Source organism: Nycticebus coucang, chromosome 19 (assembly GCF_027406575.1).
Source record: "Nycticebus coucang isolate mNycCou1 chromosome 19, mNycCou1.pri, whole genome shotgun sequence".
Classification (NCBI taxonomy): domain Eukaryota; kingdom Metazoa; phylum Chordata; class Mammalia; order Primates; family Lorisidae; genus Nycticebus; species Nycticebus coucang.
Genome location: NC_069798.1, coordinates 69,947,772 through 70,091,470, shown reverse-complemented (window position 1 = coordinate 70,091,470; position 143,699 = coordinate 69,947,772). Strand labels below are relative to the sequence as shown.

Below are 143,699 nucleotides of genomic sequence, written 5' to 3'. Positions count from 1 at the left end.
GCCTCCCTCTGAGTGCTCCAGCCACAGGACCGCCCCCTTCTGCGTGCTCCAGACGCAGGACCACCTCCCTCTGCGTGCTTCAGACGCAGGACCGCCCCCTTCTGCGTGCTCCAGACGCAGAACCGCCCCCTTCTGCGTGCTCCAGACACAGGACAGCTCCCTTCTGCGTGCTCCAGACGCGGGACCGCCCCCTTCTGCGTGCTCCAGACGCGGGACTGCCCTCCCTCCGCATGCTCTGAGGAACCACAGCTTGGCGATCCACTTAGCACCAAGGAGAAAAGGGCGTGGGTCTTAGTACCGGCATGTTGGCCTCTTCTTTTAATACTCCAAAAAATAAGTGCAGGCTCCGTGGCAGATTGGAGGTCCCTGCCTTTTATTAACCTTTCTAGATTTATATGTTTGCTCACAGACAACTAGAACCAGCCCTCAGCAGAGACGTTTGCAGATACCCACAGCAGCCACACTGAGGGCGGAGGAAACATTTCCAGGTCTAGCCCAGTGACAGTCCCAACCTGGTCACATAGACTTCTGCAGGAAGGACACCTAGAGAGTTTGTTCTGGTCCAACACCCGCCCCCACCACCACCACCACCACCGCTGGTTGGTAACATGCCTGTAAACCCACCCGGTCAGGTCCTGCCTCAGTGCTGCAACGGCTGGCCCCTCATTCCAGCTGCTCTGCGGAGCTCACCAGCTTCACCGCATGCTAGCAGAGCGCCGGGTGCCCGTGGTCCTCCCCGGCCTCGGGCTCAGCTCCCCTCTGCCTCCCATTCTCCTGCAGGTTCCCCCAGGCACCATGGTGTGAGATTTGGGTGCTGAGGAAGGACAGGTGGTTGCTTTCTTGCCATGCCCGGGGTCAACTAACCCCAAGAATCTAACTCTGATAATTCCAGGATTCATCAATGAGTAGGCACGGTGTAACTCCTCTCCAGGGAATCTGAATTTAATTAAAAACTCCTATGGAGTCCCCAAAATAGAGTCTCTGATGATGAGATGATAAACAATGCATAGGGATTTCTGTGCAGCAGATTCAGCCTCTCCCTCCCCACTCATTCTTTGGGCGTTTGCTTTATGATGATTTATTTTCATGCTACCAGATTTTTAAACTTGCCAGAAGCGCCTTTTAATCTCCACACCTGAGATGATTCGGAGTATGATAAGTTACTGAGTATGGTACTGATTACTGTCATTCTGTGGCACATTATTTATTTATACTGAACTGTGTGTTACTGTGATGCATTAAAAACACTTAGTATGTGATGGTGTGTTATTTTGCAATTCATTACATGCTATTGATTGCACTAAACAGCCGGAGATAAAGCCGGGCAGGGTGAGGGAGCCCACACAGCAAAAGAAGCACATTATTTATCACCCAGCTCCTGGCTTTACTGAGCTGCAGTCGGGTCAATGAACTAATGTCAGTGAAGAACGTGCCCTTTTCAGAAATGTTTGAAAAAACTAACACTGTGATTGCAAGAGGGACTTTACCTAACAATTGCAATCAGTGTAACCTGGCTTATTGTACCCTCAATGAATCCCTAACAATAAAAAAAAAAAAACTAACACTGTTTCTAAGACCCTGTTCAGAAAATTTTTATGAGAAGAAGTCAAGTAGAGAATTACAATTTTTAAAGGCAATCACAGCTATGTTCCAAAGAATTCAAGAGATGAGAGGCAGGGAATGCTGGATAATAATGGCACACAAGTCTCGTTAATGCTGCTGATTGGACAACGTAATTACCAAGGGCTGCCCTTGATCTTGATTAACCAGGCTGGCAATGGTAAGTGTGTGATGCGATCATCCCCCCGCCCACAGTTCCAGGGCTGGGTCTCCTCAGCCAGCACCTGACCTCACCTTTCCCTCTTTCAAAGAAGGAAATTGAGTCCTGGAGGAGCTTTGTCATTTGCCGGTGATCCTGAGAGTTCGATTTGTGAACGACAGCAATGCAAGAGGAAGCATGCAGGGGTGTCTCTCTACCAAAAACGTACAACAGTGTCAAAAAGGACCCCTGCCAGACAATATGCAATGATCTAGAAATATATTCCCACTCCCCAGAAGAACTTCAGCCACTTCCAGACCACACACGCAACCGTGGTCCTGTAATGTTACAATGGAGCTGAATAATTACCATGGCCCAATAATACTCCAGCTGCCCTTGTGAAACCATAGCGCACACAGTGCGTTACTCACACAGTGCTGCCATGAGCAAAGAGAAAAGCCAAGTGAATCACCAAGGACGTGTTTCTGATCAGAGGGATGCCCCTTTATGTTTTTTAAATTTTTTTGCAGTTTTTGGCCGGGTGTGGGTTTGAACCCACCACTTCTGGCATATGGGACCAGCGCCCTACCCCTTTGAGCCACAGGCACTGCCCAGAGTGACACTGCCTTAAAAAGGAACCTCAGCAGGCCCCCGGAAGGGCTCCAGGGAGCTTTGTCATCACAGGAGGGGACAATACCTGCTGGTGACTGTTTCTGAAGACCTTCAGGGGACGAGGTGTGGCGGGGAAGAAAGCAACACCGATGCTTCTACTCCCTGTAGGCCTAGACCAGTGTGTGCTTTTGTATCTTAGTTTTCAATAATAAAGGTCAAAAGTAAAAAATGTTAAAAAAATTTTAATAGAAAAGTCCTACATAATTAAAAATAGAAAGAAAAACATATTTTTGTACAGCTGTGCAATGTGTGTTTTAAGCTATTATTACAACAGTCAAAAAGCTTTTAAAAATTAAAAAGTTTATAGTAAGCTGAAGGTCATTTATTATTGAAGAAAAAAATATAATTTTTTTATCAATTTAGTGTAGCCTAAGTGTACAGTGTCTATAAATTCTACAGTGTCTGTTAACATCCTCAGCTCTCACATTCACTCAACTCACTGACTCACCCAGAGCACCTTCCAGACCTGCGAGCCCCATTCATGGTGAATGCCTACAAGGGTGAACCATCTTTTGGCTTTTACATGTATTCTTACTGCCTCTTTCCTGCAGACCCAGGAACACTCACCCTCATGTGGTGATTTCCTGCAGCAGCCTGTGCAGGAGCCCGCAGCTGGGCAGGTTCCTGGCCTGGGAACACAGGAGGCCGTGTCACGGTCCAGGGGTGTGCCCGTCCACTCTGTGATATCACAGGAGCACAAAACGGCCTGACAACCATTGCTCAGAACCATCCCCCTCGTTCCATGACACATAACCACATATGCAAAGTTGCCTTTCCCAGACAATCTCTTATCATTGAGAAATTATCAGTCCCTCTGGCATCAAAATAAATCCCCCAGCTCTCCCCACTTTGGGGATTAAAATATTCCCTCTGTAGGCCGGGACCCCACTGCAGCAGGTGTACAGGCCAGAAGGAATAGTCACTTTCGTCCTTGTGATCTGGGAGGATTCATGAAATGTCGATTTGGTCTTGAAGGAAAACTACTGACATTATGATTCTTAGCCAACGTGAGTGCTTATGACACAAATGCACGGAGAGGAATTGCAAAAAGAGAAAAATCTAAAATTCACTTAAGTTCATCTCAAAAATCACCATGTGGTCTTGAGGCAACAAAATATGTCTTAGTCCATTCTGTGTGGCTGTAACAGAATACCCGAGACTGGGTGATTTATAAAGAGGGTTATTTAGCTCTCAGTTCTACAAACTGAGACAGTCAAGGGTGCGGCTGGCCCCTTGTGCCTCACAGTGACGTGGCCGAGGCCAGTGGGGAAGCAGAGGCAGGCAGAGACAAAGCCTGAGGGGCATCCTGACTTTGTAACTGCCCACTCTTGCAGGAAGTACCCTGCCTCACCAGAGGAGAACTCACTGGCTGGCGTGAGTGTGGGCACACCGCAAGTGTGGCATTGCGCCATTCGTGAGGATCAGCCCCATGGCCCACAGCCTCCCACTAGGCACACCCCCCAGAGTCCCCCCACGGGGACCAGATTCCAACAAGAGTGGGAAAGGAGACAGACTGGAACCATTCTGGATCATCAACTCATTAATGGAACAATTCCCTCATTAATCAATCAATACACCTGGATTTTAACACTAAGCATGAAATGGCAAATTGAGCCATGGCAAACCTGCTACTAATTTTTATAATAATAATATTGCTAATCATTGACATTGTTCTTGGTATTTTATTGGTATTCTTATTGCTGTTGTTTTCTAAAACTGTCTACTCCATATTTCCAATGGTCTCCAAATCCTCATTTAGGCTGAACCATGACCATTTGTTTATGGTTAAGTAAGTTGGATAATGACTGCATAAGAGTTTCCCTTATAAACTCCTCAAATTCAACTTAAAATCATTTAATTCCATGTCAGACACAATACTATATAAGGATTCGTGTTTTGTAGATAATTAACAAAACCTGGGGTGGTCAACTTTTCAATGGAATTAGATGAATGAAGAGCCATTATCAAGAAGTTTGAAGTGAAGTTTATGTCCCTTACTAGGAGAAGAGGCTGCTATGTGTGTGCCGAGCAGCTGGGTGTGTGAGCCACTGTTTCTAGTCTCTCCAGGGTTATATGCTGCCAGGGAGAAGTCCTTATCAGCCCTTTCTTTAAAATAATGGTTTCCAGATGCCCCCTCTGCACCCTGCAGAAAAAGTGGTGACTGCCTTCTGGGATTTTATGCCCACAGTGACTACTCTGCAGCTCCCCGGTAACCCCAGGAGGCTAACTCATGTGTAACACTTGAATGCCTCTCGCTTCCTTCTACTCACTGCTTTCATCCTTGAGAAGCAGCTGGACCCCTGTTGCATTTCAGCAAGTCAGATACAGGTCACAGTAACTCGATGATAATTCAGACTATTAGGACTTTCTCCCTAATGCTGGTGGAAACACAGATGTAAATACTGAGGTAAAGAATCTAATTTTTTAAGGAATAGCACCATTAAAAGTGTAGAATTTTTTCATAGGATAAAAAGACCCCAGAGGACTTATTATCAGTATTCTGCATGTTGGGAAGTGATGGCCATGGGTGCTAAGTTAAAAAGCACTTAGATCCCTGGGACCTCGGAACAGACACTTTGCATACACTTTGTTTTTTATGCATAACATTTTTGCGGGGTAATTGATACCAAAATGCCATCTGACATTTTATGATCTGCAGAGCTCAGTGTGTTCAGAAAAGTGCAGTATTCATTCAATTCTATCTGTACAGATCTAAAGCCAGGAACTCTTATCACTGCCATCTGGCAAGCATCTCTGTTTGGTACATTTAGCTGCAAACAGACAATCGAGCACCTTAGCAATTGTTGCCTTTTGTGCAAGTAATTACTAGACTCGGAAAGGCTTGAAATTATGTTTTTCATCTCCCATGTCTTCAGCTGGGATTTATAGTCTTAGCAACTTAGCTTGGGAGGATTTGAATGTCTCCAGGCCCCTCGTGGACCAGACTTTACTATGGTCTACACTGGCCCAAGCCACCAATGTCCCTGGGCTGGTTCATTGCTGTGACTTCCCAGCTGGCTTATTGGCTTCCACATGTAGCTCTTTACAGCGTGTGCCACGTTCTGAATCCCACACAGCAGGGCCCTCCTCTGTGATGCCGAGCCAGGGGTGGGGCTGAGAGCAGGCACCATAGAGACTGCTGAGTGGAGCCCGCCAACTCGGGGGTGAGGCCGAGACCCGTGGCAAAGGCTGAAAACCTTGTTTCTTTCATGTCCCACTGGTTCAATCGGAAAGCAAAGTTTTTTGTGTTTTTTTTAAATAGAATACTGTAATTAAAACAAAGAGAATAATATATGACAGGCTGCCTAGTTTAGTGTAATCATTTCCTTGCTGGTATGCACCATAAATGCAAGCAGCAGCGATGTTAAGTGAACAGAAGCACTTCAGCAGTCAGGAGCACAACCACTGAGCCACAGAGCTTGTGCGAAGTGCCAAGGCCTGCGGGCTGTCAAGAGCAGAGGCAGCAGTTCAAGAACCTAACACGTAGCACAGGAACAAGGGCCTATTCAAAGACAGCTTAAAAGAAAGATGATGAGCCGTCATCTAAAATCTTACAAGGGTATATGTGAATCCTAGTCAATGTGGAATGTAAAGGTCTTAGCAAAATAACTAAGAAAATGCTACAAAAGCTATGTTAACTAGTGTGATGAAAATGTGTCCAATGATCTATGAACCAAGTGTATGGTGCCCCATGATCATACTAATGTACACAGCTATGATTTAATAAAAATAAATAAATTAAAAAATAAAATAAAATAAAATCCTTAACTAGGGGATTTTTCAAGGAGGGCTTGTACTCACTCAGTGGCTACAGAGGGAGCGCTGAAGGCTCATGTCTGGACGCTCCCATCAGTGTGGCGCACTAAACTGGGGGAGAATTAGGTGCCATTTCGGCAGCGGAAAAGCAACTGAAGAGCAGGTCCCTCCCTCCCCCTACACATGTAGACAGATCTTGCACATTTGTGAACACACCCAGGGGAGTGTCTTCATCTCCGTCCTTGTCACCCAAATCCAGGAGTTGTCCAGGTGGGGGCTGCAGACATCTGAGGGTCCCTGAGACCCTTTCAGGGAATCCACAAGATCAGAATGACTTTCATCGTGATGCTGAGAGATTATGAGCTCTTTTCCCTGTGTTGGGGTTCACAGTGACGGTGTCCGAGAAGGGATGGCTGAAATGGCTGCACTTCGGCCGACACAGGCTCGGCCCTGAGCCACCACCGAAAAAGCACCACCTCACCAAAGCCCGTCTCTGAAGAAGCAGCGGAAGTTGCTGATTTCATTAAGCCACAACTCTTCTTCAGCGAGTGGTTTCTCAAGGCTATGTGTCACAAGATGGGAGGTGCACGGATAGCATCTCGGCTGCGGTGGGAGTTTCTGGTTGTCCCAAGGAGAAGCGGTGTTCGTGAGTGCTGCTTGTGCTCAGAGGGACGATGGCAGGAGAACACGTGTGCACGAACTTGAGTTTGTGGCTGATGTTTTTTCAAAAACAAACGAAGCAGCCTGTCACTCCAAGGCAAACAACTGACAGCCTCTGTTGCCAATAATAGAATTCCAGGTCTACAGTGAAATCCTAATTTTTGGAAAACTTGTGTCTGCCTCTGTGTGCTTGAGAGATTTCACATACTTGAAGTGTTTTCTGATAAAATCAACAATGATTTAGGGAATGTGATTTTTTTATTGTGTCATGAAATACGTCAGTACTGGAAAGATCTGCACAATTCAGTGAAATAAATTTTCTAAGTGATGGACGCTAGATGTTACAAATCATGCATGGGAGAAAGAATTCAAACAGTGAGAGTGACAAATGATTTTAATATAGCAGAGTGTAAAACGTTTACTGAGATGGTTTCAGACCTCACATTGCAATTAATTGCTAAGAACCTATTGCTGGTCCAGTTTTGGCAATAGTATCAAAGGAAAATATTCATGATCATCTGAAAAGGCTATTTAACAAATCCTTTCTTTTCTGACTATTTGTAGGCTAAACTGTCTTCATATACGTCAACCAAAGAGTGCAGGCAGAGGCAGGTACGAAAATCTTGCTGTCTTCCATGAAATCGCACATTACAAAAACATAATCACATCTCTCTTATCACCAATTGTTTTTGTTTCAAAAAGTATAATTATTTTCCATAGACAAAGATATTAATGTAAAACATGCAGTTAGCTTATTATTATTATTTGTTTTAAATATATTGATATATTCTTCTCAGCCTTAATTTCTGAGAAATTGATTTCTTTCTTTTTTTTGAGACAGAGTCTCAAGCTGTCAACCTTGGTAGAGTGCTGTGACGTCAAAGCTCACAGCAACCTCAAACTCTTGGGCTTAAGCGATACTCTTGCCTCAGCCTCCCAAGTAGCTGGGACTACAGGCGCCTGCCACAACGTCCGGCTATTTTTTGGTTGTAGTTGTCACTGTTGTTCGGCAGGCTCAGGCTGTATTCGAACCTGCCAGCTCCGTTGTATGTGGCCAGCGCCCTAACTGCTTAGCTACAGGCACCGAGCCTGAAAAATTGATTTCTAATCCATTACCCACATTCAATTCTCCTCACTGCCCTATGAGCTAAATACTATTATGTCCGATTTATAAGTTAAGAGAGTAAAGAGGCCCATTATTAATATAATGAGGAGGAATTTGCCACTGAAATTGAATATGTTGACTCAAGATAAGGGCTGGCCTGCCTGGGTGAGATTTTCTTTCCCTACCATCTGCCACTCGATTCTGGTTGAATGTTCAGCACGCAACTTTTCTCCTCCAGTCGGAAGCAGCGTCCCCAGGGAGCAGCCTCCGCCAACTGGCTCAAGGGTGCCGCTTCCCTCCACAGCCAGAGTTCTTGCTTTCTGTCCAACAGACTCTGGAGTGGAATTGCTATGGCAACAACATCTCATTATGCAGGGAGGATCCCAACTGAGGCATCTGATCCTAATCCCACAGATGGCATCTCTGCTGTGCACCCTCAACTCTGAGCCATGCACCCAGCGAAGCGATAAATTGGGCGACCAGATGACAGACCAGTCCCGTGTGAGTTATCACTTACTCCCTAGGGCCAGGCAAGTGGTCAGTCTTTCCTTATCTGTCTAGAAAATGCTTCTCTCAAAGCTACAAGGCTGAGAGCAAAACCCCAAGTTGTGTGGAAAGCAGCAACACGGCATCCATCCACACACCCAGGAGAGTTTCCAGGCAGCAATTCTCAACTAGGGGCAACTGTGTCCCCCCAAGGAAGGGTTTGCCAAGTCTGGAGACCTTTGTGGTTGTCATAAAAGATGTTGATGCCACCAGTGTCAGCCCCCACAGAGAACCCTGCAGCCCAAATATCAGTAGAGTCAGGTTGGGGGTGTCAGGATGACCCTGCTCCCAGATGGCCCCTCTCTGCAACCACCCCTGTTGCTGGGATGATGAACAACTCAAGAGTCCCCTCGTTGGATCCAGGGGTTGTCACTGAGATACCACCTTTCGTAGCACGTAGACCTTTCATACTTGCTGGCTCACGATAATACATAGCACGATGCCTTGTCAAGAATAGGTATTTAACCAGGGGTCCTCAAACTGCGGCCCGCAGGCCACATGAGGTGGCGTGATTGTAATTGTTCCTGTTTTGTTTTTTTACTTCAAAATAAGATATGTGCAGTGTGCATAGGAATTTGTTCATAGTTTTTTTTTTTTTAAACTATAGTCCAGCCCTCCCACAGTCTGAGGGACAGTGAACTGGCCCTCTGTTTAAAAAGTTTGAGGACGCCGGTATTTAACAAATATGAAAGTGTTTAATAAACGTTACTACATTCTGTGCGCCTCCGGTGCCAACAGTATTATGAAGAAACTGAACCAATAATAAGTTGGCGTGTCCACTTCTGATGCTCAGAAGTAGCACTGGGTTTAAAATGTCAACATTCCCACCCCCAAAATAGGACTTTGAATTCCTATGTAAAGCATATTTTCTAAAACATAAAATAAAATAAAACCTCAAAATAACCTAAAAGATTATCATTAATCCAACTTAAAGTTTCCCTACCTGTGTGCCCCCAGCTCTTATTTATTTTGCGTAGGAAAGAGGTTGGCGGATTACTTGTAATTATCCTGCAGTTTTAGAAGAGAAAAACATACATATGAACTCACCTGATGATTTTATTGTCTCTTTTAGATTACATAAAATAATTAAAGTGTTTTTGCTTATTTTTGCTTATAAACAACAGCAAAAAATCATTTTATCGGACGAGTTCTGACAAAGGATCAGAAAGAACAAGGGTAAACGAGGATGGTAGAAACACTCCAAGGGTTTCCTCAACCGGGCAAAGCCAGAGCCTCACGATGGTCCATAAGCAGCACGGCCACCTGCTCCCCTCACCTCCCAGCATGACTGCGGTGACTGTTCCTATTAATCCTTGCATGCTCAACCGCCACCTACCCACTGTTATCCCAGCACTGAAACCACAGACTTACACATAAAAGGTACAGTCCCTGCCCTCAGGGAGCTCACAGTCAAATTGGGAAACAAGGAGATAATTATTCCCTATCTGGTAATACCCTGTTTCCCCGAAAATAAAAGATGCTCTAGGTCTTATTTTCAGGGGACGTCTTATCTTTCCTGCAAGTAGGTCTTATTTTTGGAGGATGTCTTATTTTCGGGGAAACAGGGTAGCCACATGGGAATCAGGTAACAGGTGTCTAACTCAACATGAGGACACCTGTTACCTGATGGAGGGTGAAACAGCTGGCACAGTGGCCTTTATCCCTGGCCTGGTTTGGGCCATGGAATGTGAGCCTTGGGCCATCCATACCTGGTTCCAAATCCTAATGACTCCCCCCATCATTAGCTGGGGCTGTCTCTGCCTTCGCATCCCGGTCTGGACAGCAGGCACCAGACACGTGCTCCACAGCACGTGAGCAGTAACTGTGCACTAAGTGCTGGGAATAGCCACTCCAGTCCCCTGTCCTTTCTGAACACTAAGATAAGAAAACTACCGACTTCGGCTGTCACAGGCGGGGCTGGCATTCTGCTACCTTCAAGCCACTTCACTCTGGGCCTCTGGAGCTTTGGTTGTCCTGTGATCATCCCCACACTGTGCTCCTGTCATGAGAACTAGATGAGGGTGTTAATTACAGCCCTGGTGCAAAATAAAGAATTCCATGGCGACGGTTATTAATATCTCCTGAGCAGCTCACATCTAATACTGTCACCATGCAGGTCCAAACGCATGCACTCCATCGGCAGTAACCTACCACCGTCAAGGTAAGGGCAGTGAAAGGCAGTGATTCAGATCAGAGAAAATAAGAAGGTAAACAGCCCGTAAGGGGCAACTAAGATGCCAATTTAAAACTTAACAACTCCAGGCTCCAACACGAGATGGGTCTGGGCCGTGACCTTGGGCAAGTTGTCTGAACTCACCTTTTCAAGCCATAAAGCTTGTTTTGAAGAATAAGTGAAGCCACGCCGTAGAGCACTGAGCACGCTGGCTGTGCCCAGTGAGCTCCCCAAATCTGGTGCCACTGTGGTATTCCCATGGCTAAAACCAAAAGGAATGACGTGATGGTGCCAGTCTGGACTGTCACAGCTGTAAACGAAAGAAGCTGAAGCCAAAGGGGCAGCATCTGTCCTAACGTGGCCAGTGAACCCCAGGGTGGGGCAGGCTCAGGCATAGCTGAACCCAGGTAGGGAAATGATGTCTCCAGCAACATCACACTTATCCTCATCTCCTGGTCTCTGCTCAAGGCAGTTTTTCTCTACTGAGATAACTTTTCTTCATTTAAAAAAAAAAAGTCCTTTAAGAACCTGAGAATGCCACCTTGCCATTTCTGTACACACACAAAAGGGGCATCTCCTCCCTGTTCCAGCAGCTCTTAATGGGTCCTGGGAAAGGACGCTGCCTATGAGGTGGCCACGGCCCTCTAGGCTGGCCATTGGGTTGGAGAGTGACTGGCCAGGCCTGTGCCATGGACTGCCCACATCTCCGGCAGCAGGACTGCAGTTGGTGGCCCCATCAGAACCTTGAGCTCAGGGAGAAACGGCCCACAAAGGAATGGGGTCAGCAGAGGGGAGGTGGACAAAGAGCCCAGGAGCAAAGGGCCCTGAGCAAATGGCAGACTGTGTGCTGAGGACAAGAGCCCCAAGGAAAGGCAGCTTCTCTGCAGTCCTGGGGACATGAGATGGAGTTCGGAGTATCACCCTCAGAGCGCCGGCCGCCGGAGTTCAGGGCCTAACCTGAGAGCAACTCAAGCACCTACACACACCCAAGTTCACTCCCAAGAACAAAAGCGCCAGCATCCAGGTGGAAAGCTCTCTGTGGGCCATCTTCCACCAGACATTTCCCAAAAGCTTGGCCAAAATCAAGTCAACCAATCTGATTCTTAACATTTGAGGTAAAGTCATTCTCTGTACCTTTATTTTCAAATATCCTAGTAAACATTCTGTGGATCTATGAGCTTCCTTCTCATTCCACTCCAGTGAATCTTCCCAAATCTCCATCACCATGATCGTACCACAAAAATGTACGCACAAGGCGTGAACTTTCTCACCATGCCTTTCCCCTGGGCCAGTTACATATGCAGGGAGGATGACGGAGGCTCAAGGTTACGTGTTCTCAAGGCCTTGGTAGATAAACACGAACATGCCGCACCAGCACAGCCTGGTGTCCTGTTTAGTGCCAAGGTGCCAGTGGTTGAAGATCTTATACTTTGGGGATGAGAGTGGGAATTTATTTTCAAGATGGTACTCTCATTGTTCCATCAGGCAAACAGCTGGCTGAGTGGGGAGCCTTGCTGTGGTGACAAAGGCCTACAGACAAGACTCCCAGTCACCCTCCTCCCCAACAGCCAGGGCCTCACCACGTCAGGCCTCTGCAGAGACCTGTCCGAGCACTGGCCCACTCCAGACAGGACGGACAGGCTGCTGCTTCTCTTGCCTGAACTCCGGAGAGCCGCTATCCTCCCCAGTTGTCACCACCCTCCCCACTTGCCACCACCATCCCCAGGTGTCATTACCCTCCCCAGCTGCCTAAAGCAGAGCTCAGGCCACAGACCCTCCTACCAAGCACCCACTCACAGCACTCCCTCTGCCAGCCACCTCTGCCACCCCCTGGGTATGGAACTTCGTGATTTCTGCCTGGACGACAGCACATCACCCCCAGGCCTGGTCACACAGTTCTCAATGCTGTGACTAAAATGACCTAGACGTTCCTGCACCTTGACTAAACTTCAGTCAGTTTCTTCCTGACACAGGTCATGGAGCTGTCAGTTAGTTTCACAGACATGATGACATGAAGGCTCTGGAGGGGGAGGGCTTTCCTAGGGGTCCAGGGGAACCTGACGTAATCCAGGGGGGCAGAGACGGGGGCAGGAGGGCAGCGATGTGACAGCAGAGGGGCTCAGAGAGTCAGAGAGCCCGGGCAGATGGCCGTGGCAGAGCTGTGGGCAAGGAAGGAGGCGGCTGCCACAGATGCTGTGAGGAAAGGTCAAGATGGGAGGGAGGGAGGAATGGGAGCACATGGCTCCAGGCATGAGTGGGCACAGGGCAGGGAGCAGCAGGGAGAGAGCACAGCAGCCAGCAGAACCCAGACCAGCAGCTGCCAGCTCGGGGTCGCTGGGGGAGGAGCCCTGACTCTGAGGGAGCTCGACCAGCTGGTAGGACCTTCCGAGGAACAGTGGCTGGAGCTGAGCTGGGCAGTCCTGTGGTGTGTGCAGCACAGGCCCAGCCAGGCGCCACCCTCCATCTGGGCTGTTCACCTACACGGGTATCTCCAGCTTTTCCCTCCCTGGAAGATACTTGAGACAGCGTCTAGGACACTGGCTTGTCCTGAGGGACAGAAGGCGATATCTCCAGAATCCAGGTTGAGCGTGGCAGTCTCAGAACTAGTTTGCAAATATGAAAACTGTTTTCCTGAAATCCACCTTAGGCCTCAAACTCATCTGAAGTTGCAACCTCAGGATCAAAGTGGCCTCATCCTTTGTCCTGTGTCCACCCTTTAGGGTGCTTGGTCCAGCCAAAGTCACCCCCTTCTCCTACCTCTGGGTGGGAGCCCAGAGCCCAGAGAGAGGGCTGTTTCCACTCACAGCTCAGTGCCCACCCAGGTCCACTCCTGCAAATGGGCATTCAAGAGCCACCTAAGGAATCCATCTCTCGTGCCTGGGCATCCACGTGCAGCTGCCAGGCCTGGGCAGAGCACACCCATGGCCATCCCTGACCCCACCATGCAGCAAGAAGCCGTGTCCCTCCCCTCTGGTCTCTCCCAGCCAGCTGGCACCACCCTCCTCCCTCTGCAGTCACCGTGCTGTCACCCACGGTAATTGGTGGTAGAAATTCACGCTCTGCACTCTCAAGCTCTCAGACTTTTATGGCTCAAAAAAACCCATCTTTTCTCTCAAAAGACACATCAAAAGTTCTTTAGCTCTCAGGACTATTAACTCCACTATCAATTTGAAGTCTTTTTTTGAACTCAAATCCAAGTTTGACTCTTTGTGCAGGAAGAAGACTGAGGATAAGAAGCTAGGACAGGAGAAGGACTCGGGCAGTAGCCGTCAGAGGAGGCCCTCCACACAGGGAAGGGGCTGTCATGGAGGAGGGCTGGGCAGTAGCCGTCAGAGGAGGCCCTGCACGCAGGGAAGGGGCCGTCATGGAGGAGGGCTGGGCAGTAGCCGTCAGAGGAGGCCCTCCACGCAGGGAAGGGGCCGTCATGGAGGAGGGCTGGGCAGTAGCCGTCAGAGGAGGCCCTCCACGCAGGGAAGGGGCCGTCATGGAGGAGGGCTGGGCAGTAGCCGTCAGAGGAGGCCCTGCACGCAGGGAAGGGGCCGTCATGGAGAAGGGCTGGGCAGTAGCCGTCAGAGGAGGCCCTCCACGCAGGGAAGGGGTCGTCAAGGAGGAGGGCTGGGCAGTAGCCGTCAGAGGAGGCCCTGCACGCAGGGAAGGGGCCGTCATGGAGGAGGGCTGGGCAGTAGCCGTCAGAGGAGGCCCTGCACGCAGGGAAGGGGCCGTCATGGAGGAGGGCTGGGCAGTAGCCGTCAGAGGAGGCCCTCCACGCAGGGAAGGGGCCGTCATGGAGGAGGGCTGGGCAGTAGCCGTCACAGGAAGCCCTCCATGCAGGGAAGGGGCCATCATGGAGGAGGGCTGGGCAGTAGCCGTCACAGGAAGCCCTCCACGCAGGGAAGGGGCCATCATGGAGGAGGGCTGGGCAGTAGCCGTCAGAGGAGGCCCTCCACACAGGGAACGTGCCGTCATGGAGGAGGGCTGAGCAGTAGCCATCAGAGGAGGCCCTCCATGCAGAGAAGGGGCTGTCATGGAGGAGGGCTGAGCACTAGCCATCAGAAGAGGCCCTCCACACAGGGACGGGGCTGTCCTGGAGGGAGGTGCTGCCCCCCCACAGGCAGTGGCCTCGTGCAGATTCACACATCACTGTGAACACAGAATTAGGTATGGGACCCAGGGAAGGATTCCTAAAATAATGCCTTTTTTCAAATCACTTTTTCATTTAAAACTTCTCCTTCACAGGTCTTTAAATGCTGAATTAACAGCTTAGAAAGTAGCTCAATTTTAAATATCACAGTTGTTATAAATTCCAGTCATAGCAACATGGAGACCTGTGTTTCTGGGGAGAGTTTTTGTTTGTTTCTTACTATGGATGGAAAATCCAGATACACAATACTTTCAATATTTGCTCTGTTAGGCCAAAATTAAATAAAAATATTGAATGTAACTACCTGCATTTGAGAACATTCTTTTTTATAAGGAAATTGCTTGTCAAGGTTCTTTAATGGCATGACAAAATGTATCATAGCCTGTGTCATGCACAGAACAAGAAATTATAGATGGGGTATCGGCGCGTCCATGCCCATCACGCCGTCCTCCTCTGCGTGTAATGATGTTAAGGGAAAACTGCATGGAAGCAATTAGGTCAGCGTATTTTAAAGTAATTTCCTCCTGTACTTACAGGGAGGATCTACAGTCGTCTCAGAAACCTTATTTTCCAACACTAGCACTAAGCTCACAGAAAATAGTCACAGGAAAATATTAAATTATACTAACTCACTTTAAAAATATAAAATTGTATTACCAATATCAAAAGATGTAAAGTTTTGATACTTCAATATTGACACAAAGAACCCTAGAAGCCAAATCTATTCATCCCTCTAAACCCCAGGGCATGAAAAAGTTACTCCCTATTTAAAAAAAAAATACTTTATCATTATTTACATATATTCTCAGAGAAAGAAGATATTGAGATGATTTTCAGTTATACAAGTATATAATAAGATAGCAAAGCAAACATTTAAAAGCCAAAAAAAGTCACAAAATAGAAGCCCCTCACTTTTCCCTCTGAACTCACTGTAGGTGTTCAGTGGTGTGGAGAACCTCCTTATCAAGGTAAACCTAAATTAGGTCAAATTATAAAAGCCCTCTCCACTAAGAAGGCAGTAACTTGAGATAAGTGCCCTTTTAGTGAAAATTAATTAATCAACTCAAAAAATACAATTGAGCAAAAGAATTCAAATGTCCATCAGCTGTCAAACGTCAGGCACAGGTGTCTGTCTAGGCACAGAGTGGTGTGTGGACCTGAAGACCCTCGATGACAGGAAGGAAGCAGGTGCTGACTCCTGCTGTTCCAGGGACTGACCTTGAACACTGTCTGCTGCATGAAGGTCATGTCTGGTACGGTTCCTTCCACACGAATCACCCAGAATAGGGACATCTGTACAGAGAGTCCCTAGCACAGCAGCTGCCTGGGCCTGACAGTAGTGACTAACAGGTACAGCTTTTGTTCCTGGGGTGAGGAAGATATTGTAGAATTAGACCACAGTGATGACAAACACACTAAAAATGATTGAACTATGTGTTTCAAAAGGTAGACTTTTATGGTATATAAATTACATCTCAGTAAAACTGTTTTAAAAATTCAATTGGACTATATGGGTACCTCGGGCTCCAATCTGACACTGGAACCAATATTTAAGCCCCTAATAGAGTGTCCCAGCTCAGCATAACAGGATTAGTCTGGGCGAGTACCGTCAGCCTTCCATGCAAGGTGGGGAAACTCAGGACGATCCCCACAGAACATGCTGTTCTGGGTGGAATTTCTCCTTGTGCCCAAATGAAGAGTAATCTCAGGATACATCTGCCTATGGTGTGCGTGTACGGTCTGCCCAGCACCCCAGCTCTGGGAGCAGCACCCCATTTTCTGAAGTTATGTGCAGCCACCTTGTGTCCAGATGAGTTCTGTGTTCCTGGGGTTGGTAGGGGGTTTAGGGGGATCTGACTCGAGCCCAGGTAACTGCAATGCTCACCAGCTGGTGAGAGCCGTCTCCGTTCCATGAGGGGCGCAGACTTGAACTTGGGGTGGGAAGCACCCTCTCTCCCCAGCAGCATCTGCACAAGAAGAGTCTGGGATGGGAACTGGGGCTGTGGCAGGGGGAGCTGCCTAGCAGGGGTGAAGGGAGGCCCTGTGGGCTTCCCTGTCCTGGGTACGGCTGCCCTGGGACCTGTGGAGAAGGCTGAAGGGAGCCCTTGTTTTGTGTCATTATTTTCTTAAAGCCCATCATCTCCTTTGCTCTTACTTTGTTTGAATTGGATTCCTCATCCTTGCTAATTACAGTCTGAGCAGACAGACTACCAAGATGATGATTTTTGGTTCACTGACCTTGGTCTATCCAACTGCTATTTAGTGAGGGACTGCTGTGTGCTGGACGGTGTTCCAGGCATTCATTCAGGAACCAGCCTGAAGCCCGTCCCCTTGGAGTTCACGTCACCACTCACAGGAAGTTGCTCACCCCATCATTCAGTCACAGACACTTACTGAGCTCCTAACAAATAAAACGTCACTCATTCAGCAGCACTAAATGAGCGTCTTGGAGCTAGACTGTGGCTGCCCGTGGAGATGCTGTCCACACATGTGGTCACCTGTCACATAAGATGAGGGCCTGAACATCTCACCCAGGCATTTACCAACTAACCTTCATGACCCAGACAGCAGCTTGTCCAGGGCAGACTCCAGGCAGTGGTGACCTGCAGCAGCAAGGAGGCTTCAAGTTGACATTACCTCACCAGGCTTCCACTCCGGACTTCTTCAGACTCTGGGGCAGGAGACCAGCGGAAAGCCACCCAGAAACCCAGTGGGAATCTGGGCAACCAGCTTCTAATTCTCAGTGAATTCAAATCATAAGAAAGTAAGAAAAGTTAGAAAAGTTTGGTGAATTATAGCCAAATATTGATGAAAACTGGGAAATTTTAATATTTGATAACGGCCGAAAATTTGGACAAGGTAATATGATCTATGAAATATGCAAATAGGCATTGAAATTGGTTTTTTCCACAGGGGCAGAGCCAGCTTAATGTCCAGCAGTGAGCCAGGGCTGTGTATCCATCACTAACCATGATTCACAAAGATGGAACTTGGTTCAGAGATAACAAACAGAAGGGTGTGCTATGGACATTACACAATTTTCCATAAAAACAAAATATCTTTCTCTAAAATTTTTGATCAAAAGCAAGCTGAAGGAAAGATTATTCTTGAGCATAAAATAAGGCTGGTCTTATTAGACATGGCTTAATTTTTTACATAGGCATAGCAAGAGAGAGAATTTCCCATTTAATAAGCCTTTTTATGATTGCTGTCTATACCATAAAATTCTCTAAGGCCAGGAAGCCACGCCAGGAAATCAGGATTATATTTCACCTGTAGCACCCTCAGACTTGGGTGACTTCTCTTCCTGAGGCCTCCAAAATAGCCTAAGTATCTGGGCTTGCCAAAAAAGGTGACCATCCTTACTCTTCTGAGAGTCAGATGCTGGACCATTTTCCCAAAAGGGCTTTGCAAGTGCTGGATCCATAAGTCAGCCTTAGCCCTTAAAAGTGTCCGTTCATTCTGATCCCAGGAGTATCATCTCAAATCTGACAATCTTGTCCAAGTCTTGGCTGCATAACCAACATTTCTCTCTGTGCCCTTTTACCAAGGAGGACGGATTCTAACTGAAACCATGACAATAACCACATTGTCACGCCTACCAGAAGACAAAACAGGAGTTTCAGAATTCTCGAGAGCTCGGGCAGGGAGGATAAGATACCATGCAAATATTTCATGTCAGTTTACAAAGGTACAGTCTACTAAATTATAATTACTTAGAGATAGCTCGGAGGAAAGAGAAAGGATTTCTTCAGGTATCCAGAATATAGAGCATTAAAATATCTGCACTATTTCACACAAAACCCACAACCACCTGTCCTCAGTTGACTCGACCCTGTGTAATTACTCTTTTCCCACTCCATACTGGTCTTAGGAATCCATCTGCTTCTTGACTAAAGTTTTGGAAATTCTGACTTATTCCAGTGGAAGGATCTCAGAGTTGTTTAATTGGTGCCATCAGAAGCCTATGTCCGAATGTGGCACAGATAGTGCCATTTAAGGACTCTGAGACGTCCCCTGTGCTGCAGATGAAGCCCCCTCCAGCCAGTGTTGATCACAAGAGCTTTCAGATGAAACTCAATGAAAACATCAGAGAAAATCAAAAAATTTCAACCATAGGTCAAGCCCAAACAGAGAAGTTCAAAACTCAACACTCTCCAGTGGTCATGAAATTCTTAACTGATTTAAATGCAAATTAAGGGGAAACTAATGACAAGCAGATCACAGTCTTTCATGTAGCAGTCTCCTTACAGCATCATCTATTCACAGCGACTGCCCACGCTGAGACCATGAAACTGAAAGGGTGCAAGCACCAGGTGGCATACAGCTCCACACCCAGCACCATGTGCAAGAGGCAGGTTCCCTCTCAGGGTCCCCAGAGCACCTGTCAGGAACGGGCACAGAAGCCCTGAAATTCTCATTTCTTGGGTAGAGACAATGCCCACCCCTAGCAAGGCAAAAACTGTGAGAGACGGAACTCACTAGCATTTATTCATGCTGTTGTCATCAGAACAAGTGGGTGAATGAGGAATGTTTCAAACAGGAGGAGGAAAACCTAGAGTTTTATGAAACCAGGAAGTGGAGGTTGGTCCTATCTCAGAAGTTAGTCATTTCCCAGAATGCAAAAGGCCAGAGGATTTCTTGACTGTTGCTGTGATGAGTGAGAACAGGTCTCAGGGAAAGCTCCACATCACTACATGTGACAGTGAAGAAAGTAATTCACCAAGGGATTGGCCCAGACCTGTCAACTGCTAATGACCGGTCAGCTAAGATAAAGACCCTAAGAATTGAGCATAGAACTGTGGAAGTCCCCCAAGACTGGTGTGGGTACACAGGTGGGAACAAAGTCTCTAATGGTCAGTTGGACACAATTACTGACAATTCAGCTCTTTCTCAGCCTTTCAAAGACTGGGGTTTGGGATAGTACACTGTTCTTAAATATTGCCAAAATTCACAATGTAAAGGAGTTTACCGTGTTTTTTAACCAATAATCAACACTTATAAGTAAAATCTAAACTTTTGTCTAGTCTAATATAAATAAATTTGGATTTATGTGATAAGCTTCACAATTTTTCAAGTTTATATTATTTAAATTTCTTCAATTTGTAATCACTTATTCTGCCAAAATGCTGAGAAACTGGCCAAAAATTCATACCACACATTGTTTGAAGGCATCATTTTCTGTGTTTGAATGAGACTCACTTTCTACTATTAGTCTATTATTTCTAATTAAAGAATATGCTGAAAATGCCCCCAAAATTTATGACATGATTCATAATCCTCTTGGCTTCTTACTTTATAAGGAACCATAGGATTAACGAAAAATTATTTTGTTGCATTTAAATTTGCAGTTTAAAGGGGCCTGTCTGACAGGAGGAAGCATTTTTCTAAGACAACCATAATTATACAATAAAAAAAGAAAGTAGTAATCACAGAGCTTTGCACCTAAACACGGCCTTCTCCAGAATCACAAAGTCTTAGGAATGCAGAGCTGGAAAGAACCTTGCAGTTATAAAATCAAGTTCAAAACTATTGCTCAAATATGAGAAATTGGGGCACCAAGAAAAAAGAAATTAAATGACTTCCATGGGTTAACTTTATCCCTCGATGGCTGAGACACCTGAAATAAGGGGCTCCATGAGTCTTCACGTGAGGATCCTGGCTGACCGGGGAAACAGGCAAATGGGTGCACCTGCGTGGCCCATCCAGTGCTCAGAGGTCCCCCCACCTTTCCATGGCCACCACCCACAGCTCACTGCGCACCACCCAGGCCTCACCCAGATTCACCCTTCACTTATCCAAAATCCCCTTCTCAAATTCACTTTTCTCATCACCTCCAGAGGTGAAGATTTCAGAATAGACACTTTGGACAACTTTATAACCACACTTCTGAAGCATACAAAGAATACAGAACGAAAGGGTATCCACCGGTCTGGCTACCACAGCAGACCTTTAAAAAAAAAAAATCAGAACTCCTCGTTAGAGGGTGTGGGTAGACCCAGCTACCAGAAAACGCCTGCACAGAGGGAAGGTGTGAGGAGGAGCCTCTGTCAATCTGTTTCCAAACTCTTTGTCTCAGGCCATTCCAGCTGCTAACAAACACAAAAGATCATGAACAACCAAGTTCATTTCCCATGGTTTTGGAAGCTGGCGAGTCCAAGACCAAGGCACCAGCTGATACAGTGTCTGGTTCATAGGCGGAACTTCTCCGGGTAGTCAGGTGGTGGGAGGGGAGAATCAGCTCTCTGGGGCTCCTGGCATAAGGCCCTGGTCCCATTCATGCTGACTCCACCTGAGTCACCTGATGATCTCCTGAAGGCTCCACCCCCTCAACATATGTATTTGGTGTCAGGGAAGACACAAGTATTCAGACTGCAGCATTCCTCAAGGACTAACATGTTGTCAAATGTAAAAAACAATATGTGGAATGGGTTATAAACTTTATGTATGTAAACATCATACAATATGATGACTTAAAGGTTGAAAAGAGGAAAGAATGAACAGGATCTATTTACATCTATAGCCATGAACCTGCTTCTGTGTGCACAATGTATTTCTGGAAGGTTGTGCCAGCAACTGACAACATGGCTGTCCTGGGGGGTTGCCAGGCGGGGGATGGATGATGAGAGTCCCCTGGCAGGTGGGGTCATTCTGGCCGGCTGTCCTCTGGGCCCTGGGTGTCTCTAGCCCCCTGGCAGGTGGGGTCATTCTGGCCGGCTGTCCTCTGGCCCTGGTCGTCTCTAGCCCAGACTGTGTTTTAGGCTTTGCACATGATGAGTCACCAAAATGCTTTAAATAATTTCACAACTTTTTGAATATTTACATAATCTCCCTGGGTGACAGTAAAGCTATCTATAATTTTTACATTTTCTTGGAATTACTCATGTTGCTCGAACCTCCCTGTATAAACACATAAATCATTGACACAGCGAAAGTCTTAGTTCTTCCCTTGTGTATTTGGCAATAAAATAAATGATCATGATAATATCTTCCAGTTTATTTTTCATAATGACAGAATGAAACTCAAGAAGATTTCAAAAAATGACCGTAAAACATAACCCCATGCTTTTCAATTCCAGTCAAAGATTCAGACTATTTCATGATATGCTACTTTTTACACAATTCCACTTTTCATGACTTTTCTACCCTTACTCCAAGTTCTATTACTGGAGGCAAATGTTCCTTAAAATCCTCTTTCAAGTAAAAAAATTACTAAATTAAGGTATAACTAAAATACACTCATTCAGTGGACAGTATTGCTGTCTGCTACAGTACGAAATTAGGGCTGCCTTAGACCTAGTCTACTAAAAATGGCAGTAAAGACACAGAAGTAGAAATGAACAACCAAGGCTAATAAAACATTCTCACTAACACGCCATCCCCACTGGTCCCAGCTGGAAACAGCACCCCCTTCCCACTCTTCTGTGTTGGCGCCCCCTCCCTCCCATGTGCCTGGTCTCCTGGACTACTCAGAACCAGAAGGCCACGTGGATTAGCTCTGGTTTACCAGGGTTTGGGGACAGGTGAGAAGACCTATGAAAAGAAAGTGGCAGCACAGCTGACCCCAGGGGGTCAGCCCTGTCCCCTCGGCTGCCCGACCTCCCTGTCTCCACTTCCCTCCCCTCTGCAGACCAGCTGCCCCGCTGGTCCTTAACTTCTGCCTTCACTCACCATGGCCTTGCTGTGAGGCTGTGTCCACGAAGCACCTGCCACAACCAGAGCCTTTCATCCTGTGACCATAGTCAGCCTGTCCACAGAGAGAATGTGTCCCGACCCAGACCACGGAGCACCTACACTCGCCTCTCTCAGTGCAGGTTGGCGAGCCCAGGTGCCAGGTAGTGTCTGGTCAGCCAAGGGCAAGACCAGTGAGGAGGGACATCCGGGCAGCTTGCAAGTCAGCCGACAGACACAGCCACTCCCAGGCCCAAGGGGTCCAAAAGGATTACTCCAGAAATTGATTTTTGCTTCAACAGTTTTATGTAAATACGTAAAATGCATTGCATGCTTCCTTATAAATGCGATGGCATCATTGTACCCCACTCACCACTTTTAATGGCTGGCCACTGTGTCCAGTGTAGATCTCAGAGCCTGAGACCTGGACAGCCTTCACTCTCCTCACCCACTCCCACCCTGCCCCACTTCTCAGTCCTCGCCACACACTCTCTCTTCCTTCCAGGCCCTGTTCATCCTGAAGTTATTCTTGGAACATTAGCACTTACTGTTGTAAAAATGATACTGAAATCTTGGGTCTGCAGTCAGGTCTACTCTGAATAAATCGGGACATAGGAAAAAAGCAGTGTGCAATGCACTTGACCTCACAATTAGCCAACATGCCCTCCAAGAGCCAGGTTTGCTGTGATCTTCACCCTGGTGAAATAGGATCAAAGAAGATTCAAAATTCATTCATTGAGAATGAAAACAGTTCATCCTTTGCATTTCATTTGCCTCTCCCAGGGGCATTTGCATTTTGTCATTTATTAGAGCTATAAAGTAAAGCAACAGTGTTAGAATTTCCACATTCAGCCAGCAGAAAATTGGTAATATTGGGAAGGCATGGGCAAACGCCTCTGGGCTCAGACAGCATTCTGCTACTGTGTAAGGCTGACCTTGGCTACACACTGGTGGTCGTAGACAAATAAACTGCATAGACAAATAAACTGAATTTTTCATAAAACCGGCTTTGATTGCATCTGCCAAGGCAGGTTTGAAAGCTACACATCAACATACCATCTCACATGGACTTCCACAAGAGGCCAGAAAGGATTAAATAATTTCTGCGGAACAGCACTTGAAATTTTGCTTTTATCCATTTTTTTTTTTTCATAATCGTCACCAGAGAACTGATTGCATTCCTTAAGAAATGAATAATTTGGCATTTAAAGAAGTTCGGAGGCGCACATTAGCACAAAAACTCCATTATGATCCGGGCGTCAGGCACACACATCTCAGGACCTCTGCAAGCATTTTATCTCTCAGCTCTAACACATGCTATTTTTTAAAAGCATCCAGATTTCTATCCTAAAGGCAATTATTTTCTTAAAATTCATGAAGTGTCGGACACAAATGAAAAACGCATTTTAACATTTGTATGTATGTCCCCCAGCAATAAAAGAGAAACATTAAATTGCACAACAACCCTGAGAGCTATGAGGTAAAGCATCTGTGTACAATTTTAGTCAGTTGTACTTGGAAATCTGTGGGATAGTCCAAAGCCTTCTCGTGTCAGTACAAAGAAAGTTGGCATGAATTCCCAAATGATCCACATACCAGGGGGTGTGGCAAGTGACTGCACCTTGTGGGGTTAAATACATGACATCTGTGATTTTGCAAAGGTTGGTTGGATTATAAATGGAATTATAATCTCATTTAAAATGAATGAAGGATGTTGCATTTCAAAGGAAACTTATGGTCTTTTAAATCTCTCCATAAATGTGGACTTTTCTATGTCAGCTTTTCTCAAAGCAGGGAACGGTCTATTCTGACAGAACGTGGACACGCTCCCTCTCTCAGCTGACTGGTATTTAATTCAAGTAATTGGTCGGCCCAGAAATATCCATTTCATAACTACTTCCAAAACTGCTGTGAGTGCGCCGACCTGTAAGGGACATCTGGGACCCCGGAGGAGAAGGAGCACAGCTCTAGGTCATCTCCACTGTCATTGTTATTATTAGACGAGAACGGCACAGTTCTGTCTGGCTCTTCTCATTTTTCATTCTGCTTTCATCTGCTACTCACAACATCCTATAATTTCACTTTGCAGATGAGGAGTTGTGTCTTAAAGAGAACAAGTGACTCACCCAAGAGGATGTGACAAGTTGGAGGAGGGCTAACAGCGGCCCTGTCCTTCCCCTTCTAAAACCATCTCAGATCCTGCAGTTCTGACGTCTTACGCTCTTCCCAGGCACACAGCCCCGGGGGTGATTCATGCCTCCAGTGAAGAACAGCTCACACTCTCAGAGCATTTTGCCCAAAGAGGTCTGTGCTTTGTGTGGTTTCTGGGTGCGCCTCAAGGACCAGCTCCTCCGTACACACGCGGAACACCTGGGGACCACACAGGGAAAGGCGAGATTGATTATGTCAAAGATCCCCAGCTTTCCTATTATAAACTCACATACTAGAAAGCAGTTCCATAAAAACCAACCTGCTGGTCCACAGTTAACACAGTTACTTTTATCAAGAATGTTGGCAACTATTTACTGACGTGGAAAGATGATTATGATATTCCGCTAGGTGGAAAAAGCAAATTACAAGATAATAATTATAGCATGGTTGCAGTTTTATAAATATATATAGTGTGCAAAAATGTTGGCAAGTAAAAATTCATACTGTGTTCAGAGATTATTTCTCAGTAGTATAAGTTAGAGTCTTTTTTTATTTTTTAGAGACAGAGTCTCAGTTTGTCACCTAGGCTGGAGTGTTGTGGCAGGATCACAGCTTACTGGGGTCTCAAATTCCTGGGCTCAAGTGATCCTCCTGCCTCAGTCTTCAGAAATCACCAGGGTTATAGGCGGGCTGTGAACTTTGGCCCTGTGTGCCCAAGTGGACGCGTGCCCTCTCAGAGCTGTGGACTTTGAGAAATCTTCATACTGCTTTCCAGAGGTGTTATTAATTTACATTCTCCCCAATAAGCATTCCCTTTTCTCTGCGTCCTCACCAACAGCTATTATTTTTGTCTTTTTAATATCTATTCTGACTGGTGTGAGATGATATCTCATTGGGGTGTGATCTGCATTTCCCTGATGATTTGTGGGCCTGAGCATTTTCTCATATGCAGCTGGTCATGTGTGTGTCTTCTTTTGAAAAAGTCTGTTTGTGTTCTTTGCCTATGAATGGGGTTATTTTGTCATCATTGTTGTTGCTGTTGAGTTGTTTAAGCTCCCTGTGAATTCTGGGTGTCAGTCCTCGTCAGAGGCAGAGTTTGTAGACGTTTTCTCCCATCCTATCTGTTCACTTTGTTCACCTTGGCTGTCGATTTTTATTTGAAGTTGATTTTTATTGGTGTTACTTGTATTTTGACATCATAGTCATGAATTCTTTGCCAACACCAATGTTCAGAATTCAGTAAAGTTTTAGGCAACAAAAAAATCAAGGCAGAAAAATCGGTAAGCATTTTTATGCACCAATAACAACCAAGCTGAGAACTAAATCAAGAAGGCAATCCCACTTACAAGCTGGAAAAAAAAACAAAAAAAAAAAAACACAACAACAACCTAGGAATACATTTAACCAAGGAAGTGAAAGACCTCTCTACACGTAAAACTACCAAACACTGATGTAGGAAATTGTGAACGACATAAAGAGAATACACCCAATTCTCATGAGTCAGAAGAATCAATGTGGTTAAAATGACCACACTGACCAAAATAATCTACAGATTCAATGCAGTCCCAATCAAAATACCAATGTCATTTTTACATAGTTAGAAAAAATAATCCTAAAATTTATATGAAACAAACACAAAAAGCCCACATGAGCAAAGCAATCCCATGCAAAAAGAATACAGCAAGAAGAACCATGTTATCAGACTTCAAATTATACTATAAGAAAAAACAGCATAGTACTGGCATAAAAATGGACATATTAATCAAGGGGATGACAGAACCCAGAAATAAAGCCACATATCTACAGCCAACTGATCTTTGACAAAGTTGTCAAAAACATACACTGGAGACATGACACTCTTCAGGAAATGGTTTGGGGAAACTGGAAAACCACATGCAGAAGAATGAAACTGGACCTCTCTCTCTCATCCTATACACGTACAAAATCAACTTATGATAAAGACTTGAATGTAAAACCAGAAAGTATAAAAATACTAGAAGAAAATCAAGATCTATTAAAGCCATTTGCATTTACTTTTAGCAGACACACTGTGTTTCTCTGAGCCAGACTGGATCACATGGGGCCCAACTGCCATTCAGGTGCTACCGAAGACCTACTATGCGCCAGCCTATCTCAGAGTGCGAGCGGGCAGAAGTGGACAAGGACAGCATCGCTCCCTGGGTGGGGCTCACTAACGTAGGAGGGTGAGAAGAAGGGATACAAGCAGTAAACGAGAAAACTCCAGATCATATCAACAGCACAGTGCAGAAACTTAAAACAGAGCCACGTGAAATAGTCAAGAGACCACTGCCTCAGAGTGGGAGGGAAGCCAGGAAAGGTCTCGTTAGGGAGGGGACTTTATTTAATTGTAAAACACATAGAACATACAATTGATCATCTTCACCATTTTTAGATGTACAGCTCAGGAGCAAAAGTGCATTCACATTTTTGTGCGACCATCACAAACATCCACCTCCCACAACCCTTTGTATCTTGCAAAAGACAAACTCCATGCTGGTTTAAAAAAGCAGGGATTTTTAAGTGGCAACCCAAATGACTGGAAAACGGGTGACTGTGGAGACTCGTGGAGGACAATGGTCTCACAGAGAGGGTGTGTTGCTCACCACAAAAGGGCAAAGCAGAAAGAAGTAAGGCAATTGTGAGACGCAGAGAGAGGACGGGGCGTCAGAGGCGGGAGTTGAGCAAGGGATAGAGTGTGGACTTCAGCCTAAAGGCTGTGGGAGGCACTTCAGGACTTCCAGCAAGGGAGGTGGCTTGATTGATGTAGGAGTAACACGTCCACGTGTCTGTGGTGGGGACCAGGACAGTCACCGCAGGGGCCTGCAGGACCACACAGGATTCGGGCAAGCTGGATGATAGAGAGGCGGAGAAGAAGGAAGTGAGGGGCAGAGTGACAACACCTGCTGACAAGTTAGAGCTGTGGGAGCACAAAGAGTCTGGGATGGTTCCCAGGGTAGGAGCTGGAGCCCTGTGTGGCCAGTGAGGCCCTTCATGGGACGGTGACGACTCTGGCTCAGAGAAGGCTGAGAGGTAGGGACAGAGAGACAGACCTCCTTCCTGCCTGTTGGACATTGCTCCTTGGCAAGTCTTGATGTTAGACCTGGGATACTGTGTCCCAGGGAAACCTGACATTAAAGATAAAGTCCAGAGTAGCTTTTCTTCCTGTGAGCCTGACCATGCGTGCTACTACCACAGAGAGAAAGCCCCTGATGGTACAACATGGTCAGTGCTCAGTGAAGCCGTGTGATAATATGCTTTATTTTATTAACCTGAGGTATAGATCTTGAAGCAAATTGTATTTTTCTACCCAGAGTGAATCTCTGAAATTTATGTTTTCGGCTGCAGTTGAACATAAATGTCCAATCTCAGACCCAAGTACGCAGAATAATGGACAACTTTCTGGCATCTATCCTTTATACCTTTTGGTACAAGAGACTGTAAGAGGTCACATAATTCATCTAATCCTGTTGCTCTTGGACTTTGGATAAACCAAGTCACAGAAATATTACAGACTTTGTCTAAGAAGAGACTTTTAACTATGTGGCTGGGAGAAACCAAAACAGGCATCTTGGCTCCCTAATTTTTAGTTAGTGCTTTCACTTGCCAAGACCATTGAGCTACTCGGAGGCAGGTTCCCGAGATGACGGCCATGCATACCCACTAACTCCCTTCCAGTGCCCCGTATCTAACTAGGAATTCATATTTTTGCATTCTGTTCATTAAAGGGGGCAGGCTAATCATATCAGGCCCCATAGAACTTGAAAGCACCCTTGCGCCTACCAGCATAGAAGATGGTGAAGAGGGTTAGTGTTGCTAAGCTTAAACTTTCAAACATGAAGGTAAGGGAAATAATCTTCCCTACTGGAAGAGTTCATCACCGTTTCAACTTGCTGTTGTTGATCCCATCTTTAAAAAGGCCATTTCCTCTGAACTCGACATGTAGGCATCCAGCTTCCATGTGGGTAATGCAGTGGTTTAAATGTCCCCAGCAAAACTCCTGCTGAAACTAATCTTCAGTGTGGCAGTGTTGAGAGGTCAGGCCCTTATGAGGTGTTTGGGCCATTAGTGCATTATCATGGAAGGTGAGCTGGTGGCTTTATGAGAAGGGGACAGAGACCATTCGCTCAATCGTCCCCTGGCCCTGTGATGCCCTTCACTGCCCCAGCAATCCTTAGATTCCCACCAGCAAGAAGTCTCTCACCAGACTTAGCCGCTGAATCTGCAGCCTCCTGGCTTCTGTGTCTATAAGAATTATGCTTCTTTTCTTCATAAATTACCCATTTTCAGGGCAACCCTAACCCTCACCCTTTTCTTTTTGTTAAAACAAGGACAGTGGTAAGTTTCGCACATGAACTGATGTGGTGCAGTGAGCACTCGTGCCAATAAATAATCGTGAATAAGTTAGTGAATGAATGAATGAGATGTCTGACAAATCAGACCATCAGTTCATAAATTTTTTTCTTTTTTGGAAATGGAGTCTATGGTTATTTACAAAGGGTACAGTCACTATCGAGTAGGCAGTAACGTCTACATCCTCAAGATTTCCCCAATCCCATCCTTCCACTTGTCAGTCTAACCAACTCTTAAAGAAGCTCTGATGCATAATCGAAGCAGCTGCTGTTTAATTTTGCTCCTGAATTCAGTGGGACGGCTGTTTGGAAGCAGAGTGGATGACTCAACTCTGTTCCACGCCGTCTGGAACTCAGCTGGGAAGACTCAAGGCCGCGGGTGGCTGAGAGGTGGTCTCCGGTTTTTGCTCACACTCTTATCTGGTAGTTGATGCTAGTTGCTGAGAGCATCTCACCTGGACTGTCCTTAAGGACATGTGACCTTTTAAACGTTGATCAGCGGTTTTATTAAATAGCATTACTCACACAGGTTTTCCCGGTATCCACGAATTTTTAAAACTGGTTGCCAATCTGCATGGGTATTATTCCATCCCAAACAAAACACACACGGTGCTATTTCATAAAGACTTCAGGAAGACTTTGAACTGGAGCTTGCAGAGCCTGACACATATGGAGGTGACTCCTGGTAGATGTAAGTCTCGGTAAACCACTGAAATCCGACAGAAATAGAACAAATTGGAAGGACACAGGCTACTGTTTTCAGCGTGGCTGGTGGGACTCCCAAAGCCCAGGCGTCAGCGGCCTTGGCAGGACAGGTAGGTGTCCCCTCCCTGTGAAGTCACCCTGAGAGCAAGTAAGGAGACATTGTGGGGGAGGAGATGCTGTTTCTGATGCTAAAATGGGAGTTTGAATGGGACCCCGTGTTCCAGCTTCCCAGGGCTTGGGCTTTAATAAAGAGTGACTTGAGCCTGGGTACCTGGGGCACCCTAGTTGGGTGTCACTGCCCGTGCACCCTGGGCATTTGTCCAGCTCCTTCACACCTGTCCTGTTTAGCCTTTTCTTATGGTTAGTGTGAAGCCAGGGAAACTTGCAGAATAAATAAACTTTACCCTTTGCCGTGGGCACCCTTTTACCTACCCATCCTCACCTCCAAACTCAAGCCCGCTCTGCTCCCAACACATTTCTGAGGAAAAGACTAGATCAAGCGTGTTTCTATTGCTGCAGAAATATTTCTCTTTGAGCTGCCAGCATTTGAACATAGTTGCTAACCTAGGGTCTTTGTGGGACCGGTTTGAAACGGCAGCCTCCCTGTCTCCACTAAACATGGTGTGGATTCCCACTGTCTCCCGGACTGGAGATTTAGGTCAGAAAGATCAGGGCCCTTCCTTGTCTCTCCAGAACCTCCCACTCTTCCCACAGCAGAAGGCAGCCTAGAATCCAGATCCTCTCACCACCACCGACTCTGCGCGTGATCTGGGGGGTGCTGTGGCGTGGCCAGCTGCATGTTCCCCACCGCGCAGTGCCGGGATTTTACGCGCGTGCCTCCCTCCCCGGCCTCCTTCACGGCACATGTGCGCTCAGGACCCCACTCTAGGTCTGGGAAGAGAGCCAGCTTGGAACCTCAGTAGGGACTGGCCTGGGGTTTGATCCTCCGAACCCAGACGCTGGCCTGTGCTAAGCTCGGCAACCGGACTTCTCAAAGCAAAGACGGCCAGAGCGAGCCGAGGACTGGCTCTGAACTCGGCGGCACAGGCGGTGTGGACCTGGACCCGCCGCGCACACGGGTCTCTGTCGCTCACTCTGTGAAATGTGCCTGGAGGAGACGCCAGCTCGCTGGCTCCAGCTGGTTCACAAGCAGCACCAGGAGGTCCCAGCTGCAGCGATGCTCCCGCCCCGCCTCCCGAGGGTGGCCCAGAGCGGGTCGCCGCGGGCCGCTGAGTTGTGCGTGGGCAGCGCCGTCGCGGTCCTCGCACTCCCGTGGCGGGCGGGGCCCGGTGGGGACGGCTGCGGCCCGGGCGTGTACCTGACCGCGCGGCCCAGGGCGGGGCGGGGAAGCGGGGTGCGCGCCCGTCCCTGGGAGCAGCCGCCGTCAGTCACCGCCGCGCGCCAGCGAGGACGAGCCTCCGGCCCTGGCGGCCCCAGTCCCGACCCCGGAAGGCGGCGCGGGCGGCTCGGGGCCCCTGTGCTGCCCGGGCCCCGGTGTGGGGGTCACGGCCTGGACCCCGCGGCGCCCCTCGGTCTCGGAGCAGCGAGCACAGCGCCGGTGGGTGATCGTTCCGGGGACGGGCGGGGCGGCTCTGGCGCCTTTGTCTCCGCGCCCCTCCGAGCGGGGACCGGAGACCTGGGCGAGGGGGGCTCCAGGCGGCCCGGGGAGCAGGTGCGGTCCCGGCGGCTGAACTCCAGGTCCCTTTCCCCGCTGAGGGCGCGCGGGGCTCACCTGGGCAGCGGCGCAGGTGGCCGGGCAGGTGGCAACCCAGTGTCCTTCCAAACATGACATTCTGGTCTCTAGCCCAGCTCCTACCCGCGAGCAGGTGGGCGCGGGTGTAGACGCGAGTAGACATCGGTGGGGATGGAACCTGAGGTTTCCAAGGGTGGTCTCCATACAGGCTTGGCGGCCCTGGGTCACTCAAAGAGCTCCGGGCCGTGGGGGAAGTTGCGAGGTGGGAGGTGACGACGGTCAACAGAGGCCGCTGTCCGCGCCGTGGAAACGGCTGGTGGGAGCCAAGGGGCCGGCGAGGTGGGGGATCCAAGACTTAAAGAGCCCCTGAGTTACACACTTGGGGCCCAGCGGGCGCTGGTGGCCCGCCCCTCCCCCCCCCCAAGGTGAAGCACAGTTTCCCTTTGAGCAACAAGGGCGGCGACAAATGACTAGATCCCGCTTCCGCCTTCCCAGGGCCGGTCTCTGGTTCCTCTGCCGCGCTCGCGCCGCCAGAGCCCACCTGAGCCCACCTGAGGCTGTGTGCCTGCCCCGCCGGCAGCTCCTGGGCATGATCCCCGTCCTGGGCGGGAAGCGCCCATTTCTGCGCCCCTGGCACTTGTGTGACTGCTGTGTGGCTGTCACTCCAGGTCTCTGGGGTGCCCCAGCAGCACGGTGTTCCTTTTGGCATCACTTTGGCCCCCTGCTTCGGAAGGTGGAGCGGGTGTGGGGAAAGCGCCAAGTTTCTCTGAGAACCCTAGTGAGAAGCAGGAGTCCAGTTCCTTGTTTTCTAATTGTAACAATGTGAAAATCAACAGTATGTGTTTGTTTACCTGGGCTGGTGACAGGGGCTGGGGGCTGGGATTGCTGGGAGGATGGCAGACATTGTTCAGGGGAGACCTCAGCCTGTCTGGCCACAGGACCCCTGACTAGAAACAGAGGTTTGCAGAGGAAGGACACTCCAGGGGGCATCCCATCTCAGACTGCTGTACTGGGGACTATCTCCCTAGCCCAGGAAGAAACCTCAGGAACCATCACCCACAAGTCAGGGCTGTCCTAAAGCCCCTTAACCCTGCACAGGAGCTTCCTGCAGGCCACTCCCAGTGATGCTGGTCCCTTACTGAGCAGGGGAGAGAGGCCTTCAGTAAGTCAAGGGCCAGTGACCTGTAAAGACCCACAGCCTAGCAGTGGCTGTTTCTACCCCCTAACAGAGAAAGTGCACAGCCCCGGTTGTTTTTTTTGTTGTTGTTGTAGAGACAGAGTCTCACTTTATGGCCCTCGGTAGAGTGCCATGGCATCACACAGCTCACAGCAACCTCCAACTCCTGGGCTTAAGCTATTCTCTTGCCTCAGCCTCCCGAGTAGCTGGGACTACAGGCACCCACCACAACACCCGGCTATTTTTTTTTTTTTTTTTTGGTTGCAGTTCAGCTGGGGCCGGGTTTGAACCCGCCACCCTCCGTATATGGGGCCAGCACCTTACCGACTGAGCCACAGGCGCCGCCCCGGGTTGTTTTTTCTTAAGGGAAGTAAAGAGAAACCCAAGGGGAAAGAATCCAGATTACTGTGAATGTTGGTAACTCCCAAGGACTTGACTGCTTTGAAATGGCCACTTCTGTTAACTCCGGACTGAACAAAAGCTATTTGGTTCAAATCCACTTTGAAAATCCTTCTGAACAACCACAATTCTGCCGAAAGATGAGGAAAAGATGAGATTTTTGTTTTGGAGCTGGTTGCTCCCCCGTGATTCTGAACACCAGTGTTTCTGGTCCCATCACTGGCAGCTGTGACCGTGTGCATTGGTTATGATGTCTGCTGAAGGCTGAAGAAGAACAGAGACCAATTTCTCTCTTTCCGCCTGGTCTTTAAATATTAATTGAAGGTTACTTCGTTTGACTTTTAGTTTCTTGACTTTTAGTTTCTCCCCAGGTTCTTTAAAAACCTGGCACTTAAGAGTGCAGCTTCCCTGAGCCTATACCAGGCAGCATTAATTGACCTCTTGCAAATTGCCAGCACTCTTCTGAGAGCTATTTGTCACCTCATGGAGTGCTCATAGCTGCCTAGGACGCCCTCATGTGACATCACTGTCCTAATAATAGCCTCGTTTTTTTACTGATGAGGAACAAGGCCCGGAGAGGTTAAGTTAGCCCAAGGGCACACAGTTAGAAAGAGGAGTATTCCACCCTGGGAGTCTGCCTCCAGGTCGGGATCAGTGCCTGGCCTGGCGGTAGTGAACAGGACGCCTGGCAACGGTGCCCTCCACTTCTCTTTCATCTTAAATTCCACCATTAATGAGTGAAATGCATCCGTGGTTATCAGTGGCTAGCGTCTGAGGGAGATGCCCTCAGAATGTGCTTCCTTTTCAGAACGGTGTGACCATAAGGACACTGACATCTTTCTTTTTATCATTCTTTCCTTGTATTTTAGTTGTCAGTAAAGAAGAAAAGACTGTATTCTAATACTCTTTGTGTAAGTCTAAATAAATAGTCATTGGGCGGTCATGGACATGCTTCGGCTGGCCCGGAGGTGGGGGGGCCACTGGAAGAAACCCCAGGGCTGCGCTTCATGGTAGAGCAGACATGGTACAGAGGCTGCTCCCGCCACGCATCAGTGCCAGACAAGCAGCTGGAACTCTCTGCTGAGCAGATTTTAAATCTCTGTAAAAATCTGTAGCGTGCAGGCTTCACTCAGAGAAACAAAACCAGTAGGAGATATAAATCAGGATTTACTGAGGCAAGCCGGACGTCCAGAGAAGGCTCACCAGAAGGGCAGCTGAAGGCTCAGGCAGGTGCTGAAGCTGCTGCCCACGGGTGGCGTCTCCCTCCAGTCATGACTGGTGATAACTAAGGATGCATATTCTGAAGCTTTGAGAAATTTCTAGGACTCCGTAACTGTTAAAATGCCAAAACATAGATCCAAATGTTCTTTCGTTCTGGACTCCATAAGTAACGCTGGGAAGTTCTGAGGCACTGTTATAAAAAACAGGTGGATGTCTGAAGGGTGAGGAGAAACAGGCTCCTGTGAGGTTGGCATCTGGAATGTCTCCAAAGTTCCAAAATTCAGTAAAATGAAACAAACCACCCAGGAGTTATTAACAAATAGGAGCAAGAACCCAGCTAGACTCATAAAATATGAAAGGAACTTGAACCTATTGGTAGTGAGGGGATTAAAAATTAAAGGGCAATAAGATCCTTGGACATAGTCATCATACCGGTAAAATTTTTAAATTGTGACTCTACCAAGTATTGAAGAAGACAGAGAAACGAGGACTCAGATATTGCAAGTAGGAGTGTGAAGGGGAGCAAACCCTCAGAGAATAATCTGGAAGAGCTGAAGATGGGAGCACCCTAGTAAGACTTGACAAGTCACTGCCAGGGCTGTTCTACGGGGAGACACACACGGTGACTCTTGCTGATGCAATCTTGTACAGGGCTGTTTTGAGAGAATGGTGTGTTCACATGCAACTGAAGAGATCTCACATCCTTCATCTGGTCACCCCGGTGATGACTCAACCTTACAAACTGCAGTGTGCCGTCACAGCCAGGAAGTTAGCTTTGACACAATCCATTGACTTCATTCAGATTTCAGATTTCACCAATTTAGATGTACTCATTTTAAAAAGTGCGTTTGTGCATTTGTGTATGTGTCTCCATGTAATTTAACACGTGTAGAATTATGTGACACCCGTGCAATCAAGGTATAGGATGGTCTCCGTGCAAGGTACCTCATGCTCTGGTTTAGGACCCCAGCCACCTTCCTCTGTTCCTTCACCCTAAACCCTGGCAGCCACTTCTCTGTTCCCCATTGTCTGTTATTCCATCACTTCAAGAATGCTCTAGAAATGGAACCAAACAATATGTAACTTTTTGAGATTAACATTTTGTTCTCCATAATAAGTGCCCAGCAGTGTCACAGTGGAGTGATATGGTAGCCAGGTGTCCACTTACCCCATCATACCTTGGTCACCATGCCACATCCACACCCCGCCTGTGTCCGTGCCCCCCATCCTCACCATCCCCTTATCCACAGCGCCCTGTTGTCCACTTACCCATGTTAACACCCCACTTGCAGGAATCTGCAGGATAGGGGTTGAGCATGTGGAGGTGACCAAAAACAATGCTTTTGCTGGTTTATTTGCATTAACTCACCTTCATTAAGAGTGAAGGGATTAACAGTCAGCTCACCAGTTTCCCAAGAAACAAAAAGGAAAATGAACTCTTATGCACAGTAAGTGCATAACAAAATAACATATTCAGTTTTATACTAGAGACTGATAAACAAAATATATAAAAAGGCACTTAAAAAGGGAAGAAATGGCAACAGCCAACAGGCAGGGGTGAGGGGAGGCAGAGGCGAGGGGAGGCTGGAGGAAGGGGATTTCCTCAGCGCCTGGGAGGTAACTCCCCATCTGAGCGCCCCCTGCTCCAGGACCCTGTTCGTGGGAGTTAGTCTGTTTCTCTCTTTCAGAATCAAATCCTGGACCTGTCAGCGTATGTGGCATCACTAGGCAGTGCTGAGAGGAGCTGCAGAGAGCTGCATGCTCTTAGGCCAGAAAAGGGAGTTCTAGCAAGTAATCTAAGTTCTAACTCAAGAAAGTAAAAAAAGAAGAGTTAAATATGCCCAAAGAAAGTGGAATGAAGAAAACAAAAAAAGAGCAGAAATCAACGGAATTGGAAATAGGAAAACAGTAGAGAAAATCAATGGAACAAGAAGTTGATTCTTTGGGAAAGATGGAATCAAGTGGCAGGCAGCTTGTTAGAGGACAGTCGCAGACACGGACATGTCCAGCCTCACAAGTGCTTTCTTTGAGAAGGGACGGACCTGGCAGGTGACAGGGCCTGTACCCTAGAGTTCCGTGGAGTTTCCCTGTCATTTCCGGAAGTCAGTTTCTGGGGCCTCTTGGTTACTTTTCTTCAAGATGTGACGCTTCTTCTTGGTGTGATTATGTAAAACTCAAAAGCAGTTGAAATAACCACTCAGGAAGCTTTAGTCAACGAACCAGCTTGAGTAGCAGGTCAGTTTTGTTTATGTTGTAATTAGGCTTGGATTTGGGTTTTCTCTCGCAGTTTTAAATCTGTCTGGAAACTCGTGACTGGAGTCGACTTTCCTTTTGAAAGTGGAGTTAGCTTGATCTCAAGTTTACCACGTATTTGAGACTTGATTTTGTCAGTGGTCTTCGTCCACTCCTGGCCGCTTTGAACTGTCATGGGCTGTGCCGCTCGCATGCGGCATCCTCTCTGCTTTGGCTGACAGGCCTCACGGGCCAGTGAGGGCCGTTGTGTGCCAGACACTCTGAGGACACAGTGTGAAATGACTGGCCTGGGGCTCACCACTGACCCAGGGGTGACTCACGGGAGGCAGAGCTCAAGTGTGCTCAGCTTTGATTTTCTCAGACAGGGTGATAAGCCTGAAGTCACTTGCTAAGGAAGTGTCAGTCCAGGGTTGTGTGTTCATCTGGGCGTCTCAAGTCATGCTGAATTCCTGATGGCCTTGTCCACTGTGGGACAGCAGCACTGGACGGGTCCCACTGTCCTCCCTGTTGCTGATTCTAGGCTGACTGCCCACCTACACAGAGGACGGGCAACACCCCTCTCAGATGGACTGTTTCTCACAGGGAATCTGAGCAGAAGCTCTCAAGCTTGAGAGGTCAAAACATGCAGAAAATAAAATAGAACCTCCCTGTGTCAGTCTGAACTCCTCACAGAGATAGGACTGGCAGGGTGGGTAGATACCCAGCTCCCAGGCAAAGCACCTGCCGTGGCTCTCCTGTCTTCTCACCGTGGGGAGGGACAAGCCGGCGCTGGTTTTCTTGTCAAGTGGCCTGCAGCCACCTGCACACATTTCACTGGGAATTCTTAAGAAATGCAGAGTCCTGGGCGGCACCTGTGGCTCAGTCGGTAAGGTGCCGGCCCCATATACTGAGGCTGGCAGGTTCAAACCCAGCCCCGGCCAAACTGCAACCAAAAAGTAGCCGGGCGTTGTGGCGGGCGCCTGTAGTCCCAGCTACTCGGGAGGCTGAGGCAAGAGAATCGCTTAAGCCCAGGAGTTGGAGGTTGCTGTGAGCTGTGTGATGCCACGGCACTCTACCGAGGGCCATAAAGTGAGACTCTGTCTCTACAAAAAAAAAAAAAGAAAGAAATGCAGAGTCCTAGGCCTCACCTCCAGCATATCACACGGCAGTCTTGGGGACTAAGCTCAGGAAACTGTATTTTAATGAGCTCCTGGTAAATTCAGGACCTCTGCTCTGAGTGAAGGAATGAATCAGGGGTGAGTGGCCCTTGTACCTGGTCTACGCAGCTTGTTGGAACTGCACAGATGCTCCCAAGTATGTGCTTCAATACAATCAGGAAATTCCTTAGTTTTCACTGATAGATATGTTTTAGAATGACCCATCAATTCAAATAAGAGTTCTATGTTCACTTTTTATTGGTATCATTTACTTTTGATCCCTGCTTCCCAGTCAGTCTCGTCTCATTTTCTGCCTATGAGCATAGCCGTGCCTGACGAGGAGCGTCCATACACACTGGGTTCTTCATCTGGTTTCTTGTATGGTGGAAACGTAACCTTTTGCTGAGCAAGCTAGCAAAGCAAAACTTATAAAGCCATGATGTGGGCTCCAACCTGCAGCAAGCACATGACTGAGAGGCTCCATCACCATCTACTCTGTGTTCCGGGCGTAGCCGGAGAAAACAGACGGCGTTCCTGCCCTCCAAGTGCTTATAGTTGTATTAGGGAACTTAGAATCCACTAATAAATTTTCCAAGGCAAACTATTTTCTCAGTGCCCTGGAATGTGTTCAGACAAAGTGCCACAGACTCTCTGAAGAAGAAGATTGCACCCAGGAGAGGAAAATACCCAGTAAAGTTTGTTCTGTTAGGTGCCCAGTTCGCTTCCTGCCCGGTCTCCACTCCTCCAGCTTCCCATCTGTCTCCCAGGTCACCTGTCTGGATCCTCTCAGGACTCTCGCTGGAATTCCCAGCTCTTTAGCCGGAGACCGCTGCTTTCTGGGGTTGCTTGCTCCCCTGGTTTTTGCTGTCACCCGTCCTATGCAGCCTTCAAACAAGATGGCGCTCCTGCAGTTCTGTTCACAGGGGCTTAAATGTTCCATATTCTTCATTCTGAAAAACTGTCCAAATATGATGTATTCGCTCTAATACACAGCATAGTACATAGTCGTAATGTTTGCTGCATAAACAAATAGGTGCGCTCTGCTGATTCGAATTGCTACCACCAAATTAATGCAGACAGGAGCCTGGATTTTATAAAAGTCATTTGTCTAAATCTCTCCACCAATCAGCAGCCAGCTGAAGAATTGGGGTATGACTTATTCAGCTTAAATTCATTCAACTTAAAAGAGTGCATGAATTAAATTGATAATTTAATGAAATAAGCAAAAGTGATTCTCACAGATTTTAGGAGTTGGGTCTCCCTGTGTGAGCAGGATGGAGGGATATGTTTTAGTTATTTTTATTATGGTACTTTCTGGTGTCTGAATATGTAATAATCTTTGGATAGCCCGAGGCCAAGATTTATGAAGTGCCCACTTCAGTTATCTTCCTGGAAATATGACCAGGATAAATTATATTTCAGAAGCAGCAAAATGCACACACAGCTGCAATGCATGGCTTCCTGCTACTGCTGGAAGGTGCCGGGTTTTAAAAGGGCGATGATGAGTCTTCTACTCCAACGTTATTTGTCCTGTCAAGACTTATTTGTGAAGAGAGAAGATTTAAGGCAGATACTAAAAGCTAACCATGTTCGTTTCAGAATAGGGATTGAAAATGGTTATGTGAGGGAGGAGAACATGGAAGTGTGTAACCCGGAGCAACCTCCTGGAGCTGAGTGCTCCGGTGCATGTGGACCACCCGGCGTGAGGCCTCGTTAGGTAACAGTCCTAGTACTAAATAAATCATTGAGTAGATTGTGGAGAGATTAACAGCACCAAAATAAAGTGTCATATGAATTTAAAAGTAAATTTTAATGTGAGGGTAGATTGAAATCTGGATGAAATTTTGTACCATTTCAAAACAAAAACAAAACAGCTGCATTCGCTTATGAGGACAGACATCGCAGGCGGCAGCATTTTTGTGTAGGTTAATGTGATGCAGTCATCTCAGAGCCCTAAATCTCAAAGGTAACTTCACTGGTTAGTATAACACATTAGAAAAGGAATTTGGAAACTTTGCACTGGGTCCCACCTGCGGAGAAGCACTCCCGGCCTCCTCCAGGGAGCCGGGCTTAGTTACCATGATGCTTTCAAAGGGCAGTGGCTCCGCAGGGTGGTAATTCTGGGCTTCCAAATCCCAGCATTTTCCCCATCCTCTTTTCCCTCTTTCCTCTTTTGATTAATCTTTCTAGTCATCCTCTGTGAAGTGTTCCACACGCTGATTTCGTGACTAATTGTGTGCATTCCAGAACAAAGGATGGCGACACAGAGAAAGCCAAATGTAAAAATGGACAGAGAGGGCTGGAGGCAGGGGAGTGTTCATTCCTCAAAGGGGGTGATGCTCAGACCATGCCAGTGCCCACCGGGCCTCCAGAAAGAAAGAGAGAAGCCCAAGGGCAGCCCACCCTCGGTTTGGATGTTGATCTTTTTAGGCTCAAAGATACCATTTAGAAATTAAACAACATGCAGAAAACACTTAAAACGTTCAAGTTGAAAATGCAAGCTTATTGGCGGTCACGTCCACGATGTAGACCATGTACTCTGGGTGTTTGTTCTTGAATTACTCATTTAAATGCCATTTTTTAATAACAGAGTTTAAAAGATACTGTAATCATGCATTCCTATAATGCTTTGCTATATAATGTTACTCCATGAGAGCCTCCTTGGTGAAGGAAGTGAGGTATGAAGGCTTCGCTGAAGTTGTTAATATATTTTGAGTCTTCAGAGCAGACATTCAAAGGAATAAGATGAAGGAGAAAGTGAACTTCTCAGCTTTTGATGGAGCTCTTTTTGAATAAGTCCAATACTTAATGGGTAGAGAAACCAAAGGCTAAATTGTCAGCATGGTTCTTGGCAGCTGGGAGCCCAGCCCACGCGGTGTGAGCCTGCCTGGCCTTGCCTGGGACTGCTGTCTGGGCTTGGGGTACACAGTGTCTCTAATCCTATGAATTTCAATGCCTGTAAAACATGGAGCATAATAATTGCACCTGTCTTGATAAAGGTAGAAGGATTTCAAAGTCATATTTCTGAACTCTCTGGCCAGCACCTAGCACAGAGCCTGTACCCTTGTGGGGACACGGCACGGATTACAGTAGGCTCTGAGCCAGGGTGGGGTCCATGGCCAGACATGGCATTCTTTGCCTAGAATCAAAGTATTTTAGATCAACAACTCCAGATGTCATTTGTCCTCTGTGGTTTCAATAGCTTTATTCTAGTCAAGATTCAGACAATGACTCTTTGGGGCCACATGTAAATTTATGGGGCCCGGCACATTTATTCCCTGGGCACAGACTGCCGGAGTGCTGTGTCTGAGCTGAGGAAGGCAGGCCCTGTTCTGGCGCGGAGTTAACACCCACAAGGAAGACAAGCATTGTTCTGTCCTGTCATCGCCGGCTCTGGCTGTGAGCAATACCAAAAGTGTCTGTGGCCCTCTAATTACCAACGCAAGTGCCGTGGGTCATGTTGGACACAAAAGCCTGTGGTAATGGCAAAGGCGTGACTCCCTGCCAGGGCCTGGGAGGGGAAGTCATGGAAGGTAGATGTGTGGGCCGGCCACATAGGAGCAGCCCAGGCCGGGCATGGTGTCCCTCTGACTTGATGGCCTCACCCCCAGGGACCTGTAAAATATTAACCAGTGGTTTCCACAGCTCCTCCAGGAAGTAGTATTTACTGCCCAGCTGCAGATAAGGGGGAAAAATCTGCGAAATCCTCGGAGCCAGCCAGGGAGAGCAGGAGCCAGGAGGCCCTGGCCCTGACCAGCTGCTACCAGGCTTTGTGGTTGACACTTCCTCTCTGAAGCCCAGGGCCTGCCTGTGCCCCATCGTGGCCTCTGGGCTGGGTGGCTGGTGCAGAACTTGCTTATTATGATGGAGATTCACAAAAGCCAACCGGACCGGGTGCACGTCCCTTGTGACAGGACCCACGTGGCTGCAGAGCAAGCAGAGGTCCCTGGCCCATGGACGGGGTCACCACGGGGCCTCAGAGCACCCTCCCCACACCATCCCAGGGCCAGTTCTGACGTGGCAGAGGTGTCAGGACTTTGGAGCCAGGGCCTCTTCCTGCTTCTGTCTCCACAAGGAGAATGTCCTCTCTCACGTGTCACAGACTTGTGGGTACATAACAGTAAAAATAAATTAGAAACTTCAAAAGTCACTGTAACTTAAATGAAAACAAATTACTGTTTGAGCTGCCTCTTTTTTCTTTGAGAAAATGCTTCACTGTAGTTTAGACAGTGGCACAGGAAGCCAGACCGCGGAGCTGGCGAGCCGCTGCTCTATCCTGCTAACAGCTTTATCCAGCTGGTCCCGCAGGCCTTGAAGTCAAGGGACCACAGTCAGATTTCCAATAAACTCCACTTTTCTGCAATTCCCTAATTTTCTTTTAAAATTATTTTTGACACATTTAAGGCAGTGTTCTTCAAGGATGTTGATCCAGTTAGATCTGATAAATGCAAAAAACACGGGACAGTGTTAACTTATAGGTGACACTGCCTGACACCCCAGAGGAGAGCTCCCCCCCTGAAGCCTCTAGAAGGTGGTTTCCCCCAGGCTCACCCTACTGGTCGAGTCCAGGCTGTGCGCAGAGGTAGATAAAAACAAACTAGTGATTACAGCCCTGGCCCCACATAGCATTGTCTACAAAATTGGTAAATCTTTGGTTCACGAGTCTTAGTTGGTTGATCCCTGATCTGTATGAAGAAGGGAAATTTATTTCTTAGAATTTGGGTTACATAAAAATAAAGTGATATAAGATATTAAGCATGATGAAATCTAAGTACAAACTTTGAGCCTATTTTTTTAACTTAATTTTTATTAAATCATAGCTGTATACATTTATGGGGTATAATATGATGATTTGATATACAGGGTAGAATGCTTAACTCAAACTAATTAACGTAACCAGCACCTCACTTACTTATTTTTGTGGTAAGACATTTATAATATACTCTTAGTTGTTTTGAAATACACCCTTGCATTGTGCACATTAGGTGCGATCCTGCCAAATACCCTCCCCCCACTCGCCCTCCCTCCTCCCCTCCCTTCTTCCTCCTCTCCCCTCATTCTTTCTGGGCTATCTTTATGTTTTATCATTCCTATGAATGCGTGTATATATATTGGTTTCATAATAGTATTGAGTGCATAGTATTGGATACTTTTTTTTTCCAATTAACCCATGAATGGAAAAACAAATTGTGGTATATGTATGCCATGGAATACTATGCAGCCATAAAAAAGAGGGAGACTTGACATCTTTTATGTTTACCTGGATGGAGCTGGAACTTTAAACCTATTGAAAGTCCAAGCTGCTGTGTTGGGCACACGCATCGTTTGTACACTCACATAACTAACACACAACCAGCAGTACCACATAGACTTTAAAAAATAAGTTCAAAATTTTGATCCAGATTTAAATTTCAGAGAGATTATATAGTAACTTTCTGGAATTAAAATGCAGGATAATTGCGCCATAAACTTTGGATACCCCTTAATAGATATATACATGGGTGTTTGGAAGGGAAAACATTTAAATAATAGCTGTAAACGCTAAACTCATATTCTCAAGTGAATTTAAAGTATGATTAAATATCATTAGATATGTCTTTAGAAATCAGTACTGTTGTCCGTGTTATTTCTGAGTTTGAATAGCAAGGTATTTGGGTGTCAGGCAATATCACCCCTAATGTCACCCTACTTAGAAGTGGAAAGACAAGTCCTCCTCGTGTCCTTGGTATGGTCCGTCCATCTGTTCATGCACCTGCGTGATTTTTATCCTGCACTTGGGGTCTGCGATCTCACTTGCCTTCCCGCAGTTCGCAGACTGGTGAGACACACATTTGATAGATGGGTCCTCAGAGGACCTGGCTGCCACTGGTCCCCTGAAGGAAGAATGAGAGCCCAAGAGCACACAGGTGATAGATTTCATTCAGATTAGAGTGCTAGAAAAGGTCGCTGAGGAAAATTAATATTTAAGACAAAATAAGACATCTTTAAAACATAGAATTTTAGGAACAAGTCCAAGTATGGTAGCTCATGCCTATAATCCCAACACTTTGGGAGGCCAAGGTGGGAGAAGCAGTTAAAGCCAGGAGTTCAAGGCCAACCTGGGCAACATAGTGAAATTTGGCAAAATATAAGAAATTAGCTGGGCATGAACCAAGCTACCCAGGAGGCTGAGGCAGGAGGATAGCTTGAGCCCAGGAGTAGGAGGTTACAGTAAACTATGATTATGCCACTGTTTACTACAGCTTGGGCAACAGAGAAGGATCCTGTCTCTTAAAAAAAAATAAAGATAGATGTACAATTTTAGAAATGGCAACAGAAACTTTGTGTATGTATACATATATATAACTAATCCTGATCCACTGTGCAAGTAGAACAAAGAACTTGGGCAAAGTGAAATATTTGTTTTGCAGACAAAGGGGATAGAATTATTCTCATGCCCAAGCAGATGAGTCCTAAATCTGTTTTGCTTCTCTCTCCAAGCCAGGCTGCAGGCTGGCTGGGGCATCTCTACACAAAGAGTCCAGAGTGTGTTCTCTCTACACTGTTATTAGTCACTCACCTCCCGGTTCGTCTATAAGTAGGGGAGGTGTCCAGGCCTGGGCTCCTCAGACTGGAAGCACCTGCAGGACCTGTGAATGTGCATTTCTACAGAGCTCCTGTGGGTGCTGCTGGCCGGGCCCAGGACCCCGTGGGGCAGCCTCTGCACAGCTCTGAGCTGTGTTAATGAACAATTTGGGAATGAATGTGTAATAGCTTAGACGTACTGTAGTAGCTTTCCCACATGCCACATGTTCATCAGGTAAATAGCACCCACCTAGCCCTGTTTATGACCAAAGCATATACCTGGGGGCACACTCACTGCTAGTTTCAGCCTTTTAACTTTACTTTCTCAACTGGGAAATGAAAATAAAGCTCGCAGGTGAGTCCCGTAATTACATATCTTAAAAGGTTTGTGAGAATGTGAAGAATAAAACAAATTATTATAAAATCAATCCTGTTACTCTATGGACACGTTTATTTTAGGGCTGCTTACTTGAACATGGGCCCAAGGGGGGAGAAAAAATGATGTTGTACAATCAACAGCTTGTTATAAAAGCAAAGCCAGAAGAGTCATAAGTCTATAGAAGTAAAACAATTGTGATCTGTGTCCCACAACACAGGCAGAAACGCACCACCAGACTAACTTTTTCCCTAATAAGCCCAAACATGAAATGAGGTGCAGGTGCCCTGTGATAAACGTGGACTGCAATGTGTCTCGTCGCCCAGCAGCTACATACAGTGAAACGCTGGACCCCGCAGGTGTTGGCTCCCTGCACTGTGGAAGGTCTGGGGAGGGGAGTGGGTTGACCAGCTCTCTGAAATGCCTTGCGTCCAGCTCTTCTTTGCCTCACGCTAAGTTTATTCAAACCAAGTATTTCCCAATAACCCCCTTGCCTGTAAAATTGCTCTTGAAGTTATTTTAAAAACAGCCAGTTCAGCATGTTAATATTTGAAGGCTTCTCTGAAGTCGGGGAACGGCTGTCTCTGCAGGTCCTACTTACTCTCTTTTCTCAACTCCCCCAACCCAGGACTCTCAGTGGCATCTCAGATGAGCGGAAGCTTCTCTACTTCCTGAGCTTTGGTGTCTGTGGTGAGGCGGGAGCTTGGTTCACGGGCGGTTACAGATGTAACTTCTGGGCTTCTCAGACAGCTGGGGTCTTTACCCCTGGGTCTTTCCTCCACTTCGTCAGTCAGTTTAGGAGTAGAAAGCATGCAGAGGTCTCTGAAATGTGAGAAGGCAGATGGCCAGATCGGGTTCCTGCCGCTCCTCACCCTGCCCCAGGAACACTGAACCTGGGGGAGGGATTGGGAGGGTGGAAACCAGCGGATGTCTGCAGAACGCCAGCCCTACCCCCGACCAGCCCCACGGCTCTGCTCATGTGTGTTTCATCCTCACCAGGGTGCGGGGAGGGAGCTTTGACGACCTCCACTTTATAAGCTCAGAGAAGCAGAATCTGGCCGAAGGTCACCCAGCTGGAGCCTAGGTCTCCTCTGCCCGATTTTCACTGTAAAAAGTCAGATGTCCCCATGGCACGTAATTGGTTGAAATGCCTGGGAGCAGGCGTTTGCTCCTTCCTGCCCCAGGCGTTTCAGATTCACGTTTGCCCACTGGTAGGCTCGTGAGCATCATGTGTGCTGACTCTTCAAACACAGACGAAGTTCATGGTGAGCAGGATGTCACACTCACCAAGGTGACATTGAGAAGTCTAAGCTGCTGTAGGCGCACGTTATTAACAATGAATCCCAGTAAGGACTGGTCTGCTTCCCAGTAAACCTGGATTGCTAGTTTTGACAGCGTGGCCTTCATCTCTAGGTAACACAAAGTGTCGGTGACCTGGTAAACATTATGAAATGTTCAATAATCCCACTGGCTGTTAATCTGATCAGACTGAATTCCAGTCTAGACAGGCGCACCCGCCCGGTGGGATCTGGACGTCCGCCCTTCTCACCGCCCGAGCTCTCTGTCCCTGCCCCATCTTTTTGCAAAAAGCTTCCTCAGTTACACAAAAGATGCCTCAGAGCCAGCCTGGCTTTCCCAGGCATTCCACACACTTGCCAAGTTCTTCTCTTGGTCTCTCCATTTGATTAATTGAAAAAATGAGGTAAAATAAAGATGTCTCCACGTGCAGCACTGGGGCTGCAGATGGCTCTGGTCTGCTCACTGCAGAGACCAGCTGCTGGGCTGAGCTCCATGCCGAGATCTCCACCCTGCTGTGACTCAGCTGTCTCTACAAGGCAAACTGGGGCAGGGTGTCAGAATTTACGAGGCAGAGCACCAGTCACTGGAGAGCCCAGGCCTGAGGACGAGCGGTCACTCTGCTCTGCAGGCCCAGACACCGTTGCTCAGACAGCACCGCCGTGACCTCAGAAGGACACGGTGCAACCAGCTGTCATTTTGTTCCTTTTGCCTTGCTTTTATAACCAGTACCTAAATTGAAGGCTAGAAATAAGTTTTCTTTATACTAATCTGAGTGGTCAGTCAAATGGAAATAAGTAGGTTTATCTAACTAGTAAAATCTAACAGGTTTTTTCCAAAAGTCTGATCTGAACTTGAGTTATTTTAATTGATTCTGTGTCCAGTAATCTGAGTTTTCTAAATAGTGATTTAAATAAATCAACCCAGTATAGCCTAGTTTTGCTGTGATGGGTGATAAATGTTTGATCAGAACACAACCAGCTTGAGTGAAATGTTGCCTCCCTCCGAGGACAGTCTTGGGATTAGACTTCAGCTGTGCATAGGGGCTGTTTATCGAAAATAGTTCTCCTTTGACAACACACAACTCTCAAAATATTTACAAACTATTCTGATTTGGGAAGAACCCTTATAGATTTGTTTTCTGGAATGAGAGACACTGCATTTGCATTCGCCTAGTGCCAGACAGGGAGGAGGAAGGGGAGTGCAGGTAGGGGGCACGGGGGGGGGGGCTCCGGACGGGGGGTGAGGGGACAGCGGCAGAGAAGACAGTGGTAACCAGAGGTTGCCCTGCCCAGATGGGCAACACCAGCACAGATCCAACTTGTCAACTTTAACTAAAGAAGTTACCTAATCTTGCCTACATTTAATTTTGAATAGACCAACAGATGTTTGATGCCTTGTTATTCTGTAAATTATAGATACATTGCAAGTTCTTAATACTGAGTTAAAATAACACTGCATAGAATTAAAAAGAGATTACACTTGGGAAGGACAGCCCAGTGTGCCCAGCAGGGGGAGGGACACCTCACAAGGATCTCGCTCATTCACGTAGACCGCCAAGGGGATAAAAGTATCTATTTCCCCATTTTGTCTAATAAAGTCCTTTATTCAATAAATGCCCCCAAAGTCCATTTTCCAATGAGAGGATTACCCCATAAAATTTGTTCTGGTTGTCTCATTTAAATACATTGGCGAGGCAGATGGTAGAATCACGCTGAATGCTGAAATTCTGTGCAAAGTCAGCCTTGCGTCTTTAAAATCCTTCACATCCACCTGTTGCCTTTTCACTCTGGTGCCATAGAACATGAAGGATTCACCTGACTGTCTGATGTTGGCTGTGCTGTGATCACCACAAGGACCCTGTCTCTCGTTCCCCAGGGCACCGTCACTGGGCCCTTAACTCTGAGTTGCTGGCAGGGATAGTCCTATGTGAACCTCTCCCCGTGAGGTCCTCCCTGGAAATGTTTCTGTTTGTGTGGCCAGGGTGATGGGGGGACTCGGAGGTCTCTGCTCCCAGAGCGAGCCCAGTGCTGTGGAGAGGGCTTCTCTTCCTAACAGGCCTTTGACTGGCCCTGGGGTGACCAGGCCCTGTGCAGGAGTGTCCTAACCCTCCCTTCATCACTCACCTCCATAGCTCTGCATAATAGGAGATGGAAAAATTCAGCTGTGAGGCAGCTCGCTCTTTCCTACAGAGTGACTTTGGGATAACTGGCCTTGTGTTCAGACAAGTGTAATGCTTGCCTTTTAGACATTCCCCTTCCTGTGTTTAGAAAATGATTCATTCTGTCGTCTTTCAAGGAAAGTTGCCTGGGTTCGTGGAGAGACTGGGGGCTCACATCTTCTTTAGAAATGCATCATGTAATTGTCCTTAAAGACTCAGGCCACTGGTGACGGGGTCTGAGGTGACAGGACAAGTGACCCTCAGGTGACCTGATGAATGCCCGTGGTTGGCACAGGTCCAGGAACCAATGGATGAGCCTTTCTGTAGAATGGGTCTGGCCTAGGGTCTTTACTTCTGTGCAGACTTGGGGGGAAATAAATTTGCTGTTAAGGTTTGAATTAGAAAAAAAGAAGGAGGAAGAACATGCTTTTTCTGATCCTACTTTATCTTCCCTGAAAATTCTGCAGATTTTTTGGATACTTGGCAGATAAGACGTCCTTAGTCTGCTCTTTCTATTTCTTCACTCTTTACAGCACTGAATGCAGAGGACAACTTGCTGCCTTTTATTTTTAGAAGAGGGGTGAGCACTTTCCCGATGTCTCAGCCCAAATTATCATATCACACCTGAGTTACAGGATATAACACACAGGCTGTGAGTCTGCACCTGTGTCTGTGTTGTGAGTCTGTGCTGTGTGTCTGTGAGTCTGTGCTGTGTGTCTATGCTGTGAGTCTGTGTTGTGTGTCTGTGTTATGAGTCTGTGTTGTGAGTCTGTGCTGTGAGTCTGTGCTGTGTGTCTGTGCTGTGAGTCTGTGTTGTGTCTGTGTTGTGCGTCTGTGTTGTGTGTCTGTGTTGTGAGTCTGTGCTGTGAGTCTGTGTTGTGTCTCTGTGTTGTGTGTCTGTGCTGTGAGTCTGTGCTGTGTGTCTGTGCTGTGAGTCTGTGTTGTGTCTGTGTTGTGCGTCTGTGTTGTGTGTCTGTGTTGTGAGTCTGTGCTGTGAGTCTGTGTTGTGTCTCTGTGTTGTGTGTCTGTGCTGTGTGTCTGTGTTGTGTACCTGTGCTGTGAGTCTGTGCTGTGAGTCTGTGCTGTGTGTCTGTGTTGTGAGTCTGTGCTGTGTGTCTGTGCTGTGTGTCTGTGCTGTGTGTCTGTGTTGTGATCTGTGCTGTGTGTCTGTGCTGTGTGTCTGTGTTGTGTGTCTGTGTTGTGTGTCTGTGTTGTGAGTCTGTGTTGAGTCTGTGCTGTGTGTCTGTGTTGTGTGTCTGTGCTGTGAGTCTGTGTTGTGTGTCTGGGCTGTGAGTCTGTGCTGTGAGTCTGTGTTGTGTGTCTGTGTTGAGTCTGTGCTGTGTGTCTGTGTTGTGTGTCTGTGTTGTGTGTCTGTGCTGTGAGTCTGTGTTGTGTGTCTGTGTTGTGAGTCTGTGTTGTGTGTCTGTGCTGTGAGTCTGTGTTCTGAGTCTGTGTTGTGAGTCTGTGTTGTGTGTCTGTGCTGTGAGTCTGTGCTGTGTGTCTGTGCTGTGTGTCTGTGCTGTGAGTCTGTGTTGTGAGTCTGTGTTGTGAGTCTGTGTTGTGTGTGCTGTGAGTCTGTGCTGTGAGTCTGTGTTGTGTGTCTGTGCTGTGAGTCTGTGTTGTGAGTCTGTGCTGTGAGTCTGTGCTGTGTGTCTGTGTTGTGAGTCTGTGTTGTGAGTCTGTGCTGTGAGTCTGTGCTGTGAGTCTGTGCTGTGTGTCTGTGTTGTGAGTCTGTGTTGTGAGTCTGTGCTGTGAGTCTGTGTTGCATGTCTGTGCTGTGAGTCTGTGTTGTGTGTCTGTGCACAAATGTTTGAGATTTTTTGAAATGGATTGGCATTTTTTATACAGGAGGAAATAAGATGAAATGTGTGTGTTACTGAACAGAATTTGGGTATTAGGGCTGTTCTATTTTCTAGCTCATGGGGTCAAGACCAGCATCTGCTAAAAGATGGCTTGGCTCTGTCTCTCGAGTTTTCAGGGCTCTGCTTTTCTCTTCTCAGATTAGGAATTATATACTATCTCTCCCAGGATTGTCATTCTGACTGGAAAATAACCTGGAAAACTTGAATTACTGGCTTTGAGGTCACACCTCCTTTCTCCTTTTCTTTTAGCCTCTGAAGAGCTTCTTGGTTCAGGATGGGAAATCACGTGGGGAAACGCGAGCCGCACCCGGAGAAGGCCAGCACGGTAAGGGGGGAACTGAAACTGAAAACCATGGCGAGTCCTTGGCCTTACACACAAACCCCCGGACACGTCGTAGGCTGGAGGAGTCGGCTGCGGCCACACTCTTCTCTGACAGCTGGGTGGAAGCTGAGCTCCTGTTATTAAGATTAATTCTTAGTAATAATTTACTCAGGAAGATTGCATGTCCCTGGGTAGGTTGTGACCTTGAAGGAAGGGAGGACAGAAGAGAGACAGAGAAGGAAAAAGACAGAAACAAGAAAGGAAAAGATGAGGAATCTGCTCCTCACCCATCTGACGTGAGCTTCCTAGAAGCTTCGGGAGATTCTCAGAGAAGAGACTGTAAACTCCTCTGCTCTCACGAAAAAATACTTCCGTTTTATCAATGGTTTCTAGATTTTAAATAAGGGTATTCCCAAAGTGGACTCTGTTCACTCTTCCCCGAGATTTGGTAAAAGGACAGGAGACCTTAGAGCTGTTTCCTCAGGCCCCTCCTGATTCAATGACCGCCCACTCTCCAGGCCCCTCACCTGTCCCCCTCCATCCCAGGGCTGTGCCCAGCCCTGACTGCACCTTGCGTCTCCCAGAGAGCTCCCAAACCTACCAGACCCTTCACCCACCTCTGAGGTTTAGAACCAGGCGCCTCCAGGGCAGGGAACCCTGCACTTGAGCTGCCAGGACGTTCTTCTAAGACACTGGCTTGTCACCTGTTATCCTCCTCTGATGGAGACTTCCAGGCCGTGCTCAGCACACAGATGACAGCCACACTCTTCTGTGACTGGTCTTAGCCGCAGCACCTTCCTCCACAGCCCTCTCCTAACATTCCTAGGCAGAATGTTTGGAAAATGCGGATAAGCAAACAGGAAAACTACAAATTATAAACCATCCAGACCTGTGTAGCTAGTCAGAAGCCACCTGCTCTGTAGTCCTAGCACAGAGCTCTCCATTATTTGGCTTTTTTATGGGCAGCAGCTGCCCATCTCTGACTCTGATGCTCTGCTCAGCCTTGCACACCCCTCTAAGCAGAGGTTCTGGCCCTTTTGTCACTAACATGTCAGGGGAGATGATGCCCACAGGCACCACAAGTGACTCGGCCTCCTCCTCTTACTCTGTGGGGACAAAAGCCTGACATTTGTGCACAAAACTTCAGCTCTACCTTGATTTGGGTGGGGGGGAAACTTCAATTTTCGATGTCTTTGATACTTTAAATTGACATAAAATTATGCTACAAGTTAAAATGACAGAGCAAGCTCAGGACTTTGAGACCAGCCTGAGCAAGAACAAGACCCCATCTCAACTTAATGATAGAAAGGTCAGCTGGGCATCGTGGTGGGCACCTGTAGTTCCAGCTACCGGGTAGGCTGAGGCAGGAAGATTGCTTGCACCTGGGAGTTTGAGGTTACAGTGAGCTATGATGACACCACTATACTCCAGCCCGGGTGACAGAGGAAGACTGTCTCACAAACAAAAAATAACAACAACAACAAAAAAAAAAATGGCAAAGCACCAGAAGGTCAGGATGTTGAGGGCGGAATCCCCTGCTACACACACAGGTGCTTTTAAAATCTCAGCTGAATTTACTGTAGCCTTGAGACCACCTTGCTGTGGTCCATAGTCATGTTTTATTTAATAATAACAAACTTGGTAGTCATCTGCCCTCTGATTTGTACCTGGACTCAATTTCTGGATCAGCCAAACAGGTAATTTTCCCTGATTTGCTTTCAAATCATCCATGTAAATCTAATGAGTGGTTCCATAGTGTTATTGTTTGTATCTTATCTTAATTATTAAGTTATGAAAATTGTTATCTACAGTATTATCTAGTTTCTTGCCTAATGATTTAGAAGGATAAATTTTATAAATACATAAATGAATTTAGTAAATATTGGACGGGGGATGACTCATTTTATTCAGTCAATGCTTAAACCATATTACTGATAATTCAGTTGTTATAATTAGCATTAACATTGAACTGTAAATTTATTGTTACTATAAAGAATGTAGTTTAGACGCAATGTCTGCACTGGGAGATACAGTTTCAGCTTAAAGCAAAATCAAAAAAGCAGCTCTTCTGGGAGATCCCCATGCTGATAACACCACGTGGTATAGTTTGTCTCGGGATGACTGAGGGTGCAGCTCCGGCTTCCAACACCCGCTCTGTGCTGCTCAGTTTCTTTCCTGTTGTTGGACCTTGTAAAGCCCCAAAATGTGTTTTCCCTTTAGTTCTGCCGGGGTACGATTTTGAGCATGAGCCTATCCATACGCTTTCATTTTCTAAAATCTAATTTTTAAAGTTCTGATCATTTAAAATCATAAAATATTGGGACTTTAAAACTATGGTTTCTATAGGTAGTCTTTACTACTAAGAACTTTAAAAAAAAAAAAAAAAAGAAGAAGAAGAAGAAAAATAGCTTGATCGAAAACTTTTGATGCCACTCAAAGCCAGGTGCTATGAGGCTGCAATGGCCAGGGTGAGCGGGTAAACTTGCAGCACAAAAGGTAAATGTTGTAAGAGCTCCCATCCTGTTGGGAAACGATCAGAAATACTTCTGAATATTTCTGACTGTAATACGGGACGACATTTCATTGCAAGAGTGCAAGGGGAAGTCTTATCAGTTCAGAGTGCTGCTTGATCTGGGAGTGGGGAGGGCAGCTCACGCCAGGCTGGAGGTACAGGGCCTCCCTGCCAGCCTCCCTCCTGCAGCCTTCACAGACCCTGCGGGCAGGGATCTGCTGTTGATCTCGTGGGTTAGTTCATCCTCTGACTCCTCTCCGTGGGGTCCGGAGAGGACTTCCCTCTCTCATCTTTCGCTCTCCAGGCCCTTGCACATTGCTGGCACATAGCTGACTCCCAACTGTTTGAAATGAAGATTATATCCATTTGCTAACTCCCTTCTCAATGAAAACTCAGTTTCCTGGGCATGCTATGCACTCTGCAGGCTGCTAGGGTGGTAGGTGAGGCTTTCAGTCTGGTTGGCAAGTTTTTACCACCGTGACGCAAAACCTTCACATTCTTCGATGCCACCAAATTCCTCTGGTTTCTCTCTCATCTTAAATGAGACATGTCAGGATGTAAAAGGAAGAACAGCTAATCAAAGGGGTAACCTTGGGATTTCTCTGACTGCAGAATAGACAAAGGACAGGTTTGCTGAGGCTGCATTGTCACCACCCCAGGCAGGTGCACGTCCCAGGTACTGCCATGGTCAGAGCCAGCATCCTGCTGTCCAGCCCCAGAGCAGAGTGTGGGGCGCCCAAGTGTGGGAAGACCCTCACAGCCAAGGGCCCGAGCCCCTCCCAGCACACGCCTGTCCATGAGTAATGACTTCCTTCGGGTGGAAGCAGTTTCGTTGACTCACTGTCATTCTCAGAAATGAAGAAACCCCTGTTTTGCTTTTGATTCCCTTTTTTTATTTTTAGTCACGGTGAAGTTTGGTTCCCTCTCTTATACTTTGCACGCTTTTTATCAGTCTGCCCATTTGTATTTGGTTTCCACTTTTACTGCAGTGATTTGACAGCACCTGAGATGGAAAGGGCCCTGGCTGCCGGAAGAGGGGAGACCAGTGCCTCCAGACCCCTCATAGCAGCCCACGTCCAGCCAGTGGTCCTTTGTGATCAGGACACACATGATGTCACCTGTGGTCAGCATCAGTGGAAGGGTCGGGCTAGTTTCCCAGGGGGTTGGGCGCAAGTCAGAAAACATCCCGCACTCTGCTGTGCTGGGCTGGGACTTCACCCCCGCCCCACCTGCCAGGTCTGCTCTGGATTTCTGGGTGATGCTGTGGCTACACCAGCAGCAACCCAATGGCCGAGGATGCCATGGGCTTCTTTTGTGTGGTGCATGGTGCCCAGTGGCCAGGGTCACCGTGGGTTTCCTTTGCGTGGTCCCAGTGGCTGGGGACACCGTGGGTTTCCTCTGTGTGGTGCGTTGTATCAACATCCTAAAGCAGCTTCAGCACCAACGCATGCCTTCTGACAACTCAGAGGCTCCAAGTCTGTCCGGGTGCATCGGGGCTGGTTTCCTCGGCTGGCACCTGCTCCCTCTGTCCCACGTGGATGTCTGTGTCTGCGTCTCTGCTTCCTGTAAGGACCTCAGTTGTGTGGGTCTGGCTCCTGCCACCCATGACCTCATGTTAATTTCCTTACTTCTTTGTACTAAGTCACATTCTGAGGTCCTAGGGATGAGACTTCCATGTGGGAATTTGGGGGGCACAAAGGTCCGTTTGTAGCATAGTTGCTGCTGGGTGAACCTGCGTATGGGGGTGAAGCAGCTACATGGGCGAGAGCCGGAGACACCTCCGCCTGGGGCCTGCTGTCTGCCACCTGTGTCTGACACTCGTGCTTGCTGTGGAGAGGAGGACAACAGCCACGTTATCACCTGCCCTCAGTTCTCCTCCCCATCCTTGTGAGACCACAGCTTGTTTCTCTTCCATGAGCTCAGAGGAGGAACTCCCTCCGCAAAGCATCCTTCCCGCCACCCCACTGCAGACCCCACAGCCCGAGACCCCACATGGTGGCTCTCACAGTTCTGCTCTTCCTTTCCGCATTGATAGGACCCAGAAAGTGGCCATCATCCTCCTCCTGGGGACTAAAGCCCTAAGCTGGGGGTTGGGCCTGCCCATGGCCAGGGAGCAAATGGCTGGAAAGGCTGGAGGATGTGGCCAGGTCAGCACCTCGAGGCTGGGTCGTCCAGCACAATCTAATGCTTCTAGTAGCCACAAGAAAAAGGAAAAGGAGACAGATGAAATTAATGTTAATACCACATGTTTTCTTTAACTTAATAAATCCAAAGTATCATGTCAGCATAGAATCCATAAAAAAATATCGATGAAATGGTTTGCAACTCCTCATAGTGTATCTTTGTGCTCTGGGATTTATTTCGGGGTCACACATGGTCTGGACAGTGGGACCGGGTGGCACATCCTCAAAGCCAGGGGCCCCGTGGCCTTGCCAGGCAGGACATCCCAGAGCCCTTCGTGGAGCTGCTCCCCCCGTTCACGCCCCCGTGTGTGTACCGTGACCATTGTCTGGTATGTCAGAGTTTCTAAAGAAGCCAGGAAAAGGACTGTGATTCAGCCGAACTGTTTATCAAGAGGCGCATACGGGTCCCGGGCTTCACACCCTCCCCTTGGACAGAACAAGTTGGCTCTGACGAGGAGGAGGAGGAAGAGGAGGAGGAAGGTGACACTGGCCCATGCGGCCGGTTTGAAGCACTGGGGACAAGGAGAGGGCACATAACACAGGAGGGACCTGCCCAGGGCCAGTGAGTGTGATGACCACCACAGCACGTCCAGCCCACTGCCCGCACCGCGCTGCTCTGGTAGCTCCCCCCATGCCTTGATGGCAGTGGACAGACCAGACCTAAGACTTGGCCACCAGATCTGGACCAGGCTCTGCAGCTGACCCCACACACGTGTCATGGCCCTTATCAGGTGTCGGGCCCTGAATTCTCTCTGACAAGAGACATGCTGTTTTGAATTGTGTTCTTTCAAAGTCCAGGTATAAATTAGCTTGTTAGGACTGAAAGAAATCTAAGTGTTGGGTCATGCCCCGCGCCCACTTGCGCCCTGCACGCACAGTGGGAAGCTTCCCTTCTGCTCTGCTGGCCGCCATCCGGACTGGCAGACGAAAGGTCTGGCTTCACCATCAGCAGGGCAGGTGACTGTGGGCGAGTCACGTCACCTCTCTGTGTACAGTCACCTCATCTGTGCAGTGGAGGTGACACTGTCATGGGTCATAAGTGAGTCCCCATGTGTGTGTCCCATAAGCAACCGTGCACAAAGCAGGTCACACGTGTTGTTTGCTGACACTATTATGATACTGAGTCTCTTCTATTGGTTATTATTTTTAAAGCAAAGTAAGCGCCAATACCTGTCCTCAAAATAGCTCACAATCTAACGGAGGGACCAACAAAATTATGGTGTGGAAGGGTCACGGTGCAGAGTGGTTCCCGGGGTACAGGATGCAGAGGGGCTACAGAGGGAACGGCCTGAGAGGGAAGAGACCCCGAGTGTCCTCCCCTGGGATGGAGACAAGCATGGACAAATGTTTAAATACTTACAAAAAGAAAAAAGAACGTATTAGTCAGTTTGGCATTTCATATTGAACCGAGTTCTCTTGTAAGCTGCGCCTTTGCAGGTGGGGGCGGCAGGCTGCCAGCCCTGGAGAATCGGCCCCCATGTTTGATAATCATCACAACCTAGCTCTTTCTTGGTGAGACTCTCCAGATATTATTAAAATGATATTCTGAGAAATGAGGCATTTGGTTTGCCAACATACACAAAGGCATGGAAGCCATTCAGCTGTTCCCATCAACATGTAAATAGAATCTTTCGCTTTGACAGGAAAAATATGTTTCTGCTAAAACTACTGACACCCCAGCTGTGAAGCTTCACGGACTTGTCTGCACAATGAGTTCCATTCTCGTGGAGATTTTGTTATAGCATCACTAGTCCTGCAGCATCTGGTGCTAAGTGTAGGATGTTGTTAGGTCACTTACTGGTTCTAGCCATTCTCTTCTTGTCTTGCCAACCTCATAAATGAGAAACAGGTTTTCCAAACTCCCACTAGTCCCCCACTGCTCCAGACAGCCCCTCTCCTGTCCATGCTGAGGTGACATCTGGTGGGGACGTGAGCTCTGTCTGTCCCTCTTCACAGACGCATCCTTAGCCCACATGTGTTGGCGAATCAGGGCTCTGATGTAGCAGCAACGTTTGCTGAAGATACATCCCAGCTTCCCAGTGTCCCCCTGCCTGGACGCAGGCCACGTGTGCAGAGGGCAGGGAGACTCCTCAGACCCCATGGCCAACACTGCCCTCTCCCAGTCATGTCCGTCCAGTCACCCAGACTCGGCCTGCGTCCTGTGGCTCGGCTCTCACGCCTCTGAACGGAGAGAATGTCCCTTAGCAATTTGGCTGCAGCATGTTGGCAATTGTAATGTCTGTACATGTAGAATTTCCACATTTTTTAGGCAAGTCACATGAACAGATTTTTATGGAACTCAGATAATTCTTAAGTTAGACATTTAATACATGTTTAGAGCTTAGGAGATTGAGATGCAGGGACTAGATCACCAATCTAGTCGGACACAGACACGTGGTAACACCTGGACAATGTCTGGGACATTGCTGAGGTGCCTTTTTCTATTCTCATAGCTCCCCCCTAAAAAGCTCCTGAGACCTCAGTTGCAGAGCACTAGACAACTGCTTAATAAGCAGACAGTGCCCAAAGTGGCTGCCCTGTCCATTGCCTCAACTGTCCAGACGCTCTGTAGCAGCGCCAGGACCCCTGTGGGATGGAGCCTTCGGTACCAGCACTGTCTGGGAGGGGCCGCTGCAGCGTAGCCAGCAGCGCCTGGAGTGGGGCCAGTGCACCTGAAGGCCTGAGTGTCTAGTGTTAGTTTCCATAATTTAGACTGTAATGGCCCCATGCAGTGAGGGGCAAGCCTGTGGGGCCGCGTGACTCTGCTGGACGCTGGGCGTAGAGGCCTTCATTCCTCCCAGAAAGCTGCCAGGTGTTAGCTCCAGTTTGTCAATAAGAAGAATTAGACTGTTTTCCAAAGTCATAAGATTTTGTGCAAAAGTTAACACTGAGTTCGGAAGGTGAGATCCTCTGAAAAACACAAACCCCCTATGAATGCCAATCAGTGTAAAGGACGGTGCTGGGCTGCGTGAGCTTCACAGATGAAGACAGTACACATGGTCGCTCGGCTTGGAAGCCTCAGACCTGCCGCGGGTCCTGTACTTACTGATCCCCTTGTCCAAAATACCTCCAAGGAGGGATCTCCTAAAAAGAAGGATAAAATAATATAGAAAAGGTAGCTGGGTGCTGTGGCGGGCACCTGTAGTCCCAGCTACTCGGGAGGCTGAGGCAAGAGAATCGCTTAAGCCCAGGAGCTGGAGGTTGCTGTGAGCTGTGTGAGGCCACGGCACTCTACCGAGGGCAATAAAGTGAAACTCTATCTCTAAAAATAATAATAATAATAATAATAATATAGAAAAGGTGTCCTTGTAAAGAGATCTTTCAATAATCTATAAATAATCAATAATTCTAACCAGCTGTGTAGCTGACTTGAGAAGGAGCTGAAAGTGTTGCAGTGGGCATCCCCGGGTGGTGTTACGCATCCTTGTAGGAACCAGGTGCCTCTGGGGAGGTGGCAGCACCTCCTGGCTGCTGGGCCAGCTGTTCACCTCCAGATGTGGCACAGGGAGGTCTTGGGAATGTTGTGTTCAAGAAGCAAATTTCTTACTAATGTTAAGAAACAACTTTATGAACCTGACATTTGATGGCAGATTCCCAAACGTGTTCAGTCAGTGATGTATTTGCTTTTGGAAGGGACTTGAAAAGAAAGTCTCCAGCTGATGCCTATTAGGGAAGTGTGGATGTGAGGTTGGTTCTGGCTTTGCAAGTGCGGAAGTGGGTTTGTAGTTCCGTCTCACAGACGGGGAACCCGATACCTTGCTCGTCAGAGGTGGCAAGTGTCCTGATGGAAATACAGTTGTTGGCGTGGTAAGGTATAATTAGGAAACAGGCACCATCTATTAAACGTAATGTCAGCCGATTACAAAGTGGAGCCTCAAGGCCACGTGAAGCCCATGGCGGGCGGGTACCTGCTGTGAGTCTGTAAATGCGACACCTGCTTCAAGCCCTCTACCCACCATCCTCTCCACCCAGTTCCCAGCACACTCCCACCTTCCCTGTCCTTGCTGCTGGGGGCCAGGAGAGGTCAGCTTGGGCTCTGCCCACCCAGGGCCACTCAGACGCTGCAAGACGCGTTCTCCATTCTTTTGCCCAGATCACAGGCTTTACAAGGTTTGGGAGTTATTAATCAGCTTTGCTTTCATCAGAAACTGTGACCCAATTTGCACGCAGCTAATGTTTGACTTTGGGCTCACAGAATTCGTGACATGTAGGTGATTCATGTACCGCTGGACGTTAGGTATGAATGATGTGTAGTTTCTTGTGTGTAAAATTAGGGAAGCAGCAAAGTGTGCTCAAAAGGCAGAGGCCCACAGCCGGCAAACACGCCTTCTCCAGGAAGTGGGGATCACACACCAGGGGCCTCAGGGGTTGCTGAAGGGGCCAATGATCTTGGGAAATACAGAGCCTGGTTCTCTGGGGAGTCAGACGGGCTTTACATCTTGTTTTTAGCTGGATCCGTAGAGCTTCCGTCCTTGGTCCTTCTATTGCTGTCGTCTGCACCACAACATCCGTTCACAAACTTGCAGCTCGGGAAGACAGAGGTCTTGGCCTGCTGCCATAGCCGGAACAGAAAACCCGCAGGGGCAGGTTGTTCCGTTAAATAGCCTTGTGGGTGGGCAAGAACTGAGCTCATGGTGAGCGTGTTCTGTGTGAAATAGTCTCCAAATTCGAATCTGGATTTAAACTTGACGGAGAGCCTGACATTGCAGGGGCATTGCAGGTACTGACCTATGAGTGCCGGGCATCCTCCCTGGAAGCATCTCCAGGACGATGGCGTTTCTCAGAGGGTGGGGAGTTAGACTTTGCCGGAGTGGGTGGCTCATAGGAGGGCGTGACAGATTGTCTCCAAGCACTGCAGTCTGCGCGCGCTCACCGTCTCTGCGTGCATACTGAGCCTCCTGAGCACCATTTCTTACCTGAAATGCCGCATATAACCGTCTCCACAACAGGTGTCATTTCAGTCTGGAAGCCGAAAAGGTATCTTTTTTGTATAAAGTTTCTATGGTGGTTTTATTATCCTTTATTATTTTTTTATTAATCCTTTATTAACGGAAGAACTTTTTAAATACAGTACTCAATTAAAGTCCCTTACCATGTTTTAAATTAAATGAAACTTAAAACACTCAAGTTCTCAGAATGGAATTCCCTAAATTCAGCAATCCAATTGAAAAAATTTAAATTTGAAGGCAGGAGTTTTTATATGCTGGAATACATTGGTGAAAGATTATCTCTCAGTCTGTGAATGTGCACACGAGTTATGTGCGTGTGTGCACGCACATGTGTGTGTGAGACTTTTCTCCTGCCACCAGACTCTGTCCCTGAGAGAGGCCCGTCTGCACCTGCAGAAACACCCCACTCGGCACAGCCCCAGCCCTGCACGTGGGTGATTCTTATACTTCACGCTTCTAATTGCAATTTGGTGCTTGCGCTAATTTAATTACTATATTTTTGAATTTAATTATTGTATAGTTTCAGATAAAATTCACTGTTGTTTCTGCAACCTTTGATATTTGGAAAATAGAATCCTTGTTATTTAATGCGTCCTAAATTATGTGTGAGTGTAAGTCATCCTTAACCAAACACAAATTGTAAGCAAACAAATCGGGCAGGTGGTGGTTATACCAGTCACCCCCGGTGATCTCGGGTTTCTGCACTTAGAATGTTCAGAGATGCGTGTGTGTACTCACACGACACCACACACTGTATCATAATTGTGCTGGATACTAACAAAGTACCAATGTCTAGAAACTGAAGTGTAAAGTCTACTTTAACTGTTGTTTTCAAATGTATTGGGAAGAATTTGCCTCTTTGGGAAATCAGTTTGAGGAATATCCTCTAAGCACACTCAGGCTCCCCTTTCTCTGACCAGGCCTCTCTGCATCCCTGTGGGGGCAGGAGGGGGTCTTCCTCTACATCCCTGCGGGGAGGGGGGCTCTTCCCTCCTCCCACCCCTGGGGGCTTGGCCCTTTGTGCAGCCCACTCTTGTCCATGAGCAGATAGGGAGGGTCTGCTCAGATGTGATGTTCCCAGGTGTCCTGCAAGGAAGGCAGGGCAGGCTGAGGCCAAGACACAGCTCAAGTGTCAGTGTCAGGGTCATGCTGGGGAGGAGGGAGCCTGCACCTGAGACTGAGGAGGGCCTGGACCACCCGGCCAGCCACCTGGACAGTGGTTTGGTGAGAAAACCTCACTGGCCTAGAGTGAGCTGCAGGAGAGGGAAGGCAGCTTGTCCAGAAGTTGCTTTGGGAAGCTGTGTGGTAAAGAGCTGTTGGGACACTGAGTGTGGCTGTCGCCGTCTGGATGTGGGGTATGGATAACAGAAAGAGCGAGGACAGTTGCCTGAGCCCTAGCTCCGAGTTGAACATGGTCACGTTTAATCTCATCCTTGCTAAAGTCATGATTTCATTTTAGAAAGGCAGACATGCTTGTCTCAACCTCAGGCAGACCGAGGTTTGGACGCCATGACCTGGCCCCTCACAAGGCACGCCCAGCTGTGGCTGACCTCGGGGGAGGGCCTGCTGCACAGACGGCCACCCCAGGCTTCCACTACACCTGGTATTATAGGTCACATGTCAAGTAAATCTGCCCAGTCCTGGAAGCACAGTGGGAAGTTGAGGCACAGGGACTCGGGCCTTAATTTCAGGCCCCCAGGTGGCTCCGTGGAGCCTGGGGCAGAGGAATGCAGGTGTCCAAAGCTCAGGGTGGGGGACACAGCAGGCAGGGCCCACCAGGTGACTCCTGCAAGGACACCAGCCCCATTTTCCAGGCTGCACTCATGCTGTCAGACCAAAAGGAAGGGACTCCTTGGAAGTGTGGCAGGCTGATCCCTGCAGCCCCCAAAATACTGTTGCCTAGAGGGTCACTGCATAGCTTCCCATAGCAGCCACAGCAAATTACCACAAGCTGAGCCTTGAAACAACAGCAATTTATTCTCTCACAGTTCTGCAGGCCACAGTCCAAATTCAAGGGCCATCTCCTGGCCGGAGCTCCAGGAGGAATCCTTCCTGCTTCACTCATAATCTGGGGCTCCTGCCCTCCTAGCCTGGGGCTGATCACTGCATCACTGCTCCTGGTGGCCACCTCTTCTGCGTGTGTCTCTGTGTCCCCACCCTCCAATAAGGACACGAGTCACTGGCCCACCTGGATAATCCAGTCTTTTATTCACCTGTAGTCACTGGGAAGTTTTCCTGCCCTAGGGCCATGTAGATGGCCTGACACTTTGCATCTGACACTCAGCAAGGTGGCTGAGAGTGGTGCATGAGTCACACATCCTCACAGCCCCAGGGAGGGGACTCATCTGACATGTGGGCACACGGGGTTACACCTGGGACTGGAATGAGGCCCCGCAGGAGGCAAGCTTGCAGCATCAGGAGGGCAGGGTACCAGTGACCGCGGGAGGATGTGACTGGCTTATATGAATAATCCTGCAACTGGCACAAAGCCGAGCCCACCATGCAGGGATTAGTCAGTGTGCCTGGTCCTTGTAATGAGGAAGATGTCCCGCCATGGGACCCGTCCTAGGAGCACACGCAGGCCTTAATTTTAGGTCTTACACCACACATGAGGGAGGATCTCTCTGGGACACCTTAAGTCTGTTGACATCTCCCAGTGAGGTCACCTTCTGGGGATGGGGCCAGGACTTTGACATATGTGCTTTTGGGGGGAAGAGAGAGAGACCATTTAACCCAAACTAAGGGTCATTGCTGATTTAAATATAAAATGTGGGTTTGTGGCTGGCTACAGTGGCTCAGGCCTAATATCCCAGAACTCTGGGAGGCCAAGGCAGGTGGATTGCCTGAGCTCAGGAGTTTTGACCAGCCTAAGCAAGAGCGAGACCTCATCTCTACCAAAAACAGAAAAGCTAGCCAGGCATTGTGGCGGGTGCCTGTAGTCCCAGCTACTCGGGAGACTGAGGCAGGAGGATTGCTTGAGCCCAAGAGTTTGAGGTTGCTGTGAGCTACTAAGCTATAGCACTCTACACTCTACCCAGGGTGACAGACTGAGATTCTGACTCAAAAATGCAAACAAAATATGTGGATTTGTAATGTTTTATTCAAGAAAAAAAAATTGTTATACTACAGGCTAGTCTTTTGTATTACTATAAAACACATAATCACAAATAAATACCTTTTTAATCTCTAATAATGGCTGCTTCAACCAATGCTAATGATCTAGAATACTTGTAGAACTTTTTTTTTTTTTTTTTTTTGCAGTTTTTGGCTGGGGCTGGGTTTGAACCAGCCACCTCCAGCATATGAGGCCGGCACACTACTCCTTTGAGCCACAGGCGCTGCCCTACTCATAGAACTTTTTAACCTGCTTTTTTAACTTTTAACTTTTTTAACCTTGCTGCTCCTGTTATATGATCTATCATACCAGAACAACATGTCACCATTGTTTTTCACCAGAGATTCTGAGCCTTTCTCTGTGAACAGTAAAACGTGAGCACATAGGATCTTGTGTGGCCTGAATATTTGTTTCCCCCTAAATTCCGATATTAGGACCTAGTGCCCAATGTGACAGTGGCAAAGGGTGAGTCGCTCCAGCCCTCATGGAAGAGGCCCAGGAAGCTCCCTCACCCCCGAGACCTGTCAGGTGCGAGCACAGCTGGAAGAACCCCATGAAGAATGGGCCTCATCAGACATTACTGGTGTCTTAACCTGGGACTTCCTAGCCAGCCTCCAGAACTATAGGAAATAGATTTTGACTGTGTAGAAATTACTCAGTCTGAAGGACTAAGGCAGGATCCCAGAGATCAGGTGACCATGCATGTCCAGATCTTTGCTTAGCATTAGAGTAGGGCCTTCAGAGCTCCATACTGACCCTGCTGCATACTGACCCCTATTCCATACTGACCCTGCTGCATACTGACCCCTATTCCATACTGACCCTGATGCATACTGACCCCTATTCCATACTGACCCTGATGCATACTGACACCTATTCCATACTGACCCTGCTGTATACTGACCCCTATTCCACACTGACCCTGCTGCATACTTACCCCTATTCCATACTAACTCTGCTAAATACTGACCCCTATTCCATACTGACCCCTATTCCATACTGACCCTGCTCTATACTGACCCCTATTCCATACTGACCCTGCTCCATACTGACCCCTATTCCATACTGACCCTACTCCATACTGACCCCTATTCATACTGACCCTGCTCTATACTGACCCCTATTCCATACTGACCCTGCTCCATACTGACCCTGCTGCATACTGACCAGTCCATACTGACCCTGCTGTGTTGTATACTGACCCTTCTCCATACTAACCCCTACTCCATACTGATGCCTGCATCATACTGACTCTGTTCCATACTGACCCCTGCCCCATGCTGGGCCCTGCTCTGTGGCATGTGTCATTGTCACCCAGAAGCAGTAGCACCCATCAGTTTAGGCACACAATGACCACAGGCAGCATCAGGCTCCCCTGGGGCTTTTCCAGAGGGCCATTCTAGGGAGGAAAAGGGCCCTCCTACCAGTATCTGCTCCAGAAGGAGACTTCCAAAGGAGGGGTTTGGACCCTGCTGCATACTCTGAGTAAGCAGGTGAAGCTGGAGGAGGGCTGCCCAGTGCCCCGCCTGGTGCCTTGAGCCTCTCCATTGCCCTCTGTGGCTGCCCCACGCTGCTTCCTTGCTTCTTCCTCCTAAAGCATCTGCCCCAGCCCTCCCTACCTCCCACCCAGGCTTCATCCTCTCCCAGGTCCCACAGTTGTTTCGAAAATGCCTGGCAGCTCTGTGGCCGAAAAAACAAAATGTCTTCTCTATGTGCATTTGCATAGAAGACTCTAGTCAGACTCCTGTGAAACAAGGACTCAGTCCTAGTCAATCCTGGTTAATTGGCACCTACCTGCATTTGCAGGCATGAAATTCTTGAACCACATTCAGGTTGTTAACAACGTTCCCGTGACTAATTTGCAGTTGAGTGGGCAGAGATGAGCACTAGCCCAGGCTGTGTCTCCCGGCTCCGAGAATGGACAGGTTGGAACAGATTTGCTCTTCCGATGATCCTCCCGTGATCCCTCCTCCCAGTCACAGGGCAGCAGGACTCAGCTCTTAGGAACGGCGTCTGCAGTGGTAACGGCAGTTCCATTCTGCATGGTGAGCTTGTTTCTTTAAGGCAAAGGAATCAGAATGCAAGGAGATTCATTTCTTCTCCTCTCCCCCTCCCTCTCCCCCATCCCTGTCTTTCACTTATCTTATTGTATTGATACTCACATGAGAACCTGTTTTTTACTTAAGAAGATTTTATTGTCACCTTTCTAAAGATCTGACTATGGGAAATAGTGCAAAGATGAGTCACAGGAAAGACGCGTGAGGGTGCCCAGCGTGGACTCTGTGCTAGTGGAGGGCTTTGCACGAGTGAGCTCACCTAGTGTTCACAGTGGCCCTGGGAGACAGAAAATGTCACCTTTCCTGTTTTACAGAAGGAGGGGAACCAAAGAGGCCAAGAAGATTGGCAGGGCCAATATTTAGAAGAACGTTTATACTCAATGTATTAGTCTGTCTTTGGGGCAAAGATATATCTTTCTTCATATGTTTGATCAGTTGCCCTCCTGCTATGTCTCCATCATAGGAAGCAATTAAATACGGAAATATGTCTGAGCACAGGGGATATATTCGAGAAGTAGGACAGTTTGTTATTACATGTAAGACCAAAGTAAATGCATTCACCTTCAAATTAAAAAGATCAGAGGCTTCCATCGCCTTATTCCATTCTCATGAATGCACCATATTCTTTTGAACTGAATGAATGATCTTACCTTCCATGAATTAGCTGGAAGTGCTTTTTAATTAAACTTGAAATTCACTCACCCATCTACTCTGGAAGAAAAAGAGCTGCTGAATGGTGTCACTGCCTCTCCCTCCCGCTCTCCTCTCCTGCCCCCTGCCTGATGTGACGCCCCTTGCTCTACTTCACCGGCTGAGGGAGCGCAGCTTCCAGGAATAAATGGCCAGCTATCTGTGCTCCTAAAATAGAAGTGACACCACAGGCCCCCATAAACGGTTTTACTAGGACACTAGTTAATATTTATTTTGGGGCAACTTCTCAAAGTCCATATGTAAATAAAGTCTGAGCATATTTCTCTGCATTGTCAACCTGAATGAGAAACGAGGGAGGCTGCCTGCAAGAAAATGGGCTGGGAGTCTGCATGCCATGGTAAGCTACGTGTGTACTCGGAGCAAAAAGAAGACAACGGTTTGTGAAGGAAGAAGGAGAGGATTACACAACTGTTTTGGGATTTTTCTTCTTGGCTACAAGGATCAATAACAAGGGTGGTGTCAGAGCAGCGCTGGAGAGAGTTGCTGGGCTGACGTCCCGGCGGAAGCATTTTCTGTGCAGGCCTGTGGTTTCTGCAGTCTCCCCTGAGTTCTTGTTCACAGGCCTGAGCGTGAGGCCCTCCCTGTCTGCCAGGGTTTCCTGAGCACTAGTGACCCCATTTTGATTCTAGTGATTTTCACAGCTACATTATCTAGAAAGAACACTGAAGTCTTAATCACTCTGCAAAGTGGACCCCCGTAAGAGTGTGGCTTTGAAACTATGAAGGCTATTTTCTAATCTCCGGTAATGTTTCCTCCAAGAAAGTGGCTCATGAGCTCTCTCTCTCCAACATGTGGTTTCAAACTCCCTTTTAGTGATGCCGTGATGTTTCATTTTTAACTGCTTGCAAACTGAGTGGTGATGGGTTGTTTTGTTTTTGTTTTTTTTTTTTTAACAGCTTGAGATATAATTGAAATGCCATACAATTCACCCGTTTGAGGTATGCAATGCGATGTTTTTACTACATTCATGGACAGGAACAACCATCACAGCTGTCAATTTTATAACACTGACATCACTGCCAAAAAAATACTACCTTTAGACGTCACTCCAGCCCCTCGACCGCCAGCCCTGAGCACCAGCCACCTGGGCTGTGGGCAGGTGTCCTCACTGCAGACGGGGTCACACCCGTGGAGTCTGCGGCTGGCGTCTCTCACGTAAGATGTCTGCAAGGTTCTCCGTAGCGTAGCGTGTACCGTGTGTCAGCACTTTATTCTTTTACACATGCGTATCAATTGTATCCTCTTTTGGTGGCTAATAGCATCCCACTGTACGGAAACAACACGTTTGCTCGGTCCGTTTATCTGGATCACACTGCCATAAACAAAACTCCCGTGCACGGCGTTAGGTGGACACCTGTTTTCATTTCTTAGCAGTCACCACCGCACCCGATCCTGTTCCCCAGCCCGAGATAAAAACTAATGCACTTCAGGGCGGCGCCTGTGGCTCAAAGGGGTAGGGCACCCGCCCCATATGCCAGAGGTGGCAGGTTCAAACCCAGCCCTGGCCAAAAATGGCAAAAAAAAAAAAATGAATGCACTTCAGTCCCCATAAATGTATCTATTCTGGACATTCCTTACACACAGACTCAGGAAATATGTGCTTTGTGCTGGCTTCTTAACATAGTGTCTCATTTTCAGAGTTCATCTCTGCTGTCGCGGGTATCGGGACCTCGTTAAATACCCTTTTCATCACTGAGTGATATTCCTTTGTGGGAATATCTCCTATGTTACTAATACTTACCCATTCAGGAGTTGAGCATTTGGGCTGTTTCCATCTTTGGGCCATTGTGAATATTCATGCCCAGGGTTTGAGGGGACACACACTTTTTTTCTCCCTGGTACATCCCGAGGAGTGGACTGCAGATTCGTATGGTAACTGCCACACTTCTTCCCACAGCAGCTGCACGTTCTCACATTCCCGCGGCAATGTGAGAGGACTCTGGTTTCGCCCCGTCCTCACACGTGGTTGTCAGCGGTCTGCATCCCGGGGGTGTGACGTCGGCTCCCCTGGGGCCTGGCCCCTCCTTCATGGACCGTGGTTTTAGGAGTCCTTTGTGTATTCGGGATACCTGGCCCTTGCGAATATTTTCTCCTGATCTCCAGCGTCGCTCACTGTCTGGATGGTGTCAGGGGCAGCACAGAGGCCAGCAGGCTTGGTGGAGTCCCATTTGTCCTGATTTCTCTGTTGGATCACACGCGTGGTGTCAGCATAAGAACCCGGCCTGGGCAGCACTTTCTCCAGGAACTAAAGTAACTCCTCTCCTTTCTCAGTCTCAACCTTGTCTTGCCCCCCTCTCAAATTATTATTTTTAAAGCAGAGTCGTGATGACTTGAACGCTGTTTTCATGAACCATTGTTGCCACCCAATGTGTAGGGAAGGACCTGTACCTCCCTCTCCCTCTCTAGTACTTTTCTGTCTGGATCAGGACCCTTCACCAGGGCGACGGGCCGAGGGGCACTTGCCAAAATCTGGAGATGTTTCTGGCTGTCCCAGCTGGGGACCTCGTGGGACCCTTTAGGCAGAGGCCGGCGAGGTTCCTAAACCTCCACGCACGGGACAGCCTCTGCCACACAGCCAGGAACCAGCCAGCCACACGCAGCACCTGTTCAGAGGGCAGGAAGCCCTGGGGTGGGGGGCACAGCCGGGGGTCTGTGCTCCAGGGTCACCGTCCTGCCTCTGAGGGAGCCTGGCCGCTTGGTGCTAGTTTGTTTTCCTCCAGATCCCTGACTCTGATCCTAAAGGCTTTCAGTGTTTTCCCAGGACCTTTTGTTACTTCTCCAAATCCAGTGTAGAGCAAGAACAAGGCTGTGATCTTTTCTTCAAGACACAAAAAATGCTGAGCATTAAGCGCCTGTGGCTCAGTGAGTAGGGTGCCGGCCCCATATACTGAGGGTGGTGGGTTCAAACCCAGCCCCGGCCAAACTGCAACCAAAAAATAGCCGGGCGTTGTGGCGGGCGCCTGTAGTCCCAGCTGCTCGGGAGGCTGAGGCAAGAGAATCGCGTAAGCCCAGGAGTTGGAGGTTGCTGTGAGCCGTGTGACGCCATGGCACTCTACCCGAGGGCAGTACAGTGAGACTCTGTCTCTACAAAAAAAAGATACAGAGTTACAGGAACTTTTTTTATAATGGCACACACGCCACTGTTTCCTATGTTGATACTTTAAAACCTAAATGGTTTCAGACATAACTTATCACACGAATTACATTTTGAAAACATATAGGAAACTTTTTTTGCCCACATGAAATACCAGGAGGTTTGATCCCCACTGTGTGTTCTGCCTGTGAAGAGCCATCAGCTCAGGACAGACTCCCTATAAAGGGCATTTTGGGTGGCTTCCCACCCCTGTTTTGGTGTAGTTGAGATCACTGAGGTTCAGTTGAAGGGTAGTGCATAGGAATTTAAACTAAATACACAGGGTGCCAGAAAAACATATACACATTTTAAGAAAGGAAAAAAATATAGTAAAATTATAACACTTAATATAAACCAATATTTGTTATCTTGTTATTGTACTTTACACATCTTATAATTGCAGAAGTAAAACATGACTAGAGCATTACAATTTTAATACAGTTTTCTCCTTTTTTGTTAATTGTTTTTTATTAAATCATAACTTTGTACATTGATGCATTTATGGGGTTCAAGGTGCTGCTTCAATATACAATGTGAAATGCTTACATTGAACTAAGTAACACATCCATCACAATTATACTCTTTTCTTAACAGTTTTGAAATGTACCTTTGCATCATGCACGTTAGGTGAGGTCCCCCATATATCCTCCCTCCTCCCATTTCTCCCCTCCCCTCCCCTCTCTCTCCTCTTCCCTTCTACTTTCTGGACTATGGTTATGTTTTGCCATTTGTATGAGTGTGTAGGTGGTTATATATTGATTTCATAGTAGTATTGAGTACATTGGATACTTTTTTCCATTATTGAGATACTTTACTACAAAGAATATGTTCTAGCTCCATCCAGGTAAACATAAAAGATGTGAAGTCTCCTTTTTATGGCTGTATAGTATTCCATGGTGTACATGTACCACAATTTGTTAATCCACTCATGGATCGATGGGCACATGGGATTTTTCCATGCCTTGGCTATTATGAATTGGGCTGCAATAAACATTCTGGTGCAAGTGTCTTTGTTGTAAAATAATTTTTGATCCTCTGGGTATATACCTAGTAGAGGAATTGCAGGATCGAATGGTAGGTCTACTTTTAGTTCCTTGAGTGTTCTCCAAAATCCTTTCCAAAAAGGTCGTATTAGCTTGCATTCCCATCAGCAGTGTAGAGGCTTTCCCTTCTCTCTGCATCCCCGCCAACATCTGTAGTTTGGGATTTTGTGATGTGAGTTAATCTTAATGGAGTTAGATATCTCAAAGTAGTTTTGATTTGCATTTCTCTGATGATTAGGGATGACCCCTGGGTAATTAAACCAACACCAAAAATACATTACTGGGATCTGATCAAACTAAAAAGCTTTTGCACAGCCAAGAGCACAGTAAGTAAAGCAAGCAGACAACCTTCAGAATGGGAGAAGATGTTTGCAGGTTATGCTTCCGACAACGGTCTGATAACTAGAATCTACAGAGAACTCAAACTAATCAATAAGAAAAGAATAAACCCTATTTCTATGTGGCCAAGAGAATTGAACAGAAACTTCTCTGATGAAGACAGGTGCATGACCTACAAACACATAAAAAAGTTTTCTCCTTTCTTAAAATGTGTGCACATTTTGGGGCACCTTATGTATATATTTACAGCCAGTCTAGGCAGGACCTGGATCTATACTGAATGTAGAAGGAATATTTTTGCTTCTTGAAGGACAGATTAGCTTAAGAAAGATTCCACAGTTCTCTTAAGCCCTGTGTTCCTGACAGCAAGGAACTTGCTGGTCACGGCTCCTCCAAACCCAAAGGCTTGAACTGTGCCCTAAGCCGGGTTCCCCGCAGTGGCCCTAGAAGTGGATAGTGCCGCCTGTGCCCACCACGTGGCACTGCCTCCCCTGGCACTGCCCTCTGCCGGTCAGTACAGCCCAGTGTCCCTCCACGCTCAGAGTCCAAGAGGTGGCTGCTGTCTGGTGAGGCCCTCCTCCCAGTACAACAGTCTGAGGTCCACTACCCTTGTCACCTTCTCAAACTCTCCAGGACACACTGTGGGTGGCCCGTTGCCCTGGTCGCCCCATCCATCTCTCCAGGACGGCTCAGGCTGGGCACCTGGAGGGCAGTCCTTCACCTAGGGCAGGATGCATGAGCACAGGGATGCTCCTGTGTTCAGGTCACCCTCTCCTGCTGGCTTCACAGCAACCCGAGCTTCAACTCATCTCGGGGACCACAGAGCTGCCACCACAGAAAGGTGCTGGGTGGGTGTGCCCCGGGCACGGCCTGGCCCCCACAGCCCAGTGATGGACATGGCCAGAGCTGTGACTCTCACACCCTCACAGGGGCCAGGAGCCCGGGACGCTGCCTTCCCCGGTGCCAAGGATCAGGAGGGCTGGGGCCGTGCCCAGCAGGTACAGCCCAGCCCCCCACGGCCAGGACACCCACCCTGCCGCGAGCGTTCCTCCTCCCCAGCTCTGCGTCCCCACTGTGGAGCAGCTATCAGACCCTCTGCTCATGTCCTCATGTGGACGCCTCCTAGGAGAAGCAAGCAGACGGGAGGTTTGTGTCACAGGTGCTGTCAGATCAGGCGCCCCCAAGGGTGCTCACACTTGTGCTTCCCTCTGAAACGCACCCCTGCCCTTAGGAGAAGGCTGTTTGAGTTTCCTCTGACAAAACCAGAATATTAAAACCTTCCTTGATTCCTGGGAATTTGCCAATCACACGGTAGGAAGCCTGGTGGTGGTGGGGAGCAGGTGAGAACAGAGACGCTTTCACCGCCTTGTTACACGAAGAGCGATCAGACCTCTCCTTGGGAAGTAAACACTGAAACCCACGACACGACCAAGTGAGGCCTGGGGTGGGTGTGGATTATCCAGGAGGTGCACCCCCAGAAAGGTGCAATGGCCTGAGAGTGGGCAGCAAGGGAGAATTGGAGCCCAGGACCTCCTGGAATGACTCAGTCACCTCTCCCCGGAGCTCAGTCTCTATATGGACAGATGTGAGACTTACTTTCTCCCGGAGTTAAGAGTCACCCTTCCCCCAGGAATGGATTAACAAGCTGTGGTATATGTATACCATGGAATACTATTCAGCCTTTAAAAAAAATGGAGACTTTACATCCTTCATATTAACCTGGGTGGAAGTGGAAGACATTATTCTTAGTAAAGCATCACAAGAATGGAGAAGCATGAATCCTATGTACTCAATTTTGATATGAGGACAATTAATGACAATTAAGGTTATGGGGGGGAAGCAGAAAGAGGGACGGAGGGAGGGGGGGTGGGGCCTTGGTGTGTGTCCCACTTTATGGGGGCAAGACATGATTGCAAGAGGGACTTTAACTAACAATTGTAATCAGTGTAACCTGGTTTATTGTACCCTCAATGAATCCCCAACAATAAAAAACATAAAATAAAATAAAATAAAAAGAGTCACCCTTCCAAGCTGATTCCTGGTTGAACTTAAGTTCAGATTTTATGACACAGCAGAACCTCTGTAAGTTGACCTCCCAAAGACTGTAACAGACTGGTCCACATAAGGAGGTGTCCCCAGAAGGAACTAGGCCTGCTGTGCCCATATGTACGTGTGTGGTGTGTCCAGTCCATGAAAGTTAGATCAGCTTACGGAGGTGGTCAGCAGAGGGAGGCGCTCAGGGGTGGAAGTTCTGCTATAGGGTTATTTTCCAAAGAAACTTGTGTTGTGCACCTGTTTTTCTAGAGTTGTCCTGACGGGTAGTCCCTGTCCTGCCAGGGCCGAGACTCGGCTCCACGTGTGCAGACGGCTGAGCCAAGCAGCAGGGCTCTCCCGATCATGCAGCAGGGTCTGCAGCTTCTCAGCTGCCCCCCAGGCCTGGGGAGCCACCATCTGAGTCCCGCAGTGACAGGCAGTCCAAGCCTGGCCCCGCCATCCCGCAGGACTGTGACCCATCTTATAGTTCAACCGGCTCTGGAATTGTTCTCCTTGGTATTTGGGGAACCTGTTTAGAACTGAGGGGTGTGGCAGGTCATCAATGTAGTTACCATCTGGGGGCCTTGTTTGAAGGGGACAGTATTTTGAGAAGAAAGATCGAAATAAAAAGTGTTTTATTTCAATTTTAAAAACAAATCCGTGGCACTAATTCTGTGCCGGGCCCTGTGTGAGCATCAGCTGACTTGGCCTTTGCAGTGGCAGGAGGCACCATCTCGGTCACTGTCTTACAAATGAGGAAACAGCACAGGGGGTTAAGCCACTACCCCCACCCCCACCCCCACCACAGGCTGGTGAGGGGGTGGGACTGGGGCCAAGGCACCTGGCCCCAGAGTGTTCCCCGGCACAGTGCCCTGGGGTGGAGGCTGCTCTTCTTCTGGAGGTTTCGGGCTTGCTCACTGGCGTGTGGCAGCCCTCAGTGCATTTAACCTCCTATGTAAATGAGTGGTTTGTGTAGCTGGCCCCTTTCTCAAGAATCACTGAGCATGTTCTTTAACTCGGAAGGTCACCAGCACGTTGAGCAGCTGCTCCGTGGAAGATGAGGAGCTGAGAGCCGGTAGGCAGCGGGTGGCGGCCGGTGGGCTTGTTCTCTGCTGCTCCAAGACTCAGTGGCTTGAGCAACAGTAATTCTGCTGCCTCTCAGATCTGTGGGGCTTTGAGCAGGGTTCGGTGACCCTGCTGCCCTCATGGCTTCCAGGCGGTGGCCATAGTGATCTGTGTCATCCAGGGCCACCTCAGGTGCAGCGGGTCCCGGGTGAAACTGCAGGGAAACTGCTCAGTGGGGCTCCCCTCCCTGTGAGCCTGGCCGAGAGCCAGCAGGTGTCAACCCCATCCTGTGCCAGCCAGGTGGCCAGGAAACGGAAACAAGCTCATGTCCCCACTGGCCGAGTGTCCCAGGGAAGTGTCCCCTGGTCCTTTTTCTGTTTTACTCATTGAAGATAACATCGTATAAGGTTCCACAGGAACACATTACTGTAAGGAAGGGGGGCTGAGACCTGTAACTCGCCTTGCTAAACATCCCCAAGATTGTACACACGGTGAACTGGATGCAATCTCCCTCGCAGGTGGTCTCAGGGACATGCGCGATGGTCTTGACGGGTGTCCCCGGCCGGTGGCAGAGCTGGCTGAGCAGCTGCTTCCCCAACACCTGTCTCGTCATCTGAGGCTGGCCAGGCTGTGATTTCTGGTCTACCTTCAACTATCCTGGCTAACTGAGCTGGGAACAGCGTGACACGGCCCCTGTCATCTCACTTTTGTGTCCCCAGCAACTACACGGCAGCGTTGCAGACGAGTTTGGGTGAGAATGACCCCAGGGGTGTCCCACCTCAAGTTTTGCATCTCAGAAAATGCAGCCTTTTTTATGTTTTTCCTAAGGCATTGCAGAATTCTCAAAATCGAATCTACCTTTTTAACAAAGAGCAGCCATGCTTTAGCCTGGGCCGTGACTCAGGCTAACAAACAACCGGTTTCGCAGGTTCAATGCTGCTTTGTTTCAACATCTTGTTTCGTGTTTCAACATCTTTCCTTTCTCGATAAGTATCTCCTAGTCTGAATCAGGACTTGGGGAATAAATTTACAACTTTGTTAACGTTACCACTACAAGGTTCCTCACCCACAGCCTTGTTCCTTTTCAGAGTTTTCTGTAGTGATGAGAACTAAGCTTTGGACCAGACCTTCTAATATTGCCACTTGCCAGCTGTCAGTCTTTTAGAAATGCAAGGCTAAGTATCAGTGTATTTATCCGTGAGTGTGTGTATAAACACCTGCAGGAAGGAGAAGATCTCTTGACGTGGCAGGTGATGCTGCCCACAGTGGCCACTTGGCTGCAGGGGCCCCTGCTGGGCAGCCTGTCCTCAGACACGAGCCTCGCTTCCTCCTCCAAGGTTTGGCCTCAACTGACTGGAGGTCCAGCTCCGTCTGACCCACTGCTGCTCCAGGCGGTTCTGATGAAGACGTAACCCAGTCACACTCTCTGGGTTCAGAAAAAGGTGAACCTTGTGAGTTCCCAGGGGTGCCCCTCATCTCACCCATCCTAGGCCCTACACTGACCCCTGAGGGAGAGTTAGGTCAGAGCCTGGCCGAGTGTTCTGTTTTCTTTCATTTCACGTTTTACTCGCAGAGGAAATGAGACTGGGACCGGTTATAACAAGTGAACAGTCTAGGGATTCCATAGTTCTAAAAGCACACCTTCTTTTCCCCTGCCCTCCTTCACAACAGATGCTGACGTCTAATGGTGTTTGTGCTACACATATGGGGGGCTGTGTTGTTTTCCTGTGGCTTCTGCAAGAAAGTACCACAAGCAGGTGGCTTAGGACAGGAGAAGCCCATCCTCAGCTGCGTGGGTAGGGTGGCTTCTTCCCTTCTCCAGGGGAAAATCAGCCCCAGGCCCCGCTGCCAGCTCTGGGTGGCTCCCGTAGTCCCTGGGTCCCTGGCTCCATCATCACAGGTATTGTCCTGGGTGTCCGTCTCTGCGTCAAATTTTTTCTTTTCTCTTCCCTGAAGGACGCCAGTCCTGGGATTAGGGTTCAGCCTAACCCAGCATGACTCAGTCTTAATTTGATTACATCTGCAAAGACCTGGTTGCCAGGGAAGGTCCCATTCCCAGGTACTGGGGGTCAGGATGTGGACGTATATATTGCATACACTTAAGTAGATGTATATACAGGGTGTTCATAAAGTTCGTGTGTGATTTAAAATGGTTTAACTTTTTTTGAGAGAGAGAGACAGTTCCCACTCTGTTTCCCTGGGTAGGGTACCATGGCGTCATTATAGCTCACAGCAATCTCCATAACCTCCATGTCCTCAGCTCAAGCCATCCTCCTGCCTCAGCCTCCCAAAGAGGAGCTGGAACTATAGGCGCCCACCACAGGGCGCAGCTAAATTTTCTATTTATAGTAGAGATGGTGTCTCACTCTTGCTCAGGCTGGTCTCGAACTCCTGAGCTCATGAGATTCTCCCAGCTTGCCCTTCCAGACTGCTAGGATTAGAGGCATGAGCCACGGCACCCAGCCTGTGGACACATATTTTTAAGGAACACAATTCAACCCCTAAGAAGGAGTGAAGTTTACTGGCTGTCTGTGAACTGTGTGGGAATCTGGGAACATGAAGTGGCCGCAGTAGAGAGAACAGCAAACCTGCTGGTCTCAGCCCTGCCTTGGCCTCCCTGTGACCTCTCTCAGGCCTGCCCATGTATAAGGCTATTCTAAGTTTAATTTGGAAATATTTGGTTTGACCTAGTTAGATTTCTTTTGACTGTAATAGAATCAATTCCTTGGAGGGAATAAGAACCACACCCTTCAGAGCCCGAGGATACCTGCCGGACTTGGTGGGGCTTGTGCTGGGGCTCTTCCTGCCCTGAGAATATCGGGTATAGTGCTGCCCACCGTTGGGACCGGGCACAGGAAAGGTAGTGCTTCCCAAGGAGATGTGACAAATATCCACTCTTTTACTGGCAGAGAATTTTGAAAACTCTTTCATCACTGAAGGCCAATGAATTCTGTCCCCTGACATCCAATTGAGACCACTGCTCAGGGCCAGCTTCCTCCAAAGACCAGCCAGGGCTGAAGGAGCTTGGCCATGGAGCATGGATGGGATAGAAGGGGGCACCGCCTCGTCCATGGCCTTACCCAGGATGCAAAGGGGCACCACCTCCTCCACGGCCTTACCCAGGAAGGAAGAGGGCACCGCCTCCTCCACGGCCTTACACAAGAAGGAAGAGGGCACCACGTCCTCCGTGGCCTTACCCAGGATGCAAGGAGGCACCACCTCCTCCATGGCCTTACCCAGGATGCAAGGGGGCACCACCTCCTCCATGGCCTTACCCAGGATGCAAGGGGGCACCACCTCCTCCGTGGCCTTACCTAGGATGCAAGGGGGCACCACGTCCTCTGTGGCCTTACCCAGGATGCAAGGGGGCACCGCCTCCTCCATGGCCTTACCCAGGATGCAAGGGGGCACCACCTCCTCCGTGGCCTTACCTAGGATGCAAGGGGGCACCACGTCCTCTGTGGCCTTACCCAGGATGCAAGGGGGCACCGCCTCCTCCATGGCCTTACCCAGGATGCAAGGGGGCACCACCTCCTCCGTGGCCTTACCCAGGATGCAAGGGGGCACCGCCTCCTCTATGGTCTTACCCAGGATGCAAGGGGGCACCGCCTCCTCCATGGCCTTACCCAGGATGCAAGGGGGCACCGCCTCCTCCGTGGCCTTACCCAGGATGCAAGGGGGTACCGTCTCCTCCTCCATGGCCTTACCCAGGATGCAAGGGGGCACCGCCTCCTCCATGGCCTTACAGTTAACAGCTTCTGCAAATAACAAGAGGAAGCATAGGGCAGTTTTGATAAGTACATCACTCAGAAGCTTGCCTCCGTCATTGCACATGAACACAGACTTTGCTTGAGTGAAAATATAAAGTGTTGGGTGGGGTAATTGAGTAAATTTCTTAATTTATGATGAGCATTTTGCAATTGGTAAATAGTGAATATCATCTATATTTAGAAATATTTTTAAATCTACATGTAAATTATGAAAATTATGGAAGTTTGTCTTCTATTTTTCCCAAAAATTATTATGGACAAAGAAGTCTATTCTGGCATAAGTTGGTCCCACATATTTAGGCTGATGGACAGAAAAACTGGCACCAACAATAGGAAGGAGCCGTACATGCTTGAAATGTTCTTAGACACCTGAAGTTATGACCCAATTTGGAGTCAAATTTGGTCATAGTTGGGCACTGACCCCAGGGGAGGCCCTGGGTTATCAGGACCCACGCCCTTTTGCATATCTGAGTGCTATCTTCAGGAAGCCTGCTCTCTTTATCAGGAAAACTACATCACCTTTGACACATCATGTAGATTCTGTTTGTTTTGCTAGTAGGCATTTTGCTTATAGGAAATGTGCCCTTCATAAGGATATATTTTATATCTGTGGAATGACAACATCCCCAGTCTCAAAAACAAGCTTTTTCCTTGGGAAGAAATTAGCCATTGAATTTCCCAGGCTAATGCGGACTTTCTCTTAGCACCATGCTAGGCTGTGCGAAGGAGGGTGTTTCCTCGTCTGGGAACTGAATCTGAAACAGTGGAGGGAGGAGGACTGGGGTCCCCGGTATCATTCCTCTCCAGGGCTCTCCTGTGGCCAGCTCTGTGTAAGGGACAAATGGAACGGGCTCACTGCTGCTGTAGGACACAGTCTGCACAAACTCAGCAACAGGTGCAGAACGTCCCTCCCCAATCACACCGACTCTCCTCCAACACCAGCCCAGCGGGTAGAGCAGGGAGTGGCTACCAGGACACAGCACCCGCCACTCATTCAAGGCAAAGTGACGCACTCCACTATCCAACTTTCACACTGAATCTGAAATACCATGATTTCTATGATTCAGCATTGTGTAGTGGGCCACTAAGAGGAAAAACATTGCCAGTTCTACACAGACGATGTGATTGATTGTGGTCAGAGAGGATTTATAGGCAGAGGAAAGCAAGTGTGATAGAGAAATCAGAAGAGAGGCTCAGAGACAGCAGGATGGCTCACGGGGCAGGGCTCGCCTTACTGGCACACAGTTTGAACGGTCACCACCTGCAGCTGGGGGGAGCCCAGTGACTGTCATGGGAGTGAGTTACTGTCTGCTTACCCGTCCACTCAGGGCACAGAATGCTCTGTGCCCAGCTTATGGGAGGAGGCCCTGGGCTGCTTTTTAACAATACTGGCTACTTTGCAGTCAGTGCAGACTGTGATCTGATACTGGACTAGAAGCTGGGTGTGGAGCAAACATACGTGACCTGAAGTCCTAGCTGGTGAAAGACTATCAGGAAATTCTCTCTGTTGCAAATTTTACTCTTTTCTAAAATTAAATAGATACGGAAATATGTACACACACACACACATATAAAGTGATCTTTGGCTCCCTCTGCTGAAACAAAAGTGATCCATTTTAAACTTTTTAAATAGCATAAAATGGAAAGATCCTTTCGGTACCTGCAGCATGCCAAGTACCCTGCTGGGTTTGAGGGATCTAAAGATTTGTAAGGCAAGTTGACTGTCTACTAAGGAGGTGGATAAACACACGAGGTGTTTGCAACAGTCTTTAGTAGAGATAGGAAAACCTGCAAAAGGACACAGAGTTGCTGGGAGCTTGGGAGCCCTGGGACAGTCAGGGTCCCCAGGGCCATGACCCCAGCTGGACCTGAGGACACAGCAACGTTGAGGGGTGTGGAGACCCTGTGGGGTGCGGCCCGAACAGATGTGGAAGTTGCTGCTGTTTGTCCTCCCAAAGGGAAGAGGAACGCACAGTGGACACCATGCCCATCGCGTGGCCTGGGTAACGACTCTTAGAAAGGGAGATATTGATCTGCAGGAGGTGTAGGGCTAGGAAGCTTCAGGGTGAAGGCCAATGTCACCCAGAGGAGACCCTCCCTGTCCTGCTGGAGGACAGTTGCCTCAGCTCCTGACTCATTCCTCTTCCAGAAATTACCCAGTTAGGGGCATGACGGGAGCTAAGGAGCATTAGCACAGCACTGGTTATAACCCACAAAAGCCATTGCAAACAACTTCCAGGGTTATCCTGCCCACACTGCTGCCGGTCAGTGAAGGGCGAGCGGCCGTGGGCCCTGTGCTGACGTGAGTCCTCCCTGAGTCCTCCTCCCCTGGAAATCCCAGGAGCAGCTCAGCACCCGCAGTGTGCCCTTTCTGTAAGGACCAGGAGGAGGGGCAGGTGCCTGGCGTGACTGTGATCACCGTCAGGTGCACAGAACACAGAAGCAGCTGGGAGGCCCGACTGCCCCCTCCCGGAAAGGGAAGGAGGCTGAGGGATGCTGGGGGCCCAGGATGTGGTCACCTCCCGCCATCCACTGACTTTGAATTTGCTGTCAGGTAAAAGCAGGATGCAATAAAGTAATCAAGTGGAATTGATTGCAGAAATATAAAGAAACGGAACCGAATCTACTCTCTACGCTCGTGATTAAACAATGCACTGAACATTTTAAACTCAAAACTAAGCTCACACTGTCTTTAGGACCCCCTACAACTGTAGAAGGGAGGCCTGGGGGACAGGGAAGAAACTGGGGGCTTCTGAGGGTGCCAGTTCCCAAAGGAGCACTGGGGCCCCCACCCCCTCCCCGTGGGCTGCCTCCCTTCACACAGGGGCACCCCCAGATATTAGGTTCATTTTCTGGCCTAAAAGGGCTCATTCTCACCTCAAAGAGACCATGACTGGCTCTCAGCCAGCCAGGGGTAGAGGTGCAGAAGGGAGGCCCAGTGTCACTTCTGTCCCACAGAGTCACTTACTATCCAGAGGCCAGCCCTGGAACGAAAGGGATGGGGGATAGATAATTTGTTTTACCCAGACTGATGTCCCAATCCTCTTATATGAAAATATATCAACTGTACCAATTGAATGCTGCGGCTTAGGCAGAGAAAGCAAGCCGGACCCTCTGCAGAAAATCTACCCCAGACACATGGACCCTCACACTAGAAAATGTTTTTTTCTTTGAGATCATGGCATTTTATTATGAAAATAAAATAAAAACTTCAAAGACAAAATGATCCTAAAACATACATCAATAAAAAAAGTAATATAAAAACTTGAAAATTAGCAATGTAAAAAGTAATGTAAAAACTCAAAAAATAGTTCATAAGGGTAAAGCATTTTTCTTGACTTGTTAGACTTCAATTTGAAGGTAAACATAAAATAAAAACGTATTTATTGACTTCTACTCATTTAATCCACAGTTTAGAATTAAATCATCAATATCAACTGTACCTATAAAAACATCAAGTAAGATGTTCACACACCAATGGCAGAGTTTTGCTGGACGAGGGGCATCCATCCCATAACACATAAGGTCAAAAGACTCATGAGTTACATATGCTTCTCAAGGCCCCAAACTCAAAACCAACATGAGTTAACTACAACTCACGTGGCAGTTATTGTGTTACACAAAGAGTCTCTTGTACCTTGACAGCAACTGTGAGACTATGATTAGCTGATAAAAAATTTAAGAGGAAAAACATGCATTATAATTATTTAATAATTATAATTACTTTTTTCCAGGATGCTGAAACTAACAGAGGAGAATCTGAAAAAAAGAGAAACCTCAGTGGATTTTCCCAAGCTGCCTCAGAGGACAGCGATGTGTTTGGTAAGTGGCACACGCTGGCCAGGTGGAGAAGTGTTTGATGCTGTAACTGTGCAGGGCCCTGCGGACCTGCTCCCGGCATTAACAAGGGAGACTGTGGGCATGTGCACCACAGGCCCTGCCTCCCCTCCCCACCTGACTCCCCACCTTTGTTCAAGCCTTGATTTGGGTTTGGATTTGCATGCCTTCTTTTCCACACAGACACCTAACATTTCCCAAGATTTTCCTTGATGTGTCGTATTTCTCTTATCATATTTATCCGTTTGTGTGTGGGAATCAGAAAGCCTAATAGTGTCAGTAAAAAAGGAGGAAATGAAACTGCACAGGTGACTCAGAAGCATTGGGAGATAACTGCCTTCTGCAAAATGTTACTTCTTTGTATTTTCTAAATTGCCTTTATTTTACATATTGCTACGGTTCGAATGTGTCCCCTATATTCCACGTGTTAGAAACTTGATCCCAAATTCATACGTGGGCAGGAGGCCTTGGGGAGGTAATTAGGATTAGACGAGGTGTCAGAGTACGCCCCCTGGTGGACAGGCGGCTTTCTTTTTTTTTTTTTTTTTTTTTTTTTTATTAAATCATAAGTGTATACAATGATATGATTATGGGGCATCATACACTCACTTCATAAACCATTTGACACATTTTTATCCCAGTGGTTAACATAGCCTTTCCGGCGTTATCTCAGTTACTGTGCCAAAACATTTATATTCTACATTTACCAAGTTTCGCAAATACCCCTGTAATATGCACCACAGGTGTGATCCCACCGATTCCCCTCCCTCTACCCACCCCCCCTTTCCCACTTCCCCCTATTGTTAAGTTGTAGCTGGGTTATAGCTTTCATGTGAGAGCCCCAAATTAGTTTCATAGTAGGGCTGTGTACATTGGGTATTTTTTCTTCCATTCTTGGGATACTTTACTAAGAAGAATATGTTCCAGCTCCATCCATGTAAACATGAAAGAGGTAAACTATGCAGCCTTAAAGACAGGCGGCTTTCTAAGGCGATGAAGAGGGACCTGGGCTTGTTAGGACACCAGAACTGGCGGAAACAAGTTTCTTTATAAATTACTGTCTCAAGCATTCAGTTGTAGCGGCAGAAAGTGAACTGAGATGCATCCTGGCATTGACGTTTGTTGCTGCTTCCCCGTGAGTGGATAACCATGGTCCCATTTGACTTCTGTGCTGTTGAGATGGGGTCTGAAGCTCCAGGGCCTGCCAAGTTCCTGTCCTGAACTCAAGGCAGCTCTCAGTGGTGCCCTGCTCCTCCCTCTCCCCCATTCCTAAAGTGAAAGAACAAACAGGTGATGTCAAAGGTGCGCAGAGCCTGAGAAGCCACTGCTGTGTCAGAGGAAAGGGGGCAACTTTCTGTCTAATTAAACAAACATCATTTTACCCAGGGCCAGCCCAGCCCAGAGGCTGTAGACATTCAGGACAAACAGCCTTCCTGGCCACGTTCTCTAGCTCCGTCTCAGCCTGGTTTTAGAAGAGTCTTCTTAGGTGGCGCCTGTGACTCAAGTGGGTAGGGTGCCCGTCCCATATGCCGGAGGTGGTGGGTTCATAACCCAGCCCTGGCCAAAAACCAAAAAAAAAAAAAAAAGAAGGGTCTTCTTTTGTTCTTCATTTGTTAGGCAGAATAATAATAATAACTATAATAATAAGCCTCATTATTTTTGCTCCTGATTAACTTGCTCTTTTTCAAAAGTTCTTTTCTTTCTATAATTTCATCCTTCTTGAGCCAACACACATAATTAGAAATATATCACTGCCCATTTTTTTAGTATCTTAAGCTTCCGTGAAAACTAACACATCCCAGGTCAAACTACCGGGATTAGTGCCATGAGATGAGACAGGCGAGTGTGAAAGGGATTCGGTGCTCGTCTGGTTTCCACTGCTTGCTGTCCATCTCCCTGGGAATTTTGGTGGAAGCCGGCCTGAGCCTGACCCACCGCCTTGGAGCAGTGGGGCTCCCATCCCTTGGTGTGGAGGGAAAGAGAGGAGGGGTCTGCATGACCACGGCCTGTGTCCCCAGGAGGCAGTGAGTCCGAGTGGAATGTCCGAGGGCAGCCAATGTCAAGAATAAAGTCACCTGTAAAATTCTAAAATGAAAGTTCCTTTACTCATATTCCAGATACGTACACAAAGACGTAACAGAAACGGGAGAAGACAAATGCCGATTGTTAGGGTGCTTGTGTGAAACAGAGTGCGTTTCAGGTCGTTTTGGCTAAGTGCGGTCCTTTTTAAAGCAAACGTCATCTGTGTCATTATCCTCTAGTTAATTGTGTTTAGGATTATTAGTAACAATGACAGCTGTTCTGTTACCATCACACACACATCATATACGAGCATGTACACCACGCACCATGAAAGGCCTCTATAATGAGTCTGTTCCCTGCGTCACAGGCAGCCCTGCTCAGCTCCTCACACCCTCCGTGGGGGGGGTCACGGTCCCGGCCAAGCGTGAGAACCCAGGGACCTGCAGAGCATCTGGCCTCTGAGAAACTCAGCTGGACGTTAGTGGGAGCGGGACTATGTCTCGGTTAGCTGAGCCGCCCCAGGACCCGGGAGCCTGAGAAGAGCTCATAGGCCACTCAGATAAATGTAGCTCCCACCCGCTAGTGTGGGTGGGGACAGTCCCCGGGGTCATCCTCAGGTGTCCACAGGGATGCTTGATTCAAGCTGAGCCACCCCCAGGGAAGGGAAGGAGTGTGTAGCTGGCAGGGCTCCCCTTCGCTGGCCCGAGGGGGGCCTCCTCCTCAATCCCGAATAGGCAGATTTCGGAGTCCCTGCCCAGCCCTGGGGCACCTGCTTCTGAACCTAGCAAGTTCCTCCGAGGATCCTCCCCTGGAATCTGGGGGACTCGAGTAAAGGTGCAGAGCAGGAAGGAAAATGAAACAGCCCAGGGCAGCTGTTAACCTTTACTGTGCACTCTTGGAGAACCTGTACCAGGAGAAGCCTTTTTAAAGGACAGAGTGCTGTGCAAACGTCACCCCAGAGGACAGTGGCAGCTCCCTCTCACTTTACAAAAAGGTCTTTTCTTGACTGGGAAGTAAACCTCAGAAGCACGTGAGGGAGCCCCGCCTCCCCGTGTCCCTGAGCACGTGAGGGAGCCCCGCCTCCCCGTGTCCCGTGAGCACGTGAGGGAGCCCCGCCTCCCCGAGTCCCTGAGCACGTGAGGGAGCCCCGCCTCCCCGAGTCCCTGAGCACGTGAGGGAGCCGCGCCTCCCCGAGTCCCTGAGCACGTGAGGGAGCCGCGCCTCCCCGAGTCCCTGAGCACTTGAGGGAGCCGCGCCTCCCCGAGTCCCTGAGTACGTGAGGGAGCCCCGCCTCCCCGTGTCCCTGAGCACGTGAGGGAGCCCCGCCTCCCCGTGTCCCTGAGCACGTGAGGGAGCCCCGCCTCCCCGAGTCCCTGAGCACGTGAGGGAGCCGCGCCTCCCCGTGTCCTGTGAGCACGTGAGGGAGCCCCGCCTCCCCGTGTCCCGTGAGCGCGTGAGGGAGCCCCGCCTGCCCCTGTCCCGTGAGCGCGTGAGGGAGCCCCGCCTGCCCCTGTCCCGTGAGCGCGTGAGGGAGCCGCGCCTCCCCGTGTCCCGTGAGCGCGTGAGGGAGCCGCGCCTCCCCGTGTCCCGTGAGCGCGTGAGGGAGCCGCGCCTCCCCGTGTCCCGTGAGCGCGTGAGGGAGCCGCGCCTCCCCGTGTCCCGTGAGCGCGTGAGGGAGCCGCGCCTCCCCGTGTCCCGTGAGCGCGTGAGGGAGCCGCGCCTCCCCGTGTCCCGTGAGCGCGTGAGGGAGCCGCGCCTCCCCGTGTCCCGTGAGCGCGTGAGGGAGCCGCGCCTCCCCGTGTCCCGTGAGCGCGTGAGGGAGCCGCGCCTCCCCGTGTCCCGTGAGCGCGTGAGGGAGCCGCGCCTCCCCGTGTCCCGTGAGCGCGTGAGGGAGCCGCGCCTCCCCGTGTCCCGTGAGCGCGTGAGGGAGCCGCGCCTCCCCGTGTCCCGTGAGCGCGTGAGGGAGCCGCGCCTCCCCGTGTCCCGTGAGCGCGTGAGGGAGCCGCGCCTCCCCGTGTCCCGTGAGCGCGTGAGGGAGCCGCGCCTCCCCGTGTCCCGTGAGCGCGTGAGGGAGCCGCGCCTCCCCGTGTCCCGTGAGCGCGTGAGGGAGCCGCGCCTCCCCGTGTCCCGTGAGCACGTGAGGGAGCCGCGCCTCCCCGTGTCCCGTGAGCACGTGAGGGAGCCGCGCCTCCCCGTGTCCCGTGAGCACGTGAGGGAGCCCCGCCTCCCCGTGTCCCGTGAGCACGTGAGGGAGCCCCGCCTCCCCGTGTCCCGTGAGCACGTGAGGGAGCCGCGCCTCCCCGTGTCCCGTGAGCGAGCCGCGCCTCCCCGTGTCCTGTGAGCCGTGAGGAGCCACATAACGCTAACCTCTGGGCTCCTGGTGATCCCTGTATCCATGTGCCACCAGACTGGACGGAGGATGTGAAGAATGCAGCGAAATCCTGGTCCTTCAGCTGACAGTTTCTTAAGGACACACCCCCAAGGTCTCTGAATGCCAGAAAGAAAACAGCGCTGACCCCAGCTGAGGACTGGATTGGAGCATTGAAGGGAGGTCTGTGGCTGGGGGGGCCCAGCTGAGGCCCACAGTGGACAGCTGGACCGGCGGCCTCCTCTGTGTCCTTGCGAAGGTGGCACCAGTCGCGCACTCAGCACGTTAACGTTTCATTTGCTTTTCATTTCCTAGTAAGATTCCCGCCGGAGGAGGGCTTCAGATCTGAGCAAATCACTTCTCAGAGCAGACCTTCAAATCTCTTCCTGTCAGGATTTTTCTGGTCCTATTCCAGGACCATTTTATCTGGTACATGAGGAGAAGAAATCATTTTAAGGCACGTTTGGGCCTCGGGGCACCAGGCCTCTCTGTCGCAGATGCGAGTAGAGCCTTTCTGACCCCCCCATGTCCCCTTACCCTGCACCCAACATCTTTGTCATCTGAAAACCAGGCAAGAAGACAAAGTTAGTGTCCAGCCCTGCCCCTTCTGGACCTTACTGACCAGGGGGCTAAGACAAAGGCGGTGGTTTGGTGGAGGGAGGGAGGGAGAGAGGGAGGGCGTAGGGATCCCTAAGTCAGACTGACCAAGACAGAAGCCAACGAGAGAGGGCACCACTGCTCCTGGGAATGGCAGCAGCTCCTCCCAGCCCAGACTGCTCAGAGGCAGAGGGCCTGGCAGGGTGGGCACTCGCCCGACACGTGTGAGCCGGTGCACTCTACAGGTGTCCAAGGGGAAGCACATCCTGCCGTGGAAGTACAGCCCTGCCGTGTCACAGGGCTGAGTCACATGGTACAGAAGACAACACCTGCTAGTTCATTTCTCCAACAATGGAGATTGAATCAACTGTGATTAATGTTCACACTAAAGTACGTGTGTGTACTTATTTATTTCGCAAAACTTGAATTAGCTGTCAGTAGGAAAACACACCCAGAAACCCAAAAAAAGGCGGTGAAGTCCAGATCAGGTTAGGCCATACATATGCCGACCACGTAACAGCTGTTGTAACTTCACAGTTCACTCTGAGCTTCTTTGGGAAAGGGAGACTCCAGCAGTTTAAATTTTATTATTTTGCTGGAGGTGCTACAGCTCCACCACCTTCTAGCTGTGTAGCTTTTGGCAATTTGCTTATCTTTTTGTGTCTTGGTTTCCTCGTATGTAAGTGAGGATGAAATACACCCACCTGTGTGGGCTGAGGCATGAGTTACTGCGTCTGTGCTCGGACCCTCCCATCTCCCCGTCAGTTCTCAGTGAATTAGCTCTTATTTTCTGGAAGAAGTTTGCAAAGATGTTTCAAATGCAGTGATTAGTGTCATACACTATGATGACAAACTTCGGGAAAAGCCAGTCATACAACATAAATCTTCAGCATTGAAATTCAGGATAACATGGACCCACGTACATCCTTCCAAGGGCTGTTACGATTGTGGACAGAATGCAAAGCGTGTAGGGTCACTTTCCGGACTAGAACTTAGGCACCTGCACACGGAGCTCCCGGTCCTAGGCTCTGAGAGAGTTGGCATTCTGTGCTGCAGTGGCCAAGACACTTTATGCTCGGTCCCACTGGGGGTGACCCAGAACAAGAGAGAGTCTTCTGGGGAGATATGTAACTTGGACTGCTGGCCTGCCCATCAGCTTCCATGGAACCGGGGACGTGGCTTTGTGGCTCTGCTCCTATTCCTGCCGCCACTAGACAGGGCACCCTGCCCACCTTCAAGCAGTGAAACAACAGTCATGCTATTTTCCAGGACCCTATAACATTTGTCCTGTTTTAAGCCGCATACATACAACAAGCAGCAAGTGCTACCATTTGTGAGAATGTCTGTGTGCCAGTGATGAGCTGAGTAACAGTGTCGAGGTTTCACTCATCGCTGGCACATAGGAAGCTCCACCTAAATTAATTTCATGGGTAAAATAGTATAGCTATGTGCCAGTGAGATTTTGGTACAGATAGGTTAAATATTTCATTATTCATTGAATCTTTTCTGAGACCTCAGATGAGCCATGCATTATCTTGGAGGTAGGATAGCCAGATGATGCCACAGTGGTCCTGGGGACACCACACCCTGTGGTGGACAGTTTAATGTAACAGAACACAGAAGTAGCATATTTTTTTCTTTTTTTTTTTTTTCAAGCGCTGGCATAGTGTTCTACTACTGTAAAATTAAAAATTAATGATGTAAAAAAATGTATTCTGAGTGAATGGAAAATACTCAAAATGAAGATACACAGATTAGGAGAAGCCCCAGGGGAAGGAACTGGAATGCTTTCAATAGCTACGTAACAGTCCGTGTGAGAGATGAATTATCACTAACAGAGCCGTCCCTGCTATTTTTCCTTTTGGTTGCCTCGCGTTCTGCTGCTGCAAACCGTGCTACCAGTCTCCCTTTGATTTCTGTGGAGTTTGACCTCTTTTAATCATTTTATAGGCTTATCGGGTTGAAGTGAGTGGAGAGGCTAAACCAGCGTGCTGTGCCCTTCCCGGGGGAGTGTGTCCCGCGGGGCGGCCGCGGGAGGCCAGAGCTGGCGCTGCTGGCTGGACTCAGCCCTCAGATGCGTTTTTTTATGTCCTCCTGGTGGAATATTTTTCTCTTCATTTTGGTGAAAGGTTTCTGTGAGAATGTGGAAGGTGGCTGTCTGGGCCCTGGGAGTACCGGCCGTGGTTTCCTCCCAGCTCGGCTGGCAGCTGGCATGGAGGAGCCCCGTCTCCAGCGCCTCGGGGCCTGCAATTGTGTCTCTCACTGGAAACCCGCTGGAGCCCACGGGTGGGGAGCTTGTGACTTGCTCTCTGACCCATGAGAGGCTGAGACTCTAGCACCATTCCAGTGACCCCGGCTGTAAACCAAGTCTCTCACAAACGCGTTACCTAAAGTGAGCTGTTTCCTTTGCTCACAAACCCACCATATTGTGCCTGGCAGGGCTGGAACAGCTCATCCTGTTCCTGAGGCATCACAGCGGCAGGGCTCTCTCGTGCCTGGGGCTGGAATCTTCTGGAGCATGCACCCTCCCGTGGCATTAGGCGCCCCAGCCAGGCTGCCAGCCAGAGAGGACCCCGGCCACCCTCCAGGTACCAAGCATGGGTCCCTAGGTGAGTGCTTGAGATTGGCGGGTCACAGCCTCATGGGCCCAGCATCAGTCCCCCAAGGCACTCACCCCTGACTGGCCCTGGCCTTCACAAATAAAATGTTCTGCTGAGGGTCACTTGAGGTCATCAGAGCCACAATGGGACAGTGAAAGATTCTAGAACAAAGCGGAGATGCAAGGCGCACAATGGTACAAATAGCAGATGTGATGGGCTCTGGCCAGTACGGCGGCTGCGCAGCCCAGCCTGAGACCAGGGAGGCTCAGAGTCCTCCTGGCTCAGGGTATCCAGCCCCGGGGACCCCTCACCATAAAAGCACCTGCATTTGTTTTCCACAGAAAGAGTTGCTATTTCAGACACCACCCCCTTCCTGTACCCTGCCTGGCTCCTTGTCAGATTTGGGAGTTCCTGTGTGTGGCCGGTGGTGACCTCAGTTCCTCCCTCCTACAGGCCAACTGAGGGAGGAACGTGCTCAGGGGCACAGTCTAAGGCAGAGCGGCACGCACCCACAGGCAGACACACGCACCCACACACACACATATGCATTCATAGGCAGACACACGCACTCACACACACACGCACCCACAGGCAGACACACGCACCCACCCACACACACGCACCCGCACACACACATATGCATTCATAGGCAGACACACGTACTCACACACACACGCACCCACAGGCAGACACACGCACACCCACACACACACGCACCCACAGGCAGACACACGCTCCCACACACACACACATGCACCCACACACACATATGCATTCATAGGCAGACACACGCACTCACACACACACGCACCCACACGCACACACATGCATTCATAGGCAGACACACGCACTCACACGGTGCTCACACACTCACATGTGCTGGCATGCACCCACACACACACCTTTATGCACCCACACGTTTTTCCAGCTGACTCTTCCTCCACTTGCAATTATGTTTCAGGAGTTGGCCATAATGTTTCTAAGATGCCGTGTTTTTCACTGGTTTCCATGAGGAAAAGCATGTTCCTACGATTCCCAGATGGACCCTGAGGAGGTGGCCTTGCTTCTGCCAGGAACGTTTTAGCCTCAACATTGAGTAAATTGAAGAAACAAAGTATTTTTTAAAAAGAAACGGGAAGGAAAAGAAGCCCCTTGCCGTGAGGCTGGGCCAACAGGCGAGGGACGGGCTGAGCACCTGCCCTCGGCCCTCACGCAGGCTGGAGCAGGCCGCTCTCTGCCGCCTCCCTGTGAATTCCACTTTTCTCCCTGGATAATGTTAACTTTGATGTACCAAGAATGTTGCTGGAAATTATTACTCCCAACCTGTCTGTCAGCAGTGAGAAGAGCCCTGGAGACGGCTCTGCTAACTCTGGTTAGAGCTAAGTAAGAATGGTCCTCGAGTCACCCCATTCCCTGCTGACACTGATGTTGATGCCACAGAGGCCTTTGGACCCTGAATCCATCTCCCTCCTGCCCCAGACCTCTGGGCTCCAAACCCAGAGATTTTGAACAGCCGGGCTGCTCTGATGGGCCAAGGAGTGACTGCTTAGCTGTTAATCAGCAGCTGGGGCTATGCCAACTGTGGACGGAGGGTTAGACAGACAGCAGGTACCTCTCCCTTACCATGAGAGGGGTACCAGCAACTCAGAGACGCTCACGTCAGTCACCAGCAAGAGAAGTCTAAACTTCACATCATTTACACACATGGAAATTGGAGGGATCCATTAAGTTAGCTTTTTGTCCCCTGGCCATTTTTATTTCAAGTCTAAGATAGAGTCATTTTCCAATTTAAACAAAATTTACATAAGAAGGCTCTCTCTGTAGCAGGAAGGTCCGTACTTAAATAGTAGAATTGTATGTATTTTCTTTAAAGTTCTCTTCTAACTAAATATTTTATTTAAATTATTTTTTAAAATCGTGTCTTCATGTTCCATTCCCTTTTTCTGGGAATTTCCCTTTATTACGAACCAAAAACACTATGAGCAAATATTATCATCAGTAGTTAGTCCCACACCTGGAACTTGACACTATACAAATTTGCCAGAAGCAGTGTGGGAGGAGCTCTGCTGAGGTGACAAAGCCACGCCGTGTGGTGTCAACATGCGGACACTGCGGAGAGGCTGTGTGTGCGCTGGGAAGTCCCAGCAGCTAAGATGTGTCCCTCTTAGAGCAAATGCAGATCTAACCACATGATGGGAGACTTGACAAACTCACACTCACACACACGTACACCTGCTCATATTCTCACACCCTCTCACACGTGCACCATCACACACTGTCATACAGCGTCACTCAGGCTTCCACACGCAGGCACCCTCTCCGACACACTCACACACACTTGCACACCTCCTCACCTTCCCGACACTCACACTCCCCTTCTCACACGCACCCTCACACACACAGCACCACCTCCAGCCCTGACACACTCACCCTGGTGCTGGCTGCTCCGGGCACAGCCTGTGGAGTCCCACTGACAACAGCCGACCGTCCCGGCCACCGCCGTGCCCCACAGGTGGTGCTGGTGGGTGACCCAGCAAAGGTTTCCCTTCTAAGTGGAGTGGAGTCGGGGGAGCCGCACACTCCAGCCTTTGAAGTCCATGACTGGCTTGTTCCTTACAGGCCTCACTTCATGGTCACATTTTAGGAAATTATTTGATTTCCAGCTTTTAGTTTAACAGTTTTTAGAGTACTATGACAGAACTGTAATTTTGCACAGAATTTTCCTCCAGATTGACAGACCTAATTTTCTTTATTGTGTACTACTTTGCTATTCGTGAACATGTTCTGATCATCACCAGCTAATTTGCCAGCATTTAGAATTAAATTTTAAATGTATCTGTGGTTCTTCCAGTGGCCTCAGAAATACGAGTGAGCATAATTTCTTTTATCTTCTCATTTTCTTTCTATTTTGTTGAAAAGTTACCTTGAAGAACAAAACAGTAAAATGAAAACTTTCTTAATTGCTTTTGTTTTTAGCAGCCTTATTGAGAGACAATTTACATGTCTCAAAGCCTTCCCATTTCCAGTGTATAAATCAATGGGTTTTAGCATCTTCAGAGTCTCGGAACCATGACAATATGATTGCAGGACATTCTCACCTCCCAACAAGGAAGCGTGGGGCCCAGGAGGTCTTTCTCATTCTCTGCCCCCCCCCCACACACACACACACACGTCTCCAATCCCTGCTTGAGATATCAAGCCCAGCGCGCCCTCCTCTGGGCCTTGCCCATGACTCCCTCTGCCGTGAACAAGCAAAGCTGCATTGGGAGCAGGTGGGGAAGACGCAAGCTGGGCTCTGAAGCCCTCTGATGGAACTGTGGGTTCTGCTCAATGCAGGAGCAAGTTTCCATCTCTGAGAATGTTCCGGAACAGGCACAAGGACAGCCTCATCTAGCCAACGTCTTTGACCCTCCCAGAATGTGAGGTCTGTGTTGGCTTTAAGGCTACCACCAAGTGAAGCTGTGTAGTATAAACAGACACATACAGGCAAACTTCAGTACCAGCGTTCGACTGGCCCTTTGGTCCAGCACCATGAATGTGCAGGTTACTAGGTGTGGTGCTACTCAGTTAATCGCTCACAGCAGGGAAACTCTCCCTCCCGGGGTCTTCCATAAAGCAAAGGTCAAGTCCATCAGTGAGCTTGCCCTGCTGCACCATCCTGCAGCTCTGCAGCTGCCTTTTCATGCAAGCCAGATGCTCACCCCAATGTGGCCTCTGTAACAGCACTGGGAAATGCTCCCCAGAGCGACAGGTGCAGCCCACTTTCCAAGCTCTACCCTGTGTGGAAGGTCTTGTCCTTTTTTCTGTGCTGCCGAGGTGCCTGGATTAAAGCAATTTCCCTGTTAATTACCCCTCTTCTAGCGGAATGAAAAACATGTAGTGATTTTTCCACTTGGGACACAGCTTTGCTGCAGAGATGGAAGTCACTGAACAGCGTGGAATTTTGTGCTGTCTGTTTATTTTGATGATCTCAGCTGTCCCTACCATCTTCTAGCCTTGGGGGTTCTTAGGGTTTTCTCTGGATGTCGGTGGTCGCGCAGGCGCCTCCATCAGTGTGAGCTGCAGGGGCCCGGCCTGCTGACCCTGACAGCAACACAGACAGGCGGCTTTGCACAGATGGGTGGTCTGTGCCATTGACCTGGGTGGAGAGACCTCTGTCCACTCCCTACTGTCAGGGGTGACTCTGTTTACCACTGGTCACCAGTCTCCTCCAACCAACATAATGTCCCTTTTCTAATGGCAAAGCATAAGTAGATTAACCCCAAGACATGGGTCAATTGCTTAGAAAAAAGCCTCTATCATGACACATCAAGATGATGTTCATCCACTTATCAGCTTACCTGCATGTGTGTGGTTAGGTAGGGAGTCTGCACACACACCACAGTCACACACAGCACACTTACACAGATACCACCGACACCACACACACGCACTCACACACACCACTCACATGCACTCACACACATACCACACAGCACACTCACACACACGCATGACACTGAAATGCTGAATTTCTGCTCGTGGTAATTTATTCAAGGTTCATGCAACCAAAGGTAAAAATAGATTCTTATAAGTACCTGTTGTGATGAGGCTAGAATTCTCATAAATAAACCTTAAAAAGTACCTCCCCCCATTAGATGAGTAGATAGAAATCGATGTTTCGATTTCTCCATTCTGACATCAGCCCAATAAAATGTAAACATTGTCTGATGATTTCATCATGATAGATTGTCTCAAACGATTGTCCGAAGAAGAAAAAATCGTTAATAATATTCGTTCTTTACAAAGACAGTGAGTTCCGGAGCAGCGGCAGCAGCAGGTTCACTGAGCACCTGTCTGAGGCCAGTCTATGGAGGATGTCTTTCTTGGAATGTCTTCCTTCTCCTGGTTCATCTCACTGTTAACATCACCTTCTCTCAATCTGGAAAACTGTGTGTTGTTGCCTGTGGGGGTTTTAAGCATTTTACTGAATATTTCTCCAGTCGGAGAGTTTTTAAGTTATTCTTGTCTTTAAAAAAATAGCAGCTAACACTGGCCGGTACTGGGCTGGCACCACCGGCACTTCCCTGGTGCCTGAGCGCCGTGTCTGAAAAGCGGACATTGTGTGAAGCCCATCCCTGCACTGCGCTAGACATTTGACACCATTGTTCCTGGGCAGCCAGGGACAGTAAGTGCCACAATCTACAACTGTCCCCAAGAAAAGACCTAAAAATAACTCTCTCATTTACTAAAATACCCAATTTTGCCCATTTTGCAAATACAAATGGCTATAGCTTATGACTAGTTTTTCAGGCAACAAATGGTAAAAGTTTCTCTGAAAATATACAAAGTAATGTAAACATGTTACAAGTGTGCAAGTTAAATCTGATATCACATTTCGCATGCATGTGATGCGAAAAGAAAGAATGCCAATCAAATCGAGTTAAATTGTGGACTTTCCCTCCCTCTTCGTCCTATGAAGGCAGATGCCCCGCAAAGTGGCCCAGTGCCACGGCCAGGATTGGCCGCAGTTGCCTTTGGTGGAGAGGACAGGAAAGCGCACAGCACCGTCTGACACCTCGCTTGTTTCATCTGGAACAATTCCAGGGAAATGTTGGGTATGCGTGTATTCAGCGAGCAACATTTACAGAAAGGTCATAGCAAGTGATATCATTTTTACTTTATTATGAACCAGTAGGGTTTTTTAGTATCTATGTTGGAGAGCTCTGGGCATGACACGTTTCTTACCATGCTGTGGTTACTGGGAATTTTACCACCACTCTTCACTGGCTGCAAATAGATACTGCAGGGTCTCTTGCCATAATCTCATTCAGGATCCTGCAAGTTTTTATTGATCTTTCTTAACAAATAATACTGTGGTTATTTAGCAAACAAACTTTAGAATCAGAAGAGAAGAAAAAAAGAAATAGATGGTGAGAAGTTTCTAAGTTCCGTTCTTAAAGAAATAGGAGACGTCCTCGCATGTCAAGGCGGACACACAGTCGTTTGTGTGGCTGTGGTTTTATAATTCATATGCGATGCGGTGTGAACGTTTCAAGCTGTTGATGATCAGAGCAATGTGCATGAGCAGACACACCAAGGCGGACAGGATCCCAGCAGCTCAAGCGTCTCTAACTCAGAAGCCCTGGTGCTGACAGTGTCCCCTGCGATTCTGGAGGCGGCCACGCTTCTGCAGCTCGCCTCCATGTCCCTCCATGCTCCTCTGTGTCCCTCCATGCTCCTCTGTGTCCCTCCATGGTCCTCTGTGTCCCTCCGTGCTCCTCCGTGCTCCTGTGGCCTCTGTGCTCCTCCATGCTCCTCCATTCCCTTCGTGCTCCTCTGTCCCCCTCCGTGCTCCTCCATGCTCCTGTGGCCTCCAACTCCAGCTTCTCTGACACAGGTCACTGCCCCTGTTCTCCCTTCCTGCTGCTCTCACAGCTTCCCGCCCACCACACCCCACCCGGGTGCTGCAGTGGACACAAAGGTGACACCCTGGTCCCCTTCTCCAAATGCGTCACCTTCTCTCTCATGTTTTTTAAAACTGCAATGTCCCTACTCCATGGCCTCCTCAAACAGGAACTAAGTGGCTGGGAAGGGGGTGTGCCCGTGACTGACAGTCACACACTCAGGTGGCACCTGATGAGCCTGGGTACCAGCAGTTGCAACGCCCGCCCCTTCACAGCATTCAGGCCTGGTGGGTGGAAGGTTTCCCAATCGGTTCTTCCATTTCCAGACCTTCATTCAGTGATCTTGATTCATTTAGGGAAGGAGATTAATAGAGGTGATGAAAACATCCTTGGTGGCTCGGGCAGCTAGAGGCCGGTGTCTGGAGCCCACCCGCGTCACCCTCACCTGCCTGGACCAGGGCTGGGCCCAGCACTGCTGAACTTTAAAATCTCCCAGATTATTACAACACGCAGCCAGGATGGGGCCCCTGCCACAGCCTGTGTGGGCTCTTATTCAACACCAAACCCTTGGCCTGGGCTAGGGCAGCACCGGGTGCTGGCAATGGGTGGTTTGTTCACACACAGGCTATGCGTCCAGCCCTGTGGTGCTGAGTAGGGGGCAGAGAATTGGCACTTCTGGCAGATTCCAAGGGACACTGCTGCTGCTGGCCTAAGGGGTCACACTTTCAAAGCTGCTCGTAACCCTCACCCACCCTCTGCCACAGTGGGCACTGTTAGTCTCCTCCCGACACACCTCTGGGACCCCCATCACCACTACCCCAGCCCTGCCTCCACCATCCATGCCTGGGTGCCCCTGTGACCTCTCAGGTCTCCACTGACAGCCCTGTGGGCCACCTTATGCGTTCAGAATAGAGAACAGCCCCCCCACCCCCCGACCCAGGCCCCTCGTGTCTGGTCCCCTCCTTGGAGTATGACACCTGCCGTCCCCTCTCCTGGCTCCTTCCTGATCACCCCACAGCCTCAGGAGCCCCAGGCCAAGCCTCCCACTGCCGGGACCTTTTCCTTCAAGTAACACTGTACTGACCTATTAATGCAACTATTTCACTTGTTTCTGTCTCCTGTTGTGCAAGATAAGGGTGGGGGCTGTGCTGCCTCTGTACCTGCAGTGCTGGGACAGTGGGTGGGGGGGAAGACCTGTGGGGCTTGGGGCCTGGGGGAGCTGAGGGTGGGGAGATATGGGGGCTCAGAGAAGCCTGTGGAGATTTGGGGGTTAGTGGGTCTTAAAGTATGGGGTCTCATGAGGTCTGTGGGAGTGGTGGGGGCTGGGAGGTCTTACGAAGCTGAACACTGGGGGCCTGCAGGGGGTGCAGGAGTCTGTGAGGGACCTGCAGGGATGGGAGGCCTTGGTGTCTGGGGGCTGCAGGAGGCTGCATTGGGTTTTCTCTGGCTGGGTAACAAATCACTATACACTTGGCCTTGGAACAAAGCCCACTCTGAGCTCAGAGTCTAGGGGCAGCCGATCTCCAGGGCCACACTGAAGGGGCAGTGGCCCAGGGCACTCACAGAGGCTGGGAGGGCATCCACTTCTGTGCTCATCAGGCTGTTTGCAGAACTGCCCAGAGGTGGCCGTGGGAGTGAGGGCCTGAGTCCCTATCCCTGCCGGGGGTCACTGCCAGCTCCAGTTGCTGGGCTCTCTGGCCCCTGCACATGTCCCCAGCACCCTCACGCCTGCAGCAGCCTAGAATCTCACTGACCTTCATTTCTATTAACAGCAGAGAAAAATCTGCCTTTAAAAGACTTCTGTGGCTAGATCAGGTGTCCCTGACAGTCCCTCTTCTGTCCCGTTATGTGACAGTTATGACAGATGAGTCCTCACAGTCAGGTGCTAATACACCCAAAGGAGTGGGGGTATCACGCCAGGAGGGGCTGTTACAGCTGTGCACGACAGGGCGTGGGCTACGACGCTGGACCGATGGGAGGTGGACAGATGGAAGAACAAGGGGGAGGGGCAGATGGTGTATGGGTGGGTGGAGGAACGGGTGACTGGGTGAGGGGACAGCGGGTGGTGGCTGATGAGTGGTGGTAGATGTGTGCATGGTGGGTGGGCAGACAGGTGGGAAATGCACAGGAAATTACTCCAGCATATAAGGTGCTCCCAGGCTGGTTGTGTAGATATAGTAACAGCAACCACAGCCCTCGCTGAGCATTTGCTGCACCAGGCCATGTCCTCCGAATGATGAAGGCGCTTGTCCAAGCAGTACCATGAGCTGCACCGACCCTGAGGTCAGTTCTGCAAAAGAGGCAGCCAGGCAGCAGAGAGACTCAATTCCGGCCTCAAGATCACATGACAGGTGATGGGACTGAGAAGCAAAGCCAGAGCTTTGGTCTAAGCAGCCAAATTCCCATCTAACCCACCAGTGTTCACTGAGCACCCCTGTGCAGACTGGCCCAGAGCTGAGTGTGACACCCTTGGTTATTCACTCCCACTGGAAAGCAAGTCACAGTAGTGGCAGTGACGCCCTCCAGGAGGGCATCCTTTTGATACCCTGGGTCTGTTCACTATCAGCACAAAGTCACAGAGAGGATCACAGGGCAGAACCCATGTGGATATTGGACTCTTTTTGGAAAAGTCTCCTATCCCTAACCCGTTGGTGTCAGAGAAGCTGGGGGAGTACACGCTGCCCCACTGAGCGCAGAAGAAACTGCTCAGCAGGGTGCGGCTGCCGTGGCCTCCACCACGTGGCCAAGCCGAGAGGACCCTCCACACAGGACCTGCTTCTCCTGTGACCCCTTCCCCACTGCGGTGGGAGCTCCAGAGCTGAACTATTTAGAGCACATAAAAACTATATGGTCCGGTCACACAAAGAAAGCAATTGTGTAAGTCGGGTGGGTTGCTGAGATTCGTTTGTGGGAAAGTTCTAAAGAAATCTCTGCGGGTAGCAGGGTAGGGGGGCCACATGCCTCTCATAGAAGCAGAATTTCTGCCATAGCGAGTCCACAGCCACACCATGGGCCTTTTTGTTTCCTGTGCCCTCCTTGGTGACCCCGAGCACAGGGTGCCAGTGACACAGTATTCCACAAACAAGGACAGCTCTCTCCATCCTGGCCCACACATCCAAATTCCACCGCTCTCCATGGGCACAGGCCTCCCTGAGAGGGCCCAGCAGCACTCCAGCCCCTGGCCCAGCAATACACCTGTCGCTGTTGTCCCAGCCTGAGGCTCCCGTGCAGGGAGGGGCCGGCCCTCTGCCTGCTGGACAGGAGCTCAGTGCTCCTCAAAGATGCATGTTTCCGTTGAGGGAGCCTGCAGGCAGTGTCCCCATGGGCAAGGTTGCCCCGGCCCATTCTGCGGCCCGTGCACAGCCCATCCACAGTGGCCAAACCAGCGAGGCGCTCGGGAGGTGCTGAAGGGGCTGGTGGTCTGCGAGGAGAGCCAGAGCAATCTTTCTTCTGCGGGTTAGCATGTAAACCTTCTATCAATGTGTCAGCAGGACAGCGTTACATGACCGGGAAACTGTGTTCAGATAGTGAAAGGCCTGTCACATGCTGTCCTCAAGATGAGAATCTGGCTGAGACACTTTGCCTCCTTTTCTTTCTTTTCTTTTTAGAATTTTTAGCAGCTTTATTGAGATATGATTCACATACCGTATAATTTACCCATTTATGGTGTTCCATTTAATGACTTTTAGCATATTCACAGACAGAGGCAACCATCTTCATTTAAAAAAAAATAACCCTGAACCCTTCAGCCATCACCCTCCTAAGCTCCTGTTACCTCCTCAGTGCTAAGCAACCACACAGATCTACTTTCTGTAGAAAAAAGATTTCCCTGTTCTAGACTTTCATATAAATGAAACCATATAATATGAGCTTCTTTAACGTAACCTGTGTTTACAGTGTTTCATCTCATTCTTCCTCCTTTTCCCTAGCTTTACAATTTCCTGCAATCTGTGCCATGGGGGATTGCAGGACGCACCTGCAGAAGGGAGCTGAGGTCCTGAGTGGTGCTCAGGGCAGGCCCGGCCGCGTGCACAGGCTGGGGCTCTTCCCTGTCCGCCAAGCTGCTACAGGTAGAACCTGTGATGGCTGCAAAGCGCACCCCACACCCCCCACAGGTGGGGGCACACGGACAGTGCACTCCAGTTCAGTGTCCTGAGTTTTTACATGTCTCTCCCTATACTGAAGGAAACAGTATCACCTTTTCTTTGTAAGAAATAGGGTCTCTTTGCAGTGCTGACTGTCAGGCCCCTTTCCTTAGCTCTCCAGAGTCTCCGTGCTGCCTGAGAGTTTCTTGACCATAGAGGAAGTTGGTGCCTTAGACTGAGAGCACTGGGGCTGCTCTGAAGGACACAAAGGTGGGGGTGCGCGTGTGTTCTTACTTTACTGTGACAGCTGCTCCCCTAAAAGAAGGCTGGAAGCAGGTCAGTTGTGGTAATCTGGATTACCCCATGGCCTCGATAGTCTCGGCCAGCTTGAAGATACCATCTGATGAAAAAGTATAGAACAAATGTGTAAGTTTAAAAGGCACAAATTCAAAATCACTAAATCAAAAACCAAATAATTAAAAACTTTCTCCATTTTGAGGACTCCACAATAATGGTTTTCTTAATGTATTCTATGCTGTTGTTCTGAGTGAATACCTAACATTAATTTGAACAATTATAGAAAATAACACATTTTGGTGTATTTGGACATATGGGTTTGGTTTTGGAAAATACTTTCTGAAGTGACTGAGACCTGGAAAACCAGATGGTGAACCATGGTAGGAAGGCATGGTCAGCCCCGGCACGGCAGGCCACACACCTGCTCACCCTGCCCTGTGCCCTGGTGCTGAGTGCCAAGGCCTGTCATTGTGTGCAGGCTTCTTCTGGCCTCTGAGGTGGCTGCCCTGCTCAGAGTTTTTTCCATGCAGCCCTGGTGGCAGTAGTGCCTTAGGTTTGAGGGTGTCCTTGGAGCACTTTCTGTCTCTAGCATGGCATTAAAGCAGGGGTCAGAAACAGAAAGTGAAGGCTGAGGCTCCGGTGTGCCTACTGACCACTTGTGAAGCTTCTAACTGTCGCCTGAGCTTCTAGGAACCCTAGTTCCAGCTCCTTCATTTGCACTTTATGAATCCTCCAAATTTCCTCAGGGGCAGTAGGCTGGGAACTGGTGTTCTGAGCTGAGAAGTATCCCATTCCCGTGTTGGAGCAGATAAGTCCAATCTGGCCAATTGTAACCCTGTGCATCACCCCCTTCCAAGGGTCTGCAACTTCTGCAAAGGGCTGGGGAGATAGATCCAACGTCAGAGCTGTTGGAGGTCTGAGGCCCTCTTGCGTCCTCGAGCCTCACCCCTGCCTGGGAGGTTGCTGGGTGGGCTGGACACCACAACCTCAGGTGGACCTGGGGTGGCCTGTGTGGACAGATGTGTTCCACAGCCCTTTATCCTGACATGATCCTCCCACACTGTCAATTCCAAAATTCTTTCTTCCATGAAATTACAGCACCAGTTCATGGTATCAATTTCTTTTTTCTTAATGTCTTACCTGGCAAAATAAAAACTTGAAGTCCTATACTGGTAATACAAAAGCCTGTTGTTTTTACCCATAATTTTTATTGCATTAGAGATGACCCATGTCTGGGATACCCCATGTAGATGGGAACAGTGTGTATAAATAAAATCACCCCACAGTGATTCACGCTGGGTGCAGCCGTAACCATTCATCTTCACAGCGTCTCACAGGAGAAGCTTCATGTTTCCTGAGCAAGGACCATTTTCAGTCTCCATCTCATTTAAGCTCTGCTTGGGTCCAAATGGGAAATTTTATTAAACTTCCCTAGAGAAATTATATTTGGATTATTCCTTAGGTCTAATATTTTGAGATCTCTAATCACAGGAGAACATGTAATTTTAGTGAGAAAGTAGACTGTGTCCCACCTTGTCCCCAGTGTGCTCTGTGTACTGGGGAAGTCTGGCAGTGGGACCTGCCTTCACGGACAAGGTGAGCCTGGTGTCTTTGTTCTGGTTTGCAGAGCAATACGAGCATGCCCTGGGTTACTCACAGATGTTATGTATCCCTGTTGGCCTGCAAACCTCTGGCTTTAGAACACAGTTGCAAACCCAGAAGGTGCAGCTGGCCAGCTGGCCTCACCCCCGTGCTCACCTCCTGGGCAGGCTGAAGGTGAGGCAGCAACGCAGAGCCTGGCGTTGGCAGACCGGGCCCAGAATGGGCAGTGCTGGGCCTTACGTGCTCTGAAATCGCTTTCATCACAGTCACCACCACCGCAAGTGTCAGAGAGCAGGACGGGCCGCCACTCTCACGTGGGGCAGCCATTCAAAGGGTGAGCCGCAGTTATTTATTTGGAGGAAGAATAGATGTTGCCTGCTGCTCCTCTGCCAGTCACAGAAAGGCATATTGGGGCCTCACCCTGGTGCATTTTTATTATTGGGTCTGGGGTGTGCTTAGGAGCCCAGATTTTTTTCTAACACGTATGTAGTTTTGGCAAAAGTCATTCCTGGTTTGTGATTCCATAGACAGCAGTGGAATAGTGTGTAAGAAATACATGCTCTGGAGCAGCGCCTGTGGCTCAAGGAGCAGGGCACTGGCCCCATATACCAGATTCTTGCAGAGAAGATTGAAGTGTTTGGAGTATGTTCCGGAAATATCAGCATCTGTGTTATTAGCAAACGACTCAGGCTGTGAGCATCTGTCAAGGCCACTGCCCTGTGCTGGGCAAGCTGGAGACACTCAGCATGGTCCCCGGCTGCGGGGAGGAGGTCGGCAGACCAGACAGACAGACAAGCAAATGTAAAAGGATTTACAGAAAACCGAGGAGCTGCCTGGGTGCTGGTTGTGGGCACAACGTGTGTTCAGAGAAGGGGAGCTTCCCGGCTGGGCACACACATGCTGCCGGAGAACGAAGGAGAAACTGAGGAAAAATGGGCAGGGGAGGTTGTCTCCTGAGCATATGGGAATGAGCCGTTGGTCGGGGCACATGACTTAGGGGCCTCCTGTTGCAAACAGTGTGCAGAGAGGACCGCAGAGGAGAGAACAAGCCAGGATGGCAGACCCGCGGCCCAGCACCCGTGCCAAGAATGGAAGGAAGAGGGGAGAAGCAGGGGGCTCGGGGTGCTCAGGGTGAGCAGACGGAAGCAGCTGGACGCACAGCAGAAAGACGAGGCTGCTGTGACCCCTGGGTGCAGCCACCTCAAGTCACGTGTCTGCGTTTCTTATAGTAAGCGTCATCTCCCGGTTATCAGGGCCATGTCCTGGCAGGCTTGTCTGGCAGATACGGTTTGAGTAAACGACGCTTCTGCACCACTCAGAGATGAGCTAGTAATCCTGTCAGTAATGTTGAGATCAGCACCAGTCCATCGCCTCACCTGTTTCATGCAGGTGATTATAGCAATGACATGTAGGATCTGGGGAGGTGGGATGGGGGGGTTAGACACATGGTCTCACTTTGTCACCCTCGGTAGAGTGCCGTGGCATCACAGCTCACAGCAACCTCCAGCTCTTGGGCTTAAGCGATTCTCTTGCCTCAGGCTCCCAAGCAGCTGGGACTACAGGCGCCCACCACAACGCCCGGCTATTTTTTTGTTGCACTTTGGCCAGGGGCCCGGTTTGAACCCACCACCCTCAGTATATGGGGTTGGGAGCCGCAGACGCTACCCCATGTGTTGTTTTCTTCTTAAGAGTTTTCCTGCTTTTGTAGAATTTGATCACTAATACAGAAAACACTAGAATTGCATATTCTAGTAAAAGATCTGCATGTTTCCCTGATTGTGTGATACATGCTCTGCTCTACAAATGTAATCTAAACTAAAGGTCTATGTTGGCTTGAACATGATTAGAGGTGATATTAATCAATGCGCTCAAACAGCATCGTCCCTACCAGAAAATGCTGCACATCCCCAGATTCAGACTTCTCACCACACTTCTTATGTGTTGGGAGAAGCTACTTGGGGGACACAACTGCCCTTCTCTGTGCCTCACAAGTAACTGTATTCAGAGACACAAAGCCCAACTGTTGTAAAAATATTAGTATTCAGATGCTCTTGTGTTTTGTTAATGCATTTAATTGTGTACAATGTAGCTATTGTTTTCCTTGAACATTTGCATTAATTTATATTAGCTAGAATATAAAGCAGCTACAAAATCACTATCTGTTGCTCTTGCAACCTATAAATAAGCACTGCATCCCTGCAAAATCTACAGCTTTACACTGACCATGGTATTCATGTTGCTTTTTTCCAAACACTACAATGCAGTGATGTATCTAAGCACGTTAAAAATCTTAATGTCCTCACGCAATTGAATGTTTCCTGAAAGAACAGTGCCCTGAAGACCCCCTCCCCCAGCTTGCCCCGTTTTTACCACGCCTGTCCTGACTCCCGACCTGTTTCTGGGGCTCAGTGCAGCCACCCCGCAGCCGTGCACCTCTTCGAGCGAGCTGGGTCCCTGCTGTTTGCGTCTTTCTTTGTCCGTGCACATGTAGGGAGGAAGATCATCTGCCTTGGACATGCAGCTTTCCAGCGGCTGCATGGTAAGTGTTACCACAGGGCAGTTTCTTGACCTGTATAATTTTGAGGGAAGAAATCCATAGGGTTGAAATCCTTTTCCAGTTGTCACATAGGTTTGTGAACGGGTGTGTTGTACATATACAAACTTCCACTAATGTACGTACCCAAAGAAAAATGACCATGGCCTCTCCTTGTGTGCCACTGCACCCAGAGTTGGTGTCCTGCCCTCCGCCGGCCCCGATGGCACACTGGCAGAGAAGAAGGCTGTGTCACTGTGTGTTTTCAAACTCAGACAGGGTAGCTCCTTCCAGCCGGACACAGAGACCTGAGGAAAAGTGGAAAAGGAAGGAGCTGCATTAGAGTCAAATCCTGACAGGGGTTCAGAACCAAAAGGTAACTGTTAACATGTGCCAGCTTCACTTTCCACATCCCCAAGGGTGGGGACCTGGGAGGTGAGCAGGCTGTGCCCTGACTTAGTCAGTAGTTCAAACCACTGAGGCATGAGGCAACTAATTTCATTTAGAGTTTTTACAGGAATCTGGGTTCCTGATGGTGCTCTGCCTGTGTGTGTCTGTGAATGCGCGGGTGTGCACGTGTTCACACGCATGCATCTTGTGTGTGTTGTGTGTGTACGTGTGAATTTGTGCGTGTGTGTGCACATGTGTGTTGTGTACAGGAGGGAGGGAGGGATACACCTAATCTCATTGAGGCTAAACTTAACTCACGTGACAAACATGTGCCGCCTGTTTGCCAGAGGCAGATGGAACGATCCATCCAGGGGCCTCTCCGTGGAGTCACCTTCTGAGTTGCAAGTACCAAGACTTTCACAAGTGTAAATGTTGGGGAATACTTTTTTAAGGGATAAAATTCTTCTAACCATTCAGTTTAACAACCCAATTTTCCCCGACTTGTCTTCTCAATCGACCTAAAGAAATGCTCTCGGAGTATTTCTTAGTGCCAGCCAAACGCCATGAGAACGCCCTCCTCACAAACGTGTCCGTGAATTTCCCAGCTCTAGCAATGGTGATGAAGAGGTTGCACTGCGGGCCCGAGCCAGTCCTCAGAGAGGTCTGCTCGAAAGCGTGGCCCTCGGCTGTGGTCTGGGAACTCGGGCTTCAGGCACGTGCCCACCACCTTCTCTGATCTGCAGGGTGGTCACTGTGCCCAAGCAGTCCGCACAGGTGACATCCGGAGTGCCGCGCAGCCTCCTTCCCTCTGGGACCTGGGATCATGGCTGAGGGGGACAGAGGCGGCCCCACCAGCTTAGGATCAGCCTGGTAGATGGTGCTTCACAGGCAAAGTCACAACGTTTGCTGGAAAATCCAGTGTGTCTTTTGCAACTCTGCTCCATACTCTTTTCGCTGGATGGATGGGTGTATTGATGTTGTAACAGGGCCACTCACGGGGTCCTGGGAGTCTGCCCAGCACATCACTGAAACTGAGGGTCCTGGGGACTGAACACTGTCACCCGGAGACGTCCTCAGAGGAGGCCAGCCTGAGTGACCTGTACACGCCCTGCGTTCCTGCTCCCGTTCCAGGCCCAGACTCCTACTTCACTGGTGTTCCGGGCAGACCTGGCCCCTCCCCTGGCCCAGCTGCACAGGGTAAGGTACCCAGGGTCTTGGCGGTCCCTCCTGCACACACGCACCGTGGGACACCTGCCTCCTGCTCTGCCCGGTCCACAGTCTGCTCTCAGCCAACAGGGCTCCCCACTCCCCAAACTCTGCAGCACTGGGTCTTCTCTGCACCCCATGATGCCGTCACCTGCCACCCTTTCTGACCCCAGCACAGCAACTCCCCTGCTGTCCAGCCCTATTCCAAACCGATTCCTGTCCAGGCCCCCAAGTGGGGCCTGCCTTTCTCCTGCCATAGGCACTCCCTTCACCCCCAAGTCCTCAAAGGCCCAGACTGCCCTCACCTCCTCTAGAGCCTCCCTGGTGACCTCAGCCTCTTCCATTTTCTTTGTGTCATTGCCTGCTGGATAATCACACATTCTGCCAGTGTTCCGTAGCTGCCGAAACAGACTGCCACAAGGAACAGGAACTGGTTCTTTCGCAGTTGTGGAGGCCGGAAGTCCTGATTTAAGGTGTCTGCGGGGCCCTGGGCCTCTAAAGACTCCAGGGAAGAATGTGCTGTGTCTCTGACTTTCTGGTGGCACCAGTGGTCCTAGCACTCTGTGGCTTGTACACACATAGTCCTTCTCCCCCTCCATCACCCCACTTCCTCCCAGTGCACCTGTGTCTCTGTATCTAGACTTCCCCTTCTTACCAGGGTACTAGCCATTGGATTAGAGCCCATCCTACTGCAGTATGACTTCATCTTCACTTAGGCACTCAGTAAATAATTGATGGATGAATGGGAGGATAGAGGGGTATATGAGTGGATGGATGAGTGGGAAGATGGATAGATTAGTGGATGGGTGGATGGAAGAGGGGATGGATGGATGGATGGATGGATGGATGGATGGATGGATAGATGGATGGATAAGTGGATGGAAGGATGGGTGGATGGATGGGTGGATGGATGGATGGGTGGATGGGTGGATGGATGGATAAGTGGATGGAAGGATGGGTGGATGGATGGATGGATGGATGGATGGATGGATGGATGAGTGGATGGAAGGATGGGTGGATGGATGAGTGGATGGATGGGTGGATGGATGGATGGATGGATGGATGGATGGATGGATGGGTGAATGGATGGGTGGATGGATGGATGGATGAGTGGATGGATGAGTGGATGGAAGGATGGGTGGATGGATGGGTGGATGGATGGATGGGTGGATGGATGGATGGATGGGTGGATGGATGGGTGGATGGATGGATGGGTGGGTGGATGGATGGATGGATGGATGGATGGGTGGATGGATGGGTGGATGGATGGATGGATGGGTGGATGGATGGATGGGTGGATGGATGGATGGATGGGTGGATGGATGGATGGATAGATGGACGGATAAGTGGATGGAAGGATGGGTGAATGGGTGGGTGGGTGGATGGATGGATGGATGGATGGATAGATGGATTGTTGAGTGGATAGATCAACAGTTCTCAACCTGTGGGTCAGGACCCACAGGAACTGCGTTAAAGAGCTGTGTCATTAGGAAGGTTGAGAACCACTGGGGTAGATGGATGAGTGGATGGATAAATAAGTCAGCGAGTTCATGGGTGAATTGATGATGGGTAGATAGGCGGATGAAGGGTAGATGGTTTAGTCCGTGGGTGTATGAATTAGTGGGTAGGTGGATGAATGGATAGATGGATGATATTACAGGAAGGTGTGAGGAAGTTCACATTTTCTGTAGGTAAGTAATAGAATTTGGAGAGGAAACCAACTAACTGATGTTCATTTAAACCTAACTTCCTATAACTTGCGAGCAAATGGATTTTATTGCCATTTTTGAGAGAAAGCTCTATTTTTGGTAAAAAGCTATGTGGTGGTGGTAGGTATACAACATTCCCACTATAAACACTGTAATTGTTGCTGCATAGAGGAGAAGCCAGATGAAAATGTGCTGAGTAAGCAACTCTGTGATGTGAGAGGCCCCTCGTGGAATCTGGGAGTGAAAGATTCTAAATGCCCCACTTCTTCAAAGCATGAATTGCAAAAGGATGTGGGAAGTTCCATTTCTATCAAGAGCACTAAAAACACCTTTTGTCAAAGGAACGCTCCCAGCGAGCTTCGCTTGCTCACCCGTGGCCCTTTGGGAAACATATCCTGTGAGCTCCTTGTCCCCGTGCTGTCCAATGCTGCTGTGCAGTGTCCACAGAGACGCTGCCATGTGGCTGCTGCATGCTCGGGCCACTTTGTTAGGAAGCCCTGCCCACCTCACCCTGAGCACCAAATACCGAGTGACTGAGGTAATCCTAGGGCCTTCCAAAAAGCAGAGCCGCTGCGAGAACACCCGTGCTGGTTCATCTGCAAAGTCAGTCTCAGGCTGAGGGCCACACACACACACACTCTGTGGGCTTAGCAGGAGGCAGCTCGTTAGAGACCCCTGCAAGAAAGCAGCTTTGTCCCGCGCTGCTTTGCACAGGCCCGTATTCATGTCTCATTGTTGTTTGCAGGAGAGGCAGATGCAGACCAGAACAATGGGACCTCCTCTCAGGACACAGCGGTGACAGACTCCAAGCACACAGTGGACCCAAAGAATGCCTGGCAAGACGCCCACCCAGCTGACCCAGGGCGCCGCCCCCACTTGGTCCGCCTCTTTTCCCGAGATGCCCCCGGGAGGGAGGACAACACCTTCAAAGACAGGCCCTCCGAGTCCGACGAGCTCCAGACCATCCAAGAAGACAGTGCAGCAGCTCCCGAGGGCCTGGATGTGATGGCGTCACAGAAGAGGCCCTCCCAGAGGCACGGGTCCAAGTACCTGGCCACAGCGAGCACCATGGACCATGCCAGGCATGGCTTCCTGCCCCGGCACAGAGACACGGGCATCCTCGACTCCATCGGGCGCTTCTTTGGCGGTGACAGGGGTGTGCCCAAGCGGGGCTCTGGCAAGGTGAGCTCTGAGGAGTAGAGGAGCTTTAGTTTAAATGGTAAAGGAAAGAAAAAAATCTGTCGGGGTGGGGGGGAATGCCATTAGAGGACAGACTGACCTGCAGCCTCCCGTCTCAGGCTTGGGCCCTTGCTGGAAAATGTGCCCAGCCGAGGCGTGGGCCTGGGGTCCTGCCTAGGTATTTGTGTTAACATGCCTTCCCGCTCCCCTCACTGTGGGGCTGTGATCAGGGTGCGGCTTGGGAATGCAAGGACGTTCTGAATTCCGGATCCCTGAGGGTGCTGGGCACCTGTGCTTAGGGGGCTCTCGCCCGGTTTTGCCTCTGGTGCGTGTTTCTGGGCTCAACAATACATTGTGCTCATTTTGTTCCTGGAGTCGCTGCTGATGGCTTCATATCGCTCCCCAACAGTAATACCACTGATGGACTTCTGAACAAGCGCCTGTATTTAAATCCGCCTTGAGCAAATATTCTCTTCTAATTGTTTAATAGAAAGGATAGAGGGATAAATGAGTGTCAATGAATGAAAAGTGTATTATTTTGTGATTCCATTAATTTGAATACAGAGTCTTAGAAGTTTCATTATTTTAAAGCAACTTTTCTGTGTATAAAATGTATCATAGGAAATAAGAGCTGCCGTATGATCCTGTTTCTAAGAGTGGCTTCTGGCTTAGACCATGAACAGTCTGTGTCTGGTGTTGCTTTAAGAGCTGATCCCCGGTGTTATTCAGTTGCAGATATAAAGCATTTCACAGGGTCTGTTAGAGCAGTGGTTCTCAACCTTCCTAATGCTGCAGCCCTTTAAAACAGTTCCTGTGGGTCATGACCCACAGGTTGAGAACCACTGTGTTAGAGTGTTGGAGAGTTGAGTGATTTTGGAGAGAGAGAGAGTACTTTTTCTGGAAAATCCCCTGCTGTAGTGAGTGTTCTTGCACAACCCGTGAGATGCAGCTTTCCTCTGCTGTGTCCTATGCTCTGAGTCTCTGAGAATATGAGGAGCTTCTGGAGAGCGTGCTGGACAGAGCCCCTCATCCTGTTAATCTGTAGCTATAAAAACCACAGGGTACCGGAGAGTTTGGGTCTGCAGCTGCAGTTCTTAAAATTATTAATCACAAAATGGTTGAAGATAAACATGTCAGTTTTACCCTCCTGAGGGGTGTTACAGCACATGGAAATTTTAAGCAATGCTATGGTGTCTCCCCGCTGCCCCACATGGGGAGATCACGCTGAGACGCAGGGGTGACTCGTGTGAATAGCACAGTGCTTACGGAACTTCTAGTCTGCTTGGTTCGTCTACCGTTTGTACTGGTAGACTTTTCCCTTTACTTTTTGGCAATAGTCCCTTGCCCCAAAATGCCGCCAGCTGCCCTACTGGCCTCTCCCTGGGTAGTGCTTTCTTAAGCAGAGCCATGGAAACCCACCAGGCATCCGCGGGTGAAGCTACTGTCATGCTGAGCTCTGTCTGCACGCAGACCGCCAGTTTCAAAACCTTAAGCTATCCTGCTTAATTCAAGGCACAGGAAAATATATTAAACTAAGCAGAAAAGATGAAATAGCTGGATAGCCCATATTATAAAGTAAGCTTCATTTTAGTGATAATGGGGTAAGGTCAAAAAAAATAGAGAAAGCAGGGCATGAATCATTGTGGCTTTATCTCAAAGTAGACACATAAACACTTAGATGTTTTTCTTTCTTTATGTGAGATTATGAACTTTATTGTTTTAAATCTTTTATACCCTTCCATGTTTTCAAATAAAAGATGTTGGTCTCAGAAGTAATCAATCTCTTGGCAACATAATGTCACCATGTTGTCAAGGACCCAGAAAAATCAAAACATTTTCACAGGATTTTAAAAAATAGAAGCAGTTTTTAATTCATTGTTTTTAAAATGTTAATATATCAGTTCTTTTCACTACTGAGTGTTAAATAAAGAGGACTTTTAGATACAGTGTTACCCTGTGATACAAAATCAGTCGATCGGCTTTTGGAGAAAGTGAGAACTTTTTCCAGAAAATCCCCTGGTGTATTAGGGACACATTTCCCTGGAGGGCCCTTGCTTAGAGGATGAATGGCAACCTTTGTCCAACTCAGCTCTTAGCGTGGAGTCCTCTACAGGCTGGAGATGCCCCATGCCCCCCTACTCCTGCCTACAAACCCACAGTTGCCCTGGAAGCCGGGGGTATTTATTGGTTTCACTTTTGTTTTCATGTTGTTTTGCTTGTTCACAGCACCCTCCTGTGTGTATGCTAGAGAGGGCTCAGCGTAGGAGAAAGGGCGAGGGCAGGCCTGATCATGGCCCATGGCCAGGACATCCTGCCCTCCCTCTGTCCTTTGGGAAAGTTATCAGTCCACTTCCCTGTCTCCATCAGCTTCTATTTTTCACAGTAGGATCCTGCCAGCCTTGAATGAGCCCCTCCCCATGACCCTGTGAAAGAGGCCATTTGTCTCAACTGCCCCCCTCTGCTCTTCCTGAGGGCACATGACACAGGAGGGGTGCTGCCCACCCCCGGGCTAGGGAATGCACCAAAGACACCCACCCTCTGTGTGGCCGGGGGTTGACATTCAAGAAAAGTACATTAAAAATTCCTTGAGGAGGCATATTCTTTTGAGAGCCATAAATGAAAAGTGCATTCACAGGGAGGAAAGAAAGGCTGTGTTGTTGTGTTTAAGGAACAGGAATGCCAGGGCTTGAGGGATGGGTGAGTGCTGGGCGGAGACTGGGCGGGGCTGGAGCTCCCTCCCTCAGCCTCACCTCCCCCCACCCCAGGGTCAGTCCCGCGCCAGGCCTATCACCTGAGGCCTTGAAACATTGGCTTCATCTAGAGAGGAAGTGAGCTTCCACAAAGTAGCCGAGCTGGACACGGGATTCCTCCTGGACCATTCATAAGTGAGAATGCCGGAGGACAGGCCGTCTCCTGTTCTCCAGAGCATACACTTGGCAAGGTTTTTTTTCTTTTTTAAGTTGGGTTCCAGACTGATGAGTTTCCCTAGGGTTCTCTATGTTTTTAACATTAGAAGCTCCACTTGTAACCTGCTAATCTCAGCATTCCATTTCCAACAATCAGTGCCACTCCTATGCCACTCATTCCGACCATTCAGGATAAGAACCGTTTCTGTCACTTAACGCTACTGGATATAAGGGGTCTTGTAAGTTAAGCCGAATGTTCTGTTGCCTGATTTTTTTTTCATTGCATTTTAATTTCATTAAACATATTGTCATTCTACTGGAACTTAATTATTCACTGTTTTTGTGACACTCTAATTCTGTAGAAGCATTGTCATCCCATAGGCACCTTCCCCATTTGGGGACCATGTGATGGGCACAGGGGAGAGCCAGAATGGAGCCAGTGGTGAGCTGTGTGGTAAACAGTGGTGAACTTGGCCGTTCATCACTTGTGTTGGATAAGAGATTTGGCCAGAGATCCTTCTAGACAAAGTCCAAATAGGGTGGGTACCTTTATAGCTGCACCAAACAAAAGCCTTTGCTGTTTCTCATAGGAACTCCTTCTGAGGAGCAGTTACTGATCAGGATTTCTCTGGCTGCGCCGCCAGCTCCCTCCTGTGCCTTCCATGGTCCCCACAGCCATTGCCGGCAGGGTTTGACTAGACAGCAGTTACCCTAGAACTCAATGAGTCTGCCCCAGCGGGGACTGTGCTGTATCCTCTGTACAAGTGACATATTGTGAATTACGTGAACATGTTCAATGGTACTTGCCTGTGGTGGTTGTGGCACAGTTTGATTTTGTTATAAACTTTTGCTTTATATATATTTCCTCCTCCTGTGCATTCATTAAACAGTTTAACAGAACAAGAATGGTGCACTAATTGCATGCAAACTTTTTTGAGTTGTCTTTTTTGGTCGTCCTGCCTAAGCATGTCTGGTGTTTCTGGCATTTTTGTGGCCTTGTGACATAGCCAGCAGGTAAGTCTGCACACCCGAGTCCCTGACACGTCCACAGGGGCGTTTGAATCTTTTCTTTTCATTGACAGCAGAGTGTCCTGGTCTCTCTGGGTGTTTCTGATGTTTTCCCCAAAGCTCACAAGCACGTGAGGGGAGTGCAGGGCTCTGGGTCACCTGCTGGCCTTGGTGCCACCTTGGACCTGGCACACTCAGGGCACACAGCACAGAGATGGCTGCCCCACACCCCTGGGAAGGACATAGCACAGAGATGGCTGCCCCACACCCCTGGGAAGGACATAGCACAGAGATGGCTGCCCCACACCCCTGGGAAGGACATAGCACAGAGATGGCTGCCCCACACCCCTGGGAAGGACATAGCACAGAGATGGCTACCCCACACCCCTGGGAAGGACATAGCACAGAGATGGCTGCCCCACACCCCTGGGAAGGACATAGCACAGAGATGGCTGCCCCACACCCCTGGGAAGGACGTAGCACAGGTGTCAAGGAACCTCAGGAAACTGAAATGAGGGGTCTAGTCTTCCTGAGAAGGAAGATGCGTGTGTGCGATTAGGGGCAAATTTGGGGTAGCTCAGAAACAAGGGAGAGATTTTGGCATATTCTTCCCTCAGCCTGATGGCAAGTCCTACCCGTGGGCCCCATTCTAACCCGTCTTTCTCCTTAAACTCACTTCCACTTTAAGGAATTTATTTCCCTCATTATTTATTTTCCTTTTGGTTAAAAAATAAATACATACATATATATATTAGCCATTTGGTGACAGGCAACTCTGATTGGTCCATGCAGAGGTTGGCTTCACATCGGAGGGGCCATGGCTGTCCAAGGTGCAGCAGGCAGCAGAGCCGGCGTGGACCTCTCACCACATCCTTGGTGTGTGGGGCTGTGGAAACCCCCACCTAAATCTGCTTTCATATGTTGTTAGAGTTTTCATCATGTCTGTCTCCAGGCTCCAAATGCTCTGAAGTCCTTCCAGTTTATAAAAAAAGTAAAAAGGAAAAAAGCTAAAGGAAAACCAAGTGTGCTGAGGGACCCCCTACACGGGGACTTCGCACAGTGTGGGAAGGGCCAGTCTAAAGGAAAACCAAGTGTGCTGAGGGACCCCTACAGGGGGACTTCGCACAGTGTCAGGTGAGGCCAGTCTTACCTTTCACCTTCTCTGGCCCTCCTGCTGAATCACTTGTTTTCCCCGTTCTACAAAGATGCATCTTATACTTCTCTCGTCAGACCTGAGGTGCAGAGGAACCCAGGCCCGGTTCCCCTTCCTGGCTCTGGGAGGTCCAGCTGCTGGGGAGCCCGGGGCACAGGCTTCCTGCAAACCATGGACAGGACCCCTGTGTCCGTCCCAGCCATGTGCCTCCCCCCGCCAGGATGGACGGGTGTGTTGGGAGAGCAAGGTAACCCCAGCCCGCCAGGGTCACATGAAGATGCCTCAGTGGGGGCCTCTCCACAGAGAAGAGACATTAAGCAGAGGCAGGGTCAGCAGCAGGTGCTTCTCTGCCTGGATCGAGCTCTGCAGCACGGCCTTGCCGGAGGCCACCCGCTGAGGGCCCTCCTCAGGGAGAAGGCCAAGTCTCATCAAGACTCTTACTTACCTCTTACTTCCACAGGGTGGGCCAGTAAGGCCTACTCTGGAATGAATCCTCAATTCCCCTGCTATTTACCCAGCATTGTCAGGTCCCTGGTAATTCCTGCTCATACCGAAATAAGTGGCCTCTCTCATTCAGGGAGGACTGAGATGAGAAGAACAGCTCAGCACGCGGTCCCCCAGAGCAGCCCTGGGAACCCTGGTGTGTTCACCTGCCACAGCGCCCCTTACACTTCCAGAAATGTACTGACCCTCTTCTGCATCTGGGCTGAGACCCATACCACCAGTTGCTGCTCCCGTCCAAACAGTCCATTTCCTCTCTAGCTGGTACAAGGCATCTCCTGACACCCGTATGCTGATTCTATCACCTTGACCCCCATAAGCCCTCTCATCCCCACCCGTTACCCTCTCTCTGCCCCTTGCTCCTCCTCTCCCCCACTCCTCCAGCCCTGCCGCCTCCTCCATTTCACTGTGACAGTGCAAATACAGCTTCCTGAAGGCCATTTACCTTGGTCTTGTAATCTCAGTTTTCTTTGTTTCTTTGTTGTTGTTGTTTTTGGGGTGGTGGGGTCTCACAACAATCCCAAACTGAGTGCTGTGGGGTCATAGCTCACAACAACCTCAAACTCTTAGGTTCAAGTGATCCTCCTGCCTCAGCCTCCCAGGTAGCTGACACTACAGGCACCTGCCACCACCCCCACTAATTTTTGTAGTTTTATTAGAAACCCTCACTCTTGCAAGGCTGGTCTCAAACTCCTGAGCTCTGATAATCCACTCACCTCAGCCTCCCAGAGTGCTGGGATTACAGGCGCGAGCCACCACACCCAGCCACGTGGTCGTTTAACCACGCTGCTCAGAATTCACTGATAAATACTCAGTGGAACTGATAGAATAAGGAGACTACACTAAATTAGGGACAAATACTGTTCAGGAAGGTGTGTAACAATGCAGTTAAATCCACGGCTCCTGGGAAGGAATATTAAAGGAAACTCTCGCTTATATTAAATTCTGAAATTTCACCAACACCGAGGAAGGATGATGGCAGGAAAATGTGATTGGCTACAGTGCCTTTGAACTCTGCTGCTCTTAAACCATATCCTTAAGTCTACAGAAAACGTGCAAGGGCCCATTCTCAGACAAATGAGCCCTCACAGAGCAGGGACGACTTCCACCTGCATTTTCCAAGCAGACGCTCATGCACTTGCTGTCGGAGGTAAACAATGAAGTTCTGCAAATAAGATTGGATGAAAAACGCATCCATTGCAGCACAGACGGCAGAAAACCCTGTTAGCACACCTGCTGGGGTCTGGGACGGCCTTCCTTCCTCTCAGAAACTAGCCCCATCTGTGCACCAGGTACTGAGAACATGTGGGCCCACAGCTCAGTGCAGAATAGGCCCTGGAGGAAAGCATGGCACCTGAATCTTCCCTTCTGTGCCTTCTCTTTGTGTATGTGCCCCACCCGAGCCTTTGGAGGCCACGTCTGTCCCCTTCACCACGCCCTGGTCTGTGCACCCGCCTGCCCACTGACCCTCCACCCTCACCCCTGCTCACTCCTCACCTCCTGGGGTCTCGCCAGCCAGCTCTAGAGGAAATTTGCTGGAGGCCGTGGGTCTCTGCCAGGGCCCACCGGACTCACTCCGCCTGCTCTGTCCCTCGGCAGGTCCCCTGGCTAAAGCAGAGCCGGAGCCCTCTGCCCTCCCATCCCCACGGCCGGCCTGGGCTATGCAACATGTACAAGGTAAGATGCCAGCAGACGCCCTCCCATCAGGGCCAGGGCCACCATCCTCACCCGGGCTCTGAGCTCTGTGTGGGGGCTCCAAGTGTCTGCCCTCCACCTGCACAGGCAGGGGCTCAGGGAGACATGGCTCTCCGGTCCTCAGTGCATCCAAAAGTTGGCAAAGCAAGTGAGGTAGGTCTTGAAAAAGAGACAGAAAAACCGTAGAGGGCTGAGAGCACCTGCCCTTGAGTGCACAGGGCCCCACCAGGCAAAGCATGCTGTCAGGTCAGAAGGGACCACCCCTGTGGAGTCACAGCAAGGTAAGGAGGTGTGCTCCCTGTGCCAAGGCCAGAGGTGCAGCCCCTGGTGACACTCACAGGCCTGGGAGGGTCGGCCTGACCATGGCCACGTGCTCACCTGAGCTCAGTCTGCTCTGAGGAGAGGCAGCTGGCAAACACCTGCACAGCTACGCGTCAGCCAGCTAAGCTGTACAATAAGCACCCTGGGAAGTCTGGGCCCCTGGGTGTCCTTACTGCCCTCAGCGACACCACCCCTTGTCCCTGAGTGGCTACTGCAGCTGCCCAGGAGTGACGGCAAGGACGGGGCACCAAGGAAAGGGGGAAGGAGCCCCTCCTGAAGGCCCTGTGAGGAGCCTCCCTCGCCCACGCCCTTGGGCACCACACAGACTCGGCTGGCCTGCATGCTTCAAAGCAGGCACTGTGGTACCTTGGCACCTGGGAACGCTCTGATATCTGGCTAATGTGGGGAGGACGTTGCTCCGACACGCTTGGCTGGGCTCCAACGGTGAGGGAGGGAGGGATGTTGCAGAGCAGTCCTGGAGGGAGCGGTACTAATCAGGGGCAGGGTGTGAGAAGAGAGGCGTCAGTGGCTGCAGAGTGGCTGGTGGCGTGTTCTAAGCTGCACCCCACCCCATGCCTCTCTGTGTGAAGCTGTGTGGTCACTGCCAAGAAAGGACCAGAAGAAGTGAGGGGTGTCCTGCTGGCTCCGGGGTGGCCACCCAGGGCAGAGGCTGAGAGTACAGTGGGGCAAGCCCAGGCCGGGGGCCCGGCGTAGCCCCTGGGCAGTCATCGGCGCCAGAGCCATGACCGGTAGGCAGCGGTGCCCAAGAAGGAGATGGAAGAAACTCTCCAACCAGTGATCTTGGTGGCACTGGCCTAGACGCCTGGTCGGGGGTTTGTGTCTAACTTGAACCATGTCTTAGTGGTAGTCACGCTTACAGGTTCCATTTTGAAAACAAACACTATGCCCTCCAGCAGCTTCCAAGGGTCACTGGTCCTATGGGCAGCTCGTGCTCCCTGGACAGCCTGGGCAGCCACCTGGGCTTTCCAGGACAGGCTCAGGGTGGCCACATCCGCCTGCTGCTTCACCAGCAGAGCAGAACTCCACACGGGTGTGTGATGTGTCAGGGAGAGCAGAAGATGGCCCAGCTCCCGGGTGGGGACCTCACTGCGGCCTCCCCTGTGTGGACTGACCTGCCCCAGAGCACAGCGTGTCCCAGGGAGAAACCCCAGACACATCCTGGAGCTGGGACGGGAGTGCTGGGGCCACGTGCAGATAAGAGCAAGCAACTATGGCAGAATATTTGATTTTTCCTTTTTAAAAAATAATTGAGAAAAACCAGCCCTTCAGCTCTCCCACAGTTTCATCCTGGACATATTTTTACATAGAGTCTTAAAGACCTGGCCAAAAATAAGCAAACCTATGGGAAGGCCAGCTATGCAGCAGGGAGCCGCCCCTGCAGCTGGGCTCCGGTGTGCGCACAGCGGCTGCCAGGTGTCAGCTCTCTGCTTTGCTGCCTGCAGTCTGTGGGGCCCCATTCTGGTCTACCTGGGATTCGGATGTTCTTGGCAAACACACTTTGGAAGAATTAAAATGCAGAAAGCACCAGACTGGGGGAGGGGCGGTATGTACAACACCGTGTAATGAAGGGAAATGGAAGAGGAACCTACTGGGACCCACAGACCATGCAGCCAAGCAGACGGCTGTGGCTGCGAAGAGTGTGACAGCGTCAGCCTCGAGGAAGAGTGGCAAGGCCGGATGCTAAACGGTTTTAAAATCACGTGTCCTCTGGATTCTGACAAAGCCACGTGGAGTGAGCCTGCAGGAGCCACGAGTGTGCTGGGAGCCGCGGGCTGGGTGGACGGGGCTGCTCGGCCGGGTGAAAGCAGCGGGGGACCTGGACTCCCTCCCCACACTCCAGGTGGAGTGACATGGGCAGATGGCTGCTCTGTCTCAGCTCACCTGCTTCTCTGTGTCCAGCTCTGCCTCTCCATCTCTCTTTCCTTCTGCAAAAACTCCAGGAGGGTAGGACACGCCCCCCCCCACTATGAAGTAGGATGTCACCTGGCAAAGGACAGCTAGTTCCAAAGCTGAGGATGGATGACATCCTCCAGAATCCCTGCTGAGTCCAGCTCCAGGAGACTGAGCACTGCCCTCCGTGGGAGTGAGGCGTTCATTCCCTCGAGGACAGGAAGGCAGCAGGGAACAAGGATCAGTGATTCGCACTTTGAGAATCCAAAAGCAAGTTGGAAAAGCAAGAATGATTCTGAGGCTGAAAGAAGGAATGACACACACATGGTGAGAGACAGCGGACAGCCCAGGAGGGGACGGGCACCTGCAGAGGCTGCGAGAGGGGCCCCTGGCTGGAGCCCGGCAGAGCCGGATGGACAGGAGGCACTGTCCTGCGGTTAGTTTCCTCTGAAGTCCTCCGCCTCGCTGCTTACAGACTGACCAGTCGCTCCTGGGCTGCCTTGGAGGACACTGTCCACACAGTGGGCACCCCCAGGTTTACTGAAAGACACCCCTACTTCCAAGCCCAGCAGCTGCCACCCCGGCACATGGTCTAGGAGTCAAAACATTTCTTGTGGGAAAGCGCAGGAGCAAGAATCCATCCAGAACACAGGGTCAGGGCTGACTCCCCCACGGGGCAGCGTGGCCCCAGCAGGTGTCCAGCTTCCCGTGGAGCAGCAGCAGTGGGATGTGGCACCTGTGCCCTGACACCTCCTCTCCTGCACACACAGGTGCCGTCATGACCCTGCTGATGGCACTCCAGCAAGGCCAGGAAGATGCACAGCAGCCACGGAGCCCAGGAGGAACAGCACTCACCCTGAAGGACCCCGGTGGCCAGCTGTGGCCTTGAGCCAGTCACGTTTGTGCTCTTGGGCCTCAGTTACCTCAACATTAAAATGGAAGTGTTGGATCAAATGATTGTAGATATGTTTTTCCCCTGTCTCCTGGGGAGGTTTCACAACACATGTGAAAACCCAGCTGTCACTCTGACCAGGAAGGTTTGCAAGGCGACTAGGAGTGTGTCCAGTGTGCTGCGTCTTGTCTGGGGCCTAACAGCTTGAAACCCATCTCTCCTGGGTGCTGCTCACACAGGAAGTTTGTAGTAGACTTTACTCTGACTTCGTCAGGTCTGATGAATTGATTCCCTCATCATTTCCCAAAAATGCCTCTGAGAACATTAGACTGACTCTGATGGTGCACAGTTTGAGGAGCCTTTGCTGTCTGCTGCAGATCTCACTGCTTGGAGAAGGTGCTGACATGAAGGGGCGCCCGGGTGAGGGCCCACATGGCCCAGCAACACGGCTGTCCCTGCACCTGTGCCCGGCCCATGGCCTTTGCCTGCTGCAAACTGGTTGCGGCTTTCCTTTTCCTTCCAGAGAAAACATGGCACCCCATGACCCCCAAACCACATGCATGCCCACGTTCTCTCTCTGCAAGAGAACAGTTGGATTCCAAAGCCAAGAAAAAGCATTCAGGGTAATTATGTTTGGTTTATGCCTCTGTTTTTAAGTTAGCTTGATATTTGTGCTGAAAAGAGTCTTCTGTGTACTTCAAACACATTAAGATCTTTAACATGGGAGCAGAATGATGAAGTCCAAGCCTGCGTCCTGCAGGGATGCTACAAACCGCTCTCTGGAACAGCGGGGCCAGCGTGTCACTGCCTGGCTGGCAGCTCCAAGTCACCCTTCCCTTGGGGAACAGACATTTCTGAGCCTTCCCTGCTGGTGAGGCCATCCAAGTCCTCTTGCCAGGAGCTTTCTAGGGGGTCCTGAGACAGGAATGAACAGGGTATTCTACCCTGAGGCTCCCCCGCTAAAACCACCCCTCCACGCAGGCTGCCATGCAGCTCCAAATAAGACAGCAACCTGCCATGTGAAAATATACCACTATCTCTTCCCCACAAAGGTGCTGTTTGTTCACAAACTCTGAGCCTGTCCACCCACCAAGACGAGAGAGCCAAGGACCAGGCACTGAAGCTTTTCCTCTAAGGTTAAACCCCAGGTCAGAAACAGTGATAGAGAGAGCCACGCAGCTTGCAGGGGCTCTGGGCTCTGAGCTGCGTCTGTCGGTGCCCAGCCAGAGCCTCAGAGCGCAGCCCCTTTCAGAGGCAGCTGATCAGCGAGCACACCTGAGAAAGTGGCCTCCCAGCCTCTGCTTTCAGCTTCACCATTTGCTAAAAGTAGAAACCCTCAAACTTGAAAACTGCTCCCCATAGTTGTGGCACAGAGCAGAGCCTCAGGACATGCTCACGGTGCACACCTAGACACCACCAGTCCCCAATAGCCTGCATGTGCGCTGTCCCATAGCTGGGAAGAAATATATTATCAGAACAGATGCCAAGAAAACTGAAAGTCTGTCTGAGTTTCTCAGGTAATGGAGAAAAGCCAGGTGGAGGCGGTGCAGCTTTCCATCCAGAAGGGAAAGGCCTGTGCTCTCCGTAACTCACGTGAGTCAGTGATTCAGGAACAAATGTGTTCTTAAACTCAGCAAGAGTCAAATCACAGGAAAAACATGTATATTATTCAGACAGAAAAGAATTCTCTCCTGATTGCAAAATCTAAAATGCCCTGAATTACCAGAAAAACACACAGTGCTGTCTCCAGAGTCAAACACAGTAGATGTTTGACTAGAAATGGAGCAACGGCTTCCCCAAGATACACACACGGAAAACTGGAACTGGAAAGAGCCAGGACATTCATGATCTGTGAGGTCCTGGACTGGCCAGCACCGTAGGGTTGGGGGCTCCGGGAACGAGAAAAGGGAGGGAGACAGCAGAGGATGTGCATCCATTTCACACCTGGCAGATGGGGTTAATTCGTCACCAGCCTCTAAACTGTGGCCGTGCACAGCCTGGTCAGTGATGTCTTGTGATGGGCAGCACCTTGGCTGCTGGCTGGCTGCCCGGTGTCAAGAAGACACCCAGCTCTGACCTCCAGCTGCTCACAGGCTGCTTCCTCTCCCTGGCTTCACATGGCTCATGGGGAAACAAAACCCAAGGCATCTGACAGGAGGAGGGAGCTGTATATGTAAAGTCACTTAAACGAGAGTTCGGGGGTACGTGAAAGGACAGGGTAACCCCCTCAAGACGTGGGAAGGCAGAGAAGACGGCAGAGGATGTGTGTCCATTTCACAGCAAGCTATGTGTGATGAGTCTTCATAGAAAGAACATGATAAAAGGAAGCAGATAAGAAAAATCATTTCATTGATTTCAAATCTCACTCTGCTTTTTCTTATCATGGCAGTTCAGAAAAACAATGACGATACTTCCAATCTGGTCACACAGAGGAGCCCCTGAGACCCCTGCTGTCTGGGCTTCTTGAGAGAACCACAACCACCAGAGATTGCTCAGGGGGACAAAGGAAAAATCAAATGTGTTCACTCTTCTCTCTGAGGACCACTAGTAAAACCCTGAAAGTGAACAGCAGGTGTCCCAAATGCAGCCGTGTGGACATATGAAAAATCCCACAAGGTTCAACCTGAACTTGAGAGGAATAAATATCAGGACGTAGGCTGGTCAGCTGGCTGGCCTCCAGACACACAGGCAGAACAGAACAGCCACAAGCCATACGATCCTTATGCTCAGGTAGGACGGGGAGAGGGGCAGGGGGGCTGACAGGGCCTCGCATTTTAAATGCATCCTTTAGAATACAAAGAAAGCTGAAAACTCTCATTGCATTAACTAGACCTTCATCTGTTATCTATCAGTGTTTACCCACACATAATTAGGAGCTAGTTTTCTAGTGAAGAGCAAAAATTAAAATTTCTCTATTTCCCTAGAACAGTGATCTTTTTCAAAGTGTTCCATGAAAATTTTTAAAGATCATTAATTAAGTTCAAAGCACAGTAAGTATATTCTTTTTCTTTTCTTTCTTTTTTTTTTTGATCAACATAATTTAAGTGTGTCACAGAAGTTTAACTATAGGTTCAAGGATGCCATGAAATTAAAAAAAAAAAGAGGTTGAGGGCTGTGCTTTGGCTCAGTGTGTAGGGTGCTGGCCCCATATATTTGGATTCGGACCCAGCCCCGGCCAAACTGCAACAAAAAACAGCCAGGCGTTGTGGCGGGCACCTGTAGTCCCAGCTACTCAGGAGGCTGAAGGAAGAGAATCGCCTAAGCCCAAGAGCTGGAGGTTGCTGGGATCTGTGACCCTACAGCACTCTACCGAGCGTGACAAAGTGAGACTCTGTCTCTTAAAAAAAAAAAAAAAAGAGACTGAAAAATACTGTTTTAGATATTAGCTGACATATCTATTCATTGGTGTTGTCAGCAGATAATAATTTCTTTTTCCCATATATGACTAGACATTTTTATATTGAGTTCTTAGTTCATCTTGATGTAAGGTAAGTCTACAAACTTTTGTAACCAATAAATACACAGAATACAATTTTTAACATCCATTCTTCCTCTTCCCCTTTCCTCTCATCGGATGAGCAGCCGGTGAATTTCCTCATCCGCTGCTGAGATTCAGGTTTGTAACATGAGCCTCTATTCCTGCCTCCCAGCCACAGTACCCAGCGTGGCCTGGCAGCCCCCAGCTGGAGACAGGGCAACCCATAAACCAAGCGTTTGCATCTCAACTTCCAGAGCTGTGAGATGACGTGGCCTGGTAGGGGCAGCACTGAGCAGCACGTCTGGTGTCCAGGCAGCAGGGGTGGAACCGGAGATGCTTTTTCCCCTCCGGCCAGCCCAATGCTTATAGTGTGAGTGCTTTTTTTTCTGCCCCTTGTTCACACTGAATCCCTCTGGGGACAGGGATAAGTGTGTGTTCCTGGAACTTGCATGAACTACCTAAAAAATGCCAATAAGAAAACTGTCACTGCTTTTAGCTGCTGGCTTGACAGAGAGCTGTTGGATATGTCCTTCATAAGGTGAGCACCAGCCAGGCCTTTGCTTCAGGCTCTATGCTAATGGCCTCACCGAGGGCCCCACTGTGTCTCTGTAAAGATAGTCAGCAGGGGGCCCAGGTGGAGAAGCCTGGTGGGGGGGTCCTCCGTGGGTGACCTCCCTGAGAATGCTCACGTAGGGTATGAAGGGACAGAGGCGGGAGCCAGCGTCCTGTTCCCCACCCTGGGAACGACAGAGCCAATGTTATCAACTCAGTTTTGTGAATGACCAGTTTCCCCAAAGCCAGTATACAGTGAAATAAACCAAAAGTGTAAACACAAAATGTACTCACTTTCTGTTAAAATACATGATCTGAAAAGAGACCAGACTATCTCTGATGATGCTTAAAAGATGTCCTGACACTATGTGGTGTTGTCGTCGTCGTGAACACCCTCCCGTGGGGTGGGGTGTGGATGGGCCAGATCTTGGGGGTATGGTGCTCTGCCCGGCCTCTTGTCTGCGCCTACTATTAACTACTATGCAGCTCTCAGGAGCAATTTGTCCACTCGGGGACAATCTTCCAGTCCCATTCACTCATCCTCACATGTCACCTGATTTATCATTCATCCAGAAAAGACAAGCAAGCCAAGTCCCAGATGTGGGGAAAACCCAGAGGGGCTTGGGGTCCAGAGCAGCAGGGGTAAGCACCTGGAGCGGCCAGTTCTGGGGAGAGTTTAAATTCCTCTCTCACACAAGACATGAAGTTCCGAGCTTGACTCTCCCCCCCACCAACAACCACAAAACCTCAGAGGCCACTGGATATTCATATTTTTCAAGGTGCAGCATTTTGTTCCGAGTGAGAGTGACTCCATCAATTTATCTCCTTTAATCAAATCCAAATGCAAGTGGGGGTACAGGCCAGCATCACCCCCACTCCACAGAGCAGCTGCTATGTTCAAAGGAGGAGTTCAGGCCGGCTCTGAGGACCACCGAGCTTACAATGCCTCAGATGAAAACTAATCCCTTCTTATCGAGTCCAAGTTTAAGAACTCCCAGCGTTCCTGGACCTTACGACAAACTGGAAAACTTCTAGAAATCCCTTTCTGATTTCTGCACCAAGGACCAGGCACCAGACGCAGCAGATGGGCGCTCCCTCTGCTGGTGAAGTTCGTTGTGGTTTTGTGTTCGCTGTCTTACTCATCATGAGGCCAACCTATATTCGTACAGAAAGAGAACGCTAACCTGCTACACAGCGGTTCTCAACCTGTGGATCACGACCCCTTTGTAACAATGAAAATACATCATGGCGTTAGGAAGGTTGAGAACCACTGTGCTGCCAAGAAAAGAAAAATCAGGTTCCCAAAATGTGTGCCTCGGGTGATCCCTTCACGGCAGTCATGTATTTTATCCGAGTTTATGTCCAAAGGCCCGTCTCAGAGTGTGGTCATCTAAGTAAAAAGTTTAAGCTTCCTAAGGCTATGGCCCTTTAATACAGTTCCTGTGGGTCGTGACCCACAGGTTGAGAACCGTGGGACTATAAATGCAGGTTGTCCATGAGTGACAGAGTTTCTCCCACAAGTTGTCTTACTTTATGTAATAACCTTATACAAGTATGCATTATTGTTTCCAAACAACAGAAAATTTTTATTTTGAAATTTTTTCAACCTTCACTTCTCTGAAATATTCAGCTCCAAATAACCCAGCTTTTTTGCTGAAATGTCCTAGCACCATTGACAGACCAATGGCCACACGAGGTCAGAGCTGTGGGTACTCCCTGGGTTCCAATTGGTCATCACCAGGCTCTGCGGCCACTGCCTGTTTCAGAGGGCGACAAACCCTATTCTTCCTTTGCCTTTAAATCATCTAGAAGGGAAAGGAATTACTTGAAACTGGAGAGGCATAGACAAAAAGACACAAATCTTGGCAAGCAGCTGCAAACTGCTAGCAATCTTGGTTTTTTCTTTAACTTTAGTGAGTACAAAGTACTTCATTAGAGAATGCTAAAAATGTGTCCTAAAAGTTAACGAGTTAATCAATGGGAAGCTGGGTTCAAGCTGGCCACACCCAAGGTGACCTTGCCCATCACAGTGCTCTGGGGCAGAGGCTCAGGACTCCTGGCAGGGACAGGTCGTGGCTGGTCCAGGCCTCAGAGGGCTCTGCAGTGAAGGTCCCACTCTGGCCTGTGAGGGGAGGGAAGTTCAGGCTCATGCTCTTGGAGCCCCTCCCATCCTCCTGTCCTGCTGTGCCCTGCTCCATGGTTTCTTTCAGCCCCAGCACTCTCTTCCCATTTCTCCCCTCCGCAGAACAGGTAATCTTGTTTACAGTGAGGCATGAAGGAATGACAAGGACCCTCTCCCAATAAGTTGTGAAATAAACCCTCTCCCAAACACCACTTTTAAAATATGCCAGCTAATATGGTGCGTTTATTGGATCACCTGTGCCTCAGGGAAGCCATGGACTCCGAACCTTCCCAGATCTAAACTGAGCAGACTTTGGGGCATATGGTGAGCAAAAAGCGGTGGCTGGCCATGGAGAGGGGCCGCAGAAGAGGCCCACAAGCCCCAGTGGGAAGATTCCAGAGAAAGCAGGCTTCTCCTGACCACCACAGGCCCCGCCTGTCCACATCAGAGGTGCAGTGCCAGGAGGACAGCCTGATGCAGGACTCACACCCCAGCCAGCAGCCCCCAGCGCTGATTGCACGCTCCTCACTTCATGAAGGCACCTTGGCCTTCTAGGTGGCCTGGGTCCTGATATCCTGTGCTGGCATCCCAAAGAACGAGGGACTCTTGTTTCTTATCAGCCTGTTGAGGATGGGAGAGCTATTTGGGCATCACTTTTGTCAGAATCATCCAGGACTCAGGAAAGTCATGGCCAGACCAGATGAGCACCACTGGGGTGAGTCTGGGTCACTCGGAAGGTGATTTATGGATGGTCAGAATGTCCCACATCATACAGTGGAATATTGTTCAGCCTTAAAAAGACAGAAACTCTTTTGTCTGGGTGACGCCTGAGGACATTGTGGTGGGTGAGAAAAGCTGGTCAAAAAGGACAGGTACTGAGTGATCCCCTGTGCGTAGTCCTTAGAGCAGTCATGTCCATGGAGTCAGAAGGTGGCCTGGTGGGCGTCAGGGCTGGGGGGGCATCCATCAGTGTCTAACAGGACAAGATGGAAAGAGTTATGGATGGTGGTGATGGCTGCACTGAACTGCACACTTAAAAATGGTTAAAATGTAAATTTTATGTTATGTATGTCTTACCACAAGAAAAACAATTTTTTTTGAAGTGGCTAAGACCTGGAACCGTGCAGACCCAAGAGCCCTGTGTCAGTCAGGACATCGTCTCTGCCCAGCACTGATCCTGCCACGCTCAGCACAAAGCCTCTTCCGAGACACTCAAATAAATGAGCTGAAAGTCAGGAAACACCCAGGAAACTCACCAGATAATAAGCTTCTGTTCTTTAGAGCTGAAAATTTTCTCAGGGAGCCTCTGCCCAGTTCCATGGCTTCGCACGTGAGACCAGCAGGACACACCAGGTGGCTTCACACGTGACACCAGACAGCCATACACCTTCACACTTGAGGACACATGCCAGGTGCTGCCCCAGGCACAGGCTGTAGCCGTGGAGTCAGGCCCCGGACGGGAGCCTTCCAGACCCACTGTGAGCCCTTTTCACAAGGCCACAGTTGAAAGAAGGTTTTCGTTGTCCTTTCTCTGTCCACTTTGTACTCTCTGAGTTGCTCTTTATGAGACAAACTGCCAAAAGCTTTGCGTGTCATGCAGAAGTTTTTCTTTATTTCTCCAAAATATTAAAATCTAACCAGACAGCCAAGATGCTTCTGGGAGGCTGAAAAGGACAATCCAGTACCAGATGGGGTGCTGCAGGCAGAAGATGCCATATTAAAAAAAAATAGAGACATTTGCAAGGAGAAGACATTCCGAGCAAAGGTAATCACTCGAGCAGGAGCCCAGAGGTAAGCATAGGTTGTGCAGCAGAGAGAAGGCCAGAGAGGGCTGAGCAGCAAACTGCTGGTGTGGCAAAACTCGTAAGGATGGAACGCTTCTGTCCGCTCATTGTTGGCTACGTAAAGATAGACCTTGTTGAATGACCTTTATTAGTTAACCTTATAAGTTGATGAAGTCAGACTGCCTTGTTTTTGGTGTACAGGTCTGCACATTGTTAACAGGTATACAGAATCCTGTGGCTCTTACTGCAACAAGGGCCCGTCTCCCTGAAAACCTCCCTCCTGCTTCCCATTGTGATCACACTGCACCCTTGGCCCATTCCCTGACCCATGTCCTGGCCAGCCTTCCTCTCTGTAACGTCATGTAAATGAGATCAGACAGCACAAAATCTTGGTGGAGTGCCTTCCTTTACTCAGCATGGTGCCCTGGAGATGCCTTTAAGTCACATGTATCGAAAGTTTGTTCCTTTTCAATGCTGAGTAGCATCTCATTTGACGTGAGTACATGACATTCTCAAAAACGCTAAACTGTGGAGGAAACTGAGGAAATGATTTTAGGGAGATGGGCTCTTGTTGCGGTAAGCTGCACCACAGCTTGTTTGCAGCTTGAAGGACATTTGGGCTATTTGCATTTTTTAATTATTACAAACTGAGCTGCTGTAAACAGTCACATACAGGTTATTGTGTGAGCTTAAGTCATTATTAAAATTTAAATTACTCTTCTCTCAAAAGAATGACAACCAAGCTGCTCACTACAAAAACCATTTTCAAAAATAATGTCTCCATCATTGCCAGCTCATATGGTAAGTATATTATTAACTTTGTAAGAAACAGCCAAATCATTTTACAGAGTGGCATTTTGCATTCCCACAGCAACACACGAGAGCTCCAGTTGCTTCACGTCCTGACCCACACTTGGTGTGATCAGTACTTTTACTTTCAGACATTTCAACAGGTGTGTAGTAGTATCACCACATGGTTTTGATTTGTCTTTTTTTAGCTATCTTGCTAATGGCTGAGGACATGGTCTCTCCCTTTGCTTATTTTTTGCCTGTATATCCTCTTTTGGAAAATGGTTAGTCAAGTGTTTTGCAAATTTTTTAACCAGGTTCTCCCCATTGAGTCTTGAGAGTGGTTTACATAGTCTGAGCTCAAGTCTTTGCCAGATAAGTGATTTGCAAATATTTTCTGTCTTTCCATTCTTTTAACAGTATCTCTTGCAGAACAAAAGTTTTAAACTTTGATGCAGTCCAATTATTCATTTTTCTTTTATGAATCATGCTTTGGTGTCAGGCTAAGAACTTGTTGCCTACTCACAGCTCATGAAGATTTTCTCCTATGTTTTCTTCTAAAATTATATTTTTACATTATAGCTAGAGATCTGTGATCTGTTTTGTTAATTTTTGTATAAAGTATGTGCTTGGGTTGGGGTGCATTATTTTGCTTATTTCCTATATCACTTGCTGAGAAAATATCTTTCACCATAAAATTGTCTTTGCACTTTTGTCAAAAATTGGTTGACCAGATTTGAGTGGGTTCATCGCTAGACTCTATTCTGTTCCACTGGCCCATATGTCCATCCCTCCTCCAATACCTCAGTGCTTTGATTGCCATATAATAAATCTAAAATCAAGGAATACAACTTCTCCAACTTTATTCTTCTTTTTCAGAATTATTTGGTTATTTTAATTACCTTACCTTTCTATACAGTTTTAGAATCAGCTTGTATATATCTAAACAAAGTCCTGCTGGAATGTGGCTTGGAATTGCATTAAATTTATAGGTAAATGTGGGAAGAGAATCAACATCTTTACTATGTTGTCTGCCAATCCATGCACACGGTATGATTTTTCATTTATGTAAGTCATCTTTGATTCCTTCCCCCAGTGCTTTCCAGCTTTTTGCATAAAGATTCTCTCCTTTTTTGTGAATTTATACTAAATATTTGTTTCTCTGATTCTGTTATATATGGTAATGTTTTTAAATTTGGGGTGTTTTAACTGTTGATTGTTCATATGTAGATGCTTGACTAAGTGTCTTTTAGCAAGAGGTTATTACAACCATAATACAATAGAGTTATAACTATATGACTATCTCAAATTATCTGTGCAACTATTTATAGTCAAAAAGCCCAAGTCAAAGTTTAAGTTTCAATGAATCTATAATCAAAGAAGTAGGATGATTCCATGATAATTGTTCTGTTTGCTTACAATCTATTCAGTGTGTTGGGTTCTGTATAAAAAATGATCCAAGCAGTGTATATGTTGATCCAACAACAACAAAAAAAAAAAAAAAAAAAAATCAATGCTTATTGCATGCTCAATTCTGTGCTGAGGGCCATAAATAAACCAAATGGCTTTTTCATGAAAAAGTCTGACCCCTGATTTCACAGCTCAGAGAGCTCTAATGAAACTTACCAACTTTGGGCGGCGCCTGTGGCTCAGTGAGTAGGGCACCGGCTCCAGATACCAAGGGTGTTGTGTTTGAACCCAGCCCCGGCCAAACTGCAACAACAAAAAAAATAGCTGGGTGTTGTGGCAGCTGCCTGTAGTCCCAGCTACTTGGGAGGCTGAGGCAAAAGAATAGCCTAAGCCCAGGAGTTGGAGGTTGCTGTGAGCTTTGACGGCACAGCACTCTACCAAGGGTGACATAGTGAGACTCTGTCTCAAAAAAAACTTACCAATTTCATGTGTGCCTTAAAAGACTTAAAGTACCTTTTCCTCAAAAGTTCAGTGACCATTGTATTCATTATAAAAATAACTTACAAAATACATTATTTTTATTTTATCATTCAAAGCAAGTGTACAGAGTTCATATGTGAAACGCCATTATCACATCATGTTCTGATACCTCTCTAACCACCTAAGTTAGTTTTAGTACTGAGATGCGTAGAATGTGACTACGCATAAGCATTCATTTCTTTAAAAATCTCCAGTGAAGTTCAAGGCTTTTTTCCAGTTTAATGGCAAGATGAGTAATTTAAAGACAAACTGTGTTTCTGTGAGTCAAATCTAACACAAACACCTAAAGTAGACTAGACTGAATTTTGATCTGTTTCCATCGTTTCAGGACATTGGGATGGGATCTAATAACTAACTTCCCCCGGTAGACCCAGTACACACTTAAAGATGTTTGTCTCAAAGTAATCAATATAAAGAGTTTCCTGGCTTGTCTACTTTTTCAAGTTCTTAGTTTTACACTCACTCTCTGATTGGAAGAGAACGTGGGAGCTGGTTCATGGTGCCTGAACACAACTGGCCCATGGTGCAGACAGGCAGCAGGGGCCTGAGATGCGATCACATGAGGAAACATGGAGAGAGAAAGTTGGAATTAGAAGGCTGGGGATTGAGCGACGACTGCCATGCTCCCGTTCCTGCCCAGGCAACTCCTGCTTCTTCAGGCTCAAAGGCTCAGCACATCTGCCTCTGAGAGACCAGGGTGATCATGTCCCTCCTCTGTGTGGGGGCGGTGGGGCCGGCAGCCCGCAGGTGATCACCTGCTGGCAGCCTCAGGCACATGAGAGCATCGAGCTGCCGTGCGGGGGGAGGACAGAGCGAGTGCAGACCACCCTGCCTGAGATGGGGCCACGGTCTGACTGGAAACAAGGCAACAGTTAACAAGCCAGAGCACAAAACAAGAACAGCATAATTAAGGAGTAAAACACGAGGTGCTGATTGTTAAGAAATAGAGGACACAACATTGGAGCCTCTTTCCATCTTTAATATAGTCCAGAGCTCTCAGGCAGGAAGTCGGTCTGGGTCACCTTCTCCGTGTGCACAGAACGGGACCGTGCCTGGCTGTGGCTGTGAGTGAGGCCCGGCCCAGGGAGGGATCAGGAGCCTGTCCTCTGTCTCTGAGGTGCTCACAGCCCCAGAGGAGCAGGAAGAGCAGCCCATGGCAGCCCTGTGCTGCCCCCACACTCCACAGTGCGGGCACTCGGGAACCCGCAATGCAGAGAACGGGGCCCCTGTGCTGAGCTGCCCTGGGGAGCTGCAGTGGGCTCCCCCAGGATGTGCCTTTGCTCTGGGCCTGGAGTAGGGACTGGACAGAGGGCAGACGGAAGGGCACTGTGGGCGGCCTGGGCACTCTGCACAAGGCCCAGCTACACAGAAGGTTACCCTGGTAGCCGGCATGTGGTGTGGGTGCTGGCCATGGTCAGGGCAGGTACCAAGCAGAGAGGGAAGGTGCTGAGAGCTGTGCCTCGTAACGGACTGAAGCAAGAGAGAAACAAGCCTCTCAAAAGCATGTGGGTCTGCCCAGGAGTTGGAGGTTGCTGTGAGCTGTGTGAGGCCACGGCACTCTACCGAGGGCCATAAAGTGAGACTCTGTCTCTACAAAAAAAAAAAAGAAAAAAGCATGTGGGTCTTAGGCCTCCCTCTCCAGCATTGACAATGGATGTTGGCAAGGGGAGGGTCGCTGACCTCGACCTCGGTGGGTTGAAAACCAGGAGTGCTGGGAGCCTCGTGGGGCAGCTGGTGAAAGGACGAGGGGCTTTGGGCCTCAACCTGCAGGGCATTGCTGCCACAGGAGGGCAGGGAGCTTGCTCTTCTGTGTTAATACTTGGGGGTGGACACGAGGAACGTTTTAGTGAAGATGTGTCAGCTGAGCTGGCGGGACGCAGCACACAGGACAGGGTTTGAGGTATGAAAACCCACATCTGGCTTCAGTGGTGAATGTCAACACCCAAGGGCCAGGGAAACGCTGGGCGCTTTGCAAACATCGTCCCTTTAACTCTCACCCGCGATCACCCCACTGATCAGACCCACAGGCATGTTGTCGTCGTGAGTTCCAGAGAAACACACTTTGGGCCTGTTGGTGGCAAACTATCCTTTGAAAGAGGGAGGAAAGGCGCACGAGAACATCGTGGGAGGCTGGGGAAACGCCTGCAGGAGTTTCTGCCGGTCTCCTGATGTGCTTTACCATGTTCACAGACGTGGCCGCGCCAGAACATGGCCCCTGTGGGGGTCTCGGCCCTCAAGTACGTAGGTGGTGTTTATAACCAAGCAGGGCTAGGGTGGCAGGAGAGAGCCGGGCGGGAGTCACCCGGTCCTTTCTGCACCAAGCCCCCTCTGCTTGTCCTCTGAGGTCCCGCCCTTCACCCGGGGCGTTGGTTTGCCGCTGAGTTCAGGGCTGAGGTGGAAAGGCAGGAGGCCTGGGAGGATGGCAGTGTCCGGGAGCCTGCCTGTTTCCCTCTGGGGTGAACTGCTGTCAAGCAGAGCTCCCTGCTTGGTGCTACTGTGCGATTCACCTGCTGCCCCAGAATGTTCTGGTCCTGCTGCATGTGAATGGGCCCCAGGCACTCGCGCCCAACCCCTCACTCTCTTCACCTCTATCTGCTTGCTGCCCCAGAATGTTCTGGTCCTGCTGCATGTGAATGGGCCCCAGGCACTCGCGCCCAACCCCTCACTCTCTTCACCTCTATCTGCTTGAGATGCAGCAGTGGTCACCCCAAACCAGGCACCCCACATCACCATGCAGGACCCTGAAAAACACTGGGCAGCCACCTCAATGGGGGCAACCTGACCTGTCTTTTGCTGTCGTGGGTTGTTTTGTGTGTGAGTCCTGCATGTTTTCCTTTATTCAAAGCAGAAGCCTCCCAGTAAACCATACTTTTCTCTCAATGCTCTTCCTGGCCTGCCACTCTCTTGGATGAAATCACCCTAAGTTACATTCTCTTCCCCTCTGTCAGTTTGCAACTTCAGGAGACCCAGCCACCAGGTTGGTGACAGGAATGTGTGCCTGGCCAGTACCAGGTGCACAAGTGAATACCACACCGCTGGCCGGCCTGCCTGGCAGGGCTCAGCGGGGGCCTCCTAGCTCAGGACTGACATACAGGAGTAGCCATCAGCTTCCCTGCCCTCCGGTCACTGTGCCTCTGTCTTGCAGGACTCACACCACACAGCAAGAACCACCCACTATGGCTCCCTGCCCCCAAAGTCCCAGCACGGCCGGACCCAGGACGAGAACCCTGTAGTCCATTTCTTCAAGAACATTGTAAGTGGTGGTCTCGGGGAAGCAGGGATGCAAAGGAGGGGCTACCACTGCTGCACAATCCACATGGGACACGAGTCCCTCTGTGGGGAACACTGGGGCCCCTCAGGGTGAGGCTGGCCCCAGAGCTCCACCCTGGCACCCGGCCCAACTTCCAAACAGGTGCTTCCACAGCATCTGCCCAAGAGCTCAGCCCTGTGCAGATCATACCCCCTGTGAGGCTCAGGAGGGAGGAACAATGTGCAGACAGAGCACAGGGCGTCCTCAGGCACAGGACTGCTCTGTGGGGGCTGTGAAAGGGCCCAGGGTGGAGGCCCAGGGACAGGAAGCCTCCACCCTGTCTCCAGGCAGCAGGGCCGTCAGGGGAGTGAGCTCCCAGCTTCAGACTTCAGGGCATGTTTTCCACTGCCTTGACTCCTCTGAATGTTCTGGAGCATCTGCCTCCCCTAGACTAGAATACTTGCAGATGGGAAAGTCAGGCACAGAGGGGGCCTCCTCCACCTGATAGGAGCTGGTGGGCCAGGCAGGGCCAGAGCAGCCGCCAGAGCCTGGACCCTCTGAGGACGGGGGCAGCTGGGAGGGCGGCTCCCAACCCGGCCACATCCTCTGTCTTTCCAGGTGACGCCTCGCACGCCTCCACCATCGCAAGGGAAGGTAAGAACTTGAGTGATTTGACTGGTTGTCCCTCTGTTTATGAGCTTTCCCTGACTCCCAAATCCCAAAATGTACCAGAAAGAGAGCTGGACTCAGAGCAACCCGAATTCATCCCAGAACATTTTGCCACGTGGCTCCCAAGTAGCACATGGGCCAGTAGGTCCATGGTACTCTCTGCACCCTGCTGCACCCTCCACACCGCTAAAAGTACCTATACCTGCTATACCCCCTAAGCCCCACTACACCTTCCTATAGCTCTTCACCCCTGCACCTTCCCATGCCCCCCACACCCCTACAATCTCCCACACCTTCTTATACCCCTGCACCCTCCTAACTCCCACCACATTCTACGTCTTACTACCCCCATGCACCCCCGTGTCCCCCTGTACTCCCTACAGCCCCCTACATGTCCTGTACCTGCCTTCACCCCCTACCACCATGCAGACTGTGTGACCGAGGCCTGCAGCCCTCAGCGAGGAGCTCTGGGCAGCCCCTCCCGCCACTCGATGTGGGACGTGTTCACGTGTCGGCCCAGCAGGGCTGGCCATCTCGTAGTTACTGAAAGGACTTTCTTCTCACTGACTGCCATGTCCTTGTCTCTTTCTCTTCCTCACACAGGGGAGAGGACTGTCCCTCAGCAGATTTAGCTGGGTAGGTGACAAAGCATGTCTAGCAGCTTCCTTTTCCTTTCTGGCCCTCCCTGCACCTGGCTTTACATTCTGTCTGTCTGCATTGCTTAGCAGCCCCTTGGTCCATCAAGCCAGTTGGCCCACAGCAGCACGTGGCCCTCCTTCCAGGAGCACAGCCTCCCTGCCTATTAACACATCCTGCTCCGGCCCCGGAGCTTCTTCTCCCAAAGGGTTCCTGGCAGACTGGACAGGACTCGTTGCCTGCGAAGGAGCAACACCACTTTTGAGATAATTTCTAATTTCCTTCCACACTCGAAGGAAACCAGCCCCAGATGTCTGGGCGTGGCACAACAAGACAACCCCCTGAACAACCCCCAGGAAAAATGATGCTGCTGGGCCAGGAGGAAGATGCTCAGTCTCGTAACTCAACTTTATAATAACCCCATTAATTCAAAAGACAGTGGCTTCTGTGTATTTCAATAATAATAACTAAGACTTAGACATTCAGCCACCCAGGAAAACCTCCTGGGGCTTTTTAATACCAAGAGCAAAGCTGATTTGTTAATTTTCTAGTGAATTTGGTATCTAAGCCAACCTAAAATGCCTACTATTATATTCTAACCAATCTTAAAGACTTTAGTTCCTAGCAAATATCAGGTATAGTTCTTATTGTTTAATAATTGTAATTTTCAAGGCTGGGTATAGTGGCTCACAACTGTAATCCCAGCACTCTGGGAGGCTGAGGCAGGAGGATCCCTTGAGCTCAAGAGTTCAAGACCAGTCTGAGCAAGAGACAGACCCCGTCTCTACTAAAACAGAAAAATCCTCTGGGTGTGGTGGTGGACGCCTATAGTCCCAGCTATTCAGAGGCTGAGGCAGGAGGATCACGTGAGCCCAGGAGCTAGAGTTTGCAGTGAGCAAAAAACTAGAATTTTCAGAATAAAACAGAGGAATGACCACCCACCTTTTGGAGATAGATACTATCTGTCTGGGGAAATGCAGTGTCCTCGTACTGGAGGACAGAGCCTGCCTAGACCTGCTGCCCAATTAATAAGCATCAGGTAAACAAATAAGTGAATTTTATTTAAAAGAAAGAAAGAACCAAGAGAAACAACAGAAAGATATAAAGGGCATGAAAGAAAAAACAGAAAGTGGCCTGCAAGAGGGACAGAGTGAGAGGAAGACAGAGGAGGAACCCATGGGGCTCCTGATTCCTCCAGCACGTCGAGCTGTGACCGAAGACGCCCTCTGGAACATCTCACATTAGTACTTAATAGACTTGCATTTTCTGACCTAATGAATTTGCAAAGACGCCGATTGTAAAAAGCTACACCGTCCAGCACTCGCAGACAACTAATGTGTTACTTTCCGTGCCCGCAGGAGACAAAGGCAGCGTTGAAGGATGAAATCCATTTCAACCCAAAAATCTTTGACTGCCGCATTGTCTGCCTCTTGCTTTTCTAGGACTTTCTTTCTGGGCATGGTGCAAAGCGCCACTGGCCGTGGTGCAACGGAGAAGGGGTCACCGTGCCCGGGCCCCTCCTCCCCCAGCTAACAAGAGCCACCTTAGCTTTCCACTCTGCATTTCCCCAGCACTAGTCCTACTAATGTTTGTTGAATTTCTCTTTTTCCAAAGCAAAAGCCTCTGCGCATTTGGTCTCCTTGTCTGTTTCTAGAGCTGTCAGAACATCTTGTGTAGCATTTCAGAAAACCCCACTTCTCTTTCTAAACTATGTTGTATGTTTCCAGATAAATTCTAGGTTGTCCAAAAATAAAGGTGACTATGAATTTGAAAGGAGGAAAAATCAAACCAATTATTAATCTGAAAGCCAATTCCTGAATTTCGTTTTCAGAAGCTATTTATTTCTGGAGATAATCAATAGAGTAAGACAGGGTGATTCAGCACTCACACGGGGAAGTGTGGCTTTCTGTCTAGTTCCTTACTCCACACCTGCCCTGTCCCCTGTGCCCTGGTGGCCAAGGCTCTCCATGGAAACCCACGGGATGCCAGGCACAGGCTGTCCTGAGCATGCAGTGCCTCGACCATCTTGACCACCCATCCCTGTCCCTCTCCCCACGTAATAACCCTCAAATCGGATTTTAATATGAAAGCAGCCTCCTGGATCTGGGTGACCAGTGTCCAGTCCCAGCAGCTTACATGGCAGGAGGTGCCCGGCAGATGAGCCTCTGGGTCCCATCTCCCTTGCCTCTGAGATACAGACAGCTTACATTGTTTCTCAAGACCCTTCCTCCCCTAGGACACTTTTGTGAAATAAAAAGGGGCCGTGGGCTGAGGCAAAGGGTGCTGGACAGCTGGTCAGGAGACGATTGGGCTTCGTCTTCCAGGGTCTTCTGGAGAGGACCGAGGTGGCCTCTCATTTCTTGTCTGCAAAAGGTAAAGTAGACTCTGGGCCCGCCTTTGATAAGAGATCCAGGAGACAGGTAGATCCTCCCCGAGGCCCGCAGCGGCTAGCCCTGCTGTGGGCACTGTGTCCACCCTCAGCACAGTCCTGATGTTTGCTTTGTGTGCAGTGAATGTTCCCCCTTGAAAATACAGCCTGACAGAAAATACACTGGTTCTATGACACGGATATTCTGCTATCTCAGTAATGACTGGCTGCAGCCACGTCCCACATGGAGAGGAGGGGCTGTGGGGGCAGGTGAGGCCAGGCTGGGGCTGCCCTGGCCCAGGGCCCATCTGAGCAGTGGTGTCTTTGCTAACTCACTGCGTTTCTGCTCGACCCTGTTAGGAGGGGCTGTGATTACCTGCATTTTGTAGATGTAGAAACCACAGCCCCCAGAGGCTAGGAAGTAGGGCAGAGGTGGCCCTCGTGTGGGGCCCAGGGTCTGGCTCCCGGCCCCTGTCCAGCTCAGCAGCCAGAGCCTCTAATGAGGACCTTGGTGCCAGGGTGAGCTGTGGCTATGGGAAACTGGTCACTCCAAAAGAATTAAGAACTTTGTCCTGGCCAGGCATGATGGCTCACGCCTATAATCCCAGCACTCTGGGAGGCCCAAGTGGGCAGATTCCTTGAGCTCAGGAGTTTAAGACCAACCTGAGCAACAGTGAGACCCTGTCTCTAATAGAAAAATAGCAAAAAGCATTGTGGCGGGCACTTGTAAACCTAGCTACTTAGGATGCTGAAGCAAGAGGATCACTTAAGCCTGAGAGTTTGAGGTTGCTGTGAGCTATAACACCACCACACCAAGGTAGACAGAGTGAGACTGTTTCAAAACAAAAGAACTTTGTCTTTACACTTTAGAAAAAGAAAAAGACTCAAAATATCCCTGCGTCCACAGATCTTGATTTTCTGGTTATATCTCTAGAACAGCAGGGTGGGCTGGGGAGGAGCCTGTGGACAGGCACTGTGACCCCACTGCCTCCAGGACCTCGGGCTTCCACAGTGAGACCCACGTGCTCTGGGGGCCACTTTCTGCAAACACACATGGCCGTAGGTTCTTTAGCTGCATTTCAGGATGTTTGCTAATCTCCTCGGCGCTCCGCAGTGGGGAGGAGAAGTTGCCACTCTGTGATGAGGACCCCTGGGCTGCAGATCACATGTGTAGGAAGGCCTCTGGGCTGCGGACCACACAGAAAAGCCTCAGCCTAGGCCACAACCCTTCTCTCTTGGGGCCACACCTCACAGACCTGGGGACAATAGCTTCCTTCCTCTGCTCCCCCTGACCCTGAGCTCTCCTTGAAGACACTCTGAGAGTCCTTTGTGGCGAAGCCCTTGCCTGGTGGTCAGGGGCAGCCGATGTGGCCACCGCTGGCCTCGAGGCTGAGAGCTCTCTGGTCTTTCCTTGCAGGGGGCTGAGGGGCAGCGGCCAGGATTCGGCTATGGAGCCAGAGCGTCTGACCATAAATCCACCCACAAGGGCTTCAAGGGAGTCGATGCACAGGGCACTCTGTCCAAGATCTTTAAACTGGTAACGTACCTCCTTCCTGTCTGCAGGGCTAGGACCTGAGCACTATGTCTAGGCTGTGTCGGACTGGGGACCCCAGGACACCCCGTGCCCCCAGAACAGACACCAGGGGTAGGGGGAAGAGCCTGGGTTAAATGCAGAATCCCCAGCGGAGCTGAGCCCCAGGGTCGTGCAGCCTCAAGTCATGGCCCAGAGCACATGCTGGACGCACTCTCTGTCCCCAGTGGGAGCAGGTGGCCTGGGCAAGTGGGTCTGTGGTTCCATGCAGCGTTTTCTGAGCTTAATTCGTAAGGAGGTATTTTAGACAATGTTCCCACATTGGTTCCTTCACCAGCGTCTCTGGAGGGTTTGCTCAGCTGGAGGTACAGGGAGCCGATCTGGATTCCAGTGGCTATTCCAGCTGGATGTGAGCCACTGGGGTGCCCTGTGAGGGTGAGTGGGAAACCAGCAGACCAGGGGAGGATGTTGGCGCTGCGGTGAGGATCCCAGGAAACCCCAGGAAGACGTGTCCTGATGCAGACATGGGGCCACATGGCCCAGGGTGGGTGCCTGGCCCTCTGTTGGTCAGACATGTGGTCTTGGCCTCTGGTCTCTGTGAGGCTTGGCTTCCTCATCTGTGAATGGGGCGACATGCCCACTTGCCTTGCCAAATTGCATGAAGAAAAGGTGCTGCCCCCTGCAGCATGGTTAGTGCCGGTGCGGCTGGCCTACTGTTGTTAACAGGGTGAGCTTTGCTCTGAACACCTTCAATCTTAGCATGTCTCTCTAAGGGAGAGTGCATATAAAACTTCAGCACCAGCCTAGATAGCACAACGGACATGAAGGGTGTCTGGAGCACCCACGGCACTGGCGCTGACATTTCTGCCTTGTAGGAGACCGGGTTAGGCAGGGCCGGGAGACCTTTGCAGGGCATAGTCAGACGGACACCTGCTGTCCAACCCTATACTGAATCAAGCCTCAGGCTGTCCCCTCAGCACAGGCCACCATTGCTCCTAAATGCCACTGCTCTGGAGGCCAAGGTAGCTGGAGCCGGCAACCTGTGGGGCCAGGACTCTGCTCCCCAGATCCCAGGGGAGACTTGACCCTCAGGCCAGGCTCTGAGAGGCAGGCCCTGGAGAAACCCTCCCTGCACCTGCAGGTGACCTTGCCGCATCCCTTCCACTCTTCCCTTCCACGCACCTGTGAGTCTGGTGGCCGTGTCTAGATGACAAGAGGACAGTCCAAGAGATCCCACTTCTGTTCATTTTAGGGCACAATTCTATTCCAGATCAACCCTCGACATGAAGAAGAGCTCTCACTTGGCCTCTGTCCATTCCCAAACCATCTCACAACCTCCAAGGTCACAGTAATTTCCAGACAAGTCCTCCTGAGTGCCCAGACCCTGGGGCATGAGGGCCCAGGAGGGACCTATTTAAGGCTGTGGGCAGAGGCCTCAGGACAGCAGAAGTGATGTGAGCCTGGGCAGTGCAGGTGAGAGGGAAGGTCTCTACCCAGCCTCTGTACCCAAGACAGGCCCAGGGGCTCCCATGGTCCTGTGGTTCTGAGCCCGGTGCCCCTTTCCACTACCTGCACTGCTGGGGGCGGGGTCCTGAATGAGGGGACAGAAACCCGCAGCCTGACTCAGAGGCCTGTTTCCTGGTGAAAAGGGCATAGCAGTGGCCATGAGCCCTGTCAGGGAAACTATCCTGGTTTCAGGCAGGTGGCCCCTCCCTGGGCAGGAGGTGCTCGACAGGGCACTCAGCTGGGCAGCAGAAGGAACAGATGGGAAAGAGCTGGGGGCTGGGGCCAGGACAGGTAAGAGCAACCCCCGGGCAGAGCTCTGTAGCCTCTAAGCAGCCAACTACCACTGCTGTTGAGAGTGAGAGAGAGACTGGTGTGACCGGCGGTCCGTGCTGAGACATCCATCAGTGCCTCTGCCAGACTCCCGTAAGGACGGTGACGATTGGAATTCCCTGGCCTGGCTGAGTGGGCAGACCTATGGATCCGTGCAGCCACACAGCCAGGCCTTGGCTGGGGCAGGCCGGGAGCTGGGAGCAGCCAGAGGCATGGCAAGAGGAGCGCTTTCCAGCCCCAGCCCGAGGTGAAGCTCCCAGCTGAGGACCATCAGGGCATGAAGGCTGCCTGCATGGACGTGCCCACACACTTTGTCAGGATGACAACCCACGTCGCCATTCTCACTCTGAGTCCAAAGAGGCGACCCATTTCCCTGCTCCGTAGCACAGGGGCTACTGGTAGCTGCTGCCATAGTCGTGATTACTTAGAAGGTCACTCCCCAGGACAGTCTCCTCCACCCTAAAGAAAAGTAACAAGGAAGATGGATGCTCAGGAGTGAGAGACTGGAAGGCACAATGGGACACCCACAGCACCAGAAGAACAGCATTCCCTGGGATACCCTGCAGAGGTGGGGCCACGCACGTGTCCCTGGACGGCAGCGTTGGTGCACAGAACCCCTCTGTGTTCAAGGCTGGTGTCCGGGTGCACAGGGAGTATTCTTGGCATCCTAACCCTTGTAGTAGCTTTTCACCAGTATCCACAGGCCAGGCGTCACCACATTTTGGTCACTGACAGAACAGAAAGACTGCACTCACTCAGCCTGTCTAGGTATGGATGAGAGATTGGCAGTGGGCAGCCCAGTTTGACCCAAAAGCTTCTGCAGCAGGGGGTGTGGCTGTGTCACCTTGATGACCTCCGTCAGCCTGCTGGCGGCCCTGTGCCTCCTAAGAACAGGATATCCCCACAGTCCCCTGGCCAGGCCCTGCCTACAGCTCCAGCCTCAAAGTGCAGCCAGCCCCTCCATCAAAATCGTCACTGCTGTGAGGTCTCAGAACAAGTGAAGTCTGTTTTCTAGTAGGCTTTTCAAAACATCAAGATTTTACAATTTATGGGGAATGATTCAGCATGTGATGCGAATAATGACTCAGTCACATGCCTGTCAAGCCACAGGTATGCGGACGCTCTTCCCAGCTTCAGACACACACGGTGGGGACAGACCCAGGCTGCCTGTGTCCTCAGGGAGCATGGGTGGGCACAGTGTCTGCCCGCAAGCCCAGGTTCTGGGAGGCTCCATGAATAGCATTTGGGCTGAGGGACGGACAGTCCTGCCTTGGAGGAAAGTCAGCCTTACTCTGAAAAAGCCTTAAACAGGAGACATGGGTGGTGAGCCATTGAGCTGCCGGCTGGCCTGTGTCAGATAAAACAGGTGACACAGGTGGTGAGCCATTGAGCTGCCGGCTGGCCTGTGTCAGTTGAAGCATGGGTGGGACCCGCTCCTCAGTGTGAGCTCCCAGTGAGAGAAGTTCTAGGCCAAACACTCAACTAGGACCATGTACATTGCCTCATTTCCAGAATGTGGCCGCAGAGGGGCGGGGACTTGGGGGAAGGGAAGACACTGTCCCTGGAGGAGCGTCACATCTGAGCTGAGCTGCTCAGAGCAGCAGAGTCTCCAGGAGCCACTGGCCGGTGGGTCACCCTGGTTTGGGCTCCACCCCAGACTCTCCCACCAGGATGTCCAAGGGGAACTGAATGCCAGCCAGGATGACAGTCTCCCCACAGTCACCACACCCATCTGAGAAACAGTCACACCCCTGCTCCCCGGCAACCCCCCGTGTGACTAGTTACTACTAATTACTACCGGGTCATGACTGTCAGACTCACCAGTGAGCGAAGAACAACCAAGGCCACTCAAGGACCCAGCAGACCAGTGGTCTCATTTAGGAAATGTCCTTACGCTCCCGGGCAGCAGAGTTACAACCAGCTCTAGAAGAAAGTCCGCCAGCTACACAGAAACCACTCATCTACGCTGCGACTGTGCATAAAGCCAACGGCCAGGCCCCTTTGTTTTCCTGAATAGGGTTGACATTTTCCGTGAAACTTTTTGTAAGTGGCTTTTAAGTTTTTTAAATTTCTATGCAGTTCCAGGGAAGCTTCAGTTTATCAAATTAGGACACATTTCAATTCATGAGCCTGTAAGTAAATCTTACTGCCTGGGAAGCTTGGAACTGGGCCACAATGGTGTAGGGCTGCCCGTGTTGGTGTGGAGCTGTTACAAGAGAGTAATTTAAAAAATAAGTAAGTAAACCTCAGGAGTTAAAGGAAGATGGTACTTGGGAAAAGCAAAACCCTGTGAAATCAGAACCATCGCACTGCTCTGTTGACTGTGTCATTTGTAAGAAATCTTGGCATTTCAAGTCTGCTCCCTCCCCTCATGTGGCCACGTGGGGTACACGGCATTAGAGGATGGCTGAACGCGGACCTGCAGGTAGTAAATCACATATTTCTTACGTTATCTTCTTCCTGAGGGCTCACATTCAGAAGGAAATCCTTGCAAGATCAATTTTTCCTCCACAACCTAATATCAAAGAAGGAAACTGAAGAAAAAGAGACTAAAATTTGAACACAAGAATCCATGTGTACAGTCCCCTTAGGGTGACGAGCCGGGATGTCTTCTCAGAGCTGACAGCACACTGGGCCGGCACTCCCTGTGGGCCTTTGCACCTGGGCCCCATCCACACCACCCAGGAACGCCTTTCCTAAAATGCTCAATTTGTATTTGTCAGTTTGTGGTGGTGAGGCCCCCTTAAGCCAGAAAAACCTTCTGCGCAATCCATGTGTCTTGGTGTGGCCAATGAAATGGCAAATGAGGTCCCCACAGGGACAGCCGTGGCCTGGGTTCCCATGTACTGGTAGCCATTAGCACTCCAGCCAGCACTAACACCGCTCTCTGACAGAGGCATTGCTGTCATGGTGACCCTCAGCCACATTGGGCTCGTGCTTACTAAAAGCGAGACAACCTAGGGCTGGACGGGAGCTGCGTCACCTGCCACCACTGTGGGAATCAGATTAGAGGGAGTTGACCTCACATGCTGAGACCTCACCAGGGAGGGGGGTGTGACCCAGTGACACTGGGAGTGGCCTTGGGAGAGGCCTTGGAAGTGATTCTGGGAGCTCTGCCTGGCACTGTTTCCCAGAGGACAGGAGGGGGAGCCCCTGATGGTGTGTGAGCCCTGGCCATGGAAGGGGGTCAGGGCTGGGGGTTGTGCTGTGGGTGTGTTATGTCTAATTCTTCTCTTACTTTCCTTAGGGAGGAAGAGACAGCCGCTCTGGGTCGCCCATGGCCAGACGTTGAGGCCCTGGCCTGGCCCGGAACCCTGCCCTCCGCTCCCGATGTAACTGCCTTAAAACTTTAATGCCCTTTGCCTCGGTCCCAGTTAGAGCAGACGGCCTCCCCCTAACGCCTTTCAGGTGTGCACGCGGTCGTGCCAGGCACCCCGCACGGCACCCTACTAGCAACTTCTGCCCAACAGTAAATGGAGAAAAAGAAAACAGAAAATGGCTAAACCGTCACTTCACGTGTGAAGATTACGTTTCCCGGGAGTGTTCACTCCCTGACAGGAGCCCCAGCAGCGCGCGGGTCTCTGCAAGCCCGAGTGCGTGGACGCCCCTCCAGGTTCCCCCCTCCATCCTTGGACTTTCTTTTCACCATAACCACGGCCCCCGAGCTTTGCTGGGCACTGCCATAGCAAGACACTGCTGCAGAGACAGAGAACGCGGCTGGCGGAGGACTGTTGTGATCCAGGCTTCTTTGGTTTCTTTTCCTGCCCCTTGTCTCACTTCCTAAAGTGTCCTTTATTTTTCCTAACAGGATTAGACAGTCAAGGAGTGGCTACTACCCATGGGAGCTTTTGGCATGTGAAACGCGGGCCCGGGCGGCTGTTAGAGTCACGGTGGGCAGCACAGAGGGGGAGGCGTGCCTCCAGGCCACTGCTGCCCACCCACCCCACTTAGCTGAATTTGTGCATGGCAGGGAGAGGACAGGTGGCAAGCATGGGCTGGGCACTGGCCTCACACAGGAAACAGGGTGACGGAGATGACCTACACGTGGCCACAGGTTGTCACCGGCACCGGTACAGGGGCACCAGAGCAGCCTCCACAAACCACCTTGTTTCCAAACCAGTGCCCACAGCCAGGGAGGGCAGAGAGACTGGAACGTCTCAGAGTAGAACTGTAGGAGTTCTCTGGTGGCCTCGCAGTGGTGCACTGGTCCCTGTGGACACTGGGTGTGGCCAGGTCAGCTTGCATGGCAGTGTACATTGGCAAACACTAACCCTCAGGGAGAAGATAACCTCTCACCTCCTAGCCGCCTAGAATACCTGGCCCAGTGAGCAGACTTAGGAACGGGCCATTCCCGAATTACTGACCCCCACAGTGGCTGCAGAGTGAGGAAGAGCCTTCTGCAGCGCTTGGCTAACCTCGGCTGACGTTCCCTTGGTCCCTCCTAACACACTGACCT

The 143,699-nt window shown here is 49.7% G+C and overlaps 1 protein-coding gene across 5 annotated transcripts; it reads left to right on the top strand.

Moving 5' to 3' along the window:
* Positions 1-31,069: 31,069 nt before the first annotated feature.
* On the top strand, positions 31,070-143,373 carry MBP (myelin basic protein). Of its 5 annotated transcripts, none has more exons than XM_053571088.1 (10): positions 31,070-31,267; positions 50,097-50,172; positions 80,815-80,902; positions 107,458-107,894; positions 115,059-115,136; positions 132,099-132,206; positions 132,822-132,857; positions 133,476-133,508; positions 137,294-137,413; positions 142,491-143,373. In XM_053571088.1, exons 2-10 carry the CDS (start codon positions 50,122-50,124, stop codon positions 142,533-142,535), a joined length of 996 nt encoding a protein of 331 aa, XP_053427063.1. In that variant the 5' UTR covers positions 31,070-31,267; positions 50,097-50,121; the 3' UTR covers positions 142,536-143,373. The 5 variants fall into 5 exon arrangements, with proteins under 5 accessions (XP_053427063.1, XP_053427061.1, XP_053427064.1 ...); XM_053571086.1 differs by lacking the exon at positions 115,059-115,136 and adding an exon at positions 104,784-104,994; XM_053571089.1 differs by lacking the exon at positions 115,059-115,136.
* Positions 143,374-143,699: the final 326 nt, after the last annotated feature.

Coding starts and splice junctions, on each gene's coding strand:
- MBP (XM_053571086.1), top strand. CDS start 80,816: ATGCTGAAACTAACAGAGGAGAATCTGAAAAAAAGAGAAACCTCAGTG. Junction 104,995..107,457: donor CCCTGGCCCAGCTGCACAGG/GTAAGGTACCCA, acceptor TGTTGTTTGCAG/GAGAGGCAGATGCAGACCAG. Junction 132,858..133,475: donor CTCCACCATCGCAAGGGAAG/GTAAGAACTTGA, acceptor TTCCTCACACAG/GGGAGAGGACTGTCCCTCAG.